The 144,179-nt window shown below is 40.7% G+C and overlaps 2 long non-coding RNA genes and 1 pseudogene across 7 annotated transcripts; 2 read left to right on the top strand and 1 right to left on the bottom strand.

Moving 5' to 3' along the window:
• Positions 1-35,676: 35,676 nt before the first annotated feature.
• Positions 35,677-112,943, top strand: Gm29669 (predicted gene 29669). The gene is made up of 4 exons (NR_136907.1): positions 35,677-35,759; positions 84,359-84,546; positions 111,168-111,279; positions 112,446-112,943. It is a non-coding gene; the product is annotated as a predicted gene 29669 (long non-coding RNA).
• Positions 87,357-112,803, bottom strand: Gm28644. 6 transcript variants are annotated; one of them, XR_373288.3, is made up of 3 exons: positions 112,524-112,803; positions 90,148-90,253; positions 87,357-89,179 (listed from the first exon to the last, which is right to left on the bottom strand). It is a non-coding gene; the product is annotated as a predicted gene 28644 (long non-coding RNA). The 6 variants fall into 6 exon arrangements; XR_373286.4 differs by lacking the exon at positions 112,524-112,803 and adding an exon at positions 97,944-98,296; XR_373287.2 differs by lacking the exon at positions 112,524-112,803 and adding an exon at positions 94,345-94,383.
• Gm5699 (predicted gene 5699) lies at positions 133,223-133,945 on the top strand (annotated as a pseudogene).

Raw genomic sequence — 144,179 nt, 5'->3', positions numbered from 1 at the left:
GGATCAATGAACAGCATATTGCATATACATGTGTCATGACCAGCATATATCATATACATGGATCAAAGCTTCATTGTACCCAATTGATAGGTACAGTTTTATTTTTTTACTTTATTCTTATACCCTGAACTCAGTTTCTTCTCCTTCTTCTCCTCCCAGTTCCTCCCCACCACCTACCTTCTCCCTCAGATCCACTTCTCCTCCATTTCTCTTCGGAAATGAACATGCCTCCCAGGAATATCAACCAAGTACACCATAACAAGTTACAGTAAGGCTAGGCATATGCCCTCATATCAAGACACAACTCTAATCCCACTGTTGGGAGTCCTAGAAGACCACCCAACTACACAACCATAGCGTATATACAGAGAACCTAGATCATACAGGCTCCCTGATTGTCACTTCAATGCCAGGTGTGTTCTTAATCAGATTATTTGAGGTAGAAAGACCCATCTTAAATCTGAGCCATGCTTTTGGTGGGAGCCCACATTAAAGAACTTGAAAGACAGGAAGTATTGCTTTTTGCCTGCTTGCCCTCACTCTCTCCAGCAAAGTAATTTCTCCTGTTTCTGAGACATTTTTCACCTTCATTGGACCCTATCTCTATGGGATTCCATTGTAGACTGAAAGCCAGCAGCTCTCCAGGAATCCTCTGGGACTCTAGTGCTAGACTGGTGAGACATGCAGCCTCAAGTACTGAACATCCAGATTGTCAACCTTTCCCTTGCAGAATAGCCATTGTTGGACTGCCCAGCCCATACCCTGTAAGTCAGTCTAAAAGCACATACATGTATTTATTCTATCAGCTCCACTCTTTCCAAGGAAGCTGAATAATATGCTCCCCAATGAGTACCACCAACTGGTGACTAAGTGTTCAAATATCTGAGTCTGCAAGAGACATTGTGGTTCAAACTGTTGCATCCAGTCCCCGGGAAATAGAAGAGGTTGGAGAAATGAGAATTATGAAAATAGACTCTTGACTTAGACATCACTCTATCTTAAAGGCCATTGTCTTCCACATTATGAATCCTCAAATTTGCTCCTGCAGAGAGAAACTTCAGCCTCTTTTATTGCATGGCTCACACTGGTCACAGTTTTAACAGTCATAATAGAAATTTCTGTTGGGTCGAGCTGAATTGCCCAGTGTTATACTAAAACACTTGGGTGTTATTAAATGTACAAGTATCCCATGGTCATTAAAACATTTAAAATTCTTAAATTTTTTAAGTAGTAACACAAGTAAAGTTAGCAAAATATAAAAATGAATAAAAATATATAGAAATATATATGTATATATATTTCTATATATCCTAGCACCAAAGACCCAAAGTCAAGTATAAAATCTAAAAGCAATGATATTCTGGTTTGCTTTTACATACTTGAAAAGAAGGCAAGTTGGAAGGAAGAAACTGTTTTGAAAATCATTTGCTGGTTTAAGTCAATGAGCTGAGGACATTTGAGAGCATTACAATCTTGGTAAATCATTTTTAAATTCCTGTAAAAGTAAGTTGAATTTTTGGCAAACCCACAGACTAATAAAATATAAAACATTACCAACACCACCATTTACCCTAATGATTATACACAACTGTAGAGATTCATAAGGCAAGTGATAGTTTTACTGTTTGTCATCTGATAACATTAACCATCCTTGGACCTTTACCAAATAGGCCCTGCTTGCAGCTTCTAGATCTCTACCAGGGCAACTGAAAAGAATAGTTCCTTATCAAAATCTATAAACCTCCTAAGAAATGATAGGTGGTATGATTTTTGGCTATAATGGCACTCACAGGCTCATATATTTGAATACTTGGTCCCCAGTTGGTAAAACTGTTTGAAAAGGAAGTATGACCTTGTTGGAGGAGGTATGGTTTTGAGGTTACAAATGCCCACATATTTCCACCTAATTTTAACTCTTTTCCTGGTGCTTGTGGATCAAGATGCAAGCTATTAGCCCAAAACCTAGGATACCCAAGATATCAGATACAATTTCCTAAACACATGAAACTCAAGAAAAATGAAGACTGAAGTGTGGACACTACGCCCCTCCTTAGAAGTGGGAACAAAACACCCATGGAAGGAGTTACAGAGACAAAGTTTGGAGCTGAGATGAAAGGATGGACCATGTAGAGACTGCCATATCCAGGGATCCACCCCATAATCAGCATCCAACCGCTGACACCATTGCATACACTAGCAAGATTTTATCGAAAGGACCCAGATGTAGCTGTCTCTTGTGAGACTATGCCGGGGCCTAGCAAACACAGAAGTGGATGCTCACAGTCAGCTAATGGATGGATCACAGGGCTCCCAATGGAGGAGCTAGAGAAAGTACCCAAGGAGCTAAAGGCATCTGCAACCCTATAGGTGGAACAACATTATGAACTAACCAGTACCCCGGAGCTCTTGACTCTAGCTGCATATGTATCAAAAGACGGCCTAGTCGGTCATCACTGGAAAGAGAGGCCCATTGGACACGCAAACTTTATATGCCCCAGTACAGGGGAACGTCAGGGCCAAAAAGGGGGAGTGGGTGGGTAGGGGAGTGGGGGTGGGTGGGTATGGGGGACTTTTGGTATAGCATTGGAAATGTAAATGAGCTAAATACCTAATAAAAAATGGAAGAAAAAAAAAAGATGCAAGCTCTCATCTTTTAATGCCTGCCTGCCACCATACTTTCTACCATGCTGGTCATGGCCTTTCCCTCTGAAACTGCAAGCACCAAATAAACTCTTTCATAAGTTACCTTGGTTGCAGTGTCCTCCACAGCAATGAAAAAGTAACCAAGACTGGTGATATTAAAAAATTTGCAAAGGAAGAGAAGTTGACATTTATTGTGTGATGTTTTTTCCTTCTACCAATTTCTTGCTCCAATCTTAGCCACATTTTGGACCACTGGGATAGAAATGGAGAAGCTTGTGCTGCAATTGTGCCTCTGAGTTGTTCTATGACCTTAGGCAAACTTTCCAGCAGAAATCTCAAATCATTCTAATCGAAGTGAAAGATGCCAGCTCCCACCTACTGAATGTATGGCACATGAGCTGTGATATGACTTTCCGCCTTCACATGAATAAAGGTTATTCCAAATAAAGGCACAGATCTATGAAAGCATTTCTGTGTGAATGCTACATTTAATTATCTGCTATGATTTAGCCTTAATAAGAAAGAGTAAGATGGGAGAATATGCTTTTAACTGTTCTTTAAAGTTAAAATACATAGTAGTTTTCATGTGTGTACATATCTTAAATATATTACCATGCTTACCTTAAATATTAGTCAGAAGAGTCACTAGTCTTGGTTTCTATGTTTAATGTATTCTAATTATAGAAAAGCATGGACGATGAGTTAATGAATGCTGCTTGTGCTCTCTCTGTGGCATCTTCATTGCATGACTGTAGCTAAGCATGGTATCTCTGCCTCAGCATATGAAGATATCAACATCATACTGGAGATTTAGTCTTTACTGTTATGATGTGAGGGACAGCGGGATATCTAAGAGAGAAGCGACTAGTGGCAGGCCTTTTGGAAATTTTTCATGAAGTCTAAACCTTATCCAATTGTGATATTACTCATCTACCATCCTAGCACTTGAGAACACCCCTGAAAAGGGTAAACCAAAAGTTCGAGATAAGTCTGGCTACACAACAAGTTCTAGGCAACCCTGGGACTAAACACCAAGACCATGTTTAAAAACAAAAATAAGCAAACAGAAAACTTCTAGGTAGGATCCCTAAATCTCTCCCTGACCCCTAGTTGTTTCCTAGCTTCCTCCCATATGGGTTTCCACAATCATCACGCTAGCCCATGCAGTCCACCCCATAGCCAACCTATGCCATCATGCTCAAATTTGTGAGCTAACAAATTTCTTTCCCTGAAAAACTTAACCTTCCTCATATATTCTGTCATAGAAATCCTTCAATATTACCTTTCGCTTACCTCATCCTATTTTTTCAAATAACCCTCTCTTACACGCGTTCGCGCGACCGGCCAGGAAGAACGCAACAAACCGGAATCTTCTGCGGCAAAACTTTATTGCTTACATCTTCAGGAGCAAGAGTGCAAGAGTGCAAGAGCTCTATTGCTTACATCTTTAGGAGCCAGAGCGCAAGAGCGCAAGAGTGCAAGAGCAAGAGAGAGAATGGCGAAACCCCGTCCCTTTTTAAGGAGAATTATTCTCCGCCTAGGACGTATTACTCCCTGATTGGCTGCAGCCCATCGGCCCAGTTGTCGTCACGGGGAAGGTAGAGCACATGGGGTGGAGAACTACCCTTGGCACATGCGCAGATTATTTGTTTACCACTTAGAACACAGGATGTCAGCGCCATCTTGCAACGGTGAATGTGAGGGCGGCTCCCCACAACCCTCCTCCTTTATTCTTGAGGATTATTTATTTTTGTTCAATAGATATGAGTTTTCCATTATGCTAAAGAGTTGTGTGACAGTATGCCTGTGACGAGATGTACAAATACCTATTTATCCCCAGCTAGCAAATCAAGCAGAAACCAAAGTAAGGAAACCATCCGAGTCAAACGTAGTGAACCAATAAGTTCTATTGGGGTTACTTACAGGAATATGCATGATGGGTTACTTACAGGAGACAGTTATATCACCAAAAGCCTACCTCAGCATGGATAAAAGCTGAAAATGTGGAGCACATTGCTCAGCTTGCAGGCAGCTCCAAATATTGTAGAGTATCTCTTTCGAGCAGTCCAGGAAGGTTGGACCTCATCTAGGTAAGTCTACTGGCCCCCATATTTTCCAGGCAGCTTAGTTGGTCTCCATCTCTTCCAGGTAGCTCTGGTAGTCTCTGTCATTTCCAACCAGCTAGGCTTGTCACAGGTTCTTCTCAGAGCATCTCTCAGCAGTCTTTACTACTTCTATACTCTGAGCTTAAGTTGCTTCTGCACAGGATGAAGTTTCACTTCCCTTTAGAATATTCTGCACTTAACAGGGTTATTTCCAAAATGAATATTAGTTTTTGGAGTAAAAGAGCTATACAACTTAATAATAATCATACTATATACTTCAAACCTGTTACGAACAGCCAAGAATGGTCGTACATGCCTGTAGTTCTAGCACTTGGGAGGCAGAGGTACGAAGGCAAACAGTTCTCTCAGAGGGGGAGTGAGGATTATTAGGAAAGGCAGAAAAGAAGACTCAGAGACAAAGGTTAGAAATTGGAAGGACTGTCCACTCAGTACTGCAGCAGCCTTGAGTTTAATTCTTTCAGGCTTTATATACTTTACAGAATTATGGAAAACAAAGTCACAAGCCAGCAGAGACCATAGCTGATGTACCTTCAATATCTGTACCTATCTGGAGGCTTCCCTATTCCTCCTTGTTCTTTCCTCCAATACTAACAGAACATTCATCCCCTTGCCTTGAGCTTCAAGTATATCCCCTCTTATGGTTCCATGCATTAGCAGGCCAGAAAAACTGCCAGCAGACCTTGGCCTGACTTGACTCTACCTGACAGACAGGCTGTTGCAGAAGCAGGTAAAATGGCTCAGGTACAGAGGCAAGTGGGTCTCTGAGTTTAAGTCTAGCCTGAACTACAGAGTGAGTTCCAGGGCAGCTAGGGCTACCCAGACAAACTCTATCTTGAAATACAAAACCAATCAAACAAGTAAGCAAATAACAAAACTGTTAGGAACATAGATGCCAAGTGTTCTTCAGTGGACTCAAGCAATGTTTAGAGATGTTGGTGATTGTGGTGGTGGTATCAAAAGTGCTTGTACATGCACAAATCATAAACATGTGCATATGAAAGAATTCAGTTCTTTATATATGTATTATAGCTCAATAAGTCAGTTTTTTAAAATAGATGAAAATCTTCTACGTAAAATTAAATATCCCACCATTTCTTAGAAGAGTTTGAGTGTGGCTAGAGGCAAAAGGGAGTTTTACAAAATTCAATACCCATGTAACTGCATGGAATTCCAAGTCACTCATGGTTTTTACTCTAGACATTTTATTTCATGCTCACATAGCTAATATGTCAGTTGTGTTATGTGAGCTTTCTCTTTGTAAAGTACATCTATTGTTCTTTCATCTAAACTGATTAAACATATGAGAAATGCAAGCATTAGGATGAGCATTTAATCTGATAAAGAAAACATCTAAAAGAAATAGAGTCTTCTCTTTCATTTTCTCAACCACTAAGAAGAAAAGAAATAATAATAATAAAAAAAAACCTTCATCTTATCTCAAATTTCATCTTCCCCCTCCACATACAAAGAAATGTAATTTAATGGGAGAAAAAAAAAGTATGGCAGTGTTTCTAGCTCAGCCTTGGCTTTGTGCTTCTTCCCTGCAAAAATATTATTACTAAAAGGTAATGTAACTTATTATTGTGGATCCAAAAGCTAAGACAGAGCATCTTCTGACAGCACTGAAATGTGTCTGGGTGAGAAAGCATTCAGCATCTGTAGAGTAGAGGTCACCAGTTCAATAGTCATGAGGACTTACAAGAGAACACTTGGGGCAAACTGAGAAATAAGAGTGCACACATTTATAAGATCCATTTTATTCTTATTAACGTGTATATGGAGTGTACAGGCTAGTTTTTTGTCAATTTGACGCAAATTAGAGTCATCATTGGGGAGGGAATCTTAGCTGAAAACAAGGCTCCATGAAATCTGGCTGTAGGCAAACCTTTAGAACACTTTCTTAAGTGCTGACTTACAAATGAGGGCTCAGCCCAGTATGGGTGGTGCCATCTCCGGGCTGGTGGTCCTGGGTTCTATAAGAAAGCTGACCGAGCAAGCTTTAGGGAGCAAGCCAGTAAGCAACACACCTCCATGGCTTTTGCATCAGTTCCTGCCTCTAGATCCCTGCCCTGCTTGAGTTTCTATCCTGACTTGCTCTCATGATGAAGATAAGTTGAATAATGCCTCCCTCAAGTTTCTTTGGTCTTGATGTTTCATCATAGCAATAGTAACCCTAAGGAAGACATGGAGAGAAGGTATGTGCATATGTATGCAGGTTTCGGTGGTGGTACAAAGAGGACATTATATCCCTTGGAGCTGTAGATCCAGGTGGTTGTAAGCTGCCCAGTGAGGGTGTTGAAAACCAAACTTGGGTCCTCTGGAAGGACAGTATATATAGTCATGCTGGGAACAGCATACAATGACAGGGACTGCCTGCAGTAGGTCAGGATGAAGACATCTCCATAGCCGGCAGCAGTTCTTTAAAAAAAAAAAAAAAAAAAAAAAAAAGTTGTTCCAATTTCTCCTATCCTTAGACCTGGACAGCAGCTGTATAGATTTCATTTGTGCGTGACTGCTTTTCAGTATGCATAATTATTCTATTATATCTGACTTTCTTACTTCTTTCTCCTTCTGCTTTGGTGAATTCTGTGAAACTAGATGTTCCTTGATGTAATGATTCTTAAACAATTAAAAATTGAGGCATGGGACACAGCACAGCACAACATAGTCCTAATGGCCCAGGTGCATGCTGTGTGTTCTCATTTTGGAAACAATGTAATAACTGCACAATGGTAGTTCCAGATTAATGCTTGATTTGCAAAGAAAGTTTGAAGAAATTATTAGAAAATTAAATAGAGCCAACATTGGGACCCCAAGAAAGAAAAAAAACTTTGAAATAAGTTATAAAATAAGTTTTGCACAACATGAGAGTGGTTCCTGGATAAGCACATATAGGATATGTAAAATCTTATATTAGTAAAACTAAGTCAAACCACGGACTCTTAGGAGTATCATTGTATACAGAAACAGAAAGCTAATGGAACTACTGAGTCAAGAGTTAACTTGATTCTTTCTGGCCACTGCCCGGCAGCTTTTGTTCATGACATTTATCATTAGAGCTTCACAGGAAAATGCATGTAGCTGGCCTCAGAGCTCTGAAGTATAATAAGCTAAAGTTTAAATAATGATAAACTGCAATTATTATTATTATTATTTTGGTTATAGCCCTGGGAATAGGGAAGCTTGAAACTTTGGGGAAAAATTGTAATTCTTGATTCTTTGTGGGACGTGGTTATTCTTTTGAATTTAATTTGGCAATGATTGTACAAGGTCTTTTTCTACCTGTTTTTGGAGTATCAATAAAAGACTAGGGCAAGAGAAAGGCAAGAGAGCGAGTAGAGAGCATGTAGAGAGCGAGCGAGGAGTGTGAGGTGAATGTAGAGAGGGAATGAAGAGAGAGAGAGAAAGAGAAAGCATGAGAAAAATATGTGAAGAGTGAGTGAAGAGAGAATGTGAGGCTTGTATGGAGAGTGTGTGCGTGAGTGAAAGGAGAGTGCATGCGGTGTGTGTGAGATGTGTGTGAGAGTAAAAGGGGAACACACAGAGGTGTGTATGAGTGTGAGAGCTCAAGAAAAGGAGAGCGTACAGGAGAAAATAGAGTTCAAAGAATGCAGAGTGTGTGCAGCCTCAAGCTGCAAGTCAGTGAGCAAGAGAGAAAGAGAGCAGAAAATGAGAAAGGAGAGAGAGAGAAACTTTAAGCTTTGAAAATTTGCCTGTCAGCTTGTACCCAAAAAGTAGTTTGTTTATATTTATTATGCGCCTTCCAGATATCCCTGCTTGCAGTAGAGAACTTTGATCCTGTTGAAGCCTCGACACACTCATAATTGTTGAATTATCTCTTCAGACCCACTGATATGTAAAAATAAGACTATCAAAATGATGTGAGAGATACAGGTCAATATAAATTAATACTACATTGGCATTCATCGTACCTCAGTTGGGACAGCTGTCACTAAAGGATCAAATGTTGATTATAACGTGAACAGAAAGGAACAACTCTACATTGCTGGTGGGAATGTAAACTAGTCTAGTCACTATGAAAATGAGAAAGCATGTTCCTCTAAAGACTAAACATAGATCTAACATATGCCCCAGTGTCTCACTCCTGGGGAGTTACTTAAAGGGCTCCAAGTCAACATATCACAAAGACACATGAACATCAGTGTTTACAATCTTTAGGTTATGGCATCAGCCTAAGAGCCCAACTATGAAAGCATGGGTAAACAATATGTAGTACAGACACACAAGGGAGTTTTTCCTGTCTTTAAAGACAAAGTTACATCAGTTGCAAAAGACTAGGTGTATCTGTGGGTAATCATATTAAGCAAATTAGATTTCAGGAAGATGTATATTTTACTGATAAAGTTGCTCTAGATTTCATAGCTTTATATAAAATCAAGAATGCATATTTGACATAAAAGTAGAAATGAAACTGTCAGGGGAGATAAAGAGGACTGATCTGAGAAGGTACACTCACCTGGTAATATATAGAAAAGTCTATCTATGGCCATAGTGTATACGCACCTGATCTCATCTGATCTCAGATGAAATATCTGTGTATAACACAGTACAATTTACAATGCACACATACAGTGCTGGTCAGGAGAAAGGTTAAAGTAGGATGTAGCCTGCAGGTCTTGTTGGATGGGGAAAGGAGAATGTGGTAGAAGAAAATGGAAGACCAACTATCCCCAGCTAGTCTGCAGAATGAGAACAAGGCAGTGACAGTGGGAGCCAAATTAAAATTGCATCGGAGTCCTGGGTGTGATGACTCATAACAGCAACATTGACAGGATGGACAATGGACAAATAAGATGATTCCATCATATAATGTTTAATAGCAATGCTTAGAGATAACATCTGCAAAGTAACTATGTTACTTAATGGAAGAATAACAATAATAAAATAACTAGGAATGAGGTGTTCTCTCTGGGAAGAAATAGAAATTGTGCAAAAGTGAGACAGAGGTAGTGGTGTTAACCTCAGTATTTCCATTTCATGTTTTTAAGAATTGATTTTTGTATGTATAGGCATTTTGCCTGCATGTATGTCAGTTTATGTGCTGTCTAGGAGACCAGAGAATGCATTGGATTCCCTGGACATACAGCTGGCTGTTAGCCACTAGGTAGCTGGTAATAGTGGAACCAGGGTCTTCTGGACAAGCAGCTTGTGCTCTTAAATAATGAGCCATCTGTCCAGTCTCTTCAACTTCATTTTAATATTTGGTTACACAGATAGCTTAAGCATTAAGCAGGTTATGGTGGTGAACAGTTGTCTTCGCTAAGGCAGGACAGTCACCAGGAGGCTAATGTCAGCTTGGGCTAACATGAAATTCTGCCCCAAAATTGTTGAGTTTTTATTAGTAGTATTATTTTTAAAATGCAAAATAAGGTTCCCTTCCCCTATGGATGATGGAATACATACTTTTCCTTATATTTTACTTTAGTCACAATGAAAACCGTCAATATTATATATAAAAGGAAAACAAGCAAACAAACAAACAAGCACAAAACTTGTATGAGTTAGAAAGAGCAGCCTGGCTAAGCAACTTAGGACTAAGAAACATGCCAGTATGAAGATCCCTGGTTGGCTTGTTTTTGTTTCATGTGTCATGGGCTTGGAGCTGAAGAAGCTATCAACTCTGGAAATCCAATGAGTTCCATCCAAAGAACCAAGACGGGGTACCATACCAAAACAAGAATGTTACAGCTCTCACACTTAACCAAACAACACAGAAAACACTGCATCGCAACCCTGAATGCCCACCCACAGTGCCCATTCAAATCCTGGTAGCAAACTACCCCTTCTAGACAACATACACACAGATATACACTGGTTATACACTCTCACACATATACATGCACATATACACATGTGTACATGCACCGCTTAAACACACACACACACATTCTACTACTTTGTGTGTGTATGTGTGTATATGTATATATGATGTACCAGATCAATGTACCAGTACTGTGTCCCAGATAACCAAAGACTACCTAAAGGCATCAATTTTAAATTCTCCTTCATTAAGTGTAAATCAAGAACAAACCACTGTCCTCACATTCTAAACACTACAGTGTGAAATGGCTCATGAACTGGGAATATCTTGTCTACCATTACTGACAGTGCAGGATTTGACTATTATTATACGCTTTTGTGTTTTGATAGGATTCCAGGTCATGAAAAAAATTACCTAACATTGAGAATTCATAGACCTATTCCCCTCTTTACCTCACAGTTTGATGTTTTCCTTTTCATGCTTCAACAATAAGAGATACCATGAACATCATTTTGCTAAAAACTTACACACACACACACACACACACACACACACAAACACACACACACACACAGGCTTGCAATAAGAAGTTGAAATTTTAATCAAAAGTTAATTACAAAGAAGAGGAGGTTAGAGCTATTTCTGAAGGTTGTTTTCAATTTAAAGGGTCTCCACACACATTCACATTTCAAATTATTTTCTTTTCCTTTTACATTCGTGTGTGTGTGTGTGTGTGTGTGTGTACAGGGGCAGACTTGTGCCATGGTATAGCTGTGGAGGTCAGAGAACAACTTTTTGGAGTTAGTTCTCTTTTTTCACTATAGGTCCCAGGGATCAAACTTAGATTGTCAGATTTGGGTAGCAAGTGTCTATACCCACTGATCCAACTTGCTTTCCCAGACTCTCACATTTTTTAATTATTAACTTGAAATGTTTGGAAGGCAATATAGTTTACAGTAGTTGACTGGCCTAAATCAAGTCTCTGTGATATTGCACTCTCTAATCCTTAAACTAGTGATCCAAAAGACTCTGAACCCCAAATTATTATAAATGTGTTTCTCTCCTTGTGGGTAGCTTAGGTAAAATAAGATTATAAAAGAGACAGCCTTCTTGTGGCCAGATTATAGAGAATTTTTATTATAATCAAATGGCCAAATCTCAGCTCACATCTGAAAAACCCAACCTGAGATGTAATGAATAGATAAGATTTAAGTTAATCACTTCAAATAAAATTACAATTGATACTGGAGACCTATTTTCTTCAAGAAATAAGATAAGAAATAAAAGCTGGCTCCTAATTATCTATATATCTCAGCCATAAATACAATAAGATAACAAATGCCTGGCATGGTCGTTTTTAATTCAATATGTGATGGGAGACATACGACAGGCGTGAGTTATAATGTTCAGACTGTGGTTTCAATAAGAGAGGTAAACAAGACATTAAAAATAGCGTGGCTGTCTTGGGACTTCTTCTCACACCGAGAGCAGCACTCCATTGAGTTAGGTGTTTGTTTGGTTTTAAACCAAGAACTGCTATTAATAAGACCTCTTATTCCAAAATAAAACATTTGCAAAATAAAGTAGGCCGCCACCCACCATGTTCCTCTGGTGAACCCTTGCTTCTGTTTGGTTAGAGTCCTTTTGTAATTAAGGGCATCTGTTTTTGGTTCTGCGGCTTGAGTCTGAGGTATTCATCTACAGGAGTGGATAAATGAGCGAATAAAGAGGCATAGTTCTTTAAAATAGAATACTCACAAACAGCATAAGCAACAACTTCTAGATTCATAATCTTCTGACCCAGATGATCTGCAAATAGCTGCTGCTGTTCATATCTCCTCGGTCAGGAAAATCTCTTATAACACTCACTCCTGTAGATGCGGCTGTCCCCATCTGATGGGACTTTTGTCTGGGGGGCTTTGCTGGAGGCTACTTCTCAACAAAGCTTTAACTGACCTCATCAAAAGACCTGATTCACTTCAGTAGTTCTGGACCATTTTGTTTCAAGACAAAAAAGTTACTGATGGTTCAGTGGTGGTTAAGCACATAGGCTACTTTTTTACGGGGAAGACCTGGGTTCAATTCCTGGCATCTACAACTATCTTAACCACAATTTCAGGGGATATGACATCCCCTTCTAGCTTCCATAGGCTCTATAAGCCTAGGTACACAGGTATACATCTACATATACCCAAACACATGAAATGATGAAATAAGATAAATTTTTAGAAGTGATTGGGAAGCTACTCCTTGGTAGAAATCATATGAGGCCCCAAGAATTAAATAGTTTACAAGAAAGAATTTGTTATTGAGCCTGTAACATGAAGACAAGTATAAGCAGGAATTAAGTCCAGCATCATGGTCCACGCCTACACTTCCAATACTTGGAAGATGAAGGCAGGAAGATCAGAAGTATAAGACCACCTTCACATATATAGTAGATTCATAAGACATTGTCTCAAGAAACATAAACATGGGCTGGGAAAATCACTCATTGAATCGAGTGCTTACTAGCAAGCAAAGGGCCATGTTTCCTTCCCTAAGCTTTGCAAAGGCCTTGTAAGATCTCTTGTAAGAGCCCCTGTAGGGCTCATGGACCAGTCAGCCAAACCTAAATTGTGAATTTCAGGACTCTGAAAACCATGTCTCCCAACTGTTTTTCAAAACTGGGGACAGTGCCAGAGAAATGATACCCAAGGTTGTTCTCAGGTCTCCATGGTCGCTGCAATACAAGAATACACACACACACACACACACACACACACACACACACACACACACACACACACACATACACACACACACACACACACACACACACACACACACACACCATAAAATGAAGGAGAAAATCCATAAAAACAAGCTAAAAAGCAAGAATTAAAGATGATAAAATATGTTATTTGGATATGGCTCCCTTTGTAAAATTTTGGGACTATATGAATATAGTTACCATATAGTTACTTCTTCAATCATGAAATCATGAGGATCTTTGAATATTACTAATTTGAACTTTATTAGTAATAGTATCAGTGTGTACATATGTGTGCACATGCATATATGCACACATTCCTGCATACATACACATGCACATAGGCATATATGTCCCACAGTACATGTGTGGAATCAGAGCACAACTTTCAAGAGTTGGTTTTATTTTCCCACTGTGGAATCTAGGGACTGAACTCAGGTTACCAGGTTTGCATACCAAGTTTTTCTACCTGCTGAGCCATCTGATGGCCCCTTCAAGCTCTTTCTTAAAGACAACTTTTGTCTCTTTTCAGCAACTGTAAACAATCCTTAGGACAGAGGTGTTGCTAATAACATGAAGGAACTGGAAGAACTGAAGAGCAAAGACTGAAAAGCTGTACAAAGCAGAGAGGATTCTGAAGGCAGCAGCTGTGAAAGCTAAGGCAACAGGAGACCAGGCTCCTAATATTCAATCCCAATATTCTCAGCATGTGGCCTTTCAGCCTCAGGGTGGCTCCTAGTTGCGGGCCCTAACCATCATGTACTTATTCATGGAAGGAATAGAAGGAAGAATGAGGAATGTTGTTTGTACCTGAACACTGTTATTAATAAAGACAGAAATTGCCAGAAATAGTACCTCACACCTCTAATCCTAGCACTTGGAAGGCTGTGGTAAGAGGATCATGAGTTTAACGGTAGCCTGGACTATTTAGTGAGATGCTGTATCAGAAAACCCAGACACACACACACACACACACACACACACACACACACACACACACCCCAAAAGCCACTATCAAGAATATCAGCAAAAAGAAAGTAAAAATAATCTCAGATATACCCAGGAGGAACAATTTCTTCCTATGATCTATTCACTAGAATGAGGTGTGACTTCAGCACACCAATTTGGACAGATTACAATGCTTGGCTTAGGTCTGTGCCATGATGAATAAATGAAAGATGGCATTAAACAAAACTCAGAGGCCAGGCATAAAGGTTCATGTCTATGGAAGCTGAGGCAGGAGGATTGTTACAAGTCCTATCCAGCTTGGGCTACAAAGTTAGACTCTGTGGGTGGTGGGGGTACAGTAAGAAAAAAAGGTGAGAGACAGGTGAGAAGAAAGGAAATTGAAAAAAAATATTTGGTAGGTCCTAACCTTGTCTACTTAATTTATGAGTCAATGACTATCTGAAAGCAACCTGAATGATCTTGTCTTACTAGTTTTTATTGCTCTTGAATGGGTTTCTGGCAAAATACATGCCTGCTAACGAGCAAATAATAATACTTTACTCTGCTGGAAAGCCTTGCAGTATACAAAGTGCCTGCACATACATCATCTCATTTGATCCTTGCAAAGATCCCTATGAGTCAGACAACAAGAGCATCTCATCTCACCTCATAGATGAATAGTCTGGAGTTCAGAGAGGACAGCCACCCACCTGGCTTTGAATCACACTATCATTAAATACTAGAACTAGAGAACCAAGTCAAGTTTTCTGACTTCAAGCTTTGCCCTCCAGGGACAAGCTTTGGCTGACGTTTCTCCCGAAATAAGGACATGAAGCCAAAGCCCACGTGCTGGCTGGCACCTGTAGGAGAGGATGAACAGCTTCTTTCTGAGTCTCCAATTTCCTAAACTCAAGAGTCAGACACAGGATCCCTGTGACAAAGTTCTGAGCTAGACCAACATTACCAGAAAGCTCAGAGATCAACAAGAGGGTGATCAACATGCCTGACCCAGACCTCCAGCTTCCATGTGCACATGCACACTCATACAAACATGTATCTCCATGTATTTCCCTCTCTCCTCCCTCTCCATCTTCTTCTCCTTCTCCCCCTCTCTCTCTCCCTCCCTCTCCCCCTCCCTCTCTCTCTTTCTCTCTCTTTGCCAGTCAGGGTATAGCTCTCAGCTATATCTTCCTGATACTATGTTCCTTCCCAGCATGATGATAATGGACTCTGAAAATGTAGCAAGCCCACAATTAAAAGTGTTCTTTGATAGAACTTTGTTGTGGTCATGGTGTCTCTTCTCAGCAACAGAGCAGTTACTAAGACAGAATTTTATCATAGCCATGGAAATGTAACAAATATGTTCAGCCAGTGTACTACATAGAACTTTCTAGCACTGTGAATACTAACCAGCAGAGAGGAAGTTCTCAGATCAGTGACACAGAAATTTCTCTATGTCCTGAAACTTAAAGTATAAAGCATCTTCAATAGCGGGGTTCCAACATCTAGGAAGTTTCATTTTGTCAGGTAGGTGCACTGAAGCATAGAGATATGAAGTAACTTACCCAAAGTTATTTAATTAGTCAATCACAAAGGGGAGAGATGAACAGGAAGCTGTGTTCCAAGTTCCATATCTCACTGCCTCTAGCCAGTGACTTTTCCTCCAGATGTCTGCAATCCTCACAGAAACTGTCTACAACTATAAATCTCTCATTTAATCATCTCCAAGTACTGCCTCTTCCAACTGAAAGAACTGCGTGTGAACTAGGTAGAAAGCAAAGTGTCTTTCTTCCTAGTTCTCATGGGTCCTGAAATAAGTACATACATCACTACCTAATGTACAATGAAAGAACACATTTCTCAAAACTACTTTGCCCATGTTAGTTCCTTGTAGGCCATGAGTGTTCAAGGCCTCATGGCAAGAAATGAATTGAACCTGAAGGTACCCTACCCTCAGACACAATTGCCTCTGATGTATAAGCAGTGTCAAGTAATTTCAGTACAAAAGATTTTAATTTTCCCACTCAACTCTACCTGTGAAGAAACCTTGGAGTATCTACTCGGGAGACCAACAGAAAAAGACAGGGCAGGAAAGAGGAGTGTATCTGCCTACAGAAGAGCAAATCCTGTCAAGAGAACCCAACAGAGGCTGGTACAGCTCCTAGGTGTGGGAATAGCTAAGAGCCATCATCACCCCGTGATATTTATAGGGAGGGCTTCTGGAACCCAGTGAGCAAAGTGTAAGCTCACACACAGAACTGGCCCTCAGTGTCCATGACCTCCAAGAGAGGGTTGTGGAGCTTGGAAACCTCTTCTATTTCCACGATCATAGTTCCACAGATGCCTGAAACCAGAGCAGGCAGAGGTGTCTGTGGTTCCTCCATACATGTCTGCCTCAGGTCAAGCAAAAGGACATAGGCACAATGAAGACACAGAAACTGTGAAGCCTGCTGTAAAAGGGCTTTCCCCTTCTCTATTAGCTATGTTTATCTGCAAGGCCACTTTTCGGCTCTTGCTTAGACCACCATGTTGATAAGATTCCATTAGGTGAAACTCCTCTCACATTCCTAAGAATACCACAATCTCACAGTAAACTATAAGCTCCTCTGGCTCTTACAGACATTTTGTTGCCCTTCTGCAATGGTACTTGACACTGAAGCTGTGTTTCAGTTGGGAGCTGGTTCCACAAATCTGTACTTTGATCCATTTTGCATTTTGTTGCCAAGAGAGGTTTCCTTGACAAGGGGTGTGAACCACATTTAGCTATAGATCTAAGGACAAATATTTAGGGTATAATTAGGGACTATGCTGATTTTGTAAACTGGGGGGTAATAAGAGAGCCACCAAGATCTATGACTTCACTAGCCTCAGGCAATTAGCTAGGTTTTTAGTACAAGGCAAGATTTTCTTCTCGTTGAGTCCAATTACAGAGCTGTTGGTTACCACCAATGTATGTGTGCCACTAAGGCACCTTTCGGGTTATCATGCCATGATGGTCACTGTGGTCTAGAGACATCATAACTGGGGTAGGAATATTGTTTGTTTGCCCACTTTGGAAGCTTATATGGTAACTTCTTAGGGTCATAAAAGCTATCCCTCAAGAGGGAGGTTTTTGGGTCACTTGAAGATGGTCTCTGGTGTATACATGGTCTAAAAACATGTATAAGTTACATGAAGTACTCAATCCATGCTTCCTCGGCTATCTACAGCAACAAAGTCATCACAGACATGGAGCCTTTCAATCTGTGACCAAAAATACCTGATAGACCTGCTGAAGCCAGTCCACAGATCCTGGTTGTACTGGAAGAGATCATGTAAGATAGAGGTGGCATCAGAGGAACATAGACCAAGGCCAACTAGCTTCCCAGAGAATGGAACTGCACTCCAGATAAGATCTAGTTGGCTAGAGCCCTCTGAAAGTAGAGAAAATGGGAGTCTACAGAGCTCCACCGCCGTTAAAGTTTACATTCAAAGTCACTACCTAGGAAACTTCCACTCTAAACCCGGTTGCTCATTAACCATCATTAGCGTATATAACAAAGGAAGCTCATGAACTACTGATGATGTATGATATACAGTGTGTATGTTAAAATGTACAATAACAACAGAAACAACCACCTTCCATCTTTGTAACACACACAGACCACACACACACACACACACACACACAGTCTTCTATCCATAAAGAAGTCAATGTGACTATTTTAGGACTTATGTCAGATGACAGATTTTAATTCTTGTTTGGATTTCATTTATATTTCCTTCCCCCTCTATGTATAATTCTCTGTTGATTTCCCACTTTAGATACAGTAAGATTCAGGATTCAGACACATGACAAAGCCCTATCAGATTTTCCCCAACTGGGTACCATAGCTCACTTCATTATAAAACCTGTTCAGTAGATCATATTCAGTATCTTCTTATAATTAAATTATAACAAATGTTTAATATATAATCACATAAAATAGCAAACCGTATAGTGTATAAAAAATCAAAATAATAAATGTTTTGTGCTTTCCATTTAAATATGTATGTGCATTTATCATTTAAAGAACATTTCTTATACTGGGTCACTGTTTAAACCATTTTTCGACTCTCTGTGACCTACACCCTCCTTCCTGACTCACAGTCACCCCTGTCCTTTGGCTGGCTAAGCCCTCACCAGCTGCTAACCTTGTGTCCTTGTACCCTGGCAAGTGGCATTTCCCCCAGAAGTCCACGCATAAAAAAACAATCTGTCCCCAGACGTCCAAAAAGGTTACATATCAATTTCCTCAAGTTCAAATGTCACATTCCCAGACAGGATGCCCTTGGCCATGCAATACAGGAGACACCATCGTCATTCCTTTGACCTTTACCCTGCATTATTTTTCTTCAAAGCTTTTATCAAGCAAATGGTCATATACTTTTTTTGCTATTTTCCTGCCCCCCCCCATTAGAATGCAAACTCAGTGCTAACATATATCTTATTGCACTCGATGCTATGTCTGCAGACTAAGAACAGTAATTGACATTGAGTTAAAAACATGGCTGCTCTCAGTGGGTGGATGGGTAGGTAGAGACTGAAGAAATGGGGCTAGAACAGTTAATGGCCTTTAGCAAACACTGTGTTTAAGAGTTTTAACAAATCTTAGAATGATGCCCCATTGAGGGCTGAGTGTTAGAAGTGCTATTACTCTCTGTACTGTCCAGCAGTGGGATTCTGTATTTGTTCCCGTCTGCTGCAGGAAAAGACTTTTCTAGTGATGGTTGGACAAGGAAGGCACTGATCTATGTGTATAGCAGAATATTATTAAGACATTTTATCAGTACATTTCTTTCTCTTTTAGACCAGTACCCTACAGCTCCCTTTTGATTGCAAACACACACACACACACATACACACACACACACACACACACATACACACACACACACACACACATACACACACACACACACCTCTTCCTCATGATTGCTGTCTGGACTCTGACTACTTATAGCATCAAAAGATTTTTTTCAGCCAGGTGAGGCTCAACTTGGTGATGCATTATACAGAGAAGAGTTCAGAGGCGTTCATGTGTGCCTGTCTTGCCTTGCCTTGACAAAGTTTGAAGGAATTCCTAAGGCAAGACTGTCTACCATAAAGTCTATTAAAGGTTATTGTCAGCAAAGTCTTCCCTATAATCTGCATGAATCTTTAGATGTTTAAGATCCTGTGACTTAATAATCCTTACACCCATCCAGACATGGTGTCTCACACATAAAATTTTACCATTGAGAAACAGAGACTGAAGGATCAGGGGTTCAAGGTCATATTGCTTTGGCCAAACAGTGAGTTCAAGGCTAGTGTGGGATATGACACCCCATCTCAGAAGAACTCTCCAACGATATTGAAGTCGGCTTTAACCACAAATCCAATCTTATTCCCAATAATTTTTATTTTAGAAATATAATTTTCTTAATGAAACATATGGAAAAATTTAATACCATCCAGAATATAGCTAATCTTATAGTATACACAATTCATTCTAAATTTTAAGAGATAAGGGAAGACATTTCTATCTTTCAAAGTAGCTACTTTACCTTGGTTTATTAGCAAGGCAGTACATCAAAACCAATTGTTTTCAAAACAAATCAATTGGCCCACTTCCATTACAAATGGTCTGGCTCAGGTTTTCCATTCCACTTTTCCAGGATTAACTCTCCCAAGGCTTTGTTTCTAAAAGAAAGAAAACAGTGGCAACCATTTCTCAAATAGCAAGGATCAGGATTAGCAGAAAGTAAGAGAGAGGACTGGGCCAGACCCAGAGTACAGTTGTTGGCCATTCCAGACACTTCTAACATAGAAAAACATTGGAGAATACAGGAATTTATTTATTTATTTATTTATTTATTTATTTATTTATTTATTTACCTACTTACTAACTTATCTATCTGATGTGTGTAAAATATTAGTGCTATATATAATGTCAATTGAAGCTATTAACACTGAGATAAAATACTGAAGCTAAGCAACACATTGTTTCTAGGATTATAAGAACTATAAATATATCAGCATGCAAATAAGCTAATTATGAGAGATCTTGTTAGAGATTAATAAGCCCATGCAAAAAGTCAAAGATCTTAGAAAGTGAAGGAACATCTCGGGATGCAAGTGGGCAGGGCTGGAGTTCCCTGAGGAAACTGAGCAAGGTTGACTGTGTACAGTGGCTCTTGGAGCAGTAATTCCCTGATTGAATGGGGAAAAAGAAGCAACCTTGCAAGGTCTCTAGACGACATCTCCCAGAAACAATAACAAAAAGACCCTAAAGTAGAAAGACACTTGTGGTGTTTGAGATAAAAAAGCCAGGATGGCTAGAAGAAAGTGAGCAAGGGGAAGAGTTGAAGGTAGTAAGGTCAGAGAACGAGTAGGTTTCAAAGCAAGTATGTATTTGGTTCAGAAGGATGGAGAGATAAGTCTGGTTAATGTTTGCTGTACAATCAGGAGGACTGGGGTTTAAACTACAGCATGCATGCAATAGGCCATAAGCTAGACATAGTGTAAATACTTATAACTCCAGCTCCAAAGGATCTGACACACTCCTCTGATCTCTCCTCATGCACAGACACATACATGTGTGTGCATGGACTCAGGCAGACACACATACACACAAAGATAAATAACATGTTTTAAAAATAAAAAAAAAATTATCTATTAGGTTCAAATGAGTGCAGAGATTATTGTAAAAACAAGTCTATTGCTAGAATAATTCTTAGAAGGCATTGTCTTTGGTGTTATAAAATAATAATAATAGTAATAACAATGGTTACTTGATAGAACCAATATTGCTCCAATATCCAAATTACAGGCACACAACAGGAAGGAAAGGAGGAAAAGGGAAGGGAGGAAAGTAAGTAGAAGCTACAGGCTAGTATCTCTGAGCCATATGAATGGGAAACTTCTCAAATATTTCACAAGCCGAATCCAGTAGTTCATCAAAAAGGATGTCCTCCCTGCCGCAATGGGACTTACCCCAGAAATTCAAGAAATGTTCAACATATGCAAATCCATATGGATAACACACAAGTAAAATGAAGGATAAAGCTACATGATTTTTCTCAGTGGCTGCTTAGAGTGCATTCAAACAACAACAAAAACAAACAAACAAACAAAAACCTTCACAAAGGTAAAGAGCTAGGAGGGTACCTTCTTGTGAGTTGGAAGATTTGATACTGTTAGAATGCCCAGAGTACCCAGTGCAGTCTACTTATTCATTACAATCCCTATCAAAATACCAATGGCATTGTCTTGCACGCTCCCGACTCGACCAGCAAGAACAATGCAGCAACAGGATCCTTCTGCACAGTTTATTGGGAGAGCTTGATTGCAGAGGCGAAGAGACCCAGAGCCCAGAACTGGTGCTGCTTATATAGGCCTAGGAGAGGCGTGTCTCACACCTGGATTGGTTATGCACTAAGCCTCATTTGCATGTTCCTCATCTGATTGGCTACTCTCTCTCTCTCTCTGTACCTCACAGAGCCTCATTATCATACCTCATTTGCATGTCTCACATCTGATTGGTTATACTCTCAACGCCTCATTATCATGCCCAGGCCAGGCAGTGTCTTTGCAAAAAACTTTACTGCATATGTGCACATTGGTTGTTTGTCCAAACTTATGTGTGGTGGCCAGCAGTAGTCAGCACCACTCTGCAATGGCACATGTGGCTTCCCACAGCGTTGTATGAAGAACTAGAAAATGTCATCCTAGAATTTCTTTACTTAATATTCATACATGAATTTTCATTTATCTAATCCACTGATTATTGTCTCCACTCCAATTCTTTCCCTATCCAACTATCATTGTCACTTCTAACTTCCTGTTGTCTCTCTGTCTCCCTCCCCACCCCTCTTTACCCCCTTCACCCCCTCCTTCTCTTTAATATCCAGAGTCCACTTAGTGATGCCTGTTTGGGCATGGATATGGGACCGTCTGCTAGAATGTGGGTGCCCTTTCAGAGGCTGCATCCATGAAGAGAACATATAGTTCTCCCCACCAGCCACCAACTGACCATAGCTCCTCTTAAAGGGGTCAACTTCATGATTCCCCCTCCCCTGATCCATCTGGGACATTGGCTGACTTGATCTTATACATGTATTATGCACACAGTCACATCCATTGTGAATTCATGTGTATCATGGTCCTGTCATGTCCAATAAATACTGTTTTGCTGCAAATATCTGCTCCCTCTGACTCTCACATTCCTCCTGAGCACTCTTCCATATTGACCCATGGACCTTGATCCAGCATGTAATATAGATATTCTAGCAGTCAGAAAAGAGAGTGTAGAGTATCATGTCTATGGAGCTGTTAAAGACCCACTTTCTGCAAACCTGAGCACAAAAGAAAAAGCTAGAAAAATTACAATACCTACAATCAAATCACACCAGTCATAACAACAAATGCATGTGATTCTTACTAAAAGTGACACTCTGTAAATAGAAAAGAATGGGAAACCAAGGAATAGATATATATACCAATGACCAGTTAATTCCATCAGTGATACCAATAATAATAATAATAAAATCACACATTTTAAGTGAAATTCCAGCTCTTCAATAAATACTTCTGTGTAAACTGGAGAGCCAAGATGCAAAAAATGAAACTAGATCTGTATCTCTGACCAGTCACAAAAACAAGTAAACAAGCAAGCAAGCAAACAAACAAACAAAAAAAATCACACACAACATAGATCTCAGACCGAACTGGGAAGCTATTAGGAGAGAACACATGAAAAGCTCTTCAAGACATTGGCATGAGCAGGTTTTTCCTTGGATAAGACAACGAAAGCAGAGTTAAACAAGTAGGGCAGTGTATAAGAAGAAGCCTTCATGTAGTGAAGGAAAAGACAGAGTAAAAAGACTGTCTGCACAGCAGGGGAAACTACTTAGAAGAGATGCAGCCAATAAAGCACTGATATCCAACCTAAATTCAACAACAACAAAGTTATTGGAAATGGGTTGGTCATCTGAATAGACATTTTCAAAACATGAAAATATTCAAATGATTAAAAAGTCAAAAAAACAGAAATCAAAACCAAAATGTCAACTGACCTATAAGATATTGCTATAGTTTAAATATGAGAAGTCCCCAAAGGCTCCTGTGTTGAAGGTATGGCTTCCAGCTGGGAACAATGGGTCCAACTAGCTCTAAACAGAAGCCCTGAACCACAATTAACCTTTTTCCCTTTGACCTGTTTATCTTAGGTTTACACAGATTACTGTCACTAAAATGATCTTTTAAAAAAATTGGAAAATATACAGAGAAAGAAGAACTCAGGTCAACTGGTGGCCAGAGGTTTGTCAAGACTTTAACCTGGTGACCCCTTTACTGGATACAGAGTCAAAGAAATTGATGGCAATACCTGGGAATATGAGTCTTCTTATGTTTATTTTAGCACTAGTTGCTAATGTATAGATTCAATAAAAGTGTCCTACTGACAGGTGAATGTGTATGCAAAATGTCTATATACACAATCGAACATTATTCAGCCTGTTTTGTTGCTCGTTGTTGTTAGTGTTTGTTTGTTTTCGAAACATAGGCAGAAATAACGACAATATGTAACAAAATGGCAGCCTCAGAAACATAGGTACTGAATACCCTCTCTTATATGTGAAAACCAAATAGTTGATCTTATGGAAGAAGTAGTATCTTTAAGAGCTAGAGATAAAAAGGGGAAGTAACATAGAAGGAGGCTGGGTAAGGAGTGTCACAATAGAATTATAAATAGTTTTTGGTGCTGTACAGCATAGTAAAGTGACTATAAACTACAAAAATGTATTATATATTTCAAAATAACTATGAGAGAGATGTTGAAAATTTCCTAACACAAAGCAATGAGTGTTTGAGAATATATAGATCCAAATTGTAATCATTTTATAACTGCACTCTAAATACATTTATCAGTTCACTATATTGTCCATCGATTTATATAATTCCTATATGTCTAGCCCATAAATTGCTTTTTTTTTGTTTTTGTTTTTTTTGTTTTTCGAGACAGGGTTTCTCTGTGTGTAGCCCTGGCTGTCCTAGAACTCACTCTGTAGACCAGGCTGGCCTGGAACTCAAGAAGAAAATTACTCATTCTACATTTTGGGAAAGCAAAAGATATAATACTATTCTTACCAAAAAGAAGAGAAAAGAAAAATAGCTAATTTCAACTGGGTAGGTTGATGCATGCCCACAATCCCACTGCTTGGAAGGCTGCATGAGGTAAAAGATCCCCAAAGCAAGTTGGCTAGTAGACAAGGCAAATGGGTGGCCTTTGGGTTCAGTGAGGTCCCTGCCTCAGGAAATGAAGTGGAGAGCAATCAAGAAAAGTTCCCAGAGTCAACCTTTAACCGCCATGCGCATGACATGCACAAATGTACCAACATGCACGCAAACATTCACATATACATACTCGGCATACAGTCATGCACACATACAAAAATGTAGAGAAATATAACTCAGAAAAATATAAGTCGAAACTATAGTGGCCATAATAATAAAGTGTAAAACAATTAGTAAGATCACAGTATGTTGTCTTAGGATTTCTATTGCAACAATACACTATGATCAAAACGCAAGTCAGGAAGGAAAGGATTTATTCAGTTTACACTTCCACATCAGAGTTCATTATCTAAGGAAGTCAGGACAGGAACTCAAACAGAACAGGAAACTGGAGGCAGGAGCTGATGCAGAGGCTATGGAGGGGTGCTGCTTACTGACTTGCTTCCTGTGGCTTCCTTAGCTTGTTTTCTTGTAGAACCCAGGACCAGCAGCCCAGGGATGACGCCACACCACCAGGATGGGTGCTCCCAACAAAACACTTCCCACCTTCTTCCCAGGAAAACTTTATCTTTGTTTTGTGTTTCAATCCTGCATTTTAGCCCAGTAGCTTTTGCTTAAGGCATCCAGATTTCAAGTAAATTGCTACATACATTCTCACGATAGTTACATTTTGTTTGATTAAGCACCCATTTCTTCCTTCCTCTCTGCTGAGGCCAGCTTGGGTCAAGTTGACACAAAACCAGCCAGTAGACAGTTGATACAGTGCTTAATCAAACAAAATGTAACTATCGTGAGAATGTATGTAAAGTTTTCTGGGGAAGAAGGTGGGAAGTGCTTTGTTGTATATTTAATGCCTGTAGGATAGAGTGCAAAACGTGGGGCAGAAAGTCATTTTGTGTTTTGTTTGCAAAAGTTCTTTTCCATCTCATTTCCAGGTACAGCCGAGATCTTCTTATAATCTCCCAGTGGGGTATAGAAATTTTCTATTTAAAAGGACTCTTTTAAATACCACCATTTTAACTAAAAGTGGTTAACTGGTAAGAGTCACATACAGAAGTTTTTATCACCAGGGAATATTGGTTTGTTTTATCAACAGTGCCTACAGAGTTTCTAGCAAGTATTTTGTTGAGTGAGCATGCTTTCTTTTCTTCATTGTTTCTTTTTCTTTTTTTCTTTCTTTTTTTTTTCAGTAGTAAGAACTGAATATAAGCACCCTGCATGTGTATATCCCTAGCCCCCTTTTTAAATTTTATTTTGAGATATGCTCTTTCTATGCTGCCCAGGCTGGTCCTGAACTCACTCTGCAGCCCCAGCAGGTATTTACCTTGTGACTCTAATTCCATAGTTTCTCCTTCTGCAGTTTCTCCTTCCACCGGGTCCAACTCTGTCTGAGAACTCTGTCTTTTTCTCTTTTCAATAACTCCAAGTATTACAGCCACTTGCCTTGTTTTCTTTTTTTTATTTTCTTTTTTTATATGTTTTTATTAGGTATTTTCCTCATTTACATTTCCAATGCTATCCCAAAAGCCCCCCATACCCTCCCCCCCCACTCCCCTACCCACCCATTCCCACTTTTTGGCCCTGGCATTCCCCTGTACTGGGGCATATAAAGTTTGCAAGTCCAATGGGCCTCTCTTTCCAGTGATGGCCGACTAGGCCATCTTTTGATAAATATGCCTTTTTTTCTTAATTTTTTTTTCACTTAAAGATTTTTATTAGATAATTTCTTCATTTACATTTCAAATGCTATCAAAGCCCCCTATACCCTCCCCCCACCCTGTTCCCCAACCCACCCACTCCTGCTTCCTGGCCCTGGCATTCCCCTGTATACTTCCCTTTATTGTAGGTGTGGAATCTTAAAGACAAGGTAGATTATCTGTGGGGGAATCACCTGGTCAGACACACTAGCTCAGAAATCTGGGCTCATGTTCCTTACATAGTTAAAACATATGATATCTCCTAAATGTATTATACCTAAAGGCATAGACAGAGAATAATAAAGACATGAAGTCTCTTGTCGACATATGCATATTTTGGAATCTGAAAGTGTGGTGTTTCAATAAAAATAGCTCCTATGGCTCATATATTTGAAAGGCTTGGTCATCAGGGAGTGGCACTGCCTGAGAGGGTTTAGGGCTATGGCCTTGTTGGAGTACCTGTGACTTTGTCGGAGGAAGTGTGTCACTGGGGATGGACTTTGGGGTTTCTGAAGCTCAAGCTGGGCCCAGTGGCTTTTCCTTCCTGCTCCCTGCTGATCTGGATATAGAACTCTCAGCTCCCTCTCCAGTACCATGTCTCCTTGTGTGCAGCCATGCTGCCTGCTGTGATGAGAATGGAGTAAATCTCTGAGACTTTAGGCAAGTTCTAATTACATGATCTCTTTTATAAGAGTTGCCATGGTCACGGTGTCTCTGCACAGCAATAGAACACTGGATAAGACAGTAAGAAGTGAAGATTTATCAATTTTCTTGAAGTTGGGCAAGAAGCTAGTTATCTTCATCCAAACCTTCCCTGAATGTGGAAGTGAGGTAGAAGACAAAAATTCCTGACTTTTTATTCAACATCCCATTACCCTTTGTTCCTGTTCTCCCTTCTATTACTGACCATCATCTTCTCAGTTTCATTCTGGGGGAAAAATCATGTCTAACTACCTCAGAACCATTTGGGTGGAGTGTTTGGTCCTAGATCCTCTTCTGGAGGATCAGTGTGCTGTCTGTAACTGTCCAGTTTCCTGTCTAGACAACATAGGAAAGATGGCGCAAGGGAGAGAACACAGTCCCTTTGTCTAAACCAGCTGTGCTGATTCAAGGTCTGGGCATGAGTAGCTTCCCTGGAAAAGTGACCTCGTCCGGCGCTGACAATGTCATCAGCATGCTTTATGCAAGAGTTAAGACCATGTAGTGATTTCCTCTGCTAGCCTGCTCTCTGTCGCTATGACAGACCACCTGAAGGAAAGAAACTCAAAGCGGAAAGGAGCTCTGTGGGCTGATGGTTTCAGAGGTAGCTATCCAAAATTGGCCACCTTTATTGCTTTGGGCCAGAGAAGAGGAGGAAAAGGAGGAAGAACAGCAACACAAGGATGGGAAGGAGGGAGATAGAAAGGAAAGCCTAGAGACAAAATATACCCTTTAAAGACATGTTCCTTGTCTCCTGCTTCCTCACAGTAGACACTGACTCCTAATGGCCTTTCAAGGGGAATACGGCTGAGCCATCCCATAGCATTACATTGCATACAAGAATAGATATGGGGCTGGAGAAATGGCTCTGTAGTTAAGACTACCCCCAGCAGTAACCATGAAGGCCTTCAGTCTGGTCCCAGAACCACATAACAAGCAGGGCAAAGTCTTATACTATAGCTGTCCAGCAGTCATGGATGAACGGGGTTGCCTGAAAAGGAGGCTGGAAATGAAAAAGGACAGGGGTTGGGGGTGGGAGAGAAGGATGAAGTCAAGACAAAGGTTTCTGATCAAGGCTCAAAGTTTAATATTTAGCACTTGTGATGATTTGTATATCCTTGGACCAGGGAGTGGCACCATCTGAAGGTGTGGCCTTGTTGGAATAGGCGTGACCTGGTTGGAATGGGTGTGTCACTGTGGGTGTGGGTATAAGATCCTCACCCTAGTTGCCTGGAAGTCAGTCTTCCACTAGCAGCCTTTGGATGAAGACATAGAACTCTTAGCTCCTCCTGCACCATGCCTGCCTGGATACTGCCATGTTCCCACCTTGATGATAATGGACTGAACCTCTGAACCTGTAAGCCAGCCCCAATTAAATATTTTTTATAAGACTTGCCTTGGTCATGGTGTCTGTTCACAGCAGTAAAACCCTAAGACAGCAATATATATATATATATATATATATATATATATATATATATATATACACATACACACATATATGGAGAGCTCACAGACCTTTGTTTCAGCTGGATTATGTTGCTTTGTTTCAGCTGGGTTATGTTGCAAAGCAAGCTCAGCAGGCAGTCTGCTCCTGCAGGAAATTGCAGGTGCTGCAAGGCAGAAGACTCCACCTAAGTGGTTAAGGTCCTACTGTGGCAAAATACTTAAGGTCTATTTATCCGCTCAAGGCTGGGGGCAGGGCACAATACACTATGGAGTAGAGCTAGCAGGATCGTTGCAGCTCACTGGCTCACAGGAATAAATCAGAAAACGCTAGGAGAGGGTACTCAATGCTCTTCTCTGAGCTCTTTGTGCGCATAGCCATGAACAGCCAAACACACACATACCCCATATTCAGGGACACAAAAGAGAGCCATATTTTAATAAAATACTCTTAGTATTGGAGAGCTTTCTAAACTCTCACTTGCATTCCTGTGGTGGCCTGCTGACCGTGATCTCTAAACTATAGCCCACCTGTCTGTCGTCCACGCGACATCCATACTGAAGCCTCTTAGCACATTATCTCAAAAGCTGCCAGAGCCTATTCTTCACACTCCGAGTGAAAGCAGGAATCCTGGCAATGGTCCACAACATGTACAGCCTCAGCACTCAGCTGTGGTTCTCTCACACTCTGGCCAGCAATGGCCCCTTGCTCTGGAACAGCAAGTACACACTCACCCCGGAGCTGCTCCTGTGTCTCTCTACCTTCTTCTTTCCGCCTGCTATGCCCTGGTTTCGGACATTACATCATTTCTCATCCTGTGTGTGTTTCCTGCTTCTCTCTGCTGTGATATACTGTCATTTTCACAAAGACAAGGATTTTGTCCTCTGCTCCATCCTCTTAGAAAGCTTGGCATACATGGCACAGACCTTTGAGAATATTTGTTCAGTGAATGAATTGCCTTCTGTTATGAAAGTCATTATCTACTCTACTAGTTCTGACCCAGTTCTAACATGCTTTTGGGGCTTCTCAATCAATGGTGAAATTTAAAATGATGGGATAGGTTTTATTGGACCCAAGAAAAACTCGGCTTACTGAAGAAAATGAAAGTCAGCAGGTTTTGCTTTGCCATTTAATAGCACCAAGCAGACTTTACCTAATAAAGCCACCTTTCTATTATTATAAACAGTTGGGCAATGGAATATCTGCTGAGCATGAAGGCTGGATTTCTCACATGGACCGTGAACACTCAGAGGAGTCTCTCTGTTTATGTTCTGGTCTGAGCTGTGGATTTGGACTGAGTAGCCAGAACTCTGAGTGCCAAGAAAATAGAGCTGCTGTGTTTAGAATTAAAACTGCAGCCTACAAAATGGGGTATTTGCTTCTGCAGCCTTACCTAGCTTGATGCTCTTGGGCTGTTTCATGTTTCTGAAAGTCAGAAATGCATATAAAAGAATCTTAAGTGCCTTCGTAGAGATGAGAAGTTACACCTAGTAAAATTTACTATTCAGTTAAGTACAATAGCTATATTATTCTTAAGCTTACTTCTCTGGTCATTTGTGTTAATGACCTTGGAGAATCAAATAGCTCCTGGTATATTCATTTCAGGGGCATAATTTTAGCCCATTTAAAAACTGTAAACATTTGAGTTAATTTTATATCAAATTTTAAATATTTATTTATTTATTTATAACTTTAACCTTTGGGAATTCTTCAAGGAACTCCCTCCTAGAGTCACATAACAAATGCTGGTTGACTCCAGTGTGTGAGGCTCTAGCTATATATAGTTCAGTGATGGCTTGTATCCATAAGGCAAGACAGGAAATCCAACTTGGCTGTCCAGTTGAATTTAGATGCCATCCTACAAGAAAGACTCTAGCAAGCCACAGTCCTTGGATTTTTCCCAGTTCACAAAGAAGAACCTTTTTCATTAAAATGTTACCTCGGATGGTAAAGTCACACTTTACACAGACATTTGCCAAGATGAACAACAGTCTCTTCAAGTTGCTAGGCACATGGCAGACTTTTTACAGGGAAGACACTGTGCCAATCAGATGGTCACTATCTCCCTGTTATTTCACAGTGTCCTAAATAATTTTGTTGTACTAAGAAAAGGAAAACATAAAAGGCTCGCTGTGTACAAGAAGGCAGACTGGATGTCTTAAACTCCTGAATCAGAGAATAAGTACTGCAGACTTTTTGAGAAATAAAGATGTAGCTCTCTGGCTTTCATCCTAATTTACAGAAGGTTCCGTGGAGGAGTTGACACACTTTTAAAATATTTTAAGCATGAGCCACAGGGACAACTTTCTAGGCAATATCAATTCAAATACATTAAATGTTATTGTTTTAGATAGCTTTCTATTGGAATGATAAAACACTACGACTGAAAGTAGTTTGGGGAGGAAGTGGTTTATTCACTTACATGTCCTGAGTCATATACAGTACATTGAGAGACGCTAAGACAGGAACAAAAGCAGGGCGGGAACCCAGAAGCTGATGCACACAGACCATGGAGGAGTGCTGGCTTGCTCAACATGGTTTCTTATACAACCCAGGACCACCAGGCCAGGGATAGCACCACTCACAATGGGGTTGGCCCTGCCACATCAATCACTAATTAATAAGAAAATATCACACAGGCTTGCCTATAGCTGGATCTTACAGAACATTCTCTCAGCTGAGAGTCCCTCTTCCCAAATGACTTATGGTCAATTGTCATAAAACTAGAGTACTCGGTTGCCAAATTTGAAAATACTATCTTAGTTCCTAGACTCTAGAACATGGAAGTAAAATCCTTTTTCTTTTTTTTTTTTTAATTTTTTTTTTTTTTATGGCCTGGAAACTCCAGATACCTTTAAACTGACAACTGCGAATTTTTAAGCGGAAAAACCCACAAGAACAAGAGAGGACAAGATAGCCCACCTGAGAGGGAAAGATGAGAAACATAAACAAAAGAAAACCATAAAACAACAACAACAACAAAAAACCCAACAACAACAAAAAGAAGGTACCATCTGAGGTTATCATCTTAGAAATCCAAGATGATAGTTGTTCAGAATTCCTAGAAAGCGACTAGCCAGTCTGCATCAGTAAGACAAATTCCCTGACATCTGAGACTATTCGTGCCTGAAACTTTCAGTCTGTAGAAAACGTTTAAAGAGGAATTAGTAGTTGAGTCATAGAAAGCCACGGGAACAAAACATTAACTCTGAGAAGAGGAGACGGCTGGGAGGGGGATGCAGCATCAAGTCTTGATATAAACACACTACCGACTGAACGGACAGTGACATTACATTCGCAGGGCACGTGAGGTGTGGGGACACACATTCTCCTAAGGGGCATTCAGGACACTGGGAGGAGAATGAAGTCCCCCTTGAGAAACTGATAATGCAACCCAAAAACTACATTTGTCATGAAACATGTGAAGGTATGTAACACAAACAGCTAACAGTTGGCTGCTGTCTTGAGAATATAAGAACTAAGTGTCCAGAAAATCAGAAGTCTTAGGACCCTGCCTTATCGCCCTTTTGTATACGTCTAATAATATTGCTTGAAATATATTCACAATTAAAATAAATTTACACTTCATTTCATTTTTATTTCTTTTGTAGTGGTTTGGTTTTGTTTAGACAAAAGTCTCATTATGTAATCCTGATAGCTTGGAACTTACTCCATAGATGTAAGACTCACTGAGATTTGCCTTCTACTGCCTCCCGAGCACTGGAATTAAAGGCATATACCAGCACATTCAGAAAAAACAAATTAAAGCTAAAAAGGGGCTGGAGAAATGGGTCGGTGATTTGGATCTCTTGCTGCTCTTGCAGAGGTTCTGGGTTTGATTCCCAACACCTTCCTGGCAACTCACAGCATCTGGAACTCCAGTTCTAGGGGATCCAACACGCTCATCTGGCCTCTGTGGGAACCAGATACCCAAGTGGGACACAGAAATACATTCAGGAAAAACACCCATACAGATAAAGTTTTTAAAGATAAAAATAAATGTGTTTAAAAAAACAACAAATGGAAAACGTAACATTCAGAAATCTGCACATATATGTAACACATCAGCCGAGACAGTCATAGATCAATACAACAGACAGTTGTGATAGATTTAAAATTCTTAAACTAAACTTGAATTCAAACTTGTATCTGGTTGTGTGTTTATTTTCTGTTTTGTTATGGATTTTTGCATAAACGTTCAGAAGTACTATTGGAGTTAGGGTTGTTGTTGTTGTTTGCTTCTAATATCCAAATGATTTCACACACATTCCCTCTTTGATTTTCTGGAAGTCTGTATGGACATGGCCTTTCTCTTCAGATCACATTTCTGGTGGTCTCTCTGGGGAAGCTGTCCAGGATAGTGTTGGGTTTTTTGTTTTGTTTTTTTGGTTGGTGGTAGGGTGTTGGGGGAGGAGGGAAGGGGAGAAGGAGGGGAAGAGAGAGGGGAAGAGGGAGGGGGAGAGAGAGGGGGAGAGGGAGAAAGGAAGGAGAAGATGGAGAGGGGGAGGGAGGGAGGAAGGGAGAAGGAGATGCTCTACTGACTCTCTCAGGTAGGTGTTCATGGTCTAATCTTGTTACCTGTCTCTTCTTGGGCAAACCTTTGTAGCTCGTGACTTCAAAGACATTTTAATAGTTTGTCTAACCTTTAAATTTATTGGAGTAAAATGATACATAGCATTTCTTTAGTGTGAATGTACATGAGTGTTTAAGAGAGACTGAAAAGGAAAGGGGAGAGAGGGAGGAGGGGGAGAGAGAGGGGGAGGGGGACAAGTAAACCACAGTCTTATGTAGTTTTCAGCATCATTCTTGTTACTTAGTTGTTTATTTTGAAAGAGAATGTCTCAAAGTTGGAGCTCTCTGTTTCAGTTAGACTGTCTTGACAGTGAGTCCCCAAGAAGGACTTGTCTTTGCCTCTTTACCTCAATGTTGGAATCACATCCTGCTGTGCCTAACTTTTATGTGAGCCCTGGTCCTTCACTTGTACACCAAGCGTTTTACATTCAGAGCCATCTCCTCCGTCCCTAATTTTTTTTTATCCATTTTTAGAAAACTATCTCTTGAAGTGGTATCCCTTATTTGGTCATTAACATTGCTATAACCTTTTCTTCCCCAATTCTGCTCCATCTCTGTCTTTTAATCTCCAAGCTTATCAAATTTATTGATCTTTTCAAAGAAGTAATGGCAGAAGTTGGGGATATATTTTCTGCTCTCTACTTCATTGATTTCTTCTCTTATTTTTATCATTTCCTTCTGTGTGCTTACTTTGGGCTCTTTTGTTCTAGTTTTTTTTAATATTGATCCTTCAATAGTTAAAGTGAGCTCTCTCCTTTCCTAACATAAGCATTTGATGAGGTCAATTTCCCACTAGTAATGAGTACCACGTCATGTGTTGCTTCTATTTCAATCCATACAAAGTAACTTATAAGTTTCAGTTATTCTGTCTTCTCTGATCCATGTTTTTTTGTTGTTGTTGTTGTTTTTTTTTTTTTTTTTTTTTTTTGGTTTTTCGAGACAGGGTTTCTCTGTGTAGCCCTGGCTGTCCTGGAACTCACTCTGTAGACCAGGCTGGCCTCGAACTCAGAAATCCGCATGCCTCTGCCTCCCAAGTACTAGGATTAAAGGCGTGCACAATGACTGCCTGGCCGCCATGTTTTATTTAGAGTGTACAATTTAATTTTCAGGCATTTGGAGGTTTTTACATGCCTCTGTTTTTATTTTTATTTATTTATTAATTTTGGCTGACAGTATGCTTTATGTGATTTTGTTTTTATCTTGTGACTCTCACTGAAATTTGTTTTGAGGACTACATTATACTATGTCTTGATTTCTATATTCAGGGGTCTTTAACAGAGCTCTCCATGACTAGGTCGGGTTGTCAGGTTGAGTTTTTATTATTGTTGTTGTATCCCTCTGCATGTCAGATGAGAACCACTGAACTATGGCCCCAATCAGAGGGGAAGTTATGTTTTGTACTGTGATATGGTTTTATGTTGAATTCTTACTGACTCTCTGCTTACCTGTTCATTACTTAAGAAGGCAGCCCAAAGATCTGCATATTTCTTCTTTCCATGATTTCTTTGGGTATTTGGAAGCTCTGGTTTTAGGCACATATACATTGGGGGTTGTTAAGTCTTCCACATTAGTTTAAACCTTTGTAGATGTATAAAGCCTTTCTTTCTCCCTGGTAAATGATCTCTCTAGTGATCTGAGTATAATTATAACTATGTCAGGCTTTTAAAGCATCTGCACCCCAACTGATTTCTGTTATTATCAGCATATGTCACTGTACTTAGTTCTCAAAGCAACTCTATGAACTAGGTTCTATTATTAGCTGCAATTACCCTGTGAGGAAACATAGCACCTTTGCCCTGACTGGTGCTGTCTCCTCCACGAGCTGACTTCCAAGGCTCTAAGTCTTATCTTTATGCTGTTTTCCTATATAATTTTAATATTTTCCAATGCTTATTTTTATTACTTACCATATGAAGTAAATAAAGCACTAAAAAATGATTTGTTTCTCTCGCCATGACCGCCATACAACCCAATAAGACTTTACAGGAAGATTATATGCATATGCAATGTGTGTACATGTGTGTATGTTGCCTGTGGGCTTCTCTGGGTCCTTCTGTTTCCCCATCCCTCCAGCATCAGAGGTTCCTAAACACTTGAGCTGACTTTTCCATGGATTCTGACAATTTAAATTCAGATATTAATACCTGCATGGCTGGTGCTTTTTTTTTTTCAATTGAGCCATATCCATAGCCCAAGGACTTAAAATGTTGCATGAGAAAAATTGAAATATTGATTAAAATGTTTTTAACTTCAATGATTTTTTTTTAATTTCTCTTAAGAAAAGGAAAGGGAAAAAAAGGATTAAAAAATATAATCCCTTCCCACTTCTCTACAGTCACCTATTAGAACCACACTTGTATTTCTGTGGTCTGCCTATCAGTTTCTATTTAACTTAGTTAATAATTTAGATATTGGCAGATACCAAGCATCAAGCCAAGTTCTGAGCTGGAAGCTTTACATTTTAAGGGCGTGAGCTGCAAACCTCCACTAACAGTGTGAGCAGAGCTCAGGGATTGCTTGTGTCCTAGAGGAGGGCAAGACTGGGCACAGCACCCTCTGAACATGCTCACTGGCCTGATTTTGCAAAACCTCCCATTCTGTTGCAAGATCCCTGCTGTGTGGGCTGTGGACTATCACCCCACATTGTCCCTGATTCTCGGAGATGGAAAACAGGATGAGCCCTCAGCCATAGCACTGGCTGAAAAAGCAAGGAGTTGAAATTGTTCAAACAGAGAGGAAGAATGGTAACTCCATTCCCATTGGCTGGAGCTCCAGCACACTGCGGCGAGCATCTCTGAAGTAGGTAATCACATTCTTTGTTGACCTCACCCTGAGGCAAAATTTCTAACAGAAGCATATGGAGTTCCTAAATTTCTACTCAGGTTACCATTATTGCTGCTCTACCTAAACACAGACAAAGCATCTGTCAATGTAAGGCTTTAGTCCAGAGCCAGAGCCTCTCCACACAAATGAATACTGCTCACACCTTCGCTTTCTCCTCTCTCCACCAGTCAGCCAGAATCCACAATGTTACAAAAGCCTAAAGTTTGTGACTTTAGTCACAGGCTGGGTTGACTGAGTTCATTTAGACCAAATACATCATCTAATAGACATGTATTTGTTTTCTAAGGAAAAAAAATATAGGCTAGAAATTGAATAACCCAGGCTGTTTCCTATCTCGAGTTTTAAGAATTTCTTGATCCTGAGACAGCAGTGATTCTTTCCATATGTCACAGGCCACCCACCAGCGTGGGAACCTTAGTCATTGTTAGTCATGTAACACCAAGCTAATGTTTCCACAGTCCTTTCTCTAGAGGCTAGAAAGATTGGAGGATTTGGCTTGGTTTTGGTGTCTGTTGGATTATGTTGTAAGTTTGTCTGTGTGTGTATCTCTCTCTATGTGTCTCTGTCTGTCTGTGTGTGTGTCTCTGTGTTTCTCTCTCTCTCTCTCTCTCTCTCTCTCTCTCTCTTCCTACCTACTTATCTCAATACGAGGTCTTGCTATGTAGTCCAGGTTTACCTGAAATTAACAGCATAGTTCAGGCTGTTCTCCACCTCCAAGTAATTCTCACACTGCAGCCTCCCAAGTGCGAGGATTATAGGCATGAGCCAATCATTGGCTTTAGATTTTGAGACAAGATGTTTATCTATAGCCTAGATTGAGGGAGAACTAAACCTCGGTCCTCCTGCCTCTACCTCCTAGTGGGAGCTACAGTCTTGGGACTACAAAAAAAAAAAGTGACCTTAGAAACAAGTATCTGTGCCTGTAGTTTTCTAAACTGTCTCTCCCATTTCTATAACTCTGACAATATTATGGTATTCTGATACACTTCTTGCAAACCAGGCAGTGAACAGTGAATAACTCTTCATAGGGTCTTAGAAGAAGCTGAACTTCAGAACCTGGAAGTCTCAGCACTGGGAAGCAGGTGAGGCTTTGAGACTTAAAGTCCCCCAGACATTCCTAGTCTCTGTTTTCTCACCTGTGATAATAAAAGATTAGGCTAGGGCTCACCAGGGACCTGTTGAACTCTGATGAGGGTCTGAAAAGTCTTCGGGGAGAGAATGTGTTCGGGGAGAGAGAGTCACACCAGGTATATGTTTTTGAAGTGTTAATGATTAATGGGTTGTGTATGACACTGAAATCAGTTAAGCACAACTCAAATATTTACTCATCCTTGCTGCAGAGTATTTTCCATTATGGGATGGTATTGGGCAATGGAAAAATTTTCAAATACTTTTAGTGGAAGAGACTAATTAGGCTCACTTTCCTGTTACTATTATGTAAAGCTCACGGTAGGGCCTTAGTGCTGTGTGAGTGCCTCTGCTTAGTCACAGTGTGTAATAAAGCATCAAGAATTACTTAGCAGGCTGCTCTCAGAAGTTGGTGTCTTCTAAGCTCAGGCTATCGTCCCAGGTGTTAACAATTATAATTCAAATTGTCAACAGTGTTTTCGGTAATTATGCACACCGCTCTCTGAGGCTGACCTAAAATGGAAGCCAGAAATAGAAGCTCATGTTCTACAACTGTCTTCATACAGGACAGAAAGATGTCAATCACTTCAGTATTCCCAAAAGACGAGAAACATACCTTTTCTGCCACCAGAGGTGACTATGTTTGTTGTTCCGTGAGTGTTAGTATGGAAAGCCTTGGAAACTACTCCAGCTGCCCAAATGTTTAGCAAATTACACAATAAATTGACAATCACAATTCTGAGTTTTAAATTTTACCCTAGATTTACTTGATCATATAGGATGAATTCCATATACATGTGTGTGTCCCTCCCTTCCTCCCTCAAGTAGTCCGTGTGGGTCTCTAACTATGAAGACAACCTTGAACTCCTGGCCTTCCTGTTGCTGCCTTCTGGCACCACAGGCATGTGCCACTGTGACAGGCTATCTTGTTTTATAAAGGAGGCCTTACCTTTCTTTATTTTAAAATAATTTGGGAGAGCTTTAGTAATTATGTAATAGTGTTAGAATCTGGGAATGTGATGACCTAATTCCCTGAGTCCCCACCCTTTATTGTGCAATAATGTTTGATTCTGTCTCCTTCTGGGTATTTTCCACATCTGAATCCTCCCTTGAATTCTGCTTCTCAGTGGCAGCTTTCCCTTCTCTACATTTTACTTAACCCTCCAACTGCAGGACTTCACTTATTTATATTCAGCTCTATTGTTACCCGGCAAACATACCATGGTTTTCTGACTGAAAGAAAACATGCTTTCTTTCCTCCCTTGCCAACACTCCACATGTGTTGTTCCTAAAATGGCACATTAGGAAATTAAAGAAAAATCTCTGTCCTTGAGTTCAAATGAACACTTCAGAAACGTTATCTGGGATTTAGTTACCACATGCCAACCTCTACACCTGTCCATGCTAAATGCTAGCTTTCCTGGCCTTGTTCTTTCCCTCTATTTTATCCCCTTCTACTGGAACAGGGGAAACTCTTTCCCAGAATTCCAGGCATTTTCCCTGTTCTGTCTTAGGGCATCCCTGGACAGCTGCTCCCATCAGAACCTGTGCTTCCAGATAGCATCAAGTCATCGGCTGGCAGGAACCATTGCACGCACAAGAGGAATAGAAGGAACAGTTAGAAAATAGGGAACTTCTACTGCCTCAAACCATAGTGTGATGATGGTGGTGATGATGATGATAACAATAAAGACTATGTACATTTAAAAGAACAAGGGGAGAGGAGTTTAAAGTTTCTCCATACACAGAACTGTTTGGGTAGATAGAAATGTAAATTATCAAGGTTTGGTCATTGTGCCTTGTATGGATATAAAATTATCACACCATACCTCATAAATGTATCCAGTTATTTTGTGCCAGTGATAAAATATGAAAATGAGATAAAAGTGTTCCAAGTTGATTTAGAACTCTCACTTAGTATAAATGAAGTTATAATTCATAAAATGCTACATAAGCAGTTCATTTGCTGTTGTGTCTGGTGAGGCGTTATCTTTAGGCCTAATCTTTTTATTATTGTATTAACTTTTTAGAAAGAGTATTAGACTGTTTCTGAGTAGGATTGTGCACCTGGGAGACCGGCCTGTGCTCATGCCTGTTGAGGATCATCTGATTAGGTTGATTAAGATGGGAACATCTGCTCACTATGGACGTCACCATTCCCTAGGCTATGATTCTGGACTGGAGAAAAAAGGAGAAAGTGAGTGCCCATCTCTCTCTGCTTCTTGAATGTGGATGGACTGTGATCAGCCGTCTCAGCTCCTGCTGCAGTGGCATACCCTCTGTGACAGATTGCACCTTTGAACCATGAGGCATATTGCTAAGGTGCATTTATAGTTCCATAAAATTAGCCACACTAATACGGCCTTTGTGGAAAAAAATATTTTGTAAAAATTGTGGTTTTTATTCATTTTTGAAGAAAGGAAGTTAATATTTCATTCATAAATTAAATATGTGACTTTCAAAAATCCTTACTACCCAGGTTAGGTTGAGGGCTCAGTGAGTAGATAACTTGCTAGGTAAACATGTGGACCTTCATTCAGAGCCCCAGATCCCACATAAAAAGTCTGGTATTGTAGCATGTAATCCTTCACTAGGGAAACAGACAGTTGTATCCCACAGACTCACTGGCTAACCCATCTAGCAACAAGTGCACTCTGGATTCAGTGAGAGATGCTATCTCAAATCTAAACCAGAAGGTGATTAAGGACGACACTAAGTATACCTCTTGTGTGTTCACATACATTCACTCATATGTACATACACACATACTGTCGTGAATATGCTCTGCTAGAAATATAGAGGAACATGTTTTCCGTAATGTCAGAATGTATTAACTAAATCAATTCATATGATATAGCAGTTTCAAGGGCAGCAATTTCCAGACAGGTAATTTCCTACCCAGGTAATCTGGCTAAGACAAATGCAGGTTCTTCCAGTCCAACTTTAATTACTAATATTAACACTATTGTATAACACACAGTAAATATATCTGTGTATGTATAAGTGGTTTGCGCAATGAATACACAAGGGTTTGAAAGCTTTCCAAACTGAGCTGAGAGAATTTAAGTAGAACCTGTATTGATAAGGCAACAAAACCAGACCTGCAGAGAATCTGCTGTTGTAAAAACCAGGCATGGGAGAGCCATGTTTCAGAGCAAAGGCATAATGAGCTAGAGAGATGAGAAGGCAGAACCTGACTGGAGTAGGAAAAAGTTGAATCAGGTCCAGGTGCATCCACAGATGCACAACAGACAGCAACAAGAACAGATGAAGCAACAGAGAGCAAATCAAGTAGGCCACACCAGCACAGGGAACCCAAGTGAGCTGAAGCCCCAGAAACACTTGATGGTTCTTAGCCTTTCAGTCCCCGTTGACACACCACTTATCAGATGATAGATTGATATGGGGTTGTGCCTTAGCAGGGTTAGAGAATTCATAGACTTACACAGTTCAGATCAGGGAGCTATACCTTTCCCCAGTCTGGCATGTCCTCTCAGTCCTTGGGCCTAGTTTCCCTGATGTGATTTTAATATACTTATGTGCCCCATACAAATTTATATGGTGGTTCTCTTTATAATCCCAAGAAGGAGTGATTTATTAGTTTGTGCTGTATGGGGGCAGGGGGCGTTGGACATATGATGCTGTTCACATCCCCATCCAGGAGCCCAATCATCCTTCTCCCTCAAAATGAAGTCAATAGCTGATTGTAAAATAGTCTTTCCAGGCAAGGCACAGTTTGAAAAAGCACTTTTTACATAGTATGAAGTAGAGCAGGATATTGTATAATCTAAAGAATATCTCTCTCTCTCTCTCTCACACACACATACACACACATACACACACACACATTGCTACTGAAAATATGTTTGCAAAAATAAAGCATAAATGACTAATGAGCTCTGGTCTCTGGAGCCCACATTTTGAGATCTGACTTGCATACTGTGATTTATATCCCAAACAAGATGCTTTTTTTTTAATTGGATATTTTCTTTATTTACATTGCAAATTTTATCCCCTTTCCTGGTTTCCCCTCTGAAAACCCCCTCCTCGTAGCCTCTCCTCCCTTCTCCTGCTGACCAACCCACCCACTCCTGTTTCCTGGCCCTGGCATTCCATTACACTGGGGCATAGAGCTTTCACAGGACCAAGGGCCTGTCCTCCCATTGATGTCCAACTAGGCCGTCCTTTACTACATATGCAGATAGAGCCATGTGTCCCACCATGTGGACTCTTTGGTTGGTGACTTAGTCCCTGGGAGCTCTGGAGGTACTGGTTAATTCATGTTGTTGTTCCCCCTAAAGGGCTGCAAATCCCTTTAGCTCCTTATGTCCTTTCTCTAGCTCCTTCATTGTGGACTCAATGAAGCTATGCTCAGTCCAATGGATGGCAGTGAGCATCCACTTCTGTATTTGTCAGGCACTGGCAGAGCCTCTCAGGAGACAGCTGTATCAGGCTCCTGTCAGCAAGCACTTGTTGGCATCCACAATAGTGTCTGGGTTTGGCGATTGTATATGGGATGGGTCTCCAGGTGGGGCAGTCTCTGGATGGCCATTTCTTCAGTCTCTGCTCCACACTTTCTCTCTGTAACTCCTTCCACGGGTATTTTGTTCCTCTTCTAAGAAGAACCGAAGTACCCACACTTTGGTCTTCCTTCTTTTTGAGTTTCATGTGGTTTGTGAATTATGTCTTGGGTATTCTGAGCTTCTGGGCTAATATCCACTTATCAATAAGTGCATATCATGTGTGTGTGTTCTTTTGTGATTTGTTTATCTCACTCAGGATGATATCCTCCAAATCCATCTATTTGCCCAAGAATTTCATGAGTTCCTTGTTTTTCATAGCTGCGTAGTATGCCATTGTGTGGCTGTACCACATTTAACAAGATGCTCCTTAAGCATCAAGTCACCCTCTGCCACTTCACAAGACATGCCCAGACCTCTTTGAATCCTATAACAAACATAGTTCTGGCCCCAAGACCAGCTCTTTTACAAAAGAAGGTTAGAATATACTCAAGGAAGCTTTAGCTATTGAGGCAGGAAAAAATCTACATATACAATTTATGCAAATAATATTAATAAATTCATGATTATTTCTTCTCAATATAGTTGACTACTATTAGGTATATCCCATCCTTTCCTTTATAATATTTCTCTCCTTGTTCCCCCCTCCTCCTTTCTATTATCCCTCTTTCCTGCCTTCTCTCTCCTTCCTAAGCTTCCCAATCCTTTTTGATTAAGAATATCTACATACCTGTATTGCCCAGTGAGCTTCAAGGTACTTAGACCAAAGATCTTACTCAGGGTGTGCACCCGGTGTTGGAAAATAACTCCTAGAAAAATCCATGATTAATGCCACTTACAGAGATAGAGCCCCAGATTTTGTTTTTGTTTTCAAAGCCTTATTGCCTAAGCAGTTCACTTCAAACTTCTGTCCAATAAGGAGATGAGGCTATGTCCTGATCTAAGTTATACCACATTGAATAAAGCAGTGGTTTTGTTTTTGTTTTGTTTTCTGGTTGCACATTGCCCTGGGAGGCTCCATTATATAAGCAGCTTTTGTCTGCATCTTAAGGGAGAAGGATTACTGTAGCCCCAGGATGGACCAAAACACTGTACCATCTGTTAAGTACTACCTATCCAGACAGACAAACGACTTGTTCCTAGGATTGGGAGGCACACGGTAAGTTTTTTGGGGAGAGTTGAAACTTCAGGGACACATGAGTATGTGATGTAAATGCCCTAGTTAGGGTTACTACTACTTTAATGAAACACCATGACCAAATTCGCTTTGGGGAGGAAAGAGTTTATTTGGCTTACACTTCCACTTTGTAGTCTATCTGAATGAAGTTAAGACAGTAACTCAAACGAGTCAAGATCCTGGCGACAGGAGCCGATGCAGAAGCCATAGAGGGGTACTGCCTACTGGCTTGCCCCCCATGAAAGAAAACTCAGCCTGCTTTCTTATAGAACCCAGGACCACCAGCCCAGAAGTGGGCCCATCCACAATGGGCTGAGTCCTCCTCATCAATCACTAATCAGGAAAATGTTTTACACCCATACCTAACAGAGGCATTTCTCAATTAAAGTTTCCTCCTTTCAGATAAATAACTCTAGCTTATGTCAAGCTGACATAAAACTAGCCAACACACACACACCTAAAACCCATAAAATGATGGACACCTAACACTGTGATTGTATAGCCTATCTATGGATACCTAATACATGCAGTCATAATTGTGAACTCGCAGACTTGACCCAGTGTCTTGTTTTTCACACAGCCTACGTGACTGCCTGCCTGACTGTCCACCTGTTTACCTGTCTAGACCTAACCTGCCATTTCCTGCTCTGGAGCCGGTTCAGCCTTTGCCCTTGCTACTTAACTCTGCAAAGTTTCATATCTTAATTGTTTCTTTCTGCCTTCCCGGTCTGGACCATAACTTAACATGTCAAGGGATATAATCAATGGTATAGAATACACATAAATACATTTCTTACTTTGGTAAGCATAGAGTCATGTTCAGGTGTATCTTAGGAAAAATTATAGACACCTGACTGAATCATTGATTTCACGGCTATTTTCTCAAAAATGGGAAATATGAAGGAAGCATTTGAGAGTCTGGATGTTCGAAGAGCAACTGTTGCAACTACTGTTTTCTTTCAAGGCTCAGGGACACCCTGGTTGCAGAAGCCAGACTCCAAAACTTGATAGCCATGTTTAAATCACAAATTCTCACTTCTAGTTTGGTAATGTTGACAATTTAAAAAAGAAAAAAAAATCTCGCAATACTTCTGCTCACCCATCTTCTAGGTAGACACCAAAGTCATGCTGTTACTTTGTTGAGATCAAATGTGCTGCCACAAAGCCTGCCATCTGTTAGAGACAATGTAAGTACATGCTGATAGTACCACCATCACTGTTAGAAAAGGATGCTTTGTACTTAAGATCATAGTGGAGGCTCCCTTTAACATGTGTCATATGGGCTCTAATTCCTTCATCTAACTTCAACTCTCTCCTTGTATAAGGCTCCACAAACGTAGAATGTTCTCATTTGCAAGGACCAGGCAAGTTGTGATGAATTTTCATAAACATGTGTAGGATGCTCACCATCTTCTCTTTGAAATGGAGTCTCACCTCCAGCTAAGTATGTACAATGCAGATCTGGCTGGCCTCAAACTTGTGGAAATCACCTCCTGCCTTTGCCTCTCAAATACTGAGATTATAGGTGCATGCCACCATGCCCAGCTAACATTCCTCCTTACTATGAAAAAAATACTGTTTCAAACTTTATAATATTTTGTTCACTCTTTAGACTTGACAATCTTGCAAACACTTAGATGTCCTATGCAACACCTGACTGTAAGACCTCTGACATATTCATGAGGCATGCTGCTGGTGAAAACAGCCATGCTTGCTTGTACTCAACCAAAGTAGACATTGATATTGAGACCTTTAATTGTGTCAATAGTAGAAGGTAGGTACTAACATAGAACTTGAAATTACAAACTTTATAGAAGGCTTTAACAAAGTGCTTCAAGTGTACTGTCTCATTTAATTAAAACTTGCTATCACTACTCTGTAGATGTGGAAAATTTGTTTCAGAAACATCAAATAGTTGGCCAACCAACACTGAGTCAAAAATAATAGGCAATACTAAGACTGAAAGAAGTTCTTTCACCTGTATCTTTAGAGATAGACAGAGGTTTAGTTTTGTTACAGAGAAACCTAACTGGAAGGTTGAGTATAGATGAAAAGAAATCATTCAGGAATTGATAAGGGTTGAAGGTGGATAACAGATATTCAGGGTTCATTTTCCTGTGTCTATTTTATACCATATGAAAATTTTCAAAACTTTTTGAAAGCTGGGTGTTTTTTAAAGGGAATTTCTGGACTGAAAAGGTGGGATATGAATCATACCTTTGCTCCTTGTCTGCTGCATGCCATTGGGAAGGCCTGAACTAAGTTCCCAGTATGTAAAATGGGAGCAAAAGTAAATCAACCCTCCTTTCCAAGCAAGCGACAGAAATGAGATAAGCTAACCTGCTGCATGGAAGTACAGCAAGTACCTTTGACAGAGATATTGTCCTAGTGTTTGCCTTTGTTATAAACCAAGCTCATAACACTTTGCACAAAATGTTAGTAAACTCATTTATTTCTTCAATAGGTAAACATTTGAATGATGTACAAGCCACATTTTAAGACCAGGTGGTTTGACAGCAAACAAAATAGCATATACTTAGCCTTGTTGAGCTTAAATTATGGTAAATAAGCATTATACACATATACATATTTTTTACATATGTTACATACATACATAGGTTTGTACACTCAGTGAGTAAAGGTCATTTGGTTATTTTGTCTGCTACTAAGTCATCAGAGTTTAGACCTTGGCTTGACATATTTATTATATGTAATATGTATATATATATTATATATGTTTATATAAATATTATAATGTAACATAATAGTTATATAAATATATTTAATATAATATATATACAATATAAAATGCTTGTGAGATAGATATTGTGTAATATATAATATATGTAGGTTAGATATTAATGAAGCACATATAGCAAGATAAATACAATATATAATAAACTGCTATTTTATGTAGAATGATCAAAGAAGTGGCCAATTGTACATGGTCATCAATAAAAATGAATCACATGTACTTTAAAAAATATTTTTTATCTTTGTATACACACATATACATGGGAGGATATATGTGTGTATATGTATATGTGTATACATATATATGTATGTATATATGTATATATGTATATATGTATAATTATGTATATATATACATGGGCTATTATATGTGATATAATAGTTGGAGTTGAACAACTATGCTGTGTCATGGAAGCTAGAAGAGAGTGTCACATTCCCTGGAATCACAGGTGATTTTGAACTATCTGGTGCAAATGCTGACAACCAAACTCAGTCCCCTCAATGAGCCATAAGTGCTCTTAACGGGTGCTCCCATTTTTCTGCCACATGAACTGTACCAACTTTCATCCCTGTGTTAGTCAGGTTTCGGTTACTGTAACAAGATACCTAAAAATCATTGAGTTATAACTATGAAAGGTTTGTTTGCCTCATAGTTTCAGTGGCTTCAGTTTACGGTTACTTGACCCTATAGCTTGAGACCATTGGCAAAACATAAGGTTCCTCACCTGATGATGGCCAAAACCCAGGAAAAGAGAAAAGATGCGAAGGTCCTAGGGCATATCGCCAATGACTTTTCATCTTTCTAGAAGGCTACAATCATAAAGGTTCCTCCTGTAGGTTGGGGCTCATGTGTTCAATGTAAAGGCCTTTCATAGATATACCAGACCCAAACTTTAGCAATTTTTAATTCAACTGAAAGTAACACTTAAAACCTCTTAATTGCAGACAGTAAGAGCACTCATTAGGTAAAAGGGCTTGCTGCCAGGCCTGACAGCGTGTGTCAAGTCCCCAGACACCTAGGACAAAAGGAGAGAGAAGACTCCCAAATGTTGTTTTCTAATGTCCACATGTCTATTGTGTCATGTGGACTTATATCAAACAAATAAATAAATAGATAAATAAATAAACAAACAAACAAGCTTTTCAATAACATTTCAGTTGTCTTACTACACTGTACACATGCACTATATCTTGTTTCACATGGCACATGTCCACAGGGTGGAAACGCTGCATAGTGGTGTTCTGTCACTGCATGCCAATGCCTTATTTCTCTTTCAGTGATATATTTTACTGTGTTGGGAATGGCATGGAAAAAGCTTTTACATCAAGACATTCAGCAAAGTCAATAAACCATGATCTAGTTTATTGTTCAATGGTTGACATGCTGAAAAATATGATGGTGAACTAATTGTTAAGATTTTGTTATACTATACATTCAAGTATATTTATGTTTCTAGAGAGAGCCAGATATTGAAATTGTGCCAGATACCACAAGGTAAATTTCTTTCATAAGAACGTCTTGATTAATAAACTCATAGAGACTTGATAAGAATGAGCCTTGCTGATATCCTGTGAAGGAGAGTATGTCCTGTCATAAGTAGAGGAAAAAGGAAAGATAAGCCATTGCATCTGGAAGGAAGTGAGCCAAAGAAAACTCTGTGGGGTCAGAGGAGTCAACAAAGTTGGACTGTATTGTGCTTCGAAGGCCATAAAAGGCCTGCCTTTCAATGCGAGAGAAACTCACACAGGTTGAGCAGAGAGAGAACCTGATCTAACTTGTCTTTGTGTGGAGTGTTCTGGCTGCTGTGGAGAAGGGTTCACAGGAGGAAACCTGAAAGAAGGATTACTGAGTAGACCAAGGGATACATGAGGGTGGTTTCCACTGCTGTGGCAAGATGTTTAAAAGTAATGCTTTGACTCTTTGATAGATTTTGATGGAAAAAGACAGTAAAGCTTCTGACAAATTGGAAATTAAAGACGGTCAAAACTACCTCTAACATAAGTTAAGAATTGACTTCTATATTTGCATTCTGTATTCTGAGTTGGAGGAGAGAGAGATTCTGTTTACCAAGACTAGGAAGATCAGAAAAGAGAAGGAAGAGTTGGGGCTTTGGCTTGTCTTTCAGACATGTTAAATATGAGATGTCTATTAAACATCTAAACATTCGTGGATAAAAAGATTGAGAAGAAAGCTTGTAATTAATAGATGATGGATGGATGGATGTACAGCAGATAGATAATAGACAGACAGATAGACAGACAGACAGACAGACAGATTACAGTATATCCACATACACCATACATACACTGCCCAGCTGATGTATAATGAAGCCCCAACTCTGGCTAAGATCAAACAAGAATTGAGCTGACATAAGAAAAAAATAATGCCCAAGCCCTGCAGCATTCCAACATTAAAGAGTCTAAGAAATGAAAAGAACCATTACAGCCGACTGGAAAGGTGTACCTGAAATAAGAGAGCCTGCATCTATAAAACATTCCTGTAGGTCGTTATTTATTTCTTTGTGTCCTGCTTCTTTCCTGCAAGGGCTTTGAAGCAGTAAACAATAAAAACAAATAATAACCTAATAAAATTGAAATAGAAAGAAGTGACTCACAAAAGGAAGATCAAAATAGAAGAATTACGGGAACACAGCAAGTGTGTGGGATTAGTGGAGACTTCACATTTGGTTCTTTGGTTCCTAGAGCTCAGAGCAGACGAAAACATAACTCATGTCTTAGTTTACAGGACTGCAATGATAAAATATCCTATACTTGGTCCACGAGACAACAGAAATGTGTTGTTTCAGAACTCCAAAGGCTGGAAATCTAGGATCAAGGTGCCCTATGTTTGGGTTCTCCTGAGGCCACTCTCGGCTGACAGATGATCACTCTCCCTCTGTCCTCAGATGACTTTCCGTCTGCACACCTGATTTCTCCTCTGATTTCTGGCCTCTCCCATAGAAGGGCCACATCCTTATGATCTCTTTTATATTTAATTGCCCTTTAAAGGTTCTGTCTACAAATAAACACACATTAAAAGTTAGTGACTCCAAATGTGTATTTGAGGGGATATTATTCAGTGTGTAACAGCTAGTGGTACACGATTTACTTTTGGAAATATTCTAAAGCCCATTCTCAAGTGGGCTCATCACTAGAAATGCCACATCAGTTCTCTTTTAACAGGAGTTATTAGGCTCACCAGCACTGTTAATGCAAAGATGTGTCAAGAGAGAATGTTCCTTCCAGCACTGATCACAGAGGCTGGAGCTAGGACAACCTCGGCTGCTGCCTTCAGAAATCCAAATGTGCTCTGCGGGAAAGAAAAGCTGCCATTATTCTGCACTGATTACATTCTAAGGCTTTGGTGATGTGCATCAAAAGAAAAGTTCTACATGATCCTTACTAAAAACCAGGTCAGACTGTGGAAGCAACGCTGGATCTCTGCTAAAAATGAGGGTAAAGATCAAATGTCTGCAAGGAGACTGCCAGTACTTAAGATGTCATGAGCCACAAAATGTTTTCCTCTAATGAACTACTGAAAATATAATTCTCTGTTGCAGTGCTCAGCCTTGTGCATGGGAGGCAAGAGCTGTACCACTGAGACCCATCCCTAGCCAAGACTCAGTGACGCTCTCTGCGAGATGCACAGGAAACATTTTTTATTTTTCCCTGAAAAAAAACATACACATGTAAAGTTCTAGTTGTATGACCATCCACAGTTTACCAGACATGTTTTACCACATCTATTTCCTAGCTCTGATCAGCAATAAACTGTAAACCTTAAGGGCTTATTTCTTGGGAGAGGAGCAGGCAGGAGTGTATCACTCTGAACTACATTGTGTTCATCCCTGTGAACAAGACAAACAGCAAAGAACAGGCCTTGGGGATGCTGGGGGAAAACCTCATCACAAGTAGGACAGTACTCACCCGAGTATCACTAAAACAGCGTTAGTAGAATAAAGCACTGAGCACACTCTACTACCTGTTAGCACCTGAGCCAATGCATCAAATCCCCATGTAGAAGCTCTCATCCCATTGAGGGAGGCTTAGAAATGAGACCTAAGGAAGGTAAGTAACTAGGCTTAGGTAAACTCATGAGAGCTGACACCTTCGTGGTGAGATTAGTGTCCTTATACAGGCGAGTAACAGCAAAAGTGTGTTCTTTCTCTTCCATGTGAAGGTAAAGAAATAAATGGCCATGCACCACTGGGAAAAGAACCCTCACCAGAACCAGCACTCTGATCAGATCCAAGGTTTGTGCTGTTTCTCTCCCTCAAACTCTAATTCAAGTAGAGACTTCTCAATCTTTGGGCTGCTTTCTTGTCTCTGCAGCCATAGACTCAGTAACCTCTCTGATTTAGATAGACCTTTGCATTTTGAATCTTTATGTCCCTTTCCATCTTTGGATGGTACATAAACATGCCACTAAACATGACTAGTGTTCCCTGAATGAACCTTATTTTAGGTCTCTGCCCAAGGCCTTCCCAGCCCAAGCACCACCCTTTCAACCTGCACTTGACTGAAATAGGCTTGGGTTTATGTTAGTTGAGGGTTTGTTTGAAAGAAAGATGAGTTATGGGGTGAGGGGAATGTTATCAGACCCCAAGTACTCTCAACACAGAACTGACTGATTTTATGGTGTTTCACCCCTAGTGCTAAGGTGAGGCAGGCAAAGGCACCTTCATGTTTCCACAGACTCTGCTGTGAGCTCCTCAGAGGCTGCGAATTCCAATAAAGGACTAAACTGTAGAGATATCTAACTCACTTTTTCTTTTTTTTTTTTTTTTTTTTTCCATTTTTTATTAGGTATTTAGCTCATTTACATTTCCAATGCTATACCAAAAGTCCCCCTTACCCACCCACCCCCACTCCCCTACCCACCCACTCCCCCCCTTTGGCCCTGGCGTTCCCCTGTACCGGGGCACACAAAGTCTGCGTGTCCAATGGGCCTCTCTTTCCAGTGATGGCCGACTAGGCCATCTTTTGATACATATGCAGCTAGAGTCAAGAGCTCAGGGGTACTGGTTAGTTCATAATGTTGTTCCACCTATAGGGTTGAAGATCCCTTTAGCTCCTTGGGTACTTTCTCTAGCTCCTCCATTGGGAGCCCTGTGATCCATCCATTAGCTGACTGTGAGCATCCACTTCTGTGTTTGCTAGGCCCCGGCATAGTCTCACAAGAGACAGCTACATCTGGGTCCTTTCGATAAAATCTTGCTAGTATATGCAATGGTGTCAGCGTTTGGATGCTGATTATGGGGTGGATCCCTGGATATGGCAGTCTCTACATGGTCCATCCTTTCATCTCAGCTCCAAACTTTGTTTCTGTAACTCCTTCCATGGGTGTTTTGTTCCCACTTCTAAGGAGGGGCATAGTGTCCACACTTCAGTCTTCATTTTTCTTGAGTTTCATGTGTTTAGGAAATTGTATCTTATATCGTGGGTATCCTAGGTTTTGGGCTAGTATCCACTTATCAGTGAGTACATATTGTGTGAGTTCCTTTGGGATTGTGTTACCTCACTCAGGATGATGCTCTCCAGGTCCATCCATTTGGCTAGGAATTTCATAAATTCATTCTTTTTAATAGCTGAGTAGTACTCCATTGTGTAGATGTACCACATTTTCTGTATCCATTCCTCTGTTGAGGGGCATCTGGGTTCTTTCCAGTTTCTGGCTATTATAAATAAGGCTGCTATGAACATAGTGGAGCATGTGTCCTTCTTACCAGTTGGGGCTTCTTCTGGATATATGCCCAGGAGAGGTATTGCTGGATCCTCCGGTAGTACTATGTCCAATTTTCTGAGGAACCGCCAGACTGATTTCCAGAGTGGTTGTACAAGCCTGCAATTCCACCAACAATGGAGGAGTGTTCCTCTTTCTCCACATCCTCGCCAGCATCTGCTGTCACCTGAATTTTTGATCTTAGCCATTCTCACTGGTGTGAGGTGGAATCTCAGGGTTGTTTTGATTTGCATTTCCCTGATGATTAAGGATGTTGAACATTTTTTCAGGTGCTTCTCTGCCATTCGGTATTCCTCAGGTGAGAATTCTTTGTTCAGTTCTGAGCCCCATTTTTTAAGGGGGTTATTTGATTTTCTGAGGTCCACCTTCTTGAGTTCTTTATATATGTTGGATATTAGTCCCCTATCTGATTTAGGATAGGTAAAGATCCTTTCCCAGTCTGTTGGTGGTCTTTTTGTCTTATAGACAGTGTCTTTTGCCTTGCAGAAACTTTGGAGTTTCATTAGGTCCCATTTGTCAATTCTCGATCTTACAGCACAAGCCATTGCTGTTCTGTTCAGGAATTTTTCCCCTGTGCCCATATCTTCAAGGCTTTTCCCCACTTTCTCCTCTATAAGTTTCAGTGTCTCTGGTTTTATGTGAAGTTCCTTGATCCACTTAGATTTGACCTTAGTACAAGGAGATAAGTATGGATCGATTCGCATTCTTCTACATGATAACAACCAGTTGTGCCAGCACCAATTGTTGAAAATGCTGTCTTTCTTCCACTGGATGGTTTTGGCTCCCTTGTCGAAGATCAAGTGACCATAGGTGTGTGGGTTCATTTCTGGGTCTTCAATTCTATTCCATTGGTCCACTTGTCTGTCTCTATACCAGTACCATGCAGTTTTTATCACAATTGCTCTGTAGTAAAGCTTTAGGTCAGGCATGGTGATTCCACCAGAGGTTCTTTTATCCTTGAGAAGAGTTTTTGCTATCCTCGGTTTTTTGTTATTCCAGATGAATTTGCAAATTGCTCCTTCTAATTCGTTGAAGAATTGAGTTGGAATTTTAATGGGGATTGCATTGAATCTGTAGATTGCTTTTGGCAAGATAGCCATTTTTACAATGTTGGTCCTGCCAATCCATGAGCATGGGAGATCTTTCCATCTTCTGAGATCTTCTTTAATTTCTTTCTTCAGGGACTTGAAGTTTTTATCATACAGATCTTTCACTTCCTTCGTTAGAGTCACGCCGAGATATTTTATATTATTTGTGGCTATTGAGAAGGGTGTTGTTTCCCTAATTTCTTTCTCAGCCTGTTTATTCTTTGTGTAAAGAAAGGCCATTGACTTGTTTGAGTTAATTTTATATCCAGCTACTTCACCGAAGCTGTTTATCAGGTTTAGGAGTTCTCTGGTGGAATTTTTAGGGTCACTTATATATACTATCATATCATCTGCAAAAAGTGATATTTTGACTTCCTCTTTTCCAATTTGTATCCCCTTGATCTCCTTTTGTTGTCGAATTGCTCTGGCTAATACTTCAAGTACTATGTTGAAAAGGTAGGGAGAAAGTGGGCAGCCTTGTCTAGTCCCTGATTTTAGTGGGATTGCTTCCAGCTTCTCTCCATTTACTTTGATGTTGGCTACTGGTTTGCTGTAGATTGCTTTTATCATGTTTAGGTATTGGCCTTGAATTCCTGATCTTTCCAGAACTTTTATCATGAATGGGTGTTGGATCTTGTCAAATGCTTTTTCTGCATCTAACGAGATGATCATGTGGTTTTTGTCTTTGAGTTTGTTTATATAATGGATTACATTGATGGATTTTCGTATATTAAACCATCCCTGCATCCCTGGAATAAAACCTACTTGGTCAGGATGGATGATTGCTTTAATGTGTTCTTGGATTCGGTTAGCGAGAATTTTATTAAGGATTTTTGCATCGATGTTCATAAGAGAAATTGGTCTGAAGTTCTCTATCTTTGTTGGATCTTTCTGTGGTTTAGGTATCAGAGTAATAGTGGCTTCATAAAATGAGTTGGGTAGAATACCTTCTACTTCTATCTTGTGAAAAAGTTTGTGCAGAACTGGAGTTAGATCTTCTTTGAAGGTCTGATAGAACTCTGCACTAAACCCGTCTGGTCCTGGGCTTTTTTTGGCTGGGAGACTATTAATAACTGCTTCTATTTCTTTAGGGGATATGGGACTGTTTAGAAGGTCAACTTGATCCTGATTCAACTTTGGTACCTGGTATCTGTCCAGAAATTTGTCCATTTCGTCCAGGTTTTCCAGTTTTGTTGAGTATAGCCTTTTGTAGAAGGATCTGATGGTGTTTTGGATTTCTTCAGGATCTGTTGTTATGTCTCCCTTTTCATTTCTGATTTTGTTAATTAGGATTTTGTCCCTGTGCCCTTTAGTGAGTCTAGCTAAGGGTTTATCTATCTTGTTGATTTTCTCAAAGAACCAACTCCTCGTTTGGTTAATTCTTTGAATAGTTCTTCTTGTTTCCACTTGGTTGATTTCACCTCTGAGTTTGATTATTTCCTGCCGTCTACTCCTCTTGGGTGAATTTGCTTCCTTTTTTTCTAGAGCTTTTAGATGTGTTGTCAAGCTGCTAGTATGTGCTCTCTCCCGTTTTTTCTTGAAGGCACTCATAGCTATGAGTTTCCCTCTTAGAAATGCTTTCATTGTGTCCCAAAGGTTTGGGTACGTTGTGGCTTCATTTTCATTAAACTCTAAAAAGTCTTTAATTTCTTTCTTTATTCCTTCCTTGACCAAGGTATCATTGAGAAGAGTGTTGTTCAGTTTCCATGTGAATGTTGGCTTTCTGTTATTTATTTTGTTATTGAAGATCAGCCTTAGTGCATGGTGATCTGATAGGATACATGGGACAATTTCAATATTTTTGAATCTGTTGAGGCCTGATTTGTGACCTATTATGTGGTCAATTTTGGAGAAGGTACCATGAGGTGCTGAGTGGAAGGTATATCCTTTTGTTTTAGGGAAAAATGTTCTGTAGATATCTGTCAGATCCATTTGTTTCATCACTTCTGTTAGTTTCAGTGTGTCCCTGTTTAGTTTCTGTTTCCATGATCTGTCCATTGGTGAAAGTGGTGTGTTGAAGTCTCCCACTATTATTGTGTGAGGCGCAATGTGTGCTTTGAGCTTTACTAAAGTTTCTTTAGTGAATGTGGCTGCTCTTGTATTTGGAGCATAGATATTCAGAATTGAGAGTTCCTCTTGGAGGATTTTACCTTTGATGAGAATGAAGTGTCCCTCCTTGTCTTTTTTGATGACTTTGGGTTGGAAGTCAATCTTATCAGATATTAGGATGGCTACTCCTGCTTGTTTCTTCATACCATTTGCTTGGAAAATTGTTTTCCAGCCTTTCATTCTGAGGTAGTGTCTATCTTTTTCTCTGAGATGAGTTTCCTGTAAGCAGCAAAATGTTGGGTCTTGTTTGTGTAGCCAGTTTGTTAGTCTATGTCTTTTTATTGGCGAGTTGAGACCATTGATGTTAAGAGATATTAAGGAAAAGTAATTGTTGCTTCCTGTTATTTTAGTTGTTAAAGGTGGCATTCTGTTCTTGTGGCTGTCTTCTTTTAGGTTTGTTGAGGGATTACCTTCTTGTTTTTTCTAGGGCGTTGTTCCCGTTCTTGTATTGGTTTTTTTCTGTTATTATCCTTTGAAGGGCTGGATTCGTGGAGAGATAATGCGTGAATTTGGTTTTGTCGTGGAATACTTTGGTTTCTCCCTCTATGATAATTGAGAGTTTGGCTGGGTATAGTAGCCTGGGCTGCAGTTTGTGTTCTCTTAGTGTCTGTATAACATCTGTCCAGGCTCTTCTTGCTTTCATAGTCTCTGGTGAAAAATCTGGTGTAATTCTGATAGGCTTGCCTTTATATGTTACTTGACCTTTTTCCCTTACTGCTTTTAGTATTCTATCTTTATTTAATGCATTTGATGTTCTGATTATTATGTGTCGGGAGGAATTTCTTTTCTGGTCCAGTCTATTTGGAGTTCTTTAGGCTTCTTGTATGTTCATATGCATCTCATTCTTTAGATTTGGGAAGTTTTCTTCAATAATTTTGTTGAAGATGTTTGCTGGACCTTTGAGTTGAAAATCTTCATTCTCATCCACTCCTATTATCCGTACGTTTGGTCTTCTTATTGTGTCCTGGATTTCCTGGATATTTTGAGTTAGGATCTTTTTGCATTTTCCATTTTCTTTGATTGTTGTGCCGATGTTCTCTATGGAATCTTCTGCACCTGAGATTCTCTCTTCCATCTCTTGTATTCTGTTGCTGATGCTCAAATCTATGGTTCCAGATTTCTTTCCTAGGGTTTCTATCTCTAGTGTTGCCTCGCTTTGAGTTTTCTTTATTGTGTCTACTTCCCTTTTTAGGTCTAGTATGGTTTTGTTCATTTCCATCACCTGTTTGTATGTTTTTTCCTCTTTTTCTGTAAGGACTTCTACCTGTTTGATTGTGTTTTCCTGTTTTTCTTTAAGGACTTGTAACTCTTTAGCAGTGTTCTCCTGTATTTCTTTAAGTGATTTATTAAAGTCCTTCTTGATGTCCTCTACCATCATCATGAGATATGCTTTTAAATCTAGGTCTAGGTTCTCAGGTGTGTTGGGGTTCCCTGGACTGGGCGAAGTGGGTGTGCTGGGTTCTGGTGATGGTGAGTGGACTTGGTTCCTGTTAGTAAGATTCCTCCGTTTACCTTTCGCCATCTGGTAATCTCTGGAGTTAGTAGTTATAGTTGACTCTGTTTAGAGATTGTTCTTCTGGTGATTCTGTTACCGTCTATCAGCAGACCTGGGAGACAGATTCTCTCCTCTGAGTTACAGTGCTCAGAGCACTCTCTGCTGGCAAGCTCTCTTACAGGGAAGGTGCGCAGATATCTTGTATTTGGACCTCCTCCTGGCCGAAGAAGAAGGCCCAAAACAGGACCTTTCTCAGACACTGTGTTGCTTTGGCAGTTCCCAGGTAGTACAGACTCTCACCTAAGCAGACTAAATTCCTAAGTTCCTTGGAGTCCCGGGACCAAGATGGCGACCGCTGCTGCTGTGGCTTAGGCCGCCTCCCCAGCCGGGTGGGCACCTGTCCTCTGGTCCGGAAGGTGGCCGGCTGTCCCCGGCCCACGCAGGGTGCTGCCTCAGCGCCTCTGTGCTTCCGCCTGTTCCAGAAGCTGTCAGGTTCTCTGGCGCACCCTCTCACCTGTTCAGACTAATTTCCTAAGTTCGGCGGGTCCCGGACCAAGATGGCGACCGCTGCTGCTGTGGCTTAGGTCGCCTCCCCAGCCGGGCGGGCACCTGTCCTCCGGTCCGGAAGGTGGCCGGCTGTCCCCGGCCCACACAGGGTGCTGCCTCAGCCCCTCTGTGCTTCTGCCTGTTCCAGAGGCTGTCAGGTTCTCTGGCGCACCCTCTCACCTGTTCAGACTAATTTCCTAAGTTCGGCGGGTCCCGGACCAAGATGGCGACCGCTGCTGCTGTGGCTTAGGCCGCCTCCCCAGCCGGGTGGGCACCTGTCCTCTGGTCCGGAAGGTGGCCGGCTGTCCCCGGCCCACGCAGGGTGCTGCCCCAGCGCCTCTGTGCTTCCGCCTGTTCCAGAAGCTGTCAGGTTCTCTGGCGCACCCTCTCACCTGTTCAGACTAATTTCCTAAGTTCGGCGGGTCCCGGACCAAGATGGCGACCGCTGCTGCTGTGGCTTAGGCCGCCTCCCCAGCCGGGCGGGCACCTGTCCTCCGGTCCGGAAGGTGGCCGGCTGTCCCCGGCCCACACAGGGTGCTGCCTCAGCGCCTCTGTGCTTCTGCCTGTTCCAGAAGCTGTCAGGTTCTCTGGCGCACCCTCTCACCTGTTCAGACTAATTTCCTAAGTTCGGCGGGTCCCGGACCAACCTAACTCACTTTTTCAAGAGAAGTCTCTCCAGCCCCCAGTAAATTGTGTGAAATTCCAAGTTAGCTTTTAAAGACTTGAAATTTTCAGCCCATTAGAATATAGAGGGCAGAGAGATGGTTTGGTCATTAAGAGAATGCACTGCTCTTCCACAGGACCCAAGTTTGGCTCTTAAATCCACATCAGGGAGCTAGCAACTGCCTGTAATTCCAGTGGCAATGAATCTGACGCCCACCTCTGACTTCCAAAAGAATGTATACATTGGGGTCTACAACTCTGCATTTTGATTGGGTGTGGTAAGAATATTTTTAAATTGCCCAAAGACACTTTCACTTGTATAATGTTTAAATTACATTCATCTATTTGATTTTATGTGTATAAGTGCTTTCTTGCATGTGTGTATGTGCACCTTGTGAATGTAGTGCCTGGGGGGTGGGGGGGCACAGAAGATACCTGGAACTGATGGTACAGATAGTTATAACATGCATTGCAAGAGCTGGGAATTGAACCAGTCTTCTGCAAGAGCAGTAAGTGTTCCTAATCACTGAGCCATCTCTCCACAACTGTATCAGTTAAAAACAGAAACCAAACCTGAAACTTTTCTGTATGTTAAAAAAGAAGAAGAAGAAGAAGAAGAAGAAGAAGAAGAAGAAGAAGAAGAAGAAGAAGAAGAAGAAGAAGAAGAAGAAGAAGAAGAAGAAGAAGCAGCAGCAGCAGCAGCAAAAAAGTCTAGGCCAGGTTGCATACACTAATCCCAGCACTTGTCAGGCAGAGGCAAACAGATCTCTGTGAGTTCAATGCCAGCCTGGTTTACATAGTGAGTTCTAGGAAAGCCACAGCTACACAGAGAAACACTGTTTCAAAAGGAAAAAGGAAGGAAGGAAGGGAGGAAGGAAGGAAGGAAGGAAGGGAGGGAGGGAGGGAGGGAGGGAGGGAGGGAGGGAGGGAGGAAGGGAGGAAGGAAGGAAGGAAGGAAGGAAGGAAGGAAGGAAGGAAGGTGGATGGAAGGAAGGGGAGGGGAGAGAAGAGGAGAGAAGAGGGGGGGAGGGGATGGGGAGGGGTGGGGAGGGGGAGGAATCAGGGAGTTTGCTATGGGACTGTGTCTCCTAGTAGTATCAGAAACTACATCCATAGCTTTGCCAGCATGACTGCCCAAGAGGAACAAGAATAATACCAATAGACATGGCAAAGTGAACAGAGAAAGCCTGGGGAAAGAGAGACAAACAAAGAAGTAAAGAATGATGGAAGTGAGAGAAATAGCCCCTCCCCAGGGAGGACACACTATTACTTGTCCCATACCAAGTGGTCAACTCTGAAAACATGCGTGCAAGTAACATCATATGGACTGAGTAGGATATCTAAGATATGCATTTATGAATATACACATAGCCGGGCAGTGGTGGTGCACACCTTTAATCCCAGCACTTGGGAGGCAGAAACAAGTGAATTTTTGAGTTCGATGCCATCCTGGTCTACAGAGTGAGTTCCAGGACAGCCAGAGCTATACAGAGAAACCCTGGCTCAAGACAAAAAAAAAATCTTAAAAGTTGTATATCTTCTATGTCTATTTTTATTTACTATTATTGCATGAGTGTGTATTACATGTTTGTATGAAATTTGACAGGTCAGAAGTACATTTCTAACATTTGGACTAATGGTAGTTAAATACACCCCCCCCCAAATAACAGAATGTCAGCACAGAATTCAATAATGAAGAGTTTTTTGTGTGCTAAATTAAACTTAAGTAATAGAAGCTAAGTTTAAAACAAATAACAGGATTTTGACATACACAAGTTTCGATGCCAGTAGGCCATGCTCAGTACAGACTGCTCCAGAACAAAGCAAGAGCAGAGGCTGCTGAAATCTGGGGAATGTTGTAATCCCAGCAGACTTTCCCAGGAAGGGGGAAAGGGCAGTGTGTGGGTAGTAAAGTCCGAGTAGGTAGCACGCCAGCCCTTTCAGTCTGACATAACTCAGATCAAGTGCAGGGTGCAGATAAAGGAATATTATGTAATTTCTGTTCTGTCAGATGTGATGAAGACATAAAACAGAAGCTTAAGGAGATTCTTCACTAAGCAACAAAATCATTAGCAGTTCGCCTTGATGTCATAGCGCTACCCATAATTACACCACTTGTTTACTGAAAAATCTCCAGATGGGATTCTCCAGTCCTTGTAGGTCCACAACATCATCAGGCAAAGCCTGCTGTGACAGGGTTGCTAGAGTTGTCTGATCAAAGCCACACTAAATCTGAGGTGTAACAGAAAGCCATGTATTTAGTGTTAACACAACCATTCTATTCTGCTTACTGTGTGAAGTGCTAAGAGTATTGGGGCAGCTTGGAAAGCTCCTTGCATGGCTGTAGACTCTTCTGGACTGCTACTGGAGAACCCTGGCTGGCAATGCATGGGAAGGGCTATGAGAACCACACACCTGCACACTGTTGATATGGCTGCCTGGTGTCACCACATGGTTATCTCAAGAGGAGAAGCTCAGAGTGCAAACATTCCAAGAAAACTAGAAGCTTTGAGGCTTCTGTCTGCCTCTGAAAGGTTCTGAGTGCCCCTGGTGCTAAACTTTACTCAAGGACGTTATTGGTCAAAACCCAGCCAGCTTCAGTGGAAGAAAAGATGGATTCTAACTGTCTCTGCAAAGGGTGTCAGAATTTCTCAGCTGGTTGACTACATCAAAGATGAAAGCGTCCATGGGTCTTGGAATTCCTGTATAATCGCCCCAGAGCCTTCCTTATGTTACTGGTCTTCATAGACATTCTGAAATATATATTCTTTAGTCTGAAGCTAATGCTTTTTTTTTTCCATTTTTTATTAGGTATTTAGCTCATTTACATTTCCAATGCTATACCAAAAGTCCCCCATATCCACCCACCCCCACTCCCCTGCCCACCCACTCCCCCTTTTTGGCCCTGGTGTTCCCCTGTGCTGGGGCATATAAAGTTTGCAAGTCCAATGGGCCTCTCTTTCCAGTGATGGCCGACTAGGCCATCTTTTGATATATATGCAGCTAGAGTCAAGAGCTCCGGGGTACTGGTTAGTTCATAATGTTGTTCCACCTATAGGGTTGCAGATCCCTTTAGCTCCTTGGGTACTTTCTCTAGCTCCTCCATTGGGAGCCCTATGATCCATCCATTAGCTGACTGTGAGCATCCACTTCTGTGTTTGCTAGGCCCCGGCATAGTCTCACAAGAGACAGCTACATCTGGGTCCTTTCAATAAAATCTTGCTAGTGTATGCAATGGTGTCAGCGTTTGGATGCTGATTATGGGGTGGATCCCTGGATATGGCAGTCTCTACATGGTCCATCCTTTCATCTCAGCTCCAAACTTTGTCTCTGTAACTCCTTCCATGGGTGTTTTGTTCCCAATTCTAAGGAGGGGCATAGTATCCACACTTCAGTCTTCATTCTTCTTGAGTTTCATGTGTTTGAAGCTAATGCTTTTAAGTGAATCTTTCCTAGCAGTCAAGCCTTGGGGTATTACAAAATATGTTTTATTTATTCATCTCTTCATTTACTTATGCCTTATATGTGTGCAGCTTTAAATGTCAGAAGAGAATTTCTCACCCACAGTTTGTAATGGGAAGATTACTTTTTAGTTAAACTTTGGGATATAGGATGTCAGTTAATCTTTCATGAAGAATACAAAGCTATGGCTCCTAAACTTGAAAATCAGGACAGGCAGCAGGCTCCCTCAATACATGCTGTGCTAGTATAGTTGGTTTTATATTACTGTTCCCGGCTGATCTCGAATTGCCTCTGTTTAATAGGAACTTGTCAAATGCTTCCTTTGTTCTTATTTTTAAAGGTGTTTCTGGTCTCTTATTCTTTACAGAGATGCTCTTCTTTTCTCCCAAAGTGATTAAGTTGCTGTATTTTCTTTTCTCATGGCTAACAAGGTATTATCCCTAACCAGAGGCTTTGTTGGAGAAATTAAGGTTAACACGGAAATAGAGTGTTTCTTTGAAATACACCATAATGGTATATTTCTTGCCCTACTCTATGAAGCCTAGGAAATGCTTTGCATCCTATAGTAACTAGTTCTGTCTTTTCTTCCCTTTGTGTCTGCTGAAGTGAGAAGCTGGTCTTTGTAGAATTATTCAGTGGCTGTTTCTTTGGTCCTTCCTCTATGGCAGTACCATGGTCTCTTCCTTCTCTACCCCTTCTCCTTTTTCCTCCATCCTCTTCATCCTCCTTATCCTACTCCTTGTATTCTTGATCCGTCTTTACTATTCTGTACCCCTAACTGGATTGAGACTAAACAAAAAAGAAAGAGGAAACACTAAATGTGATGCTTTATATGTCTTCTTGATATTGGGAATCCATGGAACTGAGCCTATTTAAATTAGAAGCTGGTTGTCATTTAAATTAAGCTAAAAGTACTGTTTGGAGCAGAAAGAGGAACTTTAAACGCTAGCAATAAATTAAGCTATATAGAAGTTTATAATATGTGAGAGATAATAGGCAAATCCAGAGTAACAGGAAGCTGCCTGGTGACTGACAGACTCAGAGAGGCACAGTACAGAGTGTTCATGGATCAAAGTTTCTTTGGGGGAAGATGAAACTCAGATACAGTTGCCCCATCATACTTATTGGGATTCTTACCTGTTCTTATTCTAATAATACATTTTTAGTATTAAGATTTAGTCCATCCTAATCTGTTGAGTTATACTATCATAGTGGGCATTATAAGGAAGAAAGAACTGCTCCTTGGAACAAAGGGACAAAAAAAAATCCATTTACAGAAGTGGATGCTCACAATATCCATTGGACTGAGCACAGGGTCCCCAATGGAGGAGCTAAAGAAAGGACTCAGCCCCATAGGAGGAACAACAATATGAACAAACCAGTACCCCCCACCCAGAGCTCCAGGGACTAAACCACTAACCAAAGGGGACTCATGTCTCCAGTCACATATGTAGCAGAGGATGGCCTTGTGGGACATCAATGAGAGGAGAGGCCCATGGTCTTGTGAAGGCTGGATGCCCCAGTGTAGAATGCCAGGACAGGGAAGCAAGAGTAGGTGGGTTAGTGAGCAAGGGGAGGGGGGGATGGGATGAGGGGTTTTCGGAGGGGAAATGAGGAAAGAGGATAAAATTTGAAATGTAAATAAAGAAAACATCTAATAAAAAGTCGAGATCTGAAATGCTGCCTCAACAGCCCATGTGAGACGCACCGTGACCGTGTAGCTGCTCATTCACTTCTACCTCACCTCAGTTTCCTCACCACCACGTAGATGATCATTCATCTCTACTCTGCCTCATCCAGTAGAAAATAGGCAAGAATCTCATTTCACTCTTCAAATGAAGCTATGAAAGTTAATTAAAACCTTGTATGAACAATGAAGACTGTATTAGGGTTCTCTGGAGTCACAGAACTTATGGATAGTCTCTATATAGTAAAGGAGTTTATTGATGACTTACAGTCTGCAGTCCATTTCCCAACAATCGTTCAATAGTAGCTGTGAATGGAAGTCCAAGGATCTAGCAGTTGTTCAGTCCCACAAGGCAAGCAGGCAAAAGAGTGAGAGAGAGAGAGAGAGAGAGAGAGAGAGAGAGAGAGACTCCCTTCTTTCAATGACCTTATATGGTCTCCAGCAGAAGGTGTAGCCCAGATTAAAGGTGTGTGCCACCACACCTTTAATCCCAGATGACCTTGAACTCGGAGCTCTCCCTGTCTTAATCTTCTGGAATCCATAGCCACTATGCCTCAAGATCTCCATTCCAAGATCCAGGTCAGAAACTTCTATCTCCCAGCCTCCAGATTAGGGTCACTGGTGAGCCTTCCAATTCTGGATTGTAGTTCATTCCAAATATAGTCAAGTTGACAACCAGGAATAGCCACTACAAAGACTTAGTATTTCAATGACCTCACCTATATTTTGTTAGATTTACCCTTTGTGAGGTTACTCCCCAGCTTACAGCCTCTGTGAAGCATAGCATCTGGGGTGTGGGGCTTCTAGACTCCTATAAACAGTGCCAACAAGAATATGCCTTCCATTAACACCCCAAACCACTAAGAAATGCATTTTCCCAAAATTCATAGCAACTATCTCCTTGTGCCTCTCAGGACTGACTGGAGTCTACTCCTGACCAATCCCTGTGGGTCAAGGAAATCCTAATCTAAATGTCTCATCCAATCACTGCCTCAAGAGAAATGGGTTGGCAAGAAGTAGTTTAAATTATTTATGATTCATCCTGGTGCTCCACTGTTGTCTTAGATAGGGTTTCTATTGCTGTGAAAAGACACCATGACCATGGCAACTCTCATAAAGGAAAACATTTAATTGGCAGCTGTCTCATAGTTCAGAGGTTTGGTCCATTGTCATCATGGTAGGAATGCAGACAGGCATAGAGCTGAAGAAGTAGCTCAAGTTCTACATCCAGATCTGAAGGCAACAGGGAGAGTGACCTGACTTGAACTTCTGAAGCCTCAAAGCCCACTCCGGTGACACACTTTCCCCCAAAAGGACACACCTCCTTATAGCACCACTCCCTATGAGCCGATGGGGACCATTTTCATTCAAACCATCACACTTCATTCCCTAGTCTCTATAGGCTTGTAGCCATATCAGAATGCAGAATTATATTCAGCCCAACTTCAAAAGTCCCCATAATCTATCAGTCTGAACCCTTTTTAAAAGTTCAAAATTCGAAGTTTCTACTGAGACCCATGAAATCTCTTAACTGCAATCCTCTGTAAAATCAAAACAAAAAGCAGATTATATACTTCCAACATACAGTAGGACAGAATAGACATTACTGTTCCAAAAGGGATGAAAGGAACCATAGCAAGGAAATGCTGGACCAAAACAGGGCTAAACATCAGCTGGGGAAATTCCAAAGTCTGCATCTCCATGTCTGATTTCAAAGTGCTCTTCAGATCTCCAACTCCTTTCAGCTTTGTTGACTGCAACACACTGCTGTCTCTTGGGCTGGTTCGACTCCCTGATAGCAGCTCTTCTCAGAGGATCCCACATCTCTAGCATCTCCAATATCCTGAGCTCTTCAAGACATTCCAGGTGAACCTTCAAAGCTTCTTCACACAGTGGCCTCTCTATATCTCCATGCAGGGGTACTCCTGACACATCCCTGGCCTCATTGGCCTTTCTTACTCACAAATAGGCATTCTGTAACCTCTTTCTTATATCCTTGATTCTAAATCCAAAGCATGAGGCCAAAGCTTCCATGTTCTGTTCCTTACAGGGACTGAAACATGGTCCCCTAGTTTAATTACATGTTTATTAGCTTTCTGTTTTCAATTGTTTCCTTCACTGCCTAATCTTGACTGTTCTGAAACTCACTCTGTAGACCAGACAGGCCTTGAATTTAGAAATCTACCAGCCTCTGGGATTAAAGGTATGCACTGCTATGCCTGGCCCTGAGCTCTTTCTAATTCATTTTTACTTTTCTTTGACTCCTTTTCACAGGTTGGAAGCTTAGCATGGGGTCTTGCTCTGAGGGCACTATTCCCCTGACTCCACTTGACTTCAATCTTGTCTTTAATTTGTTTGCATTTTCTGGTTCCCCTGTCCTCCTCCAACTGTATATTTTGTAATTTTCCTTGCCCAGCTTCTTCCTTTCATTATAGATCTGCATAGTCAATGCTAGGTTGTTTTGAAATGTTCTCTGCTAACGCTATTAATCCATAAGTCTTCAATTTAGCCTCAGGCAGATTTTTTTGAACAAGGGCAGAAAGCAGCCACACTCTTCACTGAAGCATCACAAGAATAATGCCTAAGCCACATACTAATATTATTCTCCTCTGAAACCTCTTGAACCAGGCCCCCATAGTTCAAATCACCCTCAGCTCTACTGCTTCTACTGTTACGGTCCATTGGATTCTGCTTAAAGCATTCAGCTGATTTTCTAATTCAAAATTCCAAAGTCCACATTCCTCCAAACAAAAACATGGGCCAGCCTATCACAATGATAGTTAGTCGCTGGTACCAACTTCTGTCTTAGTTAGGGATTCCATTGCTGTGAAGACACACCATGACCAGAGCAACTCTTATAAAGGAGAATACTTAATTGAGGCTGACTTACGGTTTCAGAGGTTTAGTTCATTATCATCATGGCAGGAAGCAGGGTGGGACATAGGCTGACATGGTGCTGAAGAAGTAACTGAGAGTTCTACATCTGGATCCAAAAGAAAGAAGAGAGAGTGACACTGGGCCTGGCTTGAGCATCTGAAACCTCAAAACCTGCCCCCAAAGACACACTTCCTCCAATAAAGGACATACCTACTCCAACAAGGCCACATCTCCTAATAGTGTCCTGCCCTATGAGCTTAGGGGAGCCATTTTCATTCAAACCACCACAACTGTTTTCAATGTACAAATGCAGGTTTCTGGTACAGGAAAAAATACTAAGTTCTCTTAGGCAAAGGAAAGGAGGTAACCGATGGCTGGAACACCATCAGTGCTCAATATTAATCATGCTGCCATTTTTGCCTGAACAGAGATGCAGTTTTCCTTCATCCACAGGAACAACTAACTCCCTCAGACAGCAAAATCTGTGGATCCTCAAATCTCAAATGTCTTATGCAAAATGATGCACTATTTATATATAACCTATATGATATATTCTTGTATACCTTAAATTGCTTCTAAAACTAGTTATATAACTACAAAGTCAAATATAAAACAAGGTCAAATATTAATTGGATACCTACCATGCTCCAGATACCTCTTTTGTCATTGTAGATGTGTGCAAAACCATATGCTTTTGAGGGTCATAGTTTAGTGGGACCTTTTTCTTAACATTATTACTTCCTTAAATTATTTTCCTTAAAGGAACTCCAGATACAGAAATACCCATTCCTTATTATCTATTTCTGATCAGCTATGAAATGTGTATCTTTTACTATCTTCAAATAGTAGTAATTATAATTCAAGAATTGTAAACTATAGTGGTTCGATCAGAACACTTGGGCTCTTTATCCTTTATTCTCAAGATAATCACTTCCTTACCAAGGTATGCAGTTCATACCCAGTGCCATAATAAATGCTTGTCTGTATTAGCTCTTCAGATGCAAATGGTCCTCACATCTAAAACTACTGCTATGAACCCCACACCTGGATTCAGATGTGACTGAAAGGAAGTAAATAATGATCTGAATATCAGAATACACAATATGGGGTATTTTGAAAGTCATGAAAGTCAGGTTATGTCAAATTCTTCCACACACTTTCACTACTGTAGCTTAGAACATGAAAATGAAGTCTTGATGTTGGCACTCATTTCTCTTTGTAGAATACTAATTGTCTTCTCCTTGGCCTGTTTCAAGAATTATCCTTCCCTTTGTTACTTTGTGTGATGTGGTTAAAGAAAGATTGCTTATTATCGATCGCTAGCATCCACAATATCTTGTAACCAGTACATATTTGAATCTGATAGGTCCATTGCTGTCAGAACCAGACAAAGCTGTTTCCTTACCCTGTTAAAACGATGAATGTTAAAATGTAGCCCAGTGAAAAGGGTAAGACACCCGTGATCAGAAGAGAGAAGAGAGGAGTTTGGCAAGCACGGCAACAGACAGCTGGGAAGCAGCTTTATAAAACTTCCCTCATTCAGACTGAACAGCATCCTGACAATTCATTAGTGGGGAAATCCACAGGCTGCGGAGCCCTAGAAATCCCAGACTTGCTTCTTAGATCAAAACTCAGATCAAAAGCGCTTCCATTTCTCTCTTCTTTTTTGACTGCCTCCTACCGCCCCAAGTTTAACTTCTCACAAGGAAGAGTCTGTGAGTTTGGCATATCTCTGACAGGCTCTTTGTAGCTGAGCCAATCCATGAAGATTCTGACAGGCGCGTGGCCACTCTCCAGCATCTACGGCAGAAAATCTTTCCTTGAAGAACCATCTGGAGAGTGTGTGTCGGCATCAACACACCCTACACCCACTCAGACTCTACATGAAGCCACCTCGAAAGGGGATTCTTCTGACACCTTTTGTAAAGTTGCTGTTCACTTTCCTGTGCTCCAAATAATATGTCTTCTTTCCCCTGTCCCTTATTTCCACTCAATATGCCAAATAATGGTTTTACTTGGATGTATTTTTAACTCTGAATCCATCAAACACACACTAAATGTAAACAGCACATGGCTTTGAAGTTTGAGCTCAAATTACTATTTCCCCAACATCTAAACCATGGAAAAAATCAAAATCCTCAGCAAATAGAGAGCCAAAAAGCACGTGCTAAATAATTAAATCTAGACTATGTGTTAGTAGGACCATCCATTAAAGGAAAACATCTATTAAAATTAGCTAGTAATTCTGTTTTCCAAGTCTAGGGGCTCATAGGTATTATCCAAATGAATTATTAAATAAAATGAGAATCTTAAGATAAGTTGGTTACATCTAAGATATGATCTACTATTCTAATGTGTGTGGATCTTGCCCTGCCACACCCACTTTCTAGGGCTGCTGAACAAAGCAGCATAGGCCAGGTGACTTAAATAGCAGCCATTTTCTCACACTTCTGTAGCAATGATGCCTAGTATGTGAGCTGCATCTCCCTGATCCTTTATTAACAATATACTTTGACCATAGAGTAAAAGAATAAACCCACAGGCCAGCCTCTGTGAAATATGACCCAGTATCCAGACTCTTTCTTTAGTGACATTCTTTGGTCACCACAGTGTTTTACAGCCCCAAATCCCTTCATCTATTTTCTAGCAGCGGAGACGTGAGAAAGGAAGCTCTCTGTGCATTCTTTTCTTCATTTGTTGCCAAACCCCTTGAAATAAAATCCCCCTGGATGGGTACGTTAAACAGGGAGACAGTTATAAGACTAGAAGTTCATGATAAGGTGTCCTGGGTCTCTCTACTTGGTATGCCAATGGCTGTCTTCTTGCTGTATCTTTCCATGGTCCTCCCTCTGTGTGCTGCTGTTCTACTTCCCTCTCCTTGTAAGGACATCCAAGCATAGTGGGTTAGAAAGACTGTGAATACCTCATTTTCACTTAATCACCACTATAAAGGGTTATCTCAGATATCTATGGAGGGAAGCTGGTAGGAGCAATGACAGACACTTGGAGCCCAAATTTAAGTTTCCTCAAATCCAAATCACCAAATTGAGCTGCTCAAGGGAAGTTCTTCTCTTCACACACATTCTTCAGGTAGGACCTGGAGAGCTGGCATCTGAGAGGTCTACCAGGAAAGGACTTACCCCCTCCACTCTCTGACATGCCAAATCCTCAGGGTACTTGAAGGCTACAGACACCAAAGGCTCTCACTCTTGTCTCCTCTAACCAGCATCAGGTGTATCCTGCTAGAAGCAGAACAATTTCAGCTTTCAACACAGTGCTGTTGTTCTAGCAATTTGTTAAAATGTTCTTTTTAATTCTTATTTTCACTTATTTAATCTCTACAAGTGTGTGTGTACATATATATGTGTGTGTTTATATGTATATATTGATATTTTGACTTGTTTGTATATTGCTCAGTTAGGTTTAGGAGTGTTATGTGCATTTGACAACCTAGTCTACTATAGGTGTGGTGGTTTGAATAAATATGGCAACCATACACTCATGTGCTTGAATGATTGGCTCATAGGGAGTAGCATGATTAGGAAGTATGACCTTCTTGGAGCAAGTACCATCTAAGACAGATGTTCAAGACCCTGGGATCTCAAATAAATAACTTAACAATAAACTTTAGGGCCCTGAAGGAGGAAGACAATGTGAAATTCAAAACAAAAAAAAAATTAAATAGAACAAGAGAAGGAAATAAAAGTTACATTAATAAGGAAGAAAACATCCATACGTCATTAGTTGCAGAATATATGCTTCTATATATAAGCTACCCTCAAGACTCCACCAGAAAACTCTTTGAACTAGTAAATATTTTCAATAAAATGGGAATATGCAAAATTTACATAGAATAATCAGCAGCCTTCCTATATATCAAAGGCAAACATACTGAAGGAAAAAGTAGGAAAGCAATCACATTTACAAAAGCCTAAAAATAGTTTGTAGAACAAACCTAGTCAAGGAAGTCAGAGCCCTCTCTACTTCCTTGTTCAAACCCTGGAGGAAGAGATGAAGGAAATCACCAAAAGATAGGAAGACCTGATTTCCAGCTAAACTTCATAGTCATAGGAATAACGCAACATGGTGCTAGCACAGAAACAGAGTGATCAAAAGAATATAATAATAATAATTAATAATAATAATATTTATTAATAATAATAATAATAAGACTCAAATAAAAGCCCAGACAAGTAAAGCAACCTGATCTGCACAGAAATACAGAAAATGATACTGAAGAAAAGATAAACTTGTCAATAAATGGCATGGGGCGGGACGGGGGTGGGGGGGTGTTGGGAGGTGGGAGAGACTGGTTATACGTAAAAGAATGAAACTAGATTTCTCTCTTTCACCTAGCACAAAAATAAACACCAAATGGATCAAGATCAGTGTAAAGCATAAACCTTCTAGAGAACAAAGTATAGGGAGCACACTTCAAAATATAGGCACTGCTAAAGACTTTCTCAATATTTCCAGATGCTTGAGAAACAAAGTCACTAGTCCACAGCGGGGTCTCATGAAATTAAAAAGCATCCACGAAGCTGTGTGCAGCAAGGGAAACTGTTGCCTGAATGGAATAGAGACCTACAGAATGGGAGAGGATGTTTGTCAGCTACATACCTGAAGAAATACATACAAAATACACCTAAAAGTAAATATCAAAAAATAAATAAATAAATAAATAAATAAATAAATAAAGCTGGACAGTGGTGGCGCACACCTTTAATCCCAGCACCTGGGAGGCAGAGGCAGGTGGATTTCTGAGTTCGAGGCCAGCCTGGTCTACAGAGTGAGTTCCAGGACAGCCAGGACTACACAGAGAAACCCTGTCTCGAAAAAACCAAAATAAAATAAAATTAAATAGAAATAATAAAATAAAAATAACCCAGTCAACAGTCTATAAAATAGACGGTCTTCAAAAGAAGAAATAAAAATGACTAGCAAAGGTTTTTGTTTTTTTTTTTTTAAAGTGTTCGACAGCCATCAGGAGAAAGACACCAAAAGGCAGTGAAGATCTGGAAGAAAAGGGTACCCATAGTCACGGTTAGTGAGAATGTGAATTGTTGCAGCCACTATGGTAATAAGTGGAAATTCCTCAGAAAACTAAAATTAATATATCATATGACCAAACCGTACCACTCCCAGCATATACCCAAAAAGCTGTATATTCTACCACAGAGATACCTACACACCCATGCCCTTGCTATTCTACTGACAGTAGCTGGGAGAGACACTCAGTGTGGATGTCCATCAAGTGACAAACAAGTATCCACTTCCTCTGTATTACATATGCACACTGGGATTTTATTCAGCACTAAGCCATTGAAAGTATAATGCTGTCTGGAAAATACTATTCTCAGGGAGCTAACTCAGGCCTAGAAAGACAAAGACTCAATTTCTCTCACATATGTAGATTCTGCTTTCAAGTGTTTAGATTTGTGTTTAACTTGGAGTGTTTGTAGAGGGCAGGAAGCTAAAGGGATCCATGAGAAAGGGGCTGGGAAGAGGCTTTATGTGGTAAGGGGATGGTAGAACCCAGGTGATGGGAAAGGTGAGTGGTGACGACTGAGCTCCATGGAGTTTAGCTAGGGGTAGGAATGCTTATGATGGAGATGGTGAGAAGATATGAAAAGACTAACCAAAACTAAGGATGTATGGGAAAGCCATAGGGACACCTACTACTTCATAAACCAGTTCTAAAAATATAATTTTAAAAGGATGTTACAACAAATGGACCCTGCAAGGGTGAATGATATGGGTCCCAAAAGCTGTGGTCATTTAATATAAATCCTAGTACCAAGTGTGGAATACTTTCTTACATGTTGCTGACCAGAAACAGAATACATTTCTTCTGGACATACATTTCTTCCTACCACTCAGGAGCTCACAATAACTGTGGTAACCTGTATAAGGGCTACACAAGATGGAACCAATCAGCTCTCCAATGTGGATAAGAAAGAGGCACATGAGGCTCCATATTAAGTACTGGGAGTCACTTTTCTTCAAGTTGCCTGTGATCCTGGAACAAACACCCTGGTTATTATACAAGGTTATAATAACGTGGTCATTATACAAGCAACCCTAATTCAACTCAGTCCAGTTATTCTTTTTTAAGGTCATGTCATTAGGAAAGGACAGACCTGGAAGAGCAGTCCTAGAGATAATTGGAAGGGAAAAAAAATCTTGAAATGAGCAGTATAAGCGATGAAAATATATTGCGTACTGTATTAAATTGTCAAGTAATACGTTTTAAATTATTTTTAAATAGTAAAAGAAGAAAGAGCTATGTCCAGTATGATCCAATTCTCAGGCATGAAAGAGGAGCACAGTAGGGACGTTGGGAAACTCAGTCCATAGGGCAGCAGCAGCTAAGTTTCAGGGGTAACAATAAAACAAGGATAGTCCACACAACATAAGGTCACGTTAAAATGAGTTAGCATATCTTACCAGAAACTTGATAACTCACAAGTAAAGAAAGGCCTATTAGATAAGGAATTAGAGAGCATTTCAGGAATGCTTGGTCTCTTTGAATAGTGGTCAGGCTTATGCTGGCTCCAAACTGGCACTGCACCCTTGCATGGTACATACTTAAAAAGACGACTTACTATGCAAGCCATTACAGTGAAGAATATTTCTTTGTGTGTGTGTGTGTGTGTGTGTGTGTGTGTGTGTGTTTTCGAGACAGGCTTTCTCTGTGTAGCCCTGGCTGTCCTGGAACTCACTCTGTAGATGAGGCTGGCCTCAAACTCAGAAATCTGCCTGCCTCTGCCTCCCAAGTGCTGGGATTAAAGGCATGTGCCACCACTGCCTGGCTTTTTTTTTTTTTTTTAACAATCTTTTTTTTAATATATTTTATTTATATGAGTACATTTGTAGCTGTCTTCAGATACGCCAGAAGAGGTCATCAGATCCTGTTACAGATGGTTGTGAGCCACCATGTCGTTGCTGGGAATTGAACTTAGGACCTTTGGAAGAGCAGTCAGTGCTCTTACCCGCTGAGTCATCTCTCCAGCCCCAGAATATTTCTAAAACGTTACACAAATCCCATAACAAATAATGTCTGGACCAGTTGTGTCACTCACTCCAACTGTTATTGTGGGGAAAACAGCCAAGTCCTTAGCAAGGAAGAACTCAGTGCTGAGGAACTGACTTCCAAGAGAATGCTTCTGCATGGGGACACATCAAATATCCTCAAATGCCTCTCCAGTCACACCTACATCTTGAAAAGGAAAGACACAGATTAATTTTATGCCTCTCACCTACTTACAGTTTCACTTAAAGAAGACATTTGCTCTTTTAACTTTTCAAATTTAAACCATGATATGCTCCATCAAAGTCAAATTTCTCTGGATTTCCTTTCAAAAGCTATTTCAGTCTGGCCCCCCAGACTCACGCAGTAAGTCCCCGGAGGGTAGGACATAGCGATCTGCTTCCACCAAGCTCCCAAATAGATCTTGTATGCAATAAAATTTGTACAAACTTTTGGGAAGTTGATGAATAACTCCTAACCAAAATACCTTCTTTGCTGTATGGATGGGGAGGATAAGATTATTGCTAAGGCAGCAGGAAGAGAAATTTTAGCAGTAATGTTTTCAAGATACTCCTAGACATTCACCGAAACATAGTTATGAATACTTTCACTATTTCCTAGGAGACTGTGGACTCTTCTATAAAAGTCAAAAGCACGGATCCTAGTGGGAATTCATCTTCCACATGATGTTCTCATTGTCAGCATTTTTTTCCAGAGGTGAACATACTACTAGCAACCAAACAGATCCTGAACACCAGCCGCCATGATGTCTGCCAAGTCAGTCAGCTTGCCAAGTTTCCATAGATTCAATCAGGAAGGAGACAATAAAGCCATATTCATCAGTGCCGTTTATTATACATGGCAGAGCTGAGCAACATGCTCACACAATGCCTGTGGCAGAGAAGCAGATGTAGCTAAGGTAGGAGCTGCACACCAAAGGGGTCACTCTTTTAAAGGAGCTACTGGGAAATCTCACCCCTATAGAAACATCACATTTATTGCCCTAATTGGAAAGTCTGTCTGCCTCTGACTCAGAGAGAGATACTATCTTTATAACCCTGGACTATGTCCAATTAGAGGAGGGAATGAAATTTATTAACTTAGACAGGAAGTAAATCTGCTTGCTCCCTGTCCTACAGCAGCTTTGCAAGTGCCCTAAAACAAAGTTGTCAATCTTCCAATCTCAAAATCACCCAGACAAGCAACACTAATATTAATGTATCTTGCTTTGGCTTTGGTGGCTCAAAAGTTAACCAGGGCATTAAAGGACTCAAACTTATCTTCTCTTATGGACTTCAAAGAACAGAGCTTTCTATTTAATACTTTTTTAGCAATGTGAGCACAGACCTCAAGCTTTGTTAGTGATGGATCATTTCCCAAGCAAAATCTTGGAAGACACTCCAAAAAAAAAAAAAAAAAGAGATGTCTGTATTTCCACTGTGAGCTGAACTTCACAGCAGACCCTTCCCTATGTCATTGAAAGCTAGATTCTGGTCCAGGTTGGCCACTTGGAAGATCCCCCACATCCCAAAACCCAGTTAAAAACTATGGCTGTCCTGAAAGAATAGTTGTTAAGTTATAGTCACCAGGCCTCCCCATAGCAGATTGGTAGGTTGTCAAGCTCTAAGCAAAGGGACACGTGGATGATTTGTAACAGTTCTGACATCAGTTGGGACACAGGAAATGCTGGTGGTTTTAATTAGACGCTCGTCACTGACACATGTAGTTTAGTGCCCATTAACAAGAAATATGGCCAAAGGTGGCTTTAAGGAGTAGCCATCTCTATGCTCTTTGGATTACTTATTCACTCATATGTTTTATTTAGCAAGAAACTGATACTAGTGGATTGTGGTGAGGCATGGTATAATGCGCTCTCTGAAGTCTTGGGAAGTGCATGAGTTCAAGGCCACCCTAAGCTGCATAGCAAGACCTTTGGTAGGTATAGATAGGTTAAATGATAGAGATAGTTAGACAGACAGATGGACAGACAGACAGGCTGACTGACAGATAGATGCTACTAAATATCCTATATCTTGTAGCATGAAAATATTAAGACGTGACCTAAATGGGACTCTCGCATGTGCCACATATCTGTAATATTATAGCACATAGTACACAAAAGCAGTAGTTCAAGGTCATTCTCACCTACATAGCAAGTTCAAGGCCAGCCTAAACTACATAAGACCCTATCTCTAAAATAACGGGATATGATCCCAACAACAGAAGGGGAAATCAAGGAAATATTACACAGACAAAAAAAAATGTGTAATTTTTGTAATGGTAAGAATGCATGCCTTAAGGTCAGTTTGTCTCTATCTGACCTGTTCTGCCTGAGACAGTCACCGAGAGCACATGCAACAATCCTTTAGGTGGGTGTCAGGAACAGTTTCTTTTAATCTACTGGTTTGGGTGGTAATCCATTTTTTAAATTCTTATCTCCTGCTCTAATGCTAAAATCATATAATCTGTGAGCCAATACTTCACACCAGGGAGGCCTCTTAATATTAATAATATCCAGCTGCTTTTCTGACAAGGAACCTGTGCAGAGATGAATTGCTTTTAAGAGAAGTAAGAGTCTTGGAGTTTGATATTGAGAATATAAACCTTTCATCACAAATGATGACGACTACTACAATATTTCATGCTCTAAAAATATCCTTCAGTTAGCTTTCCCTAGCTTCATACGAGCTAAATCCTTTTGCAAGTGAGGAAAGGCAGAGGTAGTACTGCTAGCTAATTTACCCAGCATGCTTCAGGTATTTAAAAAAAAAAAGAGCAGTAAACCTACATCCATTCTTAGCCAATCCAAGGCTCTGCTTCCGTGCTTCCATAAGAAGGGAGTCATTGCAAGTGCCTCTTTGCCCAGCCTTTCTTTCAGCTTTTATCACAAATGCAACTTCATCCAGACAGGGTTAACAGTATACCAGTAATCCCAGAATTTGAAAGGTGAAGATAGCTAGCTAGACACACCAGCTAGCTAGACTAGCAAAACTGGAAAGTACCAGGTAAAGCAGAAAAAACAGAAAACAAAGTAAAAGTGATGGAGAAAGACATCAGACATCAAATGCTGTCTTACACATATCTCTCTCTCTCTCTCATACACACACACACACACACACACAACTATATAACTATATATACAACCAGACAGACTGCATGTGCAACACATACATGCAAATGCACATACAAACATATGCAAACATACATAAACATACAAAAGAAGACTCAAATGTTGAATCTTGACAAAAAAAAAAAAACCTGACATACCTTTTATTGACACCAAACTTTTTGAAAATCATTTAAAAATCAATCATATCCTCTAATTTTGAACTGACGAGCAAGTAAATATAGTAGATAGCAGAACTGGTATTAACTAAAGATCACTAAAACAAAATTGATGTGGTACTGAACACTTTTAAGGGATTTTATTATTTTTGATTGTGTGTATGTGTCCTCCGGTGGCTGTGTTCACATGAGGGCATGACCCAACAGAGGCATTACATGTCCTGCAGATAGAGTTACAGGCAATTGTGAGCTGCCCAATATGGATGCAAAGAACTATTATACTCAGATCATCTTCTAGACCAATATATACTCTTTCCTGTCTGTCTCTCTGTCTCTCCCTCCTTCCTTCCCTCCCTCTCCCTTCTCCTCTTGTACTTTTGAGGCAGGATTTCTCTGTGTTGCCCTGGCAGCCCTAGAACTCACTCTGTAGACCAGGCTGGCCTCAAATACCTGCCTCCCTGCCTCCCAAATGCTGGGATTAAAGGTGTGCACAACCATCACCCAGGCTCTCTCCAATATGCATTCTTAACAACCAATGTCTTTCCAGCTCATAAACATTGTTATTTTTAATATGTTAATTTTAAAATGTAACAGTATTGGGCAGGAAAGATGGCTCCATATGCAAAGCAGTTGCCTTGAAAACAAGAAAAACTAAATGTAATCCCAAGAGCCCATGTTTTAAAAACCCATCCATTATAAAGTGACTCCTATTAACATTATCTTAAATCCATAGATCAGTGCCTTGCTCATCCATCATCAGAGAGGCTTTCTACTGCAGTACATGGAAACTAACACAGAGCCAGAGATGGTAGAAGACACTGTGGAAACAGTATCTTCCAGACACAACAGAACTAATGCCCTATGGACTCAAGGTCACTGTGTCAGCACCTAGCAAGCCTGCACAAGATCAAGCCAGAGAAGATCCCAACACTGATCAGGAAGGAGACATGGCTCTCACTCCTGACCAAGAAGCTATATACAACTGATACCTGCTTGTAATGGAAAACGTAGTCTGCTCCAGTGGAGTCTCATTAGGCATATTAACCTCACTGGAGGTTAGACCTCGTGCACAGTTTTCATCAATGCAAAGTAATACACTCATTGGTATTTTTGTATACTTTTTTTGTCTCATATTGCTTTTGGGGGACATTTTCTGTTTTATTGGTCTTTTTTCTTGTTTTGTGTGTGTGTGTGTGTGTGTGTTTCTTGGTTTTGTTTTTAAGAGAGAGAGAGATTTGGAAATAGGGAGGATTTAGCACTTTGTTGGGGAGAGAAAGGGTGTGAACAAAATATATTGTGCAAAGTTTTTTTTAACTAAAACAAACACGAGACATGAATTGTGGCACATTCTTAAGGAAATGGAGACAGGCAAGTCTCTGCAGTACTATTGACCAGCCAGCCTAACCTACTTGATAAACTGCAGGGAAGTGAAAGAGTACATCTCAATAAAACAGTGGGTGGTACTTGAGGAATGACACCTAAAGTTACCTTCCAGTGTCTATATACATGCACACACGTATACACACATACTACAAACTTGTACAAGCATGCATATACACATACAAATGCACACAAAATCCTCATTAGTGTAGTAACATTACTTTTAGAATATAGCAATTACAAAATCAATTCATCTTACATTTTAACTAACAAATGAGTATTCACATACATATACACATACAAGCATGTATATACACATACAAATGCACACAAAAACCTCATTAGTGTAGTAACATTACTTTTAGAATATAGCTATTACAAAATCAATTCATCTTACATTTTAACGAATGAGTATTCTTGGTCTATAAAATTAGTTTTCAAGTAATATATCAACAATAAATTCTGCTAAAGATATGGATATTATGTTTATTCAATTTAAGATTCTACTAGGATTATATCTGAATAGCCTAGAATAAAATGTACCTTTCATTCAAAAGCTAACCATTATCTTAAAACATAAATATATTATAAAACAGTATCTGCTTTAAAGTTCTTTTTAATCATAGACTGACCTTTTGCATCTTTCTTTAGGCAAAATAAAATAAAATAAAATGAAACATTATTGATGTACTGTAACATAGGGAAATAAAATGCCCAAACATATGTACAAAAGATTCTATCAAAAGTAGAATATTGAGCCCGTTGTAGTGTATGCCTTTAATTCCAGCACTTGGGAGGTAGAGGCATGCAGATAACTGAGTTCAAGGACAGTCTGATCTAATACCAAGTTCCAGGCAAGCCAGGATATATAGTGAGACTGTCTATAGACATGTTCTTCTAAAACAGTAAGATATTTGAGTCTATCAAAATGATAAAGACCTGAATTCTATCCCTGGGACCCATAGGGTAAAAGGAGAGAACTATCTTCTACAACTTGTCCTCTGACATATACATATACCCCCACGTAGAAAGAAAGAAAAAAAGAAAGAAAGAGAGAGAGAGAGAGAGAGAGAGAGAGAGAGAGAGAGAGAGAGAGAGAAGGAAAGAAAGAAGAAAGAAGTATATTTGATTTTAAGTCTTTACATAGGTACCTGGAGTCTTTGACTCCCTAATGCTAGAAACTGAAAGTATCTTGTTCACTTCTAGCTAGATAACTGTGTCTCTTTAGCATCTTCTTGTTAGAAATGTATATGAGTTTCAGAGTAGATGGCCAACAGTGGGGAGACAAGAGGAGAGCCAGTGGCTAAATAAGAATGGATGGTGCGTGCCTTCACAGATGAATGCTGCATCTCTCAGACAGATTGTTGACATCTGTCAATAGTAAGTACACAGCCTTATGATTACCATTCAAGCAGAAGACCCCAGAAAGATGATTCTTTTCAGTCACTGAAGTTAAACTTATCTCAACCGATGAGAAATTTTCTCATATGTCAGGACATAGTGTGATCAGAATCCTCTAGAAAAACATCTAGCCCACTAGACAGATAGATAAACAGGTAGACAAGAAAGTAGATGATAGCTAACCTGGACCCTTGGAGGTCCCCAGAGACTGAATCACCAACCAAAGAGCATACAGTGGCTGGATCTAGGACCCCCACATATGTGTAGCAGATGTGCAGCTTGGTCTTCATGCAGGACCCTCAACAACTGGAGTGGGGGATATACCTGACTCTGTTGCCTGGCTGTGGATCCTGTTCCCCTAACTAGGAAAGGATGTGCCTAGTCCTGCAGTGAATTGATGTGCCAGGACGGGTTAGAACCCAGGGGAGGGTGACTTTTCCCTTCTCAGAAATGAAAGGGGCACGGGGAGAGAAGATATGTGAGGGGAACTGGGAGGAGAGGGCTGCAATTGGGTGTAAAGTGAATTTAAAAAATAATTAATGGGGAAAAAAACAAAGTAGAAGATGATAGGTAGGTAAGTAGGTAGATAGATGATAGATAGATAGATACATAGATGATAGATAAACAGATAATAGATACATAGATACAAAGATGATAAATAGATAGAAGATAGATAAATAAATAGATGATAGAAGATAGATAGGTAGATAGATAGATAGATAGATAGATAGATAGATAGATAGATAGATAGATAGAGCGAGCATCATGTGGTAACTGCAAACTGGTTTCAATGCTTAGCTTATAGAGATTAGAAAGTTCCATGATTTTCTTTGGCAAGATGAAGGCTCAAGGAAGCAAGGAAGCATATTGTGGTGGTATGAATGCCTACCTCCTACCCACCAAGGCTCATATAGTTGAATACTTGATTTCCATTTGGTGGAACTCTTTTGGAAGGATTAGGAGGTGTGGTCTTGTTTGAGGAGGTATGTCACTAGGTTTGTGCTTTGATTCACACCATTGCCAGTATGCCTCCTTGCCTCCTAATCACATAATCTAACCCTATGGAACCATAAGCCCAATTAAACACTTTCTTTTAGAATTTGCCTTGGTAGTAGTATCTGTCACAGCAAGAGAAAGGTGACTAAGGTATTTGTATGGTTCCTACCTGAGTCCAAAGCGAAAGGACCAGTTCAAGGCTGAAAGCCTGAGAACTCAGAAGTGTGAGGACAGAAGTTTAAGCCCAGCTTATGGAGAGAGTAAGTTTTCCATTCTTCAACTTCTTTGATTTGGGCTTTCAGAGGACTGGGTGCTTGCTGCCCACACTGGAAAGAATGGATCTTTTTTATTCAATCTATTGATTCAAGCCATCATCTCTTTTAGAAACACCCTCACAGTCATAATCAGAAAAAGTGTTTTCCCAGATGTTAGGGCATCTCAGAGCTAACATTGGGGCAAACTTGCTAAGGAAATGTCACTGTCAAAAAGCCAAGATGTCACCAAGACTCAGACCTGTAGGATCCATATCAGAGCTGGTTCCTCTGAAGTCTCTCTGCAGTTCTAGTAATTATTACCTACACAGTGAGATGCTGGGTCATTTTCTCTTAACACTTCAAAGCAGAATGCTACAGGGGTCCCAAAGAAAAGTCTTCATAATCAAACACTCTAGTGGAAAGAAAAATATGTGAAATAGCCCCTTTCAAACAACTCTAGGACCATTATTACTAAATATAAATATGAAAAGACACAGGAATTAAAGAGCATCTTTACCCATCATAAAAAAAAAAAAAAATCAAGGAGCCACTGGGCAGGTACAGGGCTGTCTTCTTAATTGCAGTATGTGAGTGTCTGGTGGATTTCTCAAGGACCATTTGCTAGTGTGAGCCCAGACTATGCATTAACATATGCCTATTGCCACTGTTTCAACTACAAATTAATGTGTTATAGTGTATCATCGCCACTGATTTTCTTTTTCCTATTCACTTTAACTCATCTTTCTCCTAAGCAGGCAAATTCAAACTTCCTTTAATACCCATTTTGTAAATGTGGCCATGTACTGAACTCTCCCAAAGCAGAACTCACCCACTGAGTACAGAGGCTAATAAGTTCAAAGAGCTCCCAGTAAATGTGGGTGCCAGCCAACCCCTCCTCCCAGCTGCTGTTAGATGAGTCTGTGTTGCCTTTAATTTATTAGCCTAGGACAAGTTAATTGCATTGTTTCCACAAACTAGAACATGTTGTTCATAGTAACTACATGCTAATTCCTTTGAAAGGTACAGTAATTACACAGTGACGGTGCATCTCCCAGCAATTGCACGAGCAGCTGATGCATGTTTAAAGCTGTGTGACCTAAGCATCAAGGCAAACACTTCTGGCAGGGCTTGTGTTCTGTTCTTACTCTGTTTCTTAAGACATTTCTTGTGTAAGGTTAGTGATTTTGCACATAATTTTGGCGCAGCCGGAAGGGATGGCAACAGCAGCCTTGACATTTAAAGCCGCCACACAGAGGAGGTAAAAACCCTTGTCCAGGCATAGAACAGTGTGTACTCCTGGAAAAAAGGTGTCAATGGTTGCCAAGTAAATACACACCTATATAAAGTTCAGCAAATACACAGATATAATGGGTTTTTTTTCAACACAACTTAAACCACACTTGAGGCTAAGGGCTTCTGAGAAATTACTGAACTGTTTGAATGCTTAGGGCGTCATAAGTTTCTGTTGTCAGTCTCATAAAGCCAAGAAAGAAATATCACTTTTGCCTAAAGTATTTATTTGACTTTGAACTTCGCATATTTTAGAATACTCTGATTTGGGTTATGTTCATGGAAATAAACAAGCTTGGTGGTCTTTCTTGACATTTCCCCAGTGTTCTGTGGACTGTTCCACTTGCCAAGCCCCTTCATCAACTTCCTAGTCTGATAAGGAAATTGATATATTTCTTATCTCCTTTTCCCCTGAATGTCTGGTTTTGGTTAGTCACTTCAGCAGAAATGGCTGCCAGGAAACCAGGGTCACAAGGACACCTGCTTGGATTTAAAGAAAAATGGAAAGATACGTTGATTACAGAACTACTCACATGTCTGAAATGTAAAAGCATAGAACACAATGAACACAGATTTCTTACCCAGTTTTCACAAAATCCATGCAGAAGTCTGGCTAAGTTTATAAGTTACAGTACACACTTTCTTCCCCTTTCGCCAAACTCTTCACTTGGGTGGGTGGTTGGGGGATGCCCTTATTGTTCCTGATTGGTTTGGGGTTAGAACTTCTGCAGCAGGCTCCAGGATTTCGGCCTAACAATTTTGTTTCAGTATTTAATCTAGGTGTGAAGCCAGACAGGTCATCCCCTGACATTGATTCATAAGTGTGCACAGGATCTTATGTCTTTCCTATTGAGGCAAGCAACTCCTGCCCTGAGAAGAAATCCTCCTCTCTTGACCTTGCCCACACTGGCCATGGGGCAGTCAGCCACTTCCTTCTGCCCTCTGTCTGTGAAGCAATCTGGCTTGTTGGCCTGACATGCCCGAGACCCATGAATAATCAGTTTCTGATTCAAGTGCAGTCCTTCAATGAGTCATTGCCAAGTGGCCCCTGGAAATGACTTCTCAAGTTTTATAACACATGACGTTATAAAATGAAAATTGCTTCTCAGAGATGGGTTTAATCTCCAATAGAAATGAATCTTTATATCTTAAGTAGTGGTGGACCAGGAAGAGAGCAGGGATCTCTGAGTCCTCCGTCAAGGCTAGGCAGAATACATATGGCATGCCTGTGTCTATGCATTCATGTACAGATATTTATAGCGAGGAAGCAACTGCATCACAGGAACGAAGGGAAGTGGTGCAGCATGGCTAACACACTTGTCTCTGTCACTCTGTGGTTGAATTTTCTAATTGCAATTATATAATCACATTTTAAAGGCTGTGAGAATTGGCATCCTACCAATTACTGAATGACCTATGATCCAGTTTCTCAAGAGACATGGCATCTAGAAAATTTAAAAATCACTCTACTCCACTTTTAGAGAGAAGAAAAATTTGATAAAGACATGTATTTTGCTTTCTCTCTACTGCCTCTTACCATTCTGCAGATTTAAGAGTTTTAACTTTTAATTAATTTTTTTATTCTTTAATAATTTCATACATGTACATGTCATGCGTATTTCCTTTGCTAATATTATAGCTTACATTTACTGAGTGCCTACAATGAGCTGGCTTTAATTTAATGGTTTACGTGGATTATATAATTCCATCATACACTCATGCAAAAAAATATTAATTTATCTCTATTTTATTTCCATGTATATCTCAGAGAAGCTGAGCAAGTGTGGAAGTCCTCCCTACCTAAAACTTATACACTAAACATTGTTCTCTATCCCTACCCTCTATCCTCAAAGAACCTAATGACAAGGTCAGGATGAAAGCCAACCTACAGGACCGTGGGGAGTGGCCCAATCAGTAAAGTCCTTGCCTCACAAACATGAGGATCTGAGTTTAATCCCCAACACCCACAAAAATGGGGGAAAAAAACTCATTAAAAAACAAAACCAAACAAAACCACTAGCTTAGCTTGTAACGTGAGAGTTAATGAGACAGAGATAGAAGGATCCTTGAAGGTTGCTGGCAAGCCAAGCCTAGATGAATTAACTTGTTCCATGTTAAGAGAAAGGTTCTGTCTTAAAAAGTATGGCAGCAGAAGGTTGGGCAGGTATTTTGGCGGTGGAAGAGGATTATTTGGTTCTTAAATCTGAAGCTCATTGTTGCTAGAAAAGATTCCTCATCATCCTTCAGGATGATGCATATAGAGTATAACCAACAATCAGGTCTATTGAAGTCCAGGATATATTAGGAGCTAGGGATGGCTCATTTCTGTTCTTCTGGAAGAATGGAGTTCAATTTCCAGTACCCATATCAGGAGGCTCATAGCTGGCTATAACTCCAGCTCCAAGGGATCCAACCCCTTGCCCTGGCATTCCGAGGGTGGTCAAACTGACATGCAAATATCCAGACACACAGGCACGTGCACACGACCATAATTTAAAATAAGCGTTATTTTTAAAACATATTATATATATCAAGGGTTCTTCTAACCCAACCATTCAATAGAACAGTCCTCTAAGACCATGCTATAAGGTTGGCACTGTAGGCAAGAGGATTGTGAGTTCAACGTCAGCCTGGGCTATGGAGTTGTGGGGAGAGGATCAAGTCCTGAGTGAACATGTATTGTCTATATGAGTACACTTGAGTCAAGAACCCCAATGCATCAGACCCACAGGAGTGGCAAAACCTTCCTCTGGTCTAAATGTAAGTAGTTACAAAGGACCAGCCAATGAGTGTAAAAACTATCAACCACAGCTTCCTCCTCCTAAATGACTACAGCCTGAGACTGGATAGAGATCACCACACTGAGATTTGCTAAGCCTGCCTCTTTGTTCAGCTATATACCATAAACCTATCTCTTAGATTTAGAGTATGGTCTCACCTGCCTTAGTGTTGTGATCCTTTAATATGGTTCCTCATTGGAGGTGACCCTAACCATAACATTATTTTTTGTCACTTCATAACTGTCATTTTGCTACTGTTACGAATTATAATGTAAATATCTGTGTTTTTCCATGGCCTTAGGCAATCCCCGTAAAGGGGTCATGACTCCCAAAGAGGTCACAGCCCACAGGTTGAGAATCACTGGTTTAACTGCATAGCCATCCCAGGTTGCTCTTGCTCTAGTTCTTGCCCCTCACCACCCCACACCAAAACAACAACCCACACCACCCCAGCTTTTCCGTACAAGTATCTGTGTATCCTTCTTTACTACCTTGTACCCCAGTTGGGTCAATACCCGAAGCTTTGCAGAGCGCAGCATGGGGTGAAATACAGTCAAAAACAAAACGAAACAAAGCAAAGCAAAAAACACTATTCTGTAAGCCCAAGAAATGCCATTTTATTGCTGGGTAACTTCGACAAGTAATTTACTGGAAGGGATCATTAGTTTTCCTAGGCTGAGAATGAGGGAGATTGAAAGTTTGGGGAAACCTGGAAGGTAGATTTTCCTTTCATGTGCATTTTAACATTACCCTTATGCCACTTACATTTTTTCAGTTTTTTTTTCATCATCATATTATGACTTATTCATTTTACATCCCATTCACTGTCCCTCTTCCGTGGTCACCCCCTCCAATAATCCTTTCCTCCCTCCCCATCTCCTCTGGGCAGGTGGAGACCCCTCTGGATTTTCCTGGTGTGTCAAGTCTCTGCAAGGCTAATGACATCCCCTCCCACTGAGGCCAGACAAGGCAACCCAGCTAGAAGAACATATCCCACAGACAGGCAACAGCTTTGGACTAGCCCCAGTTCCAGTTATTCGGGACCCACATGAAGACCAAGCTGCACATCTGCTACATGTAAGGTACATTGTTATAGAGCACTCCTCCTGCTATCAGGTAGTCACAACAGACTCCATGAGAAGGTGTTCCTCAACTACCTCTCTGCTTCCTTTCCACACTAGAAGTGGGCCCAGTCATCAGCCGTCTTTCTTTTCTTTTCTGCCTTTTCCCATCCAAAGTACCTGACTCCATCCACATTTTAAATCTCTCTACTGGTGTACTGGCTAGTTTTATGCGTCAACTTGAAACAGGCTGGGGTTATCACAGAGAAAGGAGCTTCAGTTGGGGAAATGCCTCCATGAGATCCAGCTGTGGGGTATTTTCTCAATTAGTGATCAAGGGGGAAAGGCCCCTTGTGGGTGGGACAATCTCTGGGCTGGCAGTCTTAGGTTCTATAAGGAAGTAGGCTGAGCAAGCCAGGAGAAGCAAGCCATTAAAGAACATCCCTCCATGGCTTCTGCATCAGCTCCTGATTTCTGACCTGCTTGGCTTCCAGTCCTGACTTCCTTGGTGATGAACAGCAGTATGGAAGTGTAAGCTGAATAAACCCTTTCCTACCCAACTTGCTTCTTGGCCATGATGTTTGTCCAGGAATAGAAACCCTGACTAAGACAACTGGTAACTGTTTTTTCCACTGTATCAACAGATATTCCCCCCATCTCTTCCAAGCATTCCAAGAGGAGCCACGGAATGGTGTTCCTGGGTTGCCTTAGCTCTTTGAAAGGATACTGTACTTTCCTTTATTTTTAGGGACACGTGAGGTGGCTCAAAGGCCCTTAATAGGAGTTGTGCCCAATGTTAACCCAAATGAGAATCTTAGCAATTGTTTAACTTCAGGCTCATCAGGGAGCAGAGGAGAGGTGAGCCGGTGCCTACAGTCTTTGCTGAGATACTTGACAGAACAGACATATGAGAAATAGTCAAATACAACCTTTGGAAAGGTTCTGAGGGAAAAAAATTAACTTTTGATTAAGTATTGACTTTTCTCGGGGCAAAGAGAATGGGCTTCTATCTCCCAGCTTCGCTGATAAAACAATTTTTTTTTAATCCAATCTATTCTCAGACCATTTTCTATCTTTAATTGCTAGCCTAGTTATGTTACAGTTGTTAGAGGTATTTTCAGAGAAGTGATATAATTGAAAGTCATCATAAATAATCTGGATAAGCCTTGCTTCATTTTTTTTCCTCAAATAAAGCAAACAGTCAAATAACTAGTTGAAACCACCCCCTGGATATACAGCATGGCTTGGGCACAGTGTGTGTATTTGACCCAGGAGTTGTATTTGCCCAAAAATGTTTCCATGAACTTCTCAGAGTGGTGACATCTCTTCAAAGCAGAGCCCAAGGCACCAGTTCTTATGTTCCACTTTAGAAGTTTCTTTGGAATACAAGAGAATCTAGCTTGAAGGAAGAAGAGCAAGGGAAGTAAGTGCGGGAGTAGACTCAAAAGCATCCTGCAAAGACAATCTTCTGCCACTGTTCCTGCAGGACACCCAGCCAAGACACCACAGAACCCTGGTATACCTGGGCCAGAGAACTCCATGAGGGAATGCCCATTTCTGCCATTCATAACACTGCCCAACAAGTATCTGAATTCTTCAACGCTTTTTAAAATGCTATGTGCATGTATGTGTGTGTGTATGTACATATGTGTGTGGTGTATGTGTATGTGCATGTGGTCCGTGGTATGTATGTATGCATATGTGTGTACAGGTGTATGTGTATGCATGTGTGTAGGTATGTTTGTGCATGTGGTATGAGTGCATGTGTGTGCCATGTGTACATGGTGTCTGTGTGTATAGTGTGTGGTGTTTGTATATGTGGTATGTGTGTATGGTGCATGTATGTGTGGTATGTGTGTATGGTGTTCGTGTGTGTGGAATGTGTGTGCATGATATGTTTTGTGTGGGGTGTGTGTGTGTGTGTGTGTGTCTGTGTGGTGAGGTGTGTACAGGCAGGCAAGCAAGTACCACAATGCAAGTGTAGAGGCCATAGGACAACTCTCACGAGTCAGCTCTCTCATGCCACTCTGTAATCTGAGACTCAAACACAGATCCTCTGATGTGCAAGGATCTACACTCCCTAAACTACCATCCCATACCTTTTCTCATTTTCTTAAGGTTAAACAGAATACACATTGGTTTCTTGCAACCACATAATTCATATGAGTGATAGATTACTCATGCAGCCTAGAGGATTGATAATTCCTCCATTCACTAACACTGAACTGTGAAATTTCCCGTGATACTGTCAGGATATTATTTACCAATATGAGAATCAAAACACAAACTGTTTGAACTTTTCATGATTCCTAAGAGATTAGAAACAAAGCAACTCTGGTCTCTCTGCTCTTTAGGAAAGCAGAGAGACACACAGAAACATTGTTTATAAGTGAACTGAATTCTAGACTCCCTTCTGTGAGAACTTAATCAATTCACACAGTTGTTCAAAGGTACAGACAGTTACTCTATGAGCAAGTCTATATATCTTACACTACAAATTAGGTCACCTTAAAAATAAAAGGAAAATCATCTTCTTTGATGCTTTTTTTAAAAAATATATCATATTTTAAGAGATTAGATCAGAATGTTGAAGCTGTAAAAGCTCCATATAATCCTTAAGATGCTTTTTTTTTTGTAAAAGAAAACTTCCTAGAAACAAGTCACAGAGAGAAGTGTGTGGGTGACTATAGTTCTGAAGTAGAAAGAAGAATTTCCAGTTAATTCCCTCTTGAACGTCTAAAATGCTGCCCACAGACACTACTGAGAAGACATTTGACATGAACTGGCAAGGTAAATAATAAGGAAGATAAATAATCCAGTAACCTATAGTTGCATGTTTATGTCTTTATATGATAAAATAATAAAATCAATTAACAGAGGTTTTAAGGTAACACGTGCTAATGCCTTGGGACATACAGTAGATGACAAAATGCAAAGAAAATGCAAGAACAGTTCAAGTCCTGAGGCCAGCCAATTTCAGCAACAGGGGGGTGGTTATGTTAAGGGAGTGTTAAAGAGAGACTGGAGAAATGGCTCCACACTAAAGAGCACTCCAGTCAGGCAGCTCACAATTACTTGAGCTTCAAGGGATCTGATTCCCTCTCTGGTGTCCATGGGTGGCTGTACTTTCACCACACACATTCAGTCAGACAGACAGACAGACAGACACACACACACACACAAACACACATTTTTTAAAATGTTTTAAGTGTTTCTGGACTGGCCAGCACAATTCCACACCCTGTGAGAGCTGGTAGCTATAACAGTTTATTTATGCCATGGCTTATGACTTGTAGTTTTTAATTTAACAGTATTAAAAAAAATTGTCAGGGAAGGAAAATACTCCCTTCTAAAAATGAAGGAGCAGGGGGAGTGTTCACAGTGGAACCAAGGATTGATTCAAAAGTACCTTGGAAACAGACACAGTGTCACAAACCTCACAACTTAGGATTCAGGGATGCAAGCAGGTCACACATTGGAGGCAGCCTAGTCTGTGTAGGAAGACTAGGTCTCAAAAGCACAGACAGGTGACCCATGTAGTGAATGTCTGCTGTGAAAGCCCCGAGGTCTAAGGTAAGTACTGGAGGAAATGAACCAACTCCTACAACTTGCCCTCTGACCTCTGCCTGCATGCACATACATGATAATGATAATAATAATAATATAAAATCTGCTTGAACTTAAAAACCAGACAAGCAAAGAGCCTTCTATATGTAATATTATTCCAGTTGTGTTATTCATGTTGTATGTTTGTAAAAAAAAAAACAAACATAAAAACTGTACTTCATATTAATATGTACCTTTTCAGCTTATTATTTTTATACTACTGTATACATACAAACACACACATATATAGATGGTTGGTGTGGGAAGGGGGACTTTAATCCAGGGACCCATGCATGCCAGCCCAGTCCTGTGTATTTTTGTAAATGTATAATTTATATCTTTTAAATTTCATTCTAAAAAATGAGGTGATAAACTTAATTTCTAGGGTAAATATTAACCCTAATCCACTTCAGCTATGATAGACAGCTACGGGCATTTGATACATTACAGTCATAAAACTACAGAGCTAGGAGACGTCATAGAGGATCCTCTCCTACACTTCTATTTTACAGGTATAGAAATGGAGCAATAGACAGTAAAGTGACCAGGCCAAGGTCCAGATGAATCAGCTGCAGACCACATGGCGAGGTCAGGACTCAGCTTCATCTTCCCTCCAGTGCTTCAGCCAACCTCCTGTAGGAGAACAAAACCCTCAGCTACACAGAAAGTCCTCCCCATTCTTGGGCATGTCAGCATCTGAAGAAAACAGTAGGATCAGTGAAGAATATTTGGGGCATAAATAGCAATATAATAAGGCATCAGTTAAAAACTCATTTGGGGAAGATTTTTTTTAAGTGTTGAAAGAAATAAAACCAGCAATTATTTGGCTATACTAACAGTTAGGGGCAGAGGCAGCTGCCGAGCAGCAAAGCCACCTCCGATGTATCAGACTCCGAGTACCTGGCAGTTTGTAGGGCAACTGCTCTCCATCATGGTGTATTTTGACAAGCTGTGTTTGAGATCCACCTCTTCTGCACTTTAGCCTGCTTCTGGGCCATGGAGACTCAAGCAATTTGCATAAATACTTCATGATTTCATAGGGACTGTCCCCAGGAGAAGAAGGAAAAACAAAACAAAACTACAAATGAATCTAAGGAACCTATCAGAAAGTTCTGTTGGTTACTCTGCCTACTGTTTGACTTGTTTTTCCTTTCTAAAGTTATTCGTAAATACTTAAGGACAACCAACTCAATTTAAAATTGTGGTCTTTTCTCTCTTGTGCTCTCTGAAGGTCGTGGCCAGCCTCCAAGTTTAATGAGGCCCCACTAAGGGCCAGGCACCATCCTCAGAAATAAGTATCCTTTCTTCCTTCAAGAAGCAGATAGAGAAATGAGCTTATGGTGCAATGGTGTGTGTTTGGCTCTAGAAGAGATCAGAACTGTGCTTGGGCATCTGGGACCCAGCTCATTTTTGTCTGTTTCTATATTCTGCTCCTCTCTACAGGATCTGCCACCTACAATAAGGACAAACCCCAATGAAGCCTTACATCTGCAACCCCAAATTCTGGTCAACTTTTTTTTTCCATTTTTTATTAGGTATTTAGCTCATTTACATTTCCAATGCTATACCAAAAGTCCCCCATAGCCACCCACCCCCACTCCCCTACCCACCCACTCCCCTTTTTTGGCCCTGGCGTTCCCCTGTACTGGGGCATATAAAGTTTGCGTGTCCAATGGGCCTCTCTTTCCAGTGATGGCCGCCTAGGCCATCTTTTGATACATATGCAGCTAGAGTCAAGAGCTCCGGGGTACTGGTTAGTTCATAATGTTGTTCCACCTATAGGGTTGCAGATCCCTTTAGCTCCTTGGGTACTTTCTCTAGCTCCTTCATTGGGGGCCATGTGATCCATCCAATAGCCGACTGTGAGCATCCACTTCTATGTTTGCTAGGCCCAGGCATACTCTGACAAGAGACAGCTATATCAGGGTCTGGTCAATTTTATCTAAGCAATTTTTTTAATGTACAAAGTCCAACATCAAGAAGAACTTACCTAAAATTTTCATATACATACCTGCAAAGACTACAGTATGAGAAACACTCTTGATTTTCTGTTGCTTTTCCAGGCAGAGAATTAACTCCAAAAGGCAGACTATGTAACACAAGGTGTACGTTTCGCCCTATAAAGAGACTCCATTATGTTTGGGGACAACGTGTTTGCACATCCTGAAGCTTTGTTACATAGTTTCACAGTCTCTCTCCTACCCAAAGATAACAGTGTGGCTTTGTCCAGCTAGTGAAATTTTATGGAAATCAGCTAATAGGTTCTGGAAAGTTTTTAATTTAGATAAATATTAAATATCCCAGTTGCTTAAGATGTTTCAACTGCATGCCCTCTTAGCTAATACTGAAATATTCCTTGCACAGCTTGCATGGTCCTGTTTCTCTCTTAACCTCACTGCTAACAGCAATGCCCTTACATGTAATAAAGTGAATGGGTTCCACCAGAAATTACGCATCATGCATGAACTTGGGGGGGGGGGGAATCACTTTTTAATTAAGCATTGATTCTATGTATAATTTCTCTAAGGAAAATTGCGAAGTTAAAACTTTATCTCAAACGGCTTTTTTGAAAACAAACATCTAAACCTGTCTGCCCTTGAGCACCCTCTCCAAAGGAGGGACAGATCCTCTCCAGCCCCCAACATTTCAGTGTAGATTGATGTAAGCCAATTGTGATAGTCTCAATTTCTTAGTAAAATGAATAACTTACACCGGGATAGTGAAGCAACTCTCGTCAAGTGGGCTAGTTCTCATGTGGCCTTAGGGGATGTACTATCAGGAAAAGTGGGGCATGATGGAATTGCCTTCCTGTGCAGCTGCTATCTTGCAGCGATGGAGGGTGAAGCCTGAGGATTCAGCAGCCACACTAAGGCTGGGATCCCCAGGAAGTGACAGGAGCCTGTGTCCTTAGCGGCAGGGCTGAGTCAATCTCAGAACAAGACTACCTCCATACTCCTTCCCACAGCCTTGTTTACAGGTTTACCATCTTTGTTTGTATTTCTTTTTACTATGCCAAAAATATCCTAAGTGACATTTAGGTTCCAACTAATTTTAAATGTGTAAACAAATAGGAAAACCACAAGGCACATACTTTCCTCTCTGCAAACTCAGAAAAAAATCATTAAAAAGTAAAAGAAAAATCATAGCTAGGCCACCTGATATAACACGTAGACAGGCCTATAATCCCAGAAGTGGCAGGAATCGGTTACAGAGTCAAGTCCTGCCATGGGCTACAGAAAAATAATCTATTTAAATCAAAGTACTTTCTAGTTTTGAGCCTCCCTGATAAATTCAAAATCATGAAATAATAATTTGTGCTTCAGGAAAAACTTTAAAATATAGTTGGCATCTGAAATCTGACATGGGTGTAGATTCTAATGATTCTTTTTTTAGATTCCCGGCAATGATTTAAAATTCTCAAAGCTATCCTATGAGAGTTTACTAGAGGGTAAATGCACTTGCTGTAGAAACTTGGCGACCTGAAGTCAATTTCCAGAACTTATAGTAAGAGAGAGAACCTTCCCCAGCAAGCTGTCCTCTGGACCTCTAAATGTGTGCTGTGGCATGTGCACCCACCACACATATCATGCAGCCACCCACAAGAAGTAACATTTTACAAAAGGGTAACTGTTACTAGAAATTGTTCATTAATATCAATTGTGTGCAGAGCACTATGCTGATCGCGTGGTTCTCACAAGAAATGTGTAAGTTTATTACTATTACTATCAGTAAAGTATCAAATTATGCCTTACTAGCTAAGTAAGTTGCTGAAGTTTTAACCCAGCTTTCTCACTTTTGATTTGGATGAGCATCAATACTTACCCCTCTGAAGTGTTGCTGCAAGGGTAAATGAGATATTTCATGTAAAGTGTTAATGTAGAAAAATAACTTTTATTCACCTGATGTAATTGTCATCTCAGAGGCTTACTGAGGCTTACTGCTGAATAAGCGCACCTTTTCTAGCTATTTCTGAACTCTTGGCTGGCTGGTTCAACCCAGTTGTTCTGGCTCAAACTGTTCTCCAAGTTGACTGATTCACTCTGTCTTCTCTCAGCTTCTCACTGGATTGCTCTGCTTGGCCTCAAAATAACTCTGGCAATACGTTCTACATCTTCTGGCTCCTTGTTCTCTGGCTTCAACTGCTTCTGCTGCACAAGATGAAATGATCTGAATTCAACTCCACTACACTGCCTCTCCTATGCTGACTGACTGTACTGAACTGACTGACTAAACTCAGAGCTCTCTCTCTCTCTCTCTCTCTCTCTCTCTCTCTCTCTCTCTCTCTCCTGAGTGCTGGGATTAAAAGCTTGTACCACCAGGCCCACATCTGGTGGTGAAATGCTTAGGCTTTTTTTGTTTTGTTTTGTTTTTCGAGACAGGGTTTTTCTGTGTTGCCTCGGCTGTCCTGGAACTTACTTTGTAGACCAGACTGGCCTGGATCTCAGAAATCCGCCTGCCTCTGCCTCTCGAGTGCTGGGATTAAAAGCGTCCGCCACCACGCCCAGCATGCTTAGGCTTTTCTTTACCTGAAACTTGTTCTATACCAGGCTGGCCTTGAACTCAGAGATCTGCTTGCCTCCTCTTGCCCGGGTCTATATTGCTGCCAGATCATACAGATCGATAAGTTCTTTGGATGTGAACCTTTGCCAGAGCTGCCATGTTGTTGGATTAAAATCACTCTACGTTAATGTATCACTAGATTTGATTCCAAAGATATCGTAGCACCAAAAGATTAAGACAAGTGAAATATATATATATATATATTTCACTTGTCTTAATATATATGTGTGTGAAGTATATATATATATATATATATGTATATATATATATATATGTGTGTGTGTGTGTGTGTGTGTGTGTGTGTGTGTGAAATATATATATTCACTTGTCTTAATCTTTTGATATATATATATATATATATATATATATATATATATATATATATATCCTTTGATATCAAGGTTATAGTACCCAAAATCTTTAACTTCTTTAAATGAAACAGGAGGGGCAGTTATTTCTGAAGGTTGAGGAAAAAAAAATTTTGAAACTGTATGGATTACTGAGATGAGTCTGTGAGTAAAGGTGCCTGCCTCCAAGGCTGAGGGCTTCGGTTCAGTCTCTAGAAGCCAAACAAACCCTTGGGAGGTGTTCTCTCCACTCCGCACACAAACCTGTTGCAGGAAATATTAAAAAAGAACCCCGGCAGCCTGGCCGACCATGCACTGGCGGGCAATGGCCAACCTGTTATTATTGCATGGAGACTCTCTGGGCAGGAGCTTCTGAAATGTCTCCACCCAGGTCACTAGGTTCCCACTGGCAGGTCGTTGCCACACCAGCCCCGTGCTTAAAATCCCCCATGGCCTTTGTGGTGCACCTCAGGCAAACCCACTCTTTGCCACCGTATGAAGGAAAACACAACACAAACTTCATTCAGAAACAACGGTAACTCAATCTTTGAGCACTGCAACTAAAATCCTAATCTTATAAGCCTTATTAAGTCTAAATTCTCTGGTGGCATATCCTGATGGACCTGCCATTGAAACTGGAAGCCGCAGCTACCTTGTCCTCAATGCTATCCCCCATTCAAAAAGACCTAACTTCCCCCGGCTTCCTCTCTTCCCTGTCCAACCCGGAAGTCCCTCCTAGTCACCCAGTGATTGGCTCCTTTATTCATTAGGGGATTGGTTCACAAGAAGTCACCTGAGTATGTGACTCACCCCCTTGTCTGCTGCCCCTCCCAGGAGAGCAGAATTAGCTTCAAAATACAAACAGTACCAGGCCCATCCACAACACAAACCTATGGTATAATCTTGCACATCTCACACACACAATGAAAAATGTTTAAAAATTTAAATTGAGTTCTTAGAATTTTAGTAGAATGTATGTATTAAATATGTTAGTTGTTTAAATGCAAGTTAATAACAAAACAAATTGTGGGAAAGCTCTGTCCTGATTGGGTTGTTTGTTTGTTTGTTTGTTTGTTTTTAGTTGCTTGTTTTGTTTTGTTTTCTATTGATGTTGGTTTGGAGCTTTATTTGCTTTTGTTGTTTTGTTTTGGTCAAATTGACCCAAGTTAGAGCATTTTCTAAGACCTCAACTGAGAAAAATGCCTCCATAAGATGATCTATCGGCAAGTCTGTGAGGCATCTTCTTTTGTTGTTGTTTTATTTTTGTTTTTAAAGAACTATTTATGTTATATATACCATACCGGTCTTCAGACACACCAGAAGAGGGCATCGGATCCCATTATAGATGGTTGTGAGCCACTATGTGGTTGCTGGGAATTGAACTCAGGACCCCTGGAAGAGCAGTCAGTGCTCTTAACTGCTGAGCCATCTCCCCATCTCCATGAGGCATTTTCTTAAGGATTGATGTATGGGTACCCAGGTCACTATAGATGCTGCCGCTCTGGGCAGATGCTCCTGGATTGTATAAGAAAGCACTCTGAGCAAGGCATGGGAAACAAGTTAGTAAAAGGCACTCTTCCATGGTCTCTGCCTCAGTTCCTGCCTCCAGGTTCCTGTCTTGGGTTCTGTTGTGACTTACCTGAAGTGATGAAAGGAATGTGTAAGCCAAATAAACCTTTTCCTCCACAAGTTGCTTTTGGGTGTGGTGTTTTAATCATAGCAACAGAAAGATGATGAAGACAAGCTCTTAGAGACTAACCATTTTCATTCATATGGACTTACCTTTTAGACCCTGGCCCCGTTCTTGCTCAGTGTTTACAAATGACCAGAAACATAGAGCAAAGTTATAAAGAGCTGTATCTCTCTGACCTTCTTTTTTACTTTGTGCCTCATCACTTTAAAGCACTTTCTCTACAATGATCACAACACTGAAAATCTCTTAATAAAACACCAACTCATAGACGTTCGTGTCATTAATCCCTCTGCATTCCCAGTGTAACTTGTGGCTAAATGAAGAACTAGTTGGAAAAACTAAAAAAATATCACTTATCTTAATCATGCTACGAATGGCATTGATACATTTTCAGAATTCTTTTAAAATGTTAGAAATTGTAGGCAAAATACCAACATTAAGTGTGATACAAGCAAGTCACTCTTCAGTTGTTATTCATGTGGTTTCCTTTGTTACAAGAAAACAAAAGAGCTAAGCAGGCATGCAATAGCTAACAACCTACAGACTCAAGGATCTGACAAAACTAAAACTAAGGATAACAGCCTGGAGGAACAGGCAGGCCTGTTATCCCAACAACTTGGAGGCTGAGGGAGCAGGATTCCAAATTAAAGCCTGACTGAGCTACAGAGTGAATTTAAGACCAAGCTGGTTAACTCAATGAGATCCTGTGTTTAAAGGGTAAGAGAGAAAGTGAGGACAGAACTTAGTGGCAGAGTGTCATGAGGCCCGGATATAGTTCTCTAAAACATCACATTAAAAATAAATAAATAAATAAATAAATAAGCCTTGAGGGATGGAATGGAGGAAGGCCAGAGGAAGACAAGAGAGAGACCGAAGGAGGGAAGTCGAGGAGGCCTGACACATGATGAGTTACACAAATTGGACCTTCACTCCCATGTGATAGTGCAGAATCATTGGTCAACCAGCAATAATAGTTTGCAAAGTACTTAGAAGCAATGCCCTAAGCTGCCTTAAATATATAATTAGAAGAAAAAGATCCCAAGGTTACAGTGACTTCTTCTCAATGAGGTTGTGTTTTCCACTTGTTCTTACTGGCCCTAAGACAACTTTTGTCCCTTCAGTATCTGCTGTAAAATCTGAACCATCCCAAGGACAGCAAGGCGAGTCCCAGTGAAGTTGAAACTTGTCACAACCCTCAATAAGCAGAAGCTGAAAATAAAGACTTTAATCTGTCTACCAGTCAGTTGTATAACCCTGTCAGTAATTCTGTGAATCCACCTATGAAAAAGATCAGCAAAAGTTAAAGGTTTCATTGCACAAGTAGATACCCACATCGGTCCCTTTGCCAGCAAGGCCAGGTGAAATAAAGAGCTCCATTGTTTGCGTAGGTTGACCTAGCAACTTGGGAAGGGTTTCTTTTCACTAATTTAGTAGACAGGATAGAATAGATTGAAGTAGTTGTTTTCAAGTAGAAGCACTTCAAAGTAGAACTTAAGAACACTGAAGCTGAGGTGACCTGAGTTTGAATCCTGGCTCTGAGCTCCCAGCAAATCAAATTAACCCTGTAGGACGCAGTCTCCCCATTGTAAGACAAGGGGGATGGTAACACTCAAACTTAGACTGCTACTTGGCATTCAGCACCCACTTTCCCTCCTCCATAAGCAACAAAGTTCTTAAATTGAACTGGACTGAGAATGACTATGGTAAAACTTACGATGAGATGTAGTCACCTGAGTCCAGCATATAAGAGTGAGACTTCCTCTCTTGCTCTTCTCCCTAGACTATACAACAACAGCCAGAGCTCAACAGCCTCCTTTGTCTCTATGATAGCTCTGGGAATGCATGCCAAAGGTGCCAGGGGAACTGAGAGAAGCAGAACTGCTGCTTACCCTTTGGCATCAACCCTGAACCGACCACTGTACTCCATAAATGGGAAAGATAAAGAAACTGACCAAAGCTGTCAGGTACAAGAATCTAACTCCCTCTCAGTCTACTAATCCTCATTGGTAACACAGTCATCAAAGAAAGGCTTTGAGAGCAAAACAGGCCCTGTATGTATGTATGTATGTATGTATGTATGTATGTATGTGTACGTGTGTATAATAGATAATTCTGGTCGTTAGTAGTACAGCATTATTAGTTGAGATAAATAGTTACAGGAATAAGATACCACTTCCCTTGTGGACCAATGGCATTAAATAACTATAAAGGCATAGAATCTGTCCCAGGAAGCAACTCCATTGTGTCTTAGTTAGAGTTACTATTGCTCTGGTGAAACACCATGACCAAAGGGAATATGAGGAGGGTAGGGTTTATTTGGCTTACACTTCCAGGTAATAGTGCATCACTGAGGGAAGTCAGATCTTTAACTCAAGCAGGGCAGGAACCTGGAGCCAGGAACTGATGCAGCGGCCATAGAAGGGTGTGACTTACTGGCTGGCTTCTGGTGCAATCACTAAGAAAGTTCCCTGTAGCTGGATTTTATGGAGGCATTTTCTCAATTGAGGTTCCCTCCTTTCCAATGACTCTAGCTTGTGTCAAGTTGACATAAAACTATCCAGCACAAGGTGTAAGAATAAATTACCCGCAGTAAGAAAAAGAGGTTAGATGGACCTGGAACAGCTCCTAATCCCCATGGTAACCATGTGCTTCCTGCATCAAGTGTTGCCAAGTGTTCTCAGTGTGCAAAATGTGAATAGTAATAAGAAATGTAAAATAGAAAATAAAGGGGTATGTGGGGGGGGGAGGAGAGAGGGAAGGAGGGAGAGAGAGACAGAGACAGAGACAGAGAGAGGATTTTGTAAAAATACATTAAGTTCACTTCCTAATGTCAATTTCAATTAACAAGGATAGAACTATAGATATGTTAAAGAGCTTTAGAAAGGGGAATACATCAAAAGCAATGTAGGGAGCAGAAAGCTCAAAACTCTTATTATTATATGTGCTCCATAAATTTATAATTTCTCACCAGTGTACTGCCAAGAGTCACCTACAACTGACAACTCACCCAGATGTTGGGGGCACATGCCTTTAATCCCAGTACTCTCCAGGCAGAGGAAGGTCAAAAGCCCAGTTCCAGGACAGCCAGGACTACAGGGAAAAACCCTTTCTTTAAAACCCTGATAACTCTCGTTATCAAACATGTCAGTGGTTCTGTAAACACCACAAGAGGAAAATACACAAACATTGACAACATGTAAAAGTCACCTGTCAGTTCAGTACAGCTTCTGCTGTCTGCTGAGTTCTCGTGTTGAGCAAGGTCAGGTCAGATTTTGAATTTTAAAAATACTTCCTCTTCTCCTAGTTGTTTGGATTTCACAATGTAAGGCTATGGGACTCCACTATGTTCTTTCTCACTAGCTGAGAGCTGTAACTTATTGACTTACCAGAACTGTCTTTCCATTAACAGGGTGGAGAGTCTGCATGGGCCAGCTTTGTCCTGCATACTTGGCACACACTTGCTTCCTGCTGTGTGGCATAACTACACTCCAGTATAGGATTCAGCTGAACTAAAAATGTAGGCCATGGAAGTGAAATATGGGTCAATTTACTACAATCCAAGTTTGCCATTAAGTAATTGCAGGTCTGAGAGTCCTTGATCAATGCCGAGACTATAGTTAATTTCTAACTGCTATACTTAACTCGAAAATAAATGAGAAAATCAGGACACACACTTTAAGGGGATTTTTCACTCCTGAAAACTCAGCCGTCAATACATCAACAAGGAAGAACTAGCTCAAACTCAAGACCTGTGTGATCACAACCCCCACGACAAACGGACTAGAAGTAAACATTCAACAGATTAGAACTCTTCCTTTTTTCTATAAGCTTGTAGGATGAATTAATTCGAATCCACCAGAAATTTGTTTCAGAGTCTCCACCTCTGAGTCCAACAGGTTTTAAAGCAACAGATAAATCTACAAGTTCCTTTTGTACCTGTCAGAAAAAATTATCCACCAGTTCTTTCTCTTCCATCCTTATGTTTTGGTATTGAAGCAACTATTTTTTGCCTTCTTTTGTTTGTCTCCTCCTCCCCCTCTTCCTCCTCCTCTTTTTCTTCTTGTTTTTGGTTCCTCCTCCTCCTCTTCCAATATTCAGTTTTCCTTTTTTTTTTTTTATAATACATCTGGGAGTGTTTTCCTATTTGAGTTACATGATTTTTATCTGTAAATGTTCAGACCTGTTGGGCTCAGGTTTGGGGAGGATTATCAATTAATATTTCTATTAACTAAGAAACATAGTGAAACACGGAAGCTGAAATTGCATATCTGAAAACAGTACCTGAAGGCCTGCGTCCTAGGCTCATTACAGCCTTGCCAATATGATTTGGGACAAGGTTACTATTCCTTCTGAATGGCTGCCTTGTACCTGATACAGAGCAACCATTTAATTGGATCCTATTTCATAGGAAAGAATACACACATGCACATAAACACACTAACACACATACACACCATCACACACATGAGGTGGATGCACACATGGAAGTCAGAGGACAACTTTTAGGAGTCAGTTCTTTCCTTCCACTGTGGGTTCTGGGGACTGACTTTAGGCCATGATAACTTACCTGGTAAAGCCATCTCATCAACCGAATTGTCAGTTTTAAAATTCTAGCAAGAAAAGTGAAACTAAATGCTATATAGAAACTATGCCTGGATTGCCATATTCTAACATAAAATGAGTCAGCATTGTTTTTGCTATTATTGTTTTAGGTTTGAAAACTATTTATTAGGGCTTACAGAAGATCCCCGGGTATGTCTGGAGGAGAAAATGAAGTTTTAACAGCTAAGCCATTGGAGTTAAGCTGGCATGTTCAGCTGCTTGGCAGACAAGCAGCCACATGGCAATGAGATGAGCTTGAGAAAGAAGGAAGCCAAAATGCCAGGGAAAGCATACTTGAGCTCAGGTCAACATCCAAGACAAAGAAAAGCAATGGTTGTGGCTCTGTAACAACTCACAACCGCACTTTATCAGGTCCCCAGCCAGAAGCAGCAGCACACACCTTTAATCTCAGCCCTCTGGAGGCAGAGGCAAGCAGATCTCTGAGTTCAAGGCCACCTAGGTCTACAAACCAAGTTCCAGGCCACCCAGGGCTATATAGTGAGACCCTTTCTCAAAACAAATAAATAAACACAGACACACAGAGTCAGACAGACAGACAGAGACAGAGAGACAGAGACATAGGGAATCCAGTCCATGCATTCATTTCATTCAACTTTACCCCTAATGTAATTATTTCACAAGCTCCTGTGTTCTCAGGAAGAGGTTAAATCCCATTGTGCAGGATTTACCAAAGTAGCTAGTTACATCAAAACAAATGTAAACAAGAAGTACATAATACCCTCAAAGCACAAATGATGGATGGATAGTTACTATTAAGCAGTACATAGAAGAAAGGGGTAGCATAGGATGGAAGCAAAGAAGATACATTTAGCTGAACCTGTAACAGCAGAACGAGGTGGGTGAGGGAGAGAGTGGGTCTCTAATTCTTGACATGTACGTACTGCAGAGTAAGCACATTCGATGCACTTCTCTAGGCTTCAGGAGTTTATTAACAATTGCAGTTGAACTCACTTTCTTTTCTATGTTTTATTTGAGTGTGGATGTCTCTGTCTGTCTGTCTGTCTGTCTCCCAAGAGCAGGAAGAATACTTTTGTTTTATATATCCTGTTGTCCTTTGTTTTGTATTGTATGCTCTCTCATACAACCCAGGACCACCATGTGACCAGGGAGGGCACAATCCCCCCACCTCCCAATAGACCTCTCTATCGCTGGGTTAAAGCACTGACTGGGTCATAATCTAACTAACTCGGGAACTCCCCTTCCAGGCACACACTCAGTGCACTTGCACTCCCTCATATGCAGGTCTTAGACCGTAATGTATGTATAGGTATATCTTAGGTTTGCTGTGATAAAACATCATGACCAAAAAAAGCAGCTTGGGCAGGAAAGGGTTAATTTCGTCTTCCATAACAATCCATCACTGAGGGACATTAGAACAGGAGCTCAAAACAAGAATCTGGAGGCAGGAAATGAAGCAGAGACCTCAACCATAAACCCTGTTAGGCTTGCTCTATCTGCTTGACCTGAGGGGAGAGGGAGGGGGGAACAATTCCAGGACTGATTAAAGGAAGCTGTATTTAGAATTGGCCAGCCTCTCCCCATTGGGGTTTCAGAGAGCAGCCGCTCACTGGCTTTCGAGGTCTCTTTTATAGGGAATGGTTAAGGTTGATAGGGAACAGCTGTCAAGATAGTTGGCTGTTCCAGCAATACCTCTCCTGGGCATATATCCAGAAGAAGCCCCAACTGGTAAGAAGGACACATGCTCCACTATGTTCATAGCAGCCTTATTTATAATAGCCAGAAACTGGAAAGAACCCAGATGCCCCTCAACAGAGGAATGGATACAGAAAATGTGGTACATCTACACAATGGAGTACTACTCAGCTATTAAAAAGAATGAATTTATGAAATTCCTAGCCAAATGGATGGACCTGGAGAGCATCATCCTGAGTGAGGTAACACAATCACAAAGGAACTCACACAATATGTACTCACTGATAAGTGGATACTAGCCCAAAACCTAGGATACCCACGATATAAGATACAATTTCCTAAACACATGAAACTCAAGAAAAATGAAGACTGAAGTGTGGACACTATGCCCCTCCTTAGAAGTGGGAACAAAACACCCATGGAAGGAGTTACAGAAACAAAGTTTGGAGCTGAGATGAAAGGATGGACCATGTAGAGACTGCCATATCCAGGGATCCACCCCATAATCAGCATCCAAACGCTGACACCATTGCATATACTAGCAAGATTTTATCGAAAGGACCCAGATGTAGCTGTCTCTTGTGAGACTATGCCGGGGCCTAGCAAACACAGAAGTGGATGCTCACAGTCAGCTAATGGATGGATCACAGGGCTCCCAATGGAGGAGCTAGAGAAAGTACCCAAGGAGCTAAAGGGATCTTCAACCCTATAGGTGGAACAACATTATGAACTAACCAGTACCCCTGAGCTCTTGACTCTAGCTGCATATGTATCAAAAGATGGCCTAGTCGGCCATCACTGGAAAGAGAGGCCCATTGGACACGCAGACTTTGTGTGCCCCGGTACAGGGGAACGCCAGGGCCAAAGGGGGGGAGTGGGTGGGTAGGGGAGTGGGGGTGGGTGGGTAAGGGGGACTTTTGGTATAGCATTGGAAATGTAAATGAGCTAAATACCTAATAAAAAATGGAAAAAAATAAATAAATAAATTAGGCTGCTATGAAAAAAAAAAAAAAAAAAAGATAGTTGGCTGTTAGCACCTGGCTAGAGGAGGAGGGGGCTCAGGGCTCAAGGCTGCCTGTAGCATAGAGGAAGAATGCATCATGTGGCAAGAGAGTCATCAACATCTCTGCAAAACATTTCCGTAAAGCAAAGGGGCAGTCAGAGTTTAACAAGGCAAACGGGTAGGCATTCATCATGGAGTCACCAGTTCAGGTTAGGTTGAAAAATACCATGGTTTGCAGAATGCATCAGGCTTTGGAAACCAATTTGCTCTCTGTCTTAGGGTTTCTATTCCTGCTCAGACATCATGGCCAAGAAGCAAGTTGGGGAGGAAAGGGTTTATTCAGGTTATACTTCCATGTTGTTGTTCATCACCAAGGAAGTCAGGACTGGAACTCAAGCAGGTCAGGAAGCAGGAGCTGATGCAGAGGCCATGGAGGGATGTTACTGACTTGCTTCCCCTGGCTTGCTCAGCCTGCTTTTTTATAAAACCAAGACTACCAGCCCAGGGATGGCACCACCCACAATGGGCTCTTCCCCTCTCCACCTTGATCAATAATTAAGAAAATGTCTTACAGTCGGATCTCATGGAGGCATTTCTTCAACTGAAGCTCTTTTCTCTGTAATAACTCCAGCCTGTGTCAAGTTGACACACAAAACCAGCAAGTACATCTCGTTAGTACAATGTGGCTCCTGTTTCAGTTACACATGCTTTCTTATGAAACACAGGACCACTTAGCCCGGGATAGCACCACCCACAATGCACCACGCTTTTGCACATCAATAATCCATCGAGAAAAAAATGGCTTGCCTAGAGGCTGATCTGACGGGATTTCCTCTCAATTGAGATTCCTCCTCCTCACATGACTCTAGCTTGCATCAAAAGTATGGGTTTTTTCCTTCTAGTTTAAATTCCACCCAAGTCTTTCTCTTTATCACAAATAAACAAATGCAGTTGAAGGTCTGGGTAGATTACTGAATAGTGAAGAGCCCGACTACTTGCTCTCTTGCAGAGAACCAGAGTTCAGTTGTCAACACTCACGCTGCCTGATTCACAACCATCTGTAGCTCCATCTCCAGGGAATGCAGTACTGTCTTCAGTACCTTCACTCAGACATGCACAGACACTCACACACAGGATCGCATATATAATTCAAAAAAATAAAACTCAATCTTTTTTAAAGTGTAATTGGTTGGTAGTGGAGGTGTCAAACACTAATGGAACTTCCATTGTGCCAAGATGGACATCCTAATGGAACTGAGCAGTGTTCAAGTGGTTTCTATAACTAGCTATGTGATATTTTCATTTGTGACTTAAATTAGGAAAAAAAATGTCATTTTATTTAATGAAAGGTTCACGTGTCCTTTACTAATCCTCTGGGTTCTTCTCCATCCAATCACATTGACAATACAGGCCAACCACCACACTCAGCAAGACTGCTTCCGTGACAAGGAGGAAGCAGAATGAATAGAAAGAAATAGGAAGTAGGAAGTACAAAGTAGGAAGTACTTTCTCTCTGAGGTGGACAGTGACTCTGGAAGTTGCACGTTGCCCTAAATTACACTATTTGTGTCAGTTAAAAGCACTCAGTCTATATTGGCTCATCTATCTCCTGTTGTTTGTTCTGCTGACAAAAACCATAATACGGTCTGCAGAATGAGAGGTCCTGTTCAGTGGGTCCATCACCATCACCATGGGAGACCATTTAAATGCAGAAGTAATTAGATGGTTTTCTTTGTTAAAGAGAACCACTTTCAAGGATCATCAAAAAAAAATTATAAAATAAGTGTCCCGTGTCTTGGTCAGGGCTTCTATTTCTGCACTAACATCATGACCAAGAAGCAAATTGGTGAGGGAAGGGTTTATTCAACTTACACTTCCACATTGCTGTTCATCACTTAACGAAGTTAGGACTGGAACTCAAGCAGGCCAGGAAGCAGGAGCTGATGCAGAGGCCATGGAGGGATGTTCTTTACTGGCTTGCCTCCCCTGGCTTGCTCAGTCTGCTCTCTTATAGAGCCCAAGACTACCAGCCCAGAGATGGTACTACCTACAAAGGGCCCTCCCACCTTGATCACTAATTGAGAAAATGCCTTATGCTGGATCCCACGGAGGCATTTCCTCACCTGAAGTTCCTTTACCTGTAATAACTCCAGCTGTGTCAAGTTGATACAAAACCAGCCAGTTCAGTTCTGGGTGGCTTTTTTTTTTTTTTTTGATGTTTAAGTGCATTCTTGAATATTGTACACAATGTATGCTTACAATTTAAATTCCACAAAGACAGAAAAATAATTCAATGTCTCTGTGATAAGCACAATTAAAGACAGTGTATTTATTTAGAGCAGGTTATTACAGAATTTTCTGTGATCATTCACTCTTAGAAAAATAATGTCTTCTCATGAATCCCACATTTCCTAGACACAATTTTTAAAGCTGTAGAAATAAAGTGTGTGTTTAAAAAAAAAGTGTGACCAACAAGATATCTCCCTGAGCAAGGGCACATGTCACCAAGGCTGGTGTTCAACCCCTACCGGTGTTCAACCCCAAAGCCCCACATCATCAAGAGAATTAACTCTACAAGTTTGTCCTCTGATCTCTACATGCACAGCATGACCTTTGAGCACCCAATTTGCATATGCAGAAAGAGAGACAGAGTGAGTCAAATTAAATAGATTTTTTTTTAAGATAGAAATTCTCAAGTGGACTTGCTGCATGGATTATAACATATGCAGAAGCCTCAGGGCTTATTATGGCCAGCTTTGTGAAATAGTAATTCATTCACTGGTAAGAACACGCACTTCCCATAGCTGTTGAAGTAGGTGCCTCCCCTACAGAAAAGGAACTTTGGCTTTTTTAAATACTTTGAGTTAATCAGTGATAAGCTTCAAGGTCCTATATCCAAAGATACCTTTAAACACATGACAGTAATTTAATATATATATTTACATCATTAATTTAAATATATAAAAATAAAATGGTTCAAAGGGAAGGCTTTGATGGTGGCGCACGCCTTTAATCCCAGAACTCAGGAGGCAGAGGCAGGCAGATCTCTGCATTCAAGGCCAGCCTGGTCTACAGATTGAGTTTCAGGTCAGCCAGGGCTGCACAGAGAAACCTTTCAGGAAAAAAAAAAAGGGGGGGGGGTGCTTGGATGAGATTCTAGTAAAGAATTCTGAGCTTCCCAACAACCAAGACAAATAGAAATCGAGGCATTAGTTCCTTTATCTTGCTGTGATAAAAGAAATTACATGAGTTCTTGTCAATTTATAAATACTTTCCTGGTACAAAATCACTGTGTGAGTGCATATGGATGGGAAAATAAGAGACACTGGATACTAAGAGGGTCAAAATGTTCAACTGCTGCTTTGAAGATTCTGTGGGGACATTTCTCAAGTTCTGTGTTTTTAACCGTATTGATATGTAGCCCTAACTGTCTAAGTAGATCAGGCTGCCCTCAAATCTGTGGCAAGCTTCTTGCCTCTGTTTCCTGGGTATTGGGGCTCACATTTCAAGTATTTTTAATGGAAATTTTTGAAGTGAATTGTTAGGGAATTGTTTGAGCTACTATTGAGTTCTTCATAAACTCTTGTTGTAACTTGATTCAAGGGACTCAGCTTAAAGACACCAGATTAGACCTAGAAAGACAGCAATGTTAAGACCCAGTTCATAGACTTAACACCCATGTAAAAGTCAAGCTCACATAGTGTCATGGTTTGAAAATGCTTGGCCCAGGAAGTGGCACTATTTGGAGGTGTGACCCTATTGGAGTAGGTGTGCCACTGTGGGCTTGGGCTTTAAGACACTCATCCTAGCTGCCTGGAACTCGGTCTTCCACTATCAGCCTTCAGATGAAGATGTAGAACTCTTAGCTCTGCCTGCACCATGCCTGCCTATATGTTTCCATGTTCCCATCTTCATGATAGGAGACTCAACTTCTGAACCTATAAACCAGTCCCAATTAAATGTCATTTATAAGACTTTCCTTGGTCATTGTGTCTGTTCATAGCAGCAAAACCCTAAGACTGAAGCTGGTACCAGGGACTGGGGTATTGCTGTGATAGGCCTGACCATGCTTTTGTTTGCAGGAATGTAGATTTGGGGACTTTGGATTTAGAAAACAGTGGAATGCTTTAAATGGGACTTAATGGGCCATCTAAGTAGGAACATAGAAGACTGAGAGTTACTGAGAGTGATTTGAATTGTGAAGACCTGGCCCAAGTGGTTTCAGTGGAGAAGAATTTCAGTATGTGATTTAGAAGTTGTTTTTGTAGTATTTTGGTGAAGAACATGGCTGCTTTTTGCCCTTGTCTGAATAGTCTTCCTGAGACTAAGGTAAAGAGACTCAGATTAATTGCATTGACAAAGGAAGTCTCAGAAACGGCCATCATAGACCTTGTTCTCTGGCTAAGTCTCATGAAGAGCATTTTAAATAAGCATAGCAGGTTTAGAAAGAAACAGAAAAATCTAAAATATATGATTTGAGTATTAAAGGGGTACCAGGAGAAGTGGTTTCCTTGGGGCAAGATCCTATCCAGCTAAATTTAAATCCAGGCATGGTGGTACATACCTTTAATTCCAGGAGATAAAGCCAAGCGGATCTCTGAGTTCAAGGCCAGCCTGAGACACAGCAAGTTCTAGGTGAAGCAAAGCTTAAATCCAGGCATGATGGTACACATATTTAATCCCAGGAGACGAGCATACAGATCTTTGAGTTCAAAGTCAATATCTAGATCAAGATCCAGGGCAGCCAAACTTAGGCAGTGAAAGAGTTGGAAAAGAGGAAATTAGTGATAATGTAATAGAACAAGGTGGCCATGTTCCATCTTCTGCAAGCAGCAGAACTCAGCTGCTTCAGCCATGTGGCTCTGGCTTTAGAGTGATAAATAGAAGGGTGTCTTAGGGTTTCTATTCCTGCACAAATGTCATGACCAAGAAACAGTTGGGGAGGAAAGGGTTTATTCAGCTTACACTTCCATACTGCTGTTCATCACCAAGGAAGTCGGGACTGGAACTCAAGCAGGGAAGGAAGCAAGAGCTGATGTAGAGGCCATGGAGGCATGTTTTTACTGGCTTGCTCAGCCTGCTCTCTTATAGAACCCAAGACTATCAGCCCAGAGATGGCCCCACTCACAAGGGGCCTTTCCCCCTTGATCACTAATTGAGAAAATGCCTTACAGCTGGATTTCATGGAGGCATCTCCCCAACTGAAGCTCCTTTCTCTGTGATGACTCCAGCTGTGTCAAGTTGACACAAAACTAGCCAGTACAAAGGGACTACAGGGGACAATGGATAATGCTTGTTAGCTGGAGCTAAGAAGTTAGGGGTGATTAAAAGTCACCCAGGTGGTACTGGTTTTGAAGGCATAAAGGGGTCATGACGAACAACTGAGGCTTGGCACTGTGACAGGCCATGGAAAGCCATTGGTACAGGTACAGCTTCAATTGCAGTTGACTTCCCAGGACTGAAGGGGTCATGCAAAGTATTTGAGGCTTGGCACCATGAAGAAAGCCTATAAGAGGTTATTGGGGATGCCTAGTTGCAGCAGAAGATCCCAGTGTATTGGAGATGGCAGTACTGAGATGCCAAAGCTTTTAAATTCAGACTCCATTTTAGAGAACCTGACCAGAGTTTGAACTCAGGTAGACTAACCTGCTGGTATCTAACATTAGTTGCCCCCTCCCCCCCCCCAACAAAACCTGAGCCTAACTCCAGTTTCTAGGCTAATCCCCAACAAGAGCAGAGTCTCCAGGTTACACCCCCAACAAGACCAGTGTCTCCTGGATATTCCTCCAACAAACCTGCACCCTCAGGTTACAAGCCCACCCCCTGCCTAATAACCACCAATGCAGAAGAGAGCAGAAGTTAAGTTTATGATATGACTCCCAGCATCAGCCAATTATGTTAAAGGCCACAGCAGCTTTCCAATTAGATGCTTGCACACGTATTCCCTGCTTGCTGCTTACTATAAAGTCTTGCCCCTATAGACATGCGGTGCTCCGCCACCACCAAAACCATCCTGCATGATAAGGGGGGGGGGGGGCGACGGGACGAACTAGCTTGAATAGAATAAAGACCCTGCTGCTGTGAGTTGCATCAGATTGGCTCTTGTGTGTTGTATTCTTGGGGATCACTAACATTTCCCTGGTACAACAGTTCCATGGGATGATCACCAAAAACACCAGCACCAGTGGAATGGATCAACCCGAGCAACTTGAGTGCTACAGGGGGCAGAGTTGGAGAAGTGATGCCAGCCCTTTGGAGGAGCCAAGAAGAGCAAGTGTGGATCCCAGACATTGACACAAAAAGCTGTAACATTGAAGCTGCCTTGGAGACCCCACAATTTTCAAGATGCCAGAGCCATGGGATATCTCCTGAGGAAAGCTACTAACAGAGTAGAACCAGCCTAGTAAAAGAACTTTATTGCAGTCAACAAAGATAAAAAAGGAGTTGGAGATCTGAAAACTGCTTTGACATCAGACATGAAGATGCAGTGTTTGGAGTCTGCCCAGCTGGTTTCCTGTCTTGGTTTGGGATTACAGTTAAGTGATTGGATGGACCTCAGAAGATACTTTGAACTTTGGAATTTTAACATTGATGAGGCTGCTATAGACTATGAGGACTTTGGAACTTGGACTAAATGTACTTTTTTATTATGCTATGGCTAGATATAGCCCCCATAGACTCATTTGTTTGAACAAGCCTATAGGGGCCAAGGAGTGGAATAAAATAGTTTAAATATGCTTAGCCCAGGGAGTGGCACTATTTGGAGGTGTGTCCTTATTGGAGTAGGTGAGTCATTGTGGCATGGGCTTTAAGATCCTCATCCTAGCTGCCTGGAACTTCACTAGCAGCTTTCAGATGAAGATTTGGAACTCCCAGCTCTGTTCCATGCCTGCCTGGATGCTGCCATGCTCCCATCTTGGTGATAGTGGACTCAACCTCTGAACCTGTAAACCAGCCCCAATTAAATGTTGTCCTTTATAAGACTTGCCTTGAGGGGCTAGAGAGATGTCTCAACGGTTAAGAGCACTGGCTGTTCTTCCAGAGGTCCTAAGTTAAATTCCCAGTAACCACATGGTGGCTCATAACCATCTATAATGGAATCTGATGCCCTCTTCTGGTGTGTCTGAAGAGAGAGACAATGTATTCACATAAAACAAATAAATAAATCTTTTTTTTTTTATTTGACTCAATATATTTCTCATTAACACCATCATTCAGTTGGATTTTTCTTTTTTTTTATTTATTTTAATTAGGTATTTTCCTCACCCACATTTCCAGTACCATCCCAAAAGTCCCCCATACCCTCCCCCCCACTCCCCTACCCATCCACTCCCACTTCTTGGCCCTGGCATTCCCCTATACTGAGGCATATAAAGTTTGCACGACCAATGGGCCTCTCTTTCCACTGATGGCCGACTAGGTCATCTTCTGATACATATGCAGCTAGAGACATGAGCTCCGGGGGATACTGGTTAGTTCATATTGTTGTTCCACCTATAGGGTTGCAGACCCCTTTATCTCCTTGGGTACTTTCTCTAGCTCCTCCATTGGGGGCCCTGTGATCCATCCAATAGCTAACTGTGAGCATCCACTTCTGTGTTTGCTAGGCCCTGGCATAGTCTCACAAGAGTCAGCTATATCTTGGTCATGGTGTCTGTTCACAGCAGTAAAACCCTAACTAAAATACATAGTCTGCCTACAAAAGACAAAGAAGGGCAAGGTGGATAGATAAACTGTTGAGATCTGTGGGCTTCAATATCAGGGACAGAACCTACCTCAGAACCTCAGAAAATAAAATGGAGAGAAAATGAGGGAGATAACCAGTGTTAGCCTCTGGCCTCGAGGTTCACAGGTACATGCACAAACATGCATCTGATCACATGTATATGCACATGTGCATACATATACACAGAGAGAGGGGGGAGAGAGATGGACAGAGACAGACAGAGAGACAGACAGACAGAGACAAAGGTAAAGACAGAGACAGAGGCAGAGAGAGGCATAGAGAACCAGCCTTTCTGAAAGTGTACTTGTAGACATTCTACACTAGATTATTTGACGCTACTTTTCAATTAGGAAGATCTTGGGACCCTACTCTAAAGCCTCTAAATGAGAACTTGGGATGTGCATTTGAAACTCTGCCCTGATGGTAAGTTCTGGTGAATTGTGTACATATGGTGCTAACCAGTTATGATGTCTGGATCCATTCATCCCTCTAGAGTGGGCCTGGATACTGAGGCTAAATTTGCAGACACTGCCATTACCATAAGCACTTTGGCTAGGATCTTCCAATGAGGAATACTACAGAGAGACTGGAAGAGTCAGAAAGGGCACAGAACAGGCCAGTTCCCCTATCGTTTGCCTACTATCCAAGGATGTATCACCCAGCTGCCCATCTCTACTCCAAAAGTTCTGCTTGTTTCTAACAGCTGGTTCTGGGTGCCACTCCTTCCATCTCTGCCAGCACGGTGGTACTCAGAGCACTAGCATCATTTAAGTCTGGATTCCTGCTCCAGAGGGCTATGCCCTCCTAAGGAAGCAGTGTTTCCAGGCAGCTGCTTCTCCCCAGTGCCTTTATTACAGCTTCACAGCTTCACAGTGGCTAGGTCCACACACCCTCTTCCCTCGTGCTGTGTCTGAGACTGTTTCATTCCATGCCTCTCTCTGTGTGAGTGTCCCTGTACTCTTTCAGTCCTTTAATACATATATAACCAACCCTGCAAGTGAGTCCTGTGTTGAGATAATTAGTGTGAGACATACATATACACATACACACAAAACAGAGAGAGAGAGAGAGAGAGAGAGAGAGAGAGAGAGAGAGAAAGAGAGAGAGAGATGACAGAAACTAATGTTTTGAGTGCTAGTGGCTTGGGGGATTAGGGATACATTTCCCTATGATCTCCCTTAGTTATCAATTGCCCAAATTGGTACTCATAGGTAAGTCTGATACAGTAACATAGGTCACTGTGTTTTATTACATTCATTTCTTTTCTTAAAGCTTCCAGTTTCAAATGACCTAGTTACAAAGTTTAAATTTTTATCATTGAAAATAATAAATGAAGAAAGAGGAGGGAGAGAAAAAAAGAGAAAATGAAGGATTCTGTGGTCTTTTTTAGATAAATAAATAAAAGTCTAATCTCATTTTTTTTCAGAAAGGATCCATGTATGAGTCTTTGAACAGAGAAAAAATTCTCAAAAGAATATTACTCATCTTAAAGACTTCCATGGAATAAAGTTCATGAAGTGTCTGCAATAGAAAAATAAGTAAGCATTATACATTTTCCATGAGAATGCCCATGGTGTTATTATTAGGAACATCCTAAAAGTGACTCCACCTCTGTTAGGATGTGGCTTCAACTTGAGGTATTTGCTTCCATCCATGCCTCATCTACAGGTTCCTGCCTCTCTGCTTCGACTCAGCCTTTTCTCTCTGCAGATTCCTGTTCAATATGCAAATGTCTGGAGTAGTCTCACAATGGGGACTCAACACAAGCTGGAAGTGGCACGCCTTGCCTTCCTTCTAGTAAGCCTTCCCTGGGTTCAGTCTGCTCTGAATGGCCATGGCACTGCTTTTATGTATACATTTTACATCCAAGTTGGCTTATGGACAATCTTTCCTTCTAGATAGCAGACGCTCCGGGGACACTCTATGTGTCTTACATACCCTATGTTCACACTGTCCAAATGAATAGTCCTCTATTTCATGAGTCATTCCTTCTCCTATTATATTGTAGCCATAATCAATATTCCTACAACTATAGAAGCTATAAGTGTTTAAAAGCATCTAAAATGCCTTATATGATCCATATGGTGTTATGAAATCTTTCTGCTTTGCCTTGATCTGCATATACAGAATGTATAACAGGCTGACCAACACAAACTTAGAGAGGACCTGCTGGAGCTCAAGATTTCGGGTGTGTCTCTTCAGATTCTTGGTCTTACAGACTTGGGCATGACAGCAGTGGGACATGAGCAGGGTCTCATCTCATGGAAAACAGGACTCAGAGAAAAGGAAGGGAGAGGGGAAGATTCAGTCTTCCACAGGAAGCCACGAGTGATTACTTCCCTCCAACTAAATCCCACCTCCTCAAGTTTCCACACACCACACCCCCCAATGAACTGAAAGAACCCTAGCATGGAATATGTCTACTTTGATCCCAGCACTCCAGAGGCAGGAGCAGGTGGAGTCCCTGTTTTGCTTAGTATAGTTTTAGCTTGTAACCAGTTCTGGGATAAGGCATTTAACTCATGATGCTGTGGGCACCTTGCATCTCCAAGCTAACCACTGCATAATTTTGCCCATACATTAGACATGTATCTTTTAATGCTACCTTGGGTATAACTTTTACACTTTCACTTTTACCTTGAGGCTCTATGGACTTCACTAACCTTCTCAGGGTCATATAATGAGACAGGGGTTATTTTATCAGGGAGCCTGGCAGATGCTCTTTTCAATGACACCACACAGTCTCTCGGGAAGTTGCTGATGATGACAGCGATGAGCTCACCTGACAGACTGCTCTTTCTCCCTCTTCGGAGACTCACATCCACACCAGGAAGAACCCAGAGGAGTGACTCAGAATTCCCAGCATCAGTGCCAGCTTGTGTGCTGCTGTTCTGACCGTGAATGTGACGATCATGCCAGGGAGTCAGATGTCTGCTGGATTTAGAAAAGGATCGAAGGTCATGAAGGGAAACAACAAGCCTAAGGGCTGCCAGGAGTTCTGTAGCTCTTACAACACCTCTTTACCACCCTTCCCAGCCAGGAGCATAGCTACCAGAAGAGGAGGGACAACAAGGGGGAGGAAGGGATGGCTTACTACCCTCCTCTTCTTCCTACCCTGAAAACACCCATGTTACTGGCATTCTCTACAGAGGATTCATAGCATAAATGATGACATATAATAAAGAGAAAATTTAACAACTTTATAGAGTGTTCATATACTTCAGACAGATATCAAGTTTTTCTAGCGATTAAATGACAATATTTTAAGCTCTGTGGTTTTTACAGGTCTGTAATCACAGCTAACAAAACTGAGACAAGATTTCAAGTTCAAGGGCAACCTGGGCAACTTAGGAAGACCCTGTCTCAAAATGCAAAATGAAAAGAAGGCTGGAGACACGTGGGAGAACACTTGCCTAGCATTGGTGAGGCCCTGAGTGTAATTGTCAGGGCTATCTCATCTGTTTCTTTATACCATATGATACATAAGAAACATCTGATTACAATACAAATATTGGATTAGAACAAAGGTTTAAATGAAAGTTTCCTCTGTCAGTTAAAGATATTGTTGTCCAAACGTTTAAACCAAAGTATTGGCTGGGTTGGCTCATGTCTTTCTTTCCCCATTGTGCTGCTTCCTCCCTTGCCTCTCTACTACCTTTTTGTTAACAATCCAAGCTGCCCTTGCTGCCTCTCTCCCCTAACTCTCCTCCCTGTGTAGAGAACTATTCTGACCATTCGATAAACTGATTTGTTTGCTAGAGCTATTGTCAAGCTCAACTTGAACAGCCTACCATGTTTGCATGATATGAAAAAAAGAGTCAGAAAGTGACATTTTTAATGAGCCAAGGCCCGATGTGATTCATTTTGTTGCTTCTTGAAGAGGCTCTAAGAGCAGAGCATTGCTCAATTCTTTTGAGCAGCATTGTCTGTCAGGAAAACTTATGATTATTAGGAGTTGGCAGGACCTGTCAAAGGCCCAAAAACCAATCGATTTTAAGTATGAAACCAGGCATAATGGCTCATACCTATATGTCTAGTACTTAGGAGGCTGAGACAGGAGAATTGCTACAAGTTCCAGGCCAGTCTGGTCTACACTGTGAGACAAAAAGACAAGGGAAAAGTGACCACCGAGTCCATATTTCACTATTAGAGAAATGCAACATGTTTGCTATTATGAATGGCTATGTAATTGGCAGTTCACCATTATTGTGGTATCTTTATAAGTCTGTGAGCAATGTTTTATTTTTGACAAAAAGGAAAAAAAAATAGTATTGAGCCGGGTGGTAGTGGCGCACGCCTTTAATCCCAGCACTTGGGAGGCAGAGGCAGGCAGATTTCTGAGTTTGAGGCTAGCCTGGTCTACAAAGTAAGTTCTAGGACAGCCAGGGCTACACAGAGAAACCCTGTCTCAAAGAAACAAACAAACATATATATGTGTGTGTGTGTGTGTGTGTGTGTGTGTGTGTGTGTGTGTGTGTGTATTATCACGAGATTGACTGCTGCTCAGGATACCACAAAGAAAACAGCATGTATTCTTAAAAATGAGCAAATTAAAAAAAAAAAATCAATGCAAACAAACTGGCTGAGAGAAGTCAAACTGGATCCATGCAAAATGATGTAATGATGAAACACAATCATTAAAGCAGCCACGAGGTTAATTACTTAACACTCTCTGTCATCTGCTGGAGTCAGCACATTATCCCAAGGTGAAGAAAGGGTAGCAGTGAAGCTTTGTCAGAGGAGAGCCGTGGGACACAGCTATAAACAGAGCCAGCCTGAGAAACAGGCCCAGAAGCTCTGTATTGAACTCACAGGACGATACTGGAAGGCATCCAGAAAAGGTGTGCTTACCTTTCATTCCCAAGTCCATGGTTTAACTGCAGAGTCCCAGACGCTCCAGGTAAACTGGATCCCTCCGGCACCTGGACACAAATGGCCCTTTGCTAAAGCAGCACACCTGCTGCCAAGCTTGACCAGTTGAGCTGGATCACTAGGAATCCCATTATGGAAGGGGGTAACTGACTCCCACAAATTGTCCTCTGATTCACATGCCAATGGGCACACATACATAGGGGTGGAAGGGTACACATACATACATACATATACATACATACACACACACACACACACACACACACAGAGGGGGGGCATGAATTCATGCCACACATGTGCATAAGTAATTAATTAAATTAATTAAAGACATCACAGCCTAGTTCCTGAAATTCGTGGATATTAAAAAAATAAATCCTTGTGTGGAACTGGAACCACTTTTGGTGGCCATGTGCCTGTAATCCCAGCACCTGAGAGAGAAGCATCTCTAATTCAAGGCCAACTTGTGCTGCATTGTAAGCCTCTGTCTCCAAAACATGTGTGTGTGTGTGTGTGTGTGTGTGTATAATGTAAAGTAGATGTTTTTATTTTAAGGGTGAAATTATAGCTCCTTATTAGTTAATAATTAGTGCATTGTGTGCCTGATATGTGCTTCCTATACCCAGTGGAACCAGGAAGTGTCAAAGCATTAGCAGAAAGAAATCCCCAACAATACCCTTATAGAACTACAGAACTAATGGAACTGCTATGGTGGCCCATTTCTATAATAGAGTGCTCAGGAGGCAGAGGAGGAAGGCTCACATGTGAGACCATGGAAGGGAAAAGAAAGGTAAGAGAAGGAGGGAATGCGGGAGTAGACAGAGGGAGAAGAAAAGAGGCGTCAAAATAACTGTCATTATTTTCTGCTTTAAAGGGCGTGATAGATTAAAAGAATACATGAAAATATATATCTCGGCACTCATAGGTTCTTAATTGCATGCTCGGGTTTTCAAAGAATAGTGCTTACAGAACTATGGAATTTGTTGTTTCTTCTTAGATATGAGGCTCTTTACTCTTTCCATCTACTGTGGGGTTAATGGACTGGAATGCATGATTTACAGAAATTAGCAAGATAGAATAACTGAGCCTTGCATCCTAGGACTGGATTCAAAATTTAAGTGACCTTGTACAGATGGAAGACCTGTCCTAAACAGACTGAAGGGCATTTGTACTGGGAAACGTGTCGGGAATCCCAGATCGATTTTCTAAACCACACAAACTGTAGTGAACTGTTAGGCAAACATTTTAAATGAAGACATCACGTCCAGAGAGAGATGCCCATCAGTAGAGCAATTCTGTTGAGAAACTACCACAAAGGAAGTGGAAATGCAGAGGGCACAATGTGTTTCTGTGCTGCTGCGCAGTCTCTTCCAAGCCAAGGTTCAGAGCTGGAAGAAAGTGGTCTTCAGAGAGCATTCGGCCCTGAGCTTCTGCATGTAAAAGAGTTCACCACAGAATGGAAGTAAATAAACCAAGAGCCACTTTAACACACACATTCTTAAATGTGGGATTGGTTTAAGCCAACACACCCAGTACTTACAAAACATTTTTATACACAGTTGGGTGTGGTGGCATATGTCCTTAGTCCCAGAACTGAGCAGGTAAAGGCAGATGGATATCTATGTATCCAAGCCTAGCATGGTCTGCATATTGAGTTCTACAGCAGCCAAGGATACAAGGTGAGAGAGAACTTGTCTCAAAGAAACCCAAAAGGTTATATATGTAACATTGAAACGAGCTTTCAGGCAACAAGATAATATAGATATGGTTCCTGTGAATAAAGGGGGTGGTGGTGGTAGTTTTTAGAACAATAATGTGACTTTCTTATTGTGTTAAATGGTAAGGAAATTATGTTTACAACTAATATTTTCAATTGTGTATATGCCATCATTCCTTCACAGTTGAAATTATATCATAAGCTGAAATGTGAATACAAATAAAAACAGAATTTTTTTAAAACTATGAGTCCTAAAGCAACCCCAAAATAAAATAGCCTCACATGAATGAGTCATAACTGTGCCCACGAGTATCAAGGATCAGGAAGCTGATAGCCTCTCAGAACATTTGGACATTAAAAGTCAATAGCTGTGTTTATTTGGGGCATAGGTCATGTTACAGCTCTGTTTTACTGGTACTTGAAAGCCAGTCACAAAGGTTTAAGGATATTTTGTTAATGTCACAAAGGATGCATTATGAGAAAAGATTGGATTAAAATTATCGTGTTAAAAAATACCTGATCCCATGGACCTCCTACAAATGAACCCTTCCCATTTCGTCTATAATTTAATTTGGACTTGAAGGTGAAGGATTTATAGTCACTTCTTTGACATTAGAGCTAACTGAATTTTAATCTCAGGGATGATAAGTGCTCAGAAGCAATTCTCACTTTATAGAAAGGGAACACCACTGTGAGAAAAGGTAAGCCTAGTTATTATTTACAGTTTGTGATTTTTTTTCAATACAGTCAACTTTCCATACAAAGATCCTGCATCCATGGGTTCAGCCAATCAAAAGTTATGGGCAGGGGAACTGGAAAGAAATATAAAAAAACATTTTTCTTGTCAGTATTCCCTAAATCATCAGCACAGCAACTATTTACAAAGCATCTGCTTTTGGTTAAGCGTGCTTAACTTACCTAGAGCACACAGGATGGTCTCAGAAGGTTTTATACAAATACACCATTTGAATGAGCCTTGCACATCCAGACTCGGGTATTTGATGGAAGTCTACATAAAGTTCCCCTCAGAAAACAAGCAATGTTTATGTCACCACTTGACAGTCTTTGCATCTGAAAATGTTGTTGTAACCTGCAATTAGTCCTAAGCCACCGCAAGACCTGACAGTCCTCTGAGCATGGCACACATATTCATGGGTTCTAGTTACCAGGAAGGACTTCTATGGCCTTCATTTTCCCCCTGAAATGCTTCTTTTGGTAAATGTTTTTGGAACTAAGAAATTAGTGCTTTGGATTGACTAACACCTAGCCTTTTATTTGGTGAAGACAATGACTGCCAGGCTCAGGCCAATTAGATAGGAATCCCGGAAATGGGATCTTAACATACTGTTTTCAGTGATCTCCAGGGGAAAGACACTTGTTGTAGAGGAATTCCCACCTCCAAAGAAAAGAGCCAACTAATCTGGTTGGGGTCCAAAACTAATCACCTTGAACAGGAGGGCTTGAAACCTGACGGAGTTCACTTGTTATTCACTGAAAGAGAAGGTTGATTGAGATTCTCTATCTTCGGATGAAAGCCCCAAGAGAATAGAGACCCTCATTACTTATTGCTTAGAAAGGAGGAAGGGACAATGAGTGATCACCCTGACCTTCCTGCACTTTGAGGACATTTCTAGAGTCAAGAATCTGAGCAGTGAGCAGCCAGGGAGAGGTTGGGGCAGCCCTGTCATAGGGATTCAGGCAGGCCCAGACAAAGATTTTAACAAGGGAAAAGCAGAAATGATGTCATAGGCAAATGTCCTTTCCATCAGAACTAGCTGTATTCAGCTAAATAGAGATTACTAAAGCAGAGATATGAATTACCTCTGGAATAACTTTGCAAAATAGTAGGGAAAGTTTTAAGTTTGCTGACAAATATGCATGCAAATTTCCAAGCATTTAATCATCACCTTTAAAGTTTCTTGGAATGTGAGCTGGGATTTTCGCTACTCAGGAAGGGCAGGCTGTTCTGAAGAGGATATTTCCAAGGTTTCTGGTCAGAAGCAGCTGTTCCTGCAGTTTCTCTAGTCCCAAGGTTTTGAGAAATTGTTTCAAACTCCTCAAATACCATTAATTGGTTTCAAGTCTCCATGACAAAAAGAAAGAAAGAAAGAAAGAAAGAAAGAAAGAAAGAAAGAAAGAAAGAAAGAAAGAAAGAAAGGAAGGAAGGAAGGAAGGAAGGAAGGAAGGAAGGAAGGAAGGAAGGAAGAAAGAAAGGAAGGAAGGAAGAAAGGAGAACACACACACACACAAAAAAAAAAAACCCTGAGTATCAGGTACTCCATTCAAATATAACAGAAAATTGATTAAACCTTTGATTGAAGAAACTTGGTGATGAAATTAAAGGGTAGTGTTGCAAAAGCAATGAACAATCAATAGGATTCTGAACCGTTGGTCAAGACAGATAAAGTACTTGCAGAAACCTAGAAGCAGCATGGGGTAAAAAAAAGAAGAGCTGATGTGGCCACAGCCACCTTTGAGTGCAGCAGAAGGAGCAGTCGTTTGAAGTCATTCTCAGTTTCCCAGTGAGAGACCAGTCTCAGTTACATGAGACTCTGTATCTACAAAATACAGTTAAAAAGCAAAATATGGAGACTATACTTGGAAGGTAGCTCAACAATATTAACTTTATATAGCATTAAGATATGGTAAAGACAATCTACCTACAATAAAAATTCAAAAACGTTTGCTGCCATAATTGCCTGAAAAGCCAAATACACCAGTTTCCTGAGCCCCTCTACCAGAGCTGTGAGTCCAGACATGTGAAAATGGTATTTTGCCCCATAACAAATTCTCTGGGAAGCCAGTGCCTCTGCCATGTGACCGCCTCAGATTTAGAGGACTGAGCTCCTTCCAGCAGGTAGAACCTGTTTAAAATTAAAGAACACATAAGATTTACAACAAAGCAAGGGACAGATCAGTGAATACCATGACCCACCACCTAACCTGAAGGATTTCACATCACAATGCAGTTGTAACCACCTATGCATCCCTTTTGAATGTAACTCCTTTTCTAACCACAACTGTGGCAACCACTCTTTCTCATGTTTGATTTCTGCTCTGCTCTGTGATTTGCTGTGAACAAGAACGAGGAAATCTCAAAGACAATAGTCAAAGGACAGGATTAGGACAATTTCTAAAGAAATTCAAAGGGTCAGTGAATATATATGTGAAGGTATGTTCAAATTCGTTAGCAATCACGGGGACACAGCTGTTATAGGTGTTGATGGTAAATAGGTGAGGCATTGTATAATGAAAGCCAAGTGTTAGAGAGGGAAGAGAGAGAAGATACAAAATACTCACGCCTGTTGGTAGGAGGGTTCATTCACACAACAGTCTAGAAAACAATCAAGAATTTCTTGTTCAAATCAATGTAGCTTTACACTGTTCTCCTGCTTCATCTCCCCCCACCCCATCCCCAAATTGTTTCATAGTCATTGAATCTGTGTTTGCTCAATGTGACTCCCAAGGACTTTTCTTTTGGGGGGGGTGGGGGAGGGATTTGGGTTGGTTGTTTTGTTTTGTAACCTGGCTGTCCCGGAACTCACTATGTAAAGCAGGCTACTCTCAAACTCACAGAGCTCCTCTTACCGCCACCTCCCAAGTGCTGGAATTAAAAGTGTGCATCTCCAGGCACAGCTTCTTTCTTGAAAATCACAGTGAGAACTGGAGACGTCTTACATCTAGTAAGTGGGTGAGTAAAGTGTGCACGGCCTTTCTCCTTGACCTACTGGCCAGTGAGCAGCTGGAAGCAGGAAACATGGCTCATAAACATAGGACAGTTTTTAATAATCCAGTCATGGATCTAAAATACCCAGGGATGTGGCACACGCCTTGAATGCCAGCACTTGGAAGACAAAGGCAAATTCTCTGCGAGTTTGAAGTCAGCCTGGTCTACATAGCAAGTCCCAGGATAGCCGGAGACTCTGTCTCAAAAATAAACAAGCAAACAAGCCTCCTATCACAATACCACTTATGTGATTTCAAAAACATGTATTCCAAACGATGCTATACACCAAGTACACTAAAGTCAAAGTATTCAGCAAAGAAATTTAAATTTAAATTTAAAAGCACATCCTACACAGTAGAGAGGGTCACAACTGCTCTCCTTCAGTCTCCTGTTTCTTATGCTTTTTCTGTCAGTATTCCTTAAATCAAGAGCACAGCAACTATTTATAAAACATTTGCATTTGATTCGGCATTCTAAATACTTACTGGTCAATTCTCTTTTGACAGTTTTCCAGGTTTGCAAACTTTTGCAAATCCTTGATTTGTATTGGTATATTCTAAGTCAAAACCCAAAGGAACCCGTCCTGAGTGACGGTGTGCCAAATATCAGAAGGTGTACTTCTAACCGCCTCTTATGCGGCACCTTGTAATTCCCTTTAACTCCAGACAGGGAGCGTCTGAAGTCACCTGCTTGCCGGTTATTTCCTGTTACTCCCACAGGCTAGGATCCCTTATCAAATTCTCAGGGGGATTGAGGTTGACCATGGTCCTCCTCAGTCTACCTCCTTGGGTTCAATCCTCAGAAATTCATAAAACCATAGACAGCAGCACATGCCTACAATCCCAGCACTGGGATATGAACACAGGAGAATCAGGAGTTCAATGTTAGCCTTGTCTACACAGGAAGCTAGAGAACAGCCTAAGCTAGAGATCCTGCCCCTGGATAAATTAATGATTGAATTGTTCATATGCCCTGGTATCTAGTCTCCATTATCCCAAGAGGATCCTTGCATAAAGTGAGAACATCTCAGAGAACCCCTCAGTGGCAGTCTCTTTTCTGACCACTGGGATGTGGGAAGTACACGAGATTCTTACTGGCAGATTGCCCTGTCCCCCTTTTTTCCTCTCATATTGTGTTTACTTCTTGGAATTCATTACAGAAGAACTGTCATGTTAAAGTAATTGGGTCGTTGTTACACTCTAAATTTCCCACTAGAAATCAACTCTTTATGGTAAATGATCTTATCTACCATAGTAACCAGGGACCTCATATTGTCAACAGGACCTGCCAGTGACAGTAATAGCTGTCCAATCAACAAAGGCACCCATTCAGAAGGCTGGTTTTGACCTCAGAGCTTAAGAAAGGTATTACACGTTGCGCCTATTTGGCTTCTTTCAAATACTTATGCAAAATGGATCCATTCCACTATTCATGTCCTGCATGTAGACACAGGTACCAGCAGTCCTTTGCTTTCCAACTTTTAGATGACTGAGTACTTTACATGTATAAAAAAGTCTAGAGTTTAATTTTTATAGTTCAGATATCTAGACTCTTCTTCCCTAATAAAAAGCCTGAGCCACCCTCACAAACATCTCTACCACCCGCGCTTTGGCAATATCCTGCTATTTGACAAAGGAGACTTTTTTAGGTGTTATGTACACTAACACACAAAAATGGCAGAGTATTGAAAATGTTTTTGTCCCAAGAACAATGTCAATACCCTTGTTTCATATATACATAATATATAAAGAGTTGCTGATATTTTAAATTTATTTTTTATAGAACATGATTTTTATAATTTCAACTGTTAATATTCAGTGAATAGAATAGTAATTTTAAGATATACTTCATTGTTATGTATCCCTTTCAATTTCTGATTTTATTAATTTGGATACTGTCTCTGTATCCTCTGGTTCGTCTGGCTAAAGGTTTATCTATCTTGAACTCTTTTTGATTCTATTTGGTTGATTTTAGTCCTGAGTTTGATTATTTCCTGCCATTTATTCTTCATGGGTGTATTTGCTTCTTTTGGTTTGTGAGCTTACAGGTGTGCTGTCAACCTGCTAGTGTAGGCTCTCTTCAGTTTCTTTTTAGAAGCACTTAGAGCTATGAGTTTTCCTCTTGCCACTGCTTTCATTGCATTCCATCAGTTATGGTATGAAGTGTCTTCATTTTCATTAAATTCTAAAAGGCCTTTAATTTCTTTCTTTATTTTGTCCTACACCAAGTTATCATTGAGTAGAGCATTTTTCAGCTTCCACGAGAATGTGTGCTTTCCCTTGTTTTTGTTGGATGTTTTAGATTTCAGCTGTTTCTTTTCTTTTTCTTTTTCTTTTCTCCTGTTTTAAAACCCAAGCAAAGCTCTTTCTTTCTCTCTTTCTTCCTCTTTCTTTCTTCCTTCCTTTCTTTGTTTCTTTGTTTCTTTGTTTCTTTCTTTCTTTCTTTCTTTCTTTCTTTCTCTTTTTAATTCTGAAATACACCGGTTTTGTACTGAGTTATTTTATGGATAAATTGTAGTGCTTGCTTTTGTGAAAGTGGCATTTTCACCTTTGCTATAATAAAAATATATGTAGAAATAAACAAGTCTTCTTGTGTCATGAAGTAATAAGACATCGTTGATGACTGATTTTTGTGGTGAATGAGTAACTCTCACACAGTTTGGTCTCTCTGGGTCTCTTTGAGTCTGTAGAAGAAAATTTCCCTAACCTAATGAAAGAGATCTGCCTTGAACATACAAAAAGCCTACAGAACTCCAAATAGTTTGGACCAGAAAAGAAATTCCATCTCTCACTTAGTAATCAAAACACTAAATGTACAAAACAAAACAAAAAATAAGCAGTCAAGGAACGAGGTCAAGTAACATAAGAAGGCAGACCTATCATAATTACACCAGACTTCTCACCAGATACTATGAAAGCTAGAAGGTCCAGGGCCGATCTCATACAGACCCTAAGAGAGCATAAATGCCAGCCTGGTCTACTTAATACACATAGAAAACCCTTCAATTACCATAGATGAAAACACCAGGATTCCATGACAAAATGAAATTTACACGTTATCTTTCCACAAATCCAGTTCTGCAAAGGTTAATACATGAAAATTGCAACACAGGAGGGAAACTACACCTTAGAAAAAGCAAGAAAGTAATCTTCTTTAAGCAAACACATAGGAAGATAACCACACGAACACAAAAATAACATCAACAATACCAGAAAGCAAAAATCACTAATCCTTAATATCTATTAACATCAATGTATTCAATTCCACAATAGAGAGACATAAACTAACAGACTAGATACCTACAAGTCCCAGCGTTTTATTGCATATAGGAAACACATGTCCATGTCAAAGACAGACACTACCTCAGAGTAAAGGGTTGGAAAACATTTTTTCCAAGCAAATGAACCTGAGAACGATGCTGGAGTAGCCATTCTAATATCTGATAAAATCGACCTTTAGTCATAAGTCATCAAAAAATCAGGAAAGAACCTTCATATTCATCACAGGAAAAATCTACCGAGAAGGACTCTCAATATTGAACATCTATGCTCCAAATGCAAGGGCACCCACATTCATAAAAGAGACTTTACTGAAGCTAAAAGCACACATTGCACCTCAAACAATAGTTGTGGGGGGGACTTCAACACCCAACTTTCATCATCGGACAGATCAGGGAAACACAAACTGAACAAAGACACAGTGAAACTAACAGAACTTATGGACAAATGAATTTAACAGACATCTGTAGAATATTTCATCCTAAATCAAAAGACTATACCTTCTTCCTGGCACCTCATGGTGTCTTGTACAGAACTAAGTGGCCACAGCACAGATCTCAAAAGAAGAAGATTGAAATAATCCCATGCTTCTATCAGATCACTACTGAAAAGGTTCATCTTCAATAGCCACAAAAACAACAGAAATAAAAAAAAAACACATGAAAGATGAACAATGCTCTATGATAACTCAATGGTAACTTGGTTAAGGAAGAAATAAAAGACTTTTTAGAATGTAATGGGAATGAAGGTACAACATACCCAAACTTATGGGACATAATGAAAGCAGTGTTAAGAAGAAAACTCATAGCTCTACCTCTGAGTGTCTTCAAAAGGAAACTGAAGAGAGCATACACTAGTAGCTTAACAGCACACCTGAACGCTCTAGAACAAAAAGAACCAAATAAACCCAAGAGGAGGAGAAGGCAGGAAATAATCAAACTCAGGGCTCAAATCAACCAAGACCAAAAAAAAAAAAAAAAAAAAAAAAAAAAAAAAAAAAAAAAAAAAAAAAAAAAAAGAACTATACAAAGGATCCACAAAACTAGGAGCTGGTCCTTTGAGAAAATCAACAAGATACATAAAGTGTTAGTCAGATCTTACACGCGTTCGCAACCGGCCAGGAAAGACGCAAAAAACTGGAATCTTCTGCGGCAAAAGCTTTATTGCTTACATCTTCAGGAGCAAGAGAGCAAGAGAGCAAGAGAGCAAGAGAGCAAGAGAGCAAGAGAGCAAGAGCAAGAGAGAGCAAGAAAGCAAGAAAGCAAGAAAGCAAGAAAAAGAACAAGAACAAGAAAGCAAGAGAAAGAATGGCAAAACCCCGTCCCTTTTAAGGAGAATTATCCTCCGCCTAGGACGTATTACTCCCTGATTGGCTGCAGCCCATCGGCCCAGTTGTCATCACGGGAAAGGCAGAACACATGGCGGGAAAACTGCCCCTGCACATGTGCAGATTATGTTTACCACTTAGAACACAGCTGTCAGCGCCATCTTATAATGGCAAATGTGAGGGCGGCTCCTCACAGATCCCCCTTTTCTTTTAATAAGAGCAATAGGCCACCCATATTAATGAGAGTGGAGATAGAGGTCAAATCCCCAGTGTGCAGGTAAAGGAGCCATGTACAGGATTAGCTCTTAGGCTCACAGGCTTTTACCCAGAGCAACCCTGACCTGCTCCCGTGTCGTTTTTCCTGGGGAGAAGGACACTTGGACACTCAACCTTCTTGAAAGATGACATGTCTCCCTAGAATAGGCTCATATGTGCCGCAGAGCCCTTCTACTGCAGTGCTTAGCCGTGCAACTCTCTCGGGCTGCTGAAGCACACTCACTCTATCCCGTGCAATGAGACTAGCCTCGTGGGGTGCAAGAGCTGAATGGCCAGCGACCTATTGCTTAAGCATAGATAACCATATATCAGGGGAAACACCATGTTCTAGTGCTGCAAGCGCCTGGGCAATAACCACCTTGTCTCTCCTAGTTTGGGCCTTAAGCTTACAGACCAACCAGAGAAGCAACACTAATCCACAGCAAAGTATATCTCCAAATAATCCCACCCATTCTTTAAAGAAGGAAAATGCTGAGGAGATCCAATTGGGTAATCCTTTGATCAGGGACAGGTCCAAGCGCGTGGAGTTGACCTGAATAATGGCAAATCTCAATTCCCGAAGGGTCTGTTCAAATTCAGCTGTCCAATTCTGTAACATATACTGAGAAAGACTTTTTGACAAATTAGCTGCCCTAGTAAATTTCTCATACTGAATGGAAGTAACGCACAATGAGAGGTCCCCCAAGCTCCCGACAAACCCTAAGCCAGTCTTGTAAACCTTTGTTCTTTCTTGAGGCTATGGCCGCTCTGCATTCCTGTGTGGCTTGCTCATAAATGAGCTATTCTACCAGAGGTGCGGCTGGCTCTGAATCTCCAAAAATACGCTCTGCTGCCTCTGTCATTCTGGCCACAAAATCTGAGAATGACTCCTGAGGTCTCTGGACGATCTTTGTTAGTTGTCCAGTGGCTTCACCTGCTCAGGAGAGCGCCTTCCAGGCCCTAATAGCCTTTTCATCTGATTCAGAACTATTAAGAACTGGCTCCTTGAGCTCACCTAGTGATGAGTATAGGCTCCTTCTCCTAGAAACCTCCACTGATTGATCTTTTTTCTTTTCTTTTTCCTTCTCCTTCCTTCCAATCTCTCCCCAGGTATTCTTACCTGACCTAAACTTTTCCTCAGGTTCAAGACCCTTGGAAAGGCCTGTATACTTATTTTGTGTACCATATTTCCTCTTTGCTCCTACTCTCTCTCCCCGCTTTACTTCTGATAGATTGCCTTGAATTTCATCCAGAATTTTCAGCCCTGCCTTAACCGCTTGATAACATGTGAAAAGGAACAAAAAGGCTCCTAACACTAGAGAAAGTTCAAGGCCAAACATACCTTGTAAAGCTATTTCCCACTTTACTTCTGATAGACTGTCTTGAATTTCATTAGAAAAGTTCAAGACCAGACTTACCTTGTAAAGCTATACTTACGGGTACCCTGTTCCCCAGCTGAAGAGTTCTGAATTCACGCAGTTGATTCCTTCTCAACAGTCTGTTTTACGGGAACACTTCATTACCACCGTTCCCCAGCTGAACAGTTGTGAATCCACACCGGATCCTTCTCAACAGTCTGTTTTACAGGAACCTTTATGACCGTGACCCGCAGTTCTGGTTCCGGAATGAGGGATCTTCCTTGCGCCGGTGATGGTAACCGTCCCGGGTTTTCTTGTCCCGGGTTTTCTCATCCCGGGTTTCAGCACCAACTCTTACACGCGTTCGCGACCGGCCAGGAAAGACGCAAAAAACCGGAATCTTCTGCAGCAAAAGCTTTATTGCTTACATCTTCAGGAGCAAGAGAGCAAGAGAGCAAGAGAGCAAGAGCAAGAGCAAGAGAGAGCAAGAAAGCAAGAAAGCAAGAAAGCAAGAAAAAGAACAAGAACAAGAAAGCAAGAGAAAGAATGGCAAAACCCCGTCCCTTTTAAGGAGAATTATCCTCCGCCTAGGACGTATTACTCCCTGATTGGCTGCAGCCCATTGGCCCAGTTGTCATCACGGGAAAGGCAGAACACATGGCGGGAAAACTGCCCCTGCACGTGTGCAGATTATGTTTACCACTTAGAACACAGCTGTCAGCGCCATCTTATAATGGCAAATGTGAGGGCGGCTCCTCACAGTCAGACTAACCAGAGGACACAGAGACAGGATCCAAACTAATAAAATCAGAAATGAAAAGGAAAATATAACAACGGAAACTGTGACAACTCACAAAATCATCAGATCCTACTACCAAAAACTCTACTCAACACAACTCAACAGATACCAAATACCAAAGCTAAAGCAGGATCAGAAAAACCATCTAAACAATCACAAAAATCATAAAGAAACAGAAGCAGTCACTAAATGTCTCCCAACCACAAAAAGACCAGGACCAGATGGGTTTAGTGCAGAATTCTATCAGAACTTCAAAAAGGTCCTAATACCAGTACTCTTCAAACTATTGCACAAAATAGAACAGAAGGAACCCTACCTAATTTGTTCAATGAAGCCACAATTTCTCTGATAACAGAAGAAAATAGACCTAACAAAGAAAGAGAATTGAGACCAATTTCCCTATGGAATAGCAATTCAAAAATAATCAATAAAATTCTTGCCAACTGATCAAAAACACATCAAATGGCTCATTCATCACTATCAAGTAGGCTTCATCTCAGGGATGCAGGGATGGTTTAACACACATGAATCCATCCATATAATCCCCTACATAAACAGACTCAAAGAAAAAAGGTACATGATCATCTCATTAGATGCTCAGAATGCATTTGACAAAATCCAACATGACAAAAGTCTTGGAAAGATCAGGAATTTAAGGCACATACCTTAACATAGTAACAGTAATATACAGCAAACCAGTAGCTAACATCAACTTACATGGAGAGAAACTTGGAAAAGAAATCCCGCTAAAATCAGGGACTAGACATGGCTGTGCACCCTCTCCCTTCCTATTCAATATAGTACTTGAAAGCCAGGACGGAGAAATTAGACAAGCAAAGGAGGTCAAAGGGATGAAAATTGGAAAGGAAGAATCAAACTATCACTATTTGCAGATGATATGAAAATATACATAATTGAAACCAAAAAACTCCACCAGAGAACTACTAAACCTGATAAACAACTTCAGCAAAGTAGCTGGATTTAAAATTAACTCAAACAAATCAGTGGCCTTCCTCTACACAAAGGATAAACAGGCTGAGAAAGAAATTAGGGAAATAACACCCTTCACTATAGTCACAAATAATATAAAATACCTTGGTGGGACTCTAACTAAGCAAGTGAAAGATCTCTGTGATATGATTTTCAAGTCTCTGAAGAAAGAATTCAAGGAACAAATGAGAAGATGGAGAGATCTCCCATGCTCAGGGATTGACAGGATTAATATAGCAAAAATAGCCATTATGTTCAAAGCAATCTACAGATTCAATGCAATCCCCATCAAAATTCCAAGTCAATTCGTCACAGACTTAGAAGGAACAATTAGCAAAGAACTCCAGAAGATAGACTCGAGAGGAGCCTATTTAAAAATGGAGTACAGTGCTTAAAAAAAAAGAATTCACCACAGAGGAATAGCATATTTCTGAGAAGAATCTAAAGAAATGTTCAACATCTTTAGTCATCAGGGAAAGGCCAATCAAACCTACCCTGAGATTGCACCTCACAGAAGTCAGAATGGATAAGATCAAAAACTCATGTGACACCAGAGGCTGGAGAGGTTGTGGAGAAAGAGGACTACTCCTTCATTACTGGTGGGATTGCAAGCTAGTACAACCAATCTGGAAATCAGTTTGGCAGTTCCTCAGAAAATTGGAGATAATACTACCTGAGGACCCACTAATACCACTCCTGGACATATACCCAGAAGATGCTCCAATATGTAATAAGGACACAGTCTCCACTCTGTTCATGCCATCCTTATTTATAATAGCCAGGAGTTGGAAAGAACCCAGATGTCTGTCAACAGAGAAATGGATACAGAAACTGTGCTGCATTTATCGAATGGAATACTACACAGCTCTTAAGAACAACAAATTCTGGCTGGTGAGATGGCTCAGCAGGTAAGAGCACTGACTACTCTTCTGAAGGGCCTGAATTCAAATCCCAGCAAGCATTGGTGGCTCATAACCACCTGTAATGAGATCTGACACCCTCATCTGGTGTGTCTGAAGACAACTACAGTGTACTTCTTTATAATAGTATATAAATCTTTAAAAAAAAAGAATATATTCATGAAATTCTAATGCAAGTGGAAGGAACTATAAAATATAATTCTGAGTGAGGTCACCCATTCATAAATGTACACACATGGAATGAACTTACTGATAAGTAGATATTAGCCTAGAAACATGGAATTGACAAGAAACAATTACAGACCATGTGAGCTGAAAAAGAACAAAGAACAAAGTTTGGATACTTCAGTCCTTCTTAGAAGGGGGAACAAAATAGTCATGGGAGGAGATCCAGAGAAATAGTGTGGAGCAGAGACTGAAGGAAAGGCCATCCAGAGACTGCCCCACCTAGGGATCCATCCCATATACAGTCACCAAACCCAAACCCTATTGTGAATGCCAACAAGTGTTAGGTCCTCTGCCAGTGCCTATCAAATATAGAGGTGAATGCTCTCTGCTAAGCAATGGACTGAGCACAGGGTCCCCAATGGAGAACCAAGAGAAAGGACCAAAGGAGTTGAAGGAGCTTGCAGCCTCATAGGAGGAACAACAATATGAAACAACCAGTGCCCCCATAGCTGCCAGGAACTAAACTACCAACCAGAGAACACACATGGAGTGATTCATGGCTCCAGCTGAATATGTAGTAGAGGATGGCCTAGTCAGTCATCAATGGGAGGAGAGGCCCTTGACCCTGAGGAGGTTGAATGCCCAAGTGTAGGGGAATGGCACAACAGGTAAGCAGGATTGTGTGGGTCCCTGAGCAGTGGGAGGGGTAATGGAATAGGAGGGTTTCAGAGAGGAAATCAGGAAAGGGTATAAAATTTGAAAAGTAAATAAAAAAAATATCTAAAAAAATTTTGTCAAAGCACATGAAAAGAATCTTATTCTTTTCACAACATTACAATACTGGGGGTGTCTCAGAAAGGGGAAATGTTTATAATCTTTCGACTCTGATCTCTCCTTGAATTATTATCATGACAACCCTTCCCTTACAATATTCCAAGTTCCCAAACAGATTAGCATTCGTGTGCAGGATTCCAAAGACACCCAAAGGCAACATTTAATTATTATAGTTTCTCAATAGATAATATGTTTCTTATGTATATTAGCATCATATTTGAGAACATTCTGAGGCCTGTATATCCTTATATCATATGTATGTGAATGTGTGTGTGTGTGTTTGTTTGTTTGTTATTTAGAAATGGGGGTCTTACGAGGTAATACAATTTTTAAAAGGTTAAAATATTTGTTTCAAGAAATATAGTGCTATGTGCCCATATTTCCAGCTGCTCTGAAGGCTGCAGGTTGGGCATGGTGACACAGACCTTTAATACCACTCTCTCAGAGGCATAAGGACCTCTGGGAGATCCTGGACAACCTGGTCCACCCCTGAGTTCCAGGCCAGCTGGGTTTCACAGTGAAGACCATCTCATAACCAGAACAAACAAACAACATCTAGAGGGCTAAGACAATCTGATAATCTTAGTCCAGAAGTTTGAGTCCAGAACAAAAGGTCACCCCATGTCTGAAAACGAGAAGATGACTATGGGGATAAAGTGACCATGATGGCTATTCCTGGTTGTCAATGTGATTACATGTGGAATTAACAAAAAGCTAAATAGAGAAGGCACATCTCTTTGGGATTTTTGCTTAATGATACATGGGGAGATCCAGCTCAAATACAAATCCTGAGGCAGGCAGGTACACACCTTTCCTCTGAATCTTGCCTGAAGAGAACCAATCTCTAAAGTGTGCCACACCTTCTTCTGGAAGCCTACATAAAGCCATACAAGAGGAACAGTTTACTAATTGTCTGCTTGCTCCCACCTTGCTTGCAAATCCATTCCTTCCCTGGCATCCCAGCATCTCTGCTGAAGACCAGTTGAGACCTCCAGCCTTGTGAACTGAGTGGATTGTGGACTCACAAACTTTCCAGCCATAGAACACCATTGGAATAGCCAGACCACAACTTGTAAGTCATTCAAATAAATCCCCTTTCTATATGTAGAGATTCATTCTGTAAGTTCTGCTTCTCTAGAGAACCCTGGCTGATATAGTGATGATGGCTTTCATTTTGAAGATTTAGAAGAAAGATGCTTCTTTCAAAAATATTTCTCTGAGCTGGGCGGAGTGGCCCATGGGCTTTATCTGAGGACTCAGTAGAGGGAGGCAAGCACATCTATGTTTCTGAGGGAGGCCAACCTGGGCTATGTATCACATTTTAGGCTTCAGAATGTGACAAGGTCTGAAAGGAAAACCAAACCAAACCAAACAAAACAAAACAAAACAAAACAACCCAAAATGTTCTCTGTGATCTCCACCATAAAAGAGGTTGAGATGAATCAGAATGGAGCCCAGTGAGATTCATTCTAAAGAAATTGATGGCTGGGCCTAATGTCTTAAACACTAAGTCCCTGTACCTCAATGCCTTCCTGCCTTTAATATAATATCCATACATTTTATTCTTCTTCTCAACATATTCTCAGAGGACTCTGAGTGAGTCTCAGTGGCAGAATACTTGCTTGGCACATGTGCAGCCCTGGGTTAGATGGCCAGCAAGAAACACAGCAGTTGTCTGTCTGTGTGACTCCCCTTTAAAGGACAGTCTTGGTGACCCTGTCTGTTGCAGTCATAGAATCCTGTATATCGTGACCATTTTTTTGGCTTTGATTTTTGTTCCATTGTTGTTTTCTTCATATTTGTTTTTATTATCAACTGGAAGAAGTTTAGAAATTGTTTACTGAGTCATTAGGTGTCAAAACCGTTCATCAAACACTTGGGACGCAGAGGCAGGCAGATCTCTCCATTGGAGGCCATCTCTGCTCTACAAAGTTTTCAATGACAGATATATCAAAACAAAACAAAACAAAACAAAACAGATTCAATCATGTTAAGAGGGATAACCTGAAGTCATTTTAAAATGAAACTTTTAGTCTGAATATTGGGTATTCCACTGAATTAGCCAGTCTGTTCTTCTGGCATCTCTTACAGTTGTAAACATTGCTTTCTTTAGTATTCTGCCTCTTTAAGGATTGTAATTAATTGTGGGATTTAAAGAGATTCAATTATCAGAGAGGATAGGCTTATCTAGGGAGGGGGAGGTCCTTAGGAGTATAAAAGGAGTCTGGAGAGGCTTGGACAGCACACTTGAGAAAGCTGAGGCCAGCTACAAAGAGCACAAAGAGTTCTCCTCTGCAGTCTGCCCTGAGAGAGAAGGTTTGACAGAGAGGTGAGTGAACCACACCAACTAGTCTCTAGGAGCCGAAAATCTCCAAAGAGAGTTCAATCTCTTCAGAGCTATGAAATAGTTCTTTCCGAAGATGTAAGCATAACACTCAACTCTAAATACATTTGATTTTAAATAATTCAGTTTTTGAAATTTGGTTGGTGGTTTTCATTCTAACTATGTTTGCTAACCTGTTTTATCTTCTTGTGATAAAATGTACACATAGTGTCATTTATTTCTGAAGTTCAGAACTTAGGAGGCAAACCCTGGAGAGTCTAGAGCTGGCTGTGTGTGCCAGGCTATCATGGAAGTTGGAAAGATCCTCCTGCCTCTGCTTCTTGAGGACTGGGATTAAAAGCATTTGTTTTTATTATACTGTATTTTGTTTCTGACAATATCTCCCTATGTAGACATGAACAAACTGGTGTTATTTTATTTTCTATTCAAATTCTCTCTGATGTATTTGGTATTGTGTTTCTGTAGCAGGCAGGAAGAGGACAAATGTCTTGTAAGGGAGAATTATTCTCTCCTCTGACTCTGGCACCCAGAGACTGGGCTCAGCTCACTGGTTTGCTTCTTCCAATATTTACACTATTTTATTTTTTTGAAACTGTGGTGTTAAGGAACTGAGTTTGGGTAGGAATCATTCTGAGTAGACCAGAACGCTATTTAACTAGTTCTATCGTTTGCAAAATGCATAGAAGTTACACCTACATATACGGTAAGTTCAAACCTTTGTGGGTATATACTGATTAAGTTCAAACTTCTTGGTTTTCCTAACCAAGTTCTCAGGAACTCTTTCCTCTTGTCTAATGATGCAATATGCTGAAACCACAGATGCACTTTCAACAAAAATTAAAATTTTGTTTTCAAATCAGGTAAGCTGGATCCAGGACCCAAATCCACACCCGCCATGGCTGACAAAATGGGCCTGTCTTTAGAAGACATCATTAAGCTGAACAAGATCCAGCAAGGATGCCACAACAGGCCAGATTCCCGAGTGAATCGAGGCACTGGGCCTAAGAGGTACAAGCCCGGCATCACCAATAGTGGCAGGAACAGGCTGCCACCATACCGCAGACCAAAACAACTTCAAGACAAGGGACAGCATGACCACTTCGTTGGCAGCTTCAGGGCTGGAAACCACATGGATACTGGTGGGAAGCTGCTCCTGTCAAACCTGCACTTCGGAGTGTCAGATGCTGATATTCAGAAACTCTTTGCTGAATTTGGAACATTGAGAAAATCTGCTGTGCACTATGATCGCTCTGGACAAAGTTTAGGGACAGCACATGTGCACTTTGAAAGGAAAGCAGATGCCCTGAAGGCTATGAGAGAGTACAATGGCGTCCCTTTGGACGGCCGCCCTATGAACATCCAGCTTGTCACCTCAACGATTGATACACGACCAAGACCTGCACAAAGCAGAAACAGGGGTGGCATGCCAAGAAACCCTGGCTCTGGAGGGTATGGTGGTGGAGGCACCAGAAGAGAGACACTTGAAGACAGCCAGGGAAGAGGAGGAACCAGCAGGAACTCAAAGAAAAAGCAGCAGCAGCAGCAGCAGCAACAGCAGCTATCTGCAGAGGAGTTGGACGCCCAGCTGGATACTTATTGGGAAATGATGGACACCAGTTAAACAACTGAGCAAAGCTGCACAAGAATGGGACCCAGAGGCATGGTCTGTGACACCTAGACCAAGGCTTGGCTACTGGAACTTTCAGACAATGGTGGACTCCTCCTTTGCTTCTTTTTCTTTTTCTTTTCTCCTGTTTTAAAACCCATGTAAAGCTCTTTGTTTCTTTGTTTCTTTCTTTCTTCCTTTCTTTCTTTTTTTAAATTCTGAATTACACCTGTTTTTTACTGAGTTATTTCGTGGATAAATTGTAGTGGTTACTTTTGTAAAGGTGCATTTTCACCTTTGCCAGAATAATAATGTGTGTTTAAATAAACAAGTGTTCCTGTGTCATAAAGTAATAAGACAGATTTTCTCACTGGGTCTCTTAGGTCTGGGCTCTAGAATTTAGGCCAAAGGTCACCGCATTTGCTTCTTAAAAACATTTACAAGTCTGGCCTAAAAATAGTGTTGTCACCCAAGAGAGTGTAATTAAAGCTGGGCTAGAATCCTGTTACATGGTATAACTATTTTAGTGGCTCAATAGAGCTAGGTTTCTCAATCTTCCCTGGAAGTCAGCAAATATTCTACATCTTAGGGTCTCAAAGAGTGACATTTGGGGACTATGTAGTTTACTAGCAAGGAATGTATTATGTCATTGCTGGTTGAGTCTGAGGGGACTAGAATTTGGGGTTTTTATATGCAAGGGCAGAGAAGTTAAATTCTCTTCAAAATTTAGAGACTAAGCAAGGTCATGGTGACACATGCCTTTAATCCCAGCACTTTGGAGGCAGAGGCAGGCAGATTTCTGAGTTCCAGGCCAGCCAGTTCTACAAAGTGAGTTCCAGGACAGTCAGGGCTGCACAGAGAAACCTTGTCTCACAAAAACAAAAACAAAAACAAAAACAAAAAATTTAAAAACTAAAACATTCAGGGACTGGGGTACACATAAGACAAGGTAGTCATGGGCCACCCTGTGACTGCAACTATAATGGCAAACAGTTAACTTGACTCAGGTCACATAAGAGGTAACTGCTATGGTTGTTGAAAACAGGAAAAATGAAAAAAATCCTAGCACATCATCCCAATTAATGGTCTGGTCTTATTTCAATAAGCTTACAAACACATTGGGAAATTCCATTACCACTCTAGAAAATGTCATAGACTTATTTTTCTACTTTATTTGATTTAGTCCTTTTATATTTTTTATATTTTATATATTAAATCTTATATATTTTTAAAAATGAAGAGACTAAAAGCACAAATATTCAAATTAACAGATGGTTGACTGCTCTCAAGCAAAGCAATAAAAGACTTTATAATTCTTGCCTAGAGTATACTTAGTTACAAGTCAGTTCTTTCGTCCTTTAAAAAAAAAGTGCAGTTCATTATGGTAGAATCTTTTTCTATTCTCCTCAAGTTTCTGATCTCTCTTGAAAATTACGAAGCACATGAAAATAATCTTATTCTTTCACTTCATTATAATAGTGGGGGTGTCTAAGAGATGGGAAATTATTATACTCTTCAGATCTTTCCCAGGAAAATTATCTAGACCTCACTTCCCCTACAACATGCCAAGGTCCCAGACCTGCATTCCTGTGCAGGGTTCCAAAGGCATCCACATGAAACATTTAATTATTATACCTTGTCAATAGATAATACATTTCTTATGTATATTACCATCGTATTTGGAAATTGTCATATGCATGTATATCCTGATGTCATTTTCCTGTGAGTCTGTTATTTAGAGATGGGTCTCACAAGGTAATCCTAGAATTCGCTTTGTAGACAAGGCTGGCCTCAAACTCTTAGGATTTGCTTGTCTCTGTCTTTGATTCAAACCCTAGTATCATGAAGTAATTTAAAATAGTTTAAAATTTTAATACAGTTCAAAGTAGATCTAGACCCTCCAAATGACTGCACACAGACTCTTAGCCTCATCTCTTTTTTTTTCATTTCTTTCTTTATTTTTTTTAATTAGGTATTTTCTTCATTTACATTTCAAATGCTATCCCAAAAGTCCCACATACCCTCTCGCCCATTCCCCTACCCACCCACTCACACTTCTTGACCATGGCGTTCCCCTGTACTGAGGCATATAAAGTTTGCAAGACCAAAGTGCCTCTCTTCCCAATGATGACTGATTAGGCCATCTACTACTACATATGCAGCTAGAGACATGACCTCTGGGAGTACTGGTTAGTTCATATTGTTGTTCCACCTATAGGGTTGAAGACCTCTTTAGCTCCTTGGGTACTTTCTCTACCTCCTCCACTGGGGGCCCTGTGTTCCATCCAATTGCTGACTATGAGCATCCACTTCTGTGTTTGCCAGGCACTGGTATAGTCTCACAAGAGACAGCTATATCAGGGTCCTTTCAGGAAAATCTTGCTGGCATATGTAATGGTGTCTGCTTTTGGAGGCTGATTATGGGATGGATCCCCGGGTGCAGCAGTCTCTAGATGGTCCATCCTTTCATCTCAGCTCCAAATTTTGACACTGTAACTCCTTCCATGGGTGTTTTGTTCCCAATTCTAAGAAGGAGCAAAGTGACCACACTTTGGTCTTCATTCTTCTTGAGTTTCTTAACAATTGTTTTAAGTGTCCAGCCATAACTTGGGCTTGCATTAGCGTGTGTGGAGGTGAGAGAACTCATAGGAGCTTGTTCTCTCCTTCCACGATGTCTGTCCTAGGGACAGAACTCAGGCCATCTGGCTCTCAAGTACATGCTCTCCCCTACTGAGCCTTCCCACCTAGTTCTCCATTTTGATAAGAGGCATGACTGAGACTTACCAGAAACATCCTTATTGCTGCGATTGCTACTGATGCAATCACAGTTCTTGGAACTACAGAGGGAAAAAAGGTTATGTACTCAGTGCACTAGACATAGAAGGTTTTATATCTCTGGGTGGCACCCACTTTAAGTTAACAAAGGCATAAAGTATGCCATCACTCTGCCTTCAGTGACTACTGTCCTTCAGACAGCAGCAGCTGCAAACCCTGGGCATTCTCAGGCACTTCTACACAGCATAACCATCCTGGTGCCTCAGGAGATCTGAACGCTTATCTTGCACCCTGCAGATTCCAATTTTATGAAAAGAAAGGGGAGTCTAAGAAAGAAGTTTTCAGATTTGACTGGCTCATTTCAAGGGATTTCTTTCCGCCCGTCTTTTTATAAACTGGGGTAATGTCTTTGATGGAATCCTCCTAGTACCAGTGAAATGCAATCCTTATGTTACATTGACTTTATAAAGGATGTCACTTGAAGTTGCATGGAGAAACAAGCTGTGTAGCTATTGAGGACTTCCCCTGAACTCTGAGGAAAGGGACACTTCTGTGGCCACTTGGATGGAATGTCTTTTTTATTCTCCCTGAGTTCTGCTTCCCAAAGTATAAAATTGGATGATCTTCTACTCCTTTGACTTGTTTTTAAGACAGGGTCTCTATGTAGCCACTGGGTGACCTAAAAATCATAGAGATCTGCCTGTGTCTGCTTTCTGACTGCTAGGATTAAAGTATGTTACACCGGGCTGGTGAGATGGCTCAGTGGGTAAGAGCACCCGACTGCTCCTCCGAAGGTCAGGAGTTCAAATCCCAGCAACCACATGGTGGCTCACAACCATCCGTAACAAGATCTGACTCCCTTTTCTGGAGTGTCTGAAGACAGCTACAGTGTACTTACATATAATCAATAAATAAATCTTTAAAAAAAAAAAAAAAAAAAAAAAAACCAGAACCACCAGCCCAGAGGTGGCACTGCCCACGATGGGCTGAGCCTTTAAAAAAAAAAAAAAAAAAAGTATGTTACACCACAACTGACCTTACTGAGAAATTTACAGAACTCTAATTTGTTTGTGACACTCGAGATCCAGTCTAGACTTGTGTGTGCTAAACAAGCTATGAAGCAACTCCCCAAGCCAGGACTAAGCCAACCTAAACTCTGCTGGCCATGGTGGCTTATGCCTTTGCTTCATTCCAATGTTTGAGTGTCCTGTTCCCTCCCCTTCCATATTTACCAAGTTATCATTGCAGTAGTTTGATTTGTTTCTTCTTTGATTTAATAGTATTCTAAAAATATATGAATTTTCACTATTACTCAAAAACTTCCAATGATGCCATTAACTTCTAGATAGAAGTCCAGAGTCTTTAGCAAGCAGTTATAGTAAATCTCCAAACCCAAAAAGGTCCAGTTAAAGAAATCACTACTCAATTAACTAGAATAGGAGATACCCACCTAGACTGAGCAGATATAACACTACACTACTCTATTCCTATTTATAAGATCCCATATAACTGTGGTTTCTCCAGGCAATGTGCTTCTGATCCATTCTCCTTTCACCTCCTCCACTGTCCTCTCTCTCCTCTCCTCTCTGTTCTCCCCCAAATATACTGCTCCACCTTCCCTCCCACTGCACAATCACCAGTTCTAGGCTTTATTTGAAAAGTTAAGATGTGGCAAAGGTTCAGAGGCACCTGTACATGTGATTCACTCCTAGTGTGCAATCCTTCCCAGTAGTGTGGAATTAGCATCAAAATACAAGACTAGGATTATTCGAAACACTTCCCCCTTCCTTCCAATTAAAAGACTCTTTTGTCTCAGATATAAATTGAGCACAATGGTTACCATTTTATAATTTATAAAGTACAGGCTAAACCTAATACCCAGTCTATCATTTTTGTTAATTAAATAGCACCACTGTCATCTATCTTAACTGAAAAGACATAATTCTACACCTGATTCATGCCTTGGCTTAGATTGTGTGCCATTTGAAAATCATGAGATCCAACTGTAAGGCATTTTATCAGTTAGTGATCAAGGGGGAAAGGCTCCTTGTGTGCAGGACCATCTCTGGGCTGGTAGGCTTGGTTCTATAAGAAAGCAGGCTGAGCAAGCCAGGGGAAGCAAGCCAGTAAAGAACATGCCTGCATGGCCTCTACATCAGCTACTGCTTCTTGACCTGCTTGAGTTCCAGTCCTGACTTCCTTGGTGATAAACAGCAGTATGGAAGTGTAAGCTGAATAAATCCTTTCCTCCTCAACTTGCTTCCTGGTCATGATGTTTGTGCAGGAATAGAAACCGGGACTAAGACAATCACCTTGTAAGGTGTGAAATAAATTGCTTAGCTCTTGAGTGGCCAAGTTAATCACAGGCCATAGCCAATTGATATCTCCCAGTACCTTCTCAAAATCATTAAGAGTCCTTAATTGGTTTCTTCTGATTTGCACCTTTTGTGGCCTAACCCTTTGCAAACTTCTTTTATACCCCCTAAATTAATAGGATCCCCTCTTTGTATTTTTTCAGGGGTGAATTGCAATCCCAGAAAGGCAAGGTTTTTTGTTTTTTTGGTTTTTTTTTTTTTTTTTTTTTTTTTACTTCATCAAATATTCTTTTCATGATACTTCCATCTGGATCAGCTTATAAGATGCCATCAATAGCAGGGTGGTGGTGGCACACGCCTTTAATCCCAGCACTTGGGAGGCAAAGGCAGGCAGATTTCTGAGTTTGAGGCCAGCCTGGTCTACAAAGTGAGTTCCAGGACAGCCAGGGTTATACAGAGAAACCCTGTCTCAAAAAACAAAAAACAAACAAACAAAAAACAAAAACAAAAAAAGATGTCACCAATATAATGAAAAATGATGGATTGGGAAATTGTTTTTGAATTATCTCCAATGGCTGTTGTAAAAATATTGACACAAGGTATGGCAATTTAACATTCCTTGTGGCAGGACTTTCTAATAATTTTTGAAAGATTTATTTATTTATTATATGTAAGTACACTGTAGCCATCGTCAGACACTACAGAAGTGGGTGTCAGACCTTGTTACAGATGGTTTTAAGCCACTATGTGGTTGCTGGTATTTGAACTCAGGACCTTCAGAAAGGCAGTCAGTGCTCTTAACCACTGAGCCACCTCTCCAACCCGCAATGATAGCTTTTTATTGGGCAACCTCTATTGGAGATAGGTACTGGGAAAGCAAACATTTTCTTATCACATTTATGTAGAGGAATGGTGAAAAATTAATCTTTCAGATCAATCACTATGATGGGCCATTCTTTAGGCATCAGGGAAGGCAATGGAATCCCAGGCTCCAAGGAACCCATCGGCTGATTCATAATCCTATTAATCACTCTGAGATCTGTCAACATTCTCCATTTGGCAGATTTTTTTTTCCTAAATGACAAATACTGGAGAAGTCCAAGGGCTGGTGAACTCCTCTATGTGCTAAGCCGTCTGCTGCTCCTGGACTTGCTGTTTTAATGCCTGTAGTTATTCATTTGTCATGAACCATTGATTATTCCAAATGGGTTGGTCATTCAACCACCTTAGTGGTAAGGCTAAATATTAGTTTTTTAAAAATTGCTGATATTTTAGAATATATTTGTAGAACATAACTTTAATATTTTCAACTGTCAATATTCAACAAACAGAATAATGATTTTAAGATGTATTTCATTGTTATGTCTCCCTTTCCATTTCTGATTTTATTAATTTAGTTAGATACTGTCTCTATACCCTCTGGTTTGTCTGGCTAAATGTTTATCTATCTTGAACTCTTTTTTATTCTATTTGGTTGATTTTAGCCCTGAGTTTGATTATTTCCTGCGGTCTACTCCTCTTGGGCGTATTTGCTTCTTTTGGTTTGTGAGCTTACATGTGTGCTGTCAACCTGCTAGTGTAGGCTCTCTTCAATTTCTTTTTGGAAGCTCTTAGAGCTATGCGTTTTCCTCTTACCACTGCTTTCATTTTATCCCATCAGTTCTGGTATGAAGTGTCTTCATTTTCATTAAATTCTAAAAGGCCTTTAATTTCTTTCTTTCTTTTGTCCTTAACCAAGTTATCATTGAGTAGAGCATTGTTCAGCTTCCATGAGAATGTGTGCTTTCCCTTGTTTTTGTTGGATATTTTAGATTTCTGTTGCAAGAAAAATTACAAAGGACTGCCATATACTTTTCACCTAGATTCCCCAGATAGTAGCTTCCTGTGACATGTTTTAGGGATCTCTATTTGTGAATAATATACTATCACGTTCACTTAACTGGTTACAAGTAAGTTACAGCTGTGTTCCAAACCATTTGGTGTCCTGAAAGGGACATAACCTTCAAGGGAAAAAAGAACACTGGTGTATAACTGAAGTACAAGTATTAGAGTCAAGCGTTAATACAATTCTGTCTACTGATACACACTTGTGAGTTTCCTCAATTTCCCAAGTAGTGTTTTGATGGAAAAAATAAAATTCTAGATCAACGTGGAAATAGGAGTTCAGTCTTCTCTTGGTCTCTGTTTTGAGACCAAGCTTACATAGATCACTCTAGCTTCAAACTTCTTAGGCACCCCAAGGTGACCTTGGACTCCTGATCCTGCTGTGTCTACCAACCAAATTCTGGAATCACCCATGTCTGACTCAGGAGTTCAATATTCACTATCTATAATTTTGATGTTTCTTACTAGTACAAGCTGCTTGCAATGTCCTTTTTAATGTTTTTCTAATACATAATCATGATTCGAGTTAGGTTATACTTATAGCTAGAGATGTTCCTGATTTTTTTTTCTCCATGCATCTTCTCAGAAGACACTTGATAGATTTTCTCATTACTGAAATACTTGCTTTGGCCCTTGTTGGGGTTGTAACTATCAAATCTTTATTCTCTGAGATAATTGTTTTTCTTTGTTATTAATTATTGTCTCTGTGATAGTACTTTAGGATTATGTAAATATCTAGCTGGTCATGATTTTGAGGCCAGCTTGGTGTACACATCAAGTTCCAGGACACCCCCAGCTTCATAGAGAAACCTTGTCTTTCAAATAAAAAAAAATGTAATACAGAATATGGATGAGTATGGCTGTGTCCACTTTTAATTTTAGTAGTCAAGAGGAAGAGGCAGGCAGATCTTGATAGAGTTTAAGGCCAATGAGAGCTACAAAGTGAAACCCTGTATCAAGAAAGAAAGAAAGAAAGAAAGAAAGAAAGAAAGAAAGAAAGAAAGAAAGACAGAGAGAGGGAGGGAGGGAGGGAGGAAGGAAGGAAGGAAGGAAGGAAGGAAGGAAGGAAGAGAAAGAAAAAAAGAAAGACAAAAACGAGGAGAAAGGTAGAAAGGAAGAAAAAGAAAGCAAGAAAAAATGAAAATAAAAAAGAAAGAGAAAGCAACAAAAGAAGAAGAAAGGAAGAAAGAGAGGAAGAGAGAAAGAGAGAAAGAAAGAAAGAAAGAAAGAAAGAAAGAGAGAGAGAGAGAGAGGAAGGAAGGAAAGAAGAAAGGAAGGAAGGAAGGAAGGAAGGAAGGAAGGAAGGAAGTGAAGGAAGGAAGGAAGGAAGGAAAGGAAGGAAGGAAGGAAGGAAGAGAGAAAGAAAGAAAGACTGAAATCCCTCAAAAATAAAATTTTAAAAAGCTTAAATTTTTGATTTAGCCAAATATACTCCTATTTGCCCATATTCTCAGCTGCTCTGAGGGCATCAGGGTGGGCGGGGAAACAGAGATCTTTAATTCCATTATCTCAGAGGCATGGAAATCTCTGAGATATCATGGCCTGTTTGGTCTACCATGAGTTGCACACCAGCTAGGTTACAGATTGAAGACCATCTCAAAAACAGAACAAACAACATTTAGGGGACTAAAACAATCTAATAATCTCTTAGCCAAGATATTGGAACTCAGAAAGAAACCCTTACCCCATCTCTGAAAACAGACATCTATGGAGATAAAGTGACCATGATGACTATTCTTGGTTGTCAATGTGATTACATCTGAAATTAATGAAGAGCTAAAAAGACAGGGCACACCTGTTTGGAATTTTGGTTAATGTGACATGAGAAGATCCACCTCTAATCAAATCTTGAAGCAGGCAGTTAGACACACACCTTTAATCTGAATCTTGCCTAAGGAGGACCCATCTCTAATCTGGGCCACACCTTCTTCTGGAAGCCTACATAAAGATATGCAAGAGGAAGTGTTTGCTCATTGTCTGCTTGCTCTCACCTTGCTTGCAAATCCATTCCTTCCCTGGGATCCCAGCATCTCTGCTGAAGAACAGTTGAGACTTCCAGCCTTGTGGACTGAGTGGATTGTGGATTCACAAATTTTCTATCCATAGAAAGCCATTGGAATAGCCAGACCACAACTTGTAAGTCATTCAAATAATTCCCCTTTCTATATGTAGAGATTCATTTTGTGAGTTCTGCTTCTCTAGAGAACCCTGACTAATGTATGGTGATGGTTTTCATTTAGAGGATTTAGAACAAAGATACTTATTTCAAAAATATTTCTCTGAGCTGGGCAGAGTGGCCCATGGGCTTTATCTGTGTGCTCAGTAGAGGGAGGCAAGCACATCTATGATTCTCAGGGAGGCCAGACTGGGCTATGTATCAAGTTCTAGGCTACATAACCTGACACGTTCTTAAAGGAAAACAAAACAGAACAAAAATTTTCTCTGTTTTGACCATCAAAGACAGAGAGCTGAATACAACTGGGGCCCAATAAGATTCATTCTAAAGGAGTTGATGGCTGACCCCAATGTCTTAAGAACTAAGTCCCTGTACCTCAATGCCTTCCTTCTTTTAATATAAAATCCATCCATTTTATTTTTTTACTTAAACGCATTCACAGAGGGCTCTGAGTGTGCCTCAGTGGCAGAGTAATTGCTCGGCACATGTACAGCCCTGGGTTAGATGTCCAGCAATAAACACAGTTATTGTCTGTCTTTGTGATTCTCTTCTACAGGACAGTCTCTGTTGCCCTGTCAGTTGCAGCCATAGAATACTGTGAACTCTTACATTTTTTGGCTTTAATTTTTGTTCAATTGTTTTTTCTGTATTTTTGTGTTTCCTATATAATGGAAGAAGTTTAGAAACAGCTTACTGGGCCATTAGCTGTCAAAACCTTTCACACTAGGGGAGCAGAGGCAGGCAGATCTCTCAGTTGGAGGCCATCTCTCATCAATAAAGAGTTCAAGGACAGATATCGCAAACAAACAAAACCAACCAACCTACAAATCCAACTGATTTAATTATGTTAAGATAGATAAACTCTTTGAAGGCTTTCAAAAATGAAGCTTTAATTCTGAGTAGTGGGTATCACACTGGATTACCCACAGTATTTTCTTTTGACATCTATGTTACAATTTCCAAACATTGCTTATTCTAGTAGTGTCTCTTGGATTGTGTTGATTTCTCGTTTGAAAGATTCCATTTTAGAGATAACAGGCTTATCTAGAGAGGGGGAGGTCCTTAGGAGTATAAAAGGAGTCTGGAGAGGCTTGAA

This window comes from Mus musculus, chromosome 1 (genome assembly GCF_000001635.26).
Source record: "Mus musculus strain C57BL/6J chromosome 1, GRCm38.p6 C57BL/6J".
In the NCBI taxonomy this organism is placed as follows: Eukaryota; Metazoa; Chordata; class Mammalia; order Rodentia; family Muridae; genus Mus; species Mus musculus.
Note: the sequence above shows the minus strand (reverse complement) of the source record. Positions and strands in the feature narration are given on the sequence as shown.